The sequence below is a fragment of the Pelmatolapia mariae genome, linkage group LG17, assembly GCF_036321145.2.
Source record: "Pelmatolapia mariae isolate MD_Pm_ZW linkage group LG17, Pm_UMD_F_2, whole genome shotgun sequence".
NCBI classification, from domain to species: Eukaryota; Metazoa; Chordata; class Actinopteri; order Cichliformes; family Cichlidae; genus Pelmatolapia; species Pelmatolapia mariae.
Window position 1 is genome coordinate 472,039 of NC_086242.1, and position 144,179 is coordinate 616,217.

At 41.9% G+C, this 144,179-nt stretch overlaps 4 protein-coding genes across 10 annotated transcripts in view; 3 read left to right on the top strand and 1 right to left on the bottom strand.

Moving 5' to 3' along the window:
• Positions 1 to 1,461: 1,461 nt before the first annotated feature.
• On the top strand, positions 1,462 to 10,475 carry tmbim4 (transmembrane BAX inhibitor motif containing 4). The gene is made up of 7 exons (XM_063460405.1): positions 1,462 to 1,669; positions 1,817 to 1,925; positions 5,168 to 5,273; positions 6,858 to 6,891; positions 6,974 to 7,091; positions 7,658 to 7,703; positions 8,573 to 10,475. Exons 1-7 carry the CDS (start codon positions 1,579 to 1,581, stop codon positions 8,777 to 8,779), a joined length of 711 nt encoding a protein of 236 aa, XP_063316475.1. The 5' UTR covers positions 1,462 to 1,578; the 3' UTR covers positions 8,780 to 10,475.
• Positions 10,476 to 13,446: 2,971 nt separating this feature from the next.
• On the top strand, positions 13,447 to 33,881 carry lemd3 (LEM domain containing 3). Its single transcript, XM_063500714.2, has 13 exons — positions 13,447 to 14,879; positions 15,390 to 15,424; positions 24,031 to 24,088; positions 24,494 to 24,567; positions 24,820 to 24,899; positions 24,983 to 25,128; positions 25,920 to 26,021; positions 26,102 to 26,204; positions 27,656 to 27,825; positions 27,997 to 28,078; positions 29,954 to 30,059; positions 30,138 to 30,216; positions 32,031 to 33,881. Exons 1-13 carry the CDS (start codon positions 13,550 to 13,552, stop codon positions 32,198 to 32,200), a joined length of 2,535 nt encoding a protein of 844 aa, XP_063356784.1. The 5' UTR covers positions 13,447 to 13,549; the 3' UTR covers positions 32,201 to 33,881.
• Positions 33,882 to 34,089: 208 nt separating this feature from the next.
• On the top strand, positions 34,090 to 62,510 carry dera (deoxyribose-phosphate aldolase (putative)). Of its 7 annotated transcripts, none has more exons than XM_063460700.1 (13): positions 34,150 to 34,274; positions 35,510 to 35,622; positions 38,627 to 38,735; positions 39,093 to 39,170; positions 39,608 to 39,636; positions 54,252 to 54,349; positions 54,580 to 54,727; positions 56,889 to 56,984; positions 57,077 to 57,211; positions 57,498 to 57,626; positions 60,218 to 60,330; positions 62,012 to 62,161; positions 62,242 to 62,510. In XM_063460700.1, the coding sequence occupies exons 2-13, from the start codon at positions 35,520 to 35,522 to the stop codon at positions 62,296 to 62,298; spliced, it is 1,245 nt and encodes a 414-aa protein (XP_063316770.1). In that variant the 5' UTR covers positions 34,150 to 34,274; positions 35,510 to 35,519; the 3' UTR covers positions 62,299 to 62,510. The 7 variants fall into 7 exon arrangements, with proteins under 7 accessions (XP_063316771.1, XP_063316770.1, XP_063316772.1 ...); XM_063460702.1 differs by lacking the exon at positions 35,510 to 35,622 and adding an exon at positions 37,779 to 37,928 and having other exon boundaries at positions 34,193 to 34,274; XM_063460703.1 differs by lacking the exon at positions 34,150 to 34,274 and adding an exon at positions 37,779 to 37,928 and having other exon boundaries at positions 35,598 to 35,622.
• Positions 62,511 to 93,999: 31,489 nt separating this feature from the next.
• lmo3 (LIM domain only 3) overlaps positions 94,000 to 144,179 on the bottom strand; it is a 60,249-nt gene continuing 10,069 nt past the window's right edge. The window contains exons 3-4 of the mRNA XM_063501057.1: positions 112,276 to 112,401; positions 94,000 to 95,526 (exon numbers count right to left, since the gene is read on the bottom strand). Of these exons, the coding sequence (XP_063357127.1) occupies positions 95,421 to 95,526; positions 112,276 to 112,401 (232 nt within the window). The 3' untranslated portion in view covers positions 94,000 to 95,420. The remainder of the gene's footprint in view (positions 95,527 to 112,275; positions 112,402 to 144,179) is intronic.

Sequence of the window (144,179 nt, forward strand, 5' to 3'; positions counted from 1 at the left end):
TCCGGTTGGGGGGGGGTGAGTGGAGCAAGTCGAGATACATCTCGTATACTCGATTAATCACCCACCCCTACTACGATTAATCCCTTACTGTTGTAAGTTGGAACTCTTCTCACCTGTTTGGCACTCCTGGCTGATAGGTGGCGCTAATGCATCGTGATTTTGGTTGATAACCGAAGAAGAAGAATCAGCTGGGAGAGCAGTAGAACTTAAACTGGACCAGTTGAACGTCAGCGCCGTTACCAGCAGTACCTCCATGGATCCTTCCTGATGCCACAGCAGATTTCACATCATTGGAAAAGAAAAACAGGGACGGGGCAGCTAATTTAAACTCACATACAGGACAGGCTTACATTGACCAGTATTATAATTATGTACAAATGCATCAAAAACACAGCCAGTCAAACCAGTGTAGCACTGGTTGTCCCGGAGTTTAAAGTCAAAATAGGGAAAAGGATCAGTGATACAGAAATGCTCGCAATACTGTTCGCTGTTCAATGGGTAGAAGACATGAGACCGTTAAAAGCAGTCATTTGTTCAGACTCAAGCTCGTCATTGGCCATTTTACAGAGTAGCCGCTCAGAAAGCAGAGCAGATGTCCTAACAGAGGTTCAGCAGCGCTTTACAGAATACACATGACGGGACTTACAGTTGTGTTTTTATGGACTCCAGCTCACCGTGGAGTCAGAGCAAATGAAATGGCAGATAGAGCTGCGAAGGAAGCCACAAAACATGGGGTAGCTGACCTGCCTATTAGCCTCTGTCAGACAGAGATAAAGAGTATTGTAAGGCAAGAAATGAAAGATGGCAAAAACAGTGGGAGGAGGAAAGGAGGGGACGATGGTTGTATAAAATTCAAAGGAAAGTAGGAGAGAGGAGGTGCTCATATCGAGAATAAGATGTGGACATACTGGTTTGAACACTACATGATAGGGAAACATAATACAGGGAAATGTGAGTACTGTGGAGAAAAAAACTACAGAACATGTTGTCTGTGAAGGTTCTCAGTCATCCAGGTCATCGTAGTCTAAGGAGCTTGGAAAGAAAAGCATCTGGACTTCTTTAAGTTGCTTGAAGACGTTTCACCTCTCACCATTTGACCCTAGAACTGAAGAAGCTTCTCGGATGAGAGGTGAAACGTCTTCAAGCAACTTAAAGAAGTCCAGACGCTTTTCTTTCCAAGCTCCTTAGACTATGGAACATGTTATATTACACTGTCGCAAGTATCAGGTGGAGAGTAGACAACTGACCCAAAACCTCAGAAGCATAAAAATGAAACTAGATCTTTTCATAGATTGATTTACTGCAAATGGACTCAAGAAGTGAAAGTTTTTAGGTCTTAATTTCAGTTTTTAAAAGAGGGTAAATAGTTTGGGAGGATTTGAGGGTTTTTTGAGCCACGTTGCAGTTCACACTCCACACCGGTTGGTGGCGGTAATGCACCATTCAGTTGTTTGCCAACAGCCAATAAAATCTAGAAGAAGAAAAAGAAGACGACGACGAAGAAGACTCTGCTCTTCCGTAAAACGACTACGTAGCTTGAGAAACAAGAACACGTCAAGAAAACGCTGGTTTAACAAGATGAGCAGTGAAAAATACCCGCGGTCTTCTATCGAAGACGATTTTAACTACGGCACTAATGTCGCTACGGCCAGTGTTCAGATCCGTATGGGTGAGTAACAGACGCGTGCTATCTGGCTAACACTGTGATATGTTCATTGTTTTCCTCTGCACAGTTACTATTGGTTTCGTTGCCTAAAGATCGCAAAACCTTCCGATGGGTTTTGAGCTACTGTAACGCTGTTTCTTGGTTCATTAGGCTTTCTAAGGAAGGTGTACACCCTCCTGAGCCTGCAGATCATCCTGACCACAGCCACCTCTGCTCTCTTCATGTTCTCTCAGACCATCAAGGAGTTTGTTATCGCAAGGTGAGAATGAGCTGCTTAATATATAACCAGGTGCTGAGAATCTAAAGTTACATTATCTCCTGCGGAAGCTCCTCGTCTGCTTTCATTACATCATCCATGTTTACGCAGGAGTTAGCAGTAATGGTTAAATCCGCCTCCTCAATATGTGTAATGTTTAGTGATGCCAACAAATACATGAGAAAATCTCCTATCTCAGTGTTGTGCAGTTTCAAAGAGACAGAGAGAGTTGATATTACTGTATCATAGTGTCATCGTATTCTTGCAAATATTAGATTTGCTTTATCATTATGTTGCACACTTGGATTAAGATGAATCAAAAGCAGTGTAGCTTTGTGAGTTCGCCTTTACTGCTGCAAATGTATAGACATTGAGCAACGTTACACATTTGTACAATCTCTCACAGCTCTTTTAGGTGCACTGCCTTATGGTTAGTCTTTAAACTCAAAAAACTAATACTTCTTTCAGTACATCAATGAAATAAACAAAAGATGGTGTGATTCACCAGTCTTCATCTGCTGTGATTGCAGCCCGGTACAGGTATAGATCCACAAAAGCGCCACGAGGTTTGGATGTGGCACCTTGCCTGGGATTACCATAATGAGCCTAATATCATTGAAAAGCACAGGATAACTACTTTGATTGCACAGTTTGACCTGAAACCGATAAGTGTGCGAGCGAATGAGTGAGTTTGTGTCTGTAACTCTTTAAAGGAGTGTGTGATGTAGTGTAAGGAGTGTGTGATATAGTGTAAGGAGTGTGTGATATAGTGTAAGGAGTGTGTGTGTGATGTAGTGTAAGGAGTGTGTGTGTAAGGAGTGTGTGTGTGATGTAGTGTAAGGAGTGTGTGTGTGATGTAGTGTAAGGAGTGTGTGTGTAAGGAGTGTGTGTGTGATGTAGTGTAAGGAGTGTGTGTGTGATGTAGTGTAAGGAGTGTGTGTGTGATGTAGTGTAAGGAGTGTGTGTGTGATGTAGTGTAAGGAGTGTGTGTGTAAGGAGTGTGTGTGTGATGTAGTGTAAGGAGTGTGTGTGTGATGTAGTGTAAGGAGTGTGTGTGTAAGGAGTGTGTGTGTGATGTAGTGTAAGGAGTGTGTGTGTGATGTAGTGTAAGGAGTGTGTGTGTAAGGAGTGTGTGTGTGATGTAGTGTAAGGAGTGTGTGTGTGATGTAGTGTAAGGAGTGTGTGTGTAAGGAGTGTGTGTGTGATGTAGTGTAAGGAGTGTGTGATGTAGTGTAAGGAGTGTGTGTGTGATGTAGTGTAAGGAGTGTGTGTGTGTGATGTAGTGTAAGGAGTGTGTGTGTGTGATGTAGTGTAAGGAGTGTGTGTGTAAGGAGTGTGTGTGTAAGGAGTGTGTGTGTGATGTAGTGTAAGGAGTGTGTGTGTAAGGAGTGTGTGTGTAAGGAGTGTGTGTGTGATGTAGTGTAAGGAGTGTGTGTGTAAGGAGTGTGTGTGTAAGGAGTGTGTGTGTGATGTAGTGTAAGGAGTGTGTGTGTAAGGAGTGTGTGTGTGATGTAGTGTAAGGAGTGTGTGTGTAAGGAGTGTGTGTGTGATGTAGTGTAAGGAGTGTGTGTGTGATGTAGTGTAAGGAGTGTGTGTGTGATGTAGTGTAAGGAGTGTGTGTGTGATGTAGTGTAAGGAGTGTGTGTGTGATGTAGTGTAAGGAGTGTGTGAGGGCTGCAGTGAAGAAAAGCGAGTATATCGAGTGTGTCAGCATTCTAAACTCTGCTTTGATCAAAGGATTTTATTATGTATATATTTTATTTTGTTATGATGGTGTAGATGTTTATTAATATTAAAAATAATGAAGTGTCCAGCCTGACAACCTTCAGGTTTTATTGGCTTTTAGTTTACTATTTTTGAATATTGATGCTATTTAATTAACAGAATATTTTCTATTATTTCACTTTTAATCTGGAAAATGTTACAAAAGCGTTGAAATAAATATGTTCTAGTACAGTGATAAAGAAGGAAAAACAGTCATTAATTATTGTAAATGTAGCCATTCAGTCCTGACTTTAGTGTCACACACAGATACGTTTTAACAGGCTGATGAACCTGAACACGCAGGTTTGTGAATGTAATTATTGGAGAAGGAGGGACGTAGAAATAGAAATTCATCCCATAGTGTGTTTACTACAACTCTGACCTGTGACAGAGTTTCAAGGTCAGAGGTCAAGTTTGACATTTTAAGTCCAGGTAAAAGGAGGCCGTAGCTCAGGAGGTGGAGCTGGTTGTCTACCACTGGAAGTGTCATGGTTTGTTCCCTGAGCCCCGAGTTGCCCCCATTGCATCGATCAGTATGTGTGAATAAAACATGTGTTTTGCGATAGTGTGTTCATCAGTGTGGCTGTCCCTGTTGGAAGCAGCATAAACATAGCAGCTAGGATCTCAGCAGAGTCAGGAAGAGCATGAAGGACTAACTCACGACTGGTGACTATTTAACAAGTAGACAAGATTAGTGTTAAGCTACGTTGTCATATTAGCAAAGCCTCAAATAACTGCTGATAACAAATGTTAGAGAAACATGTTTGCTTTGTGTCCTGATTGGCCAGTATGTCAGATTATTTGGGGCTCAATTTCATCCTGTCAAAAATTCATGTCATGTAGTTTTCTGAATATAGAAATGAACTTTCAGAGTTTGAGCCATCGTGCAGTGCCATCTGGAAATCTTCTGATTGGCGACTGATTTTTCATGACAATGGTCCCAAACTGCCAAATGTAGTTCAGGATGTGTGGATAGAAAAGTGGAACAGTGTGAGATTAAAGGCGGCCAGGATCCAAAGAGGTAGCTTTGGAGTGTCCTTCAGGGAGCTCGGAGGAATATTTCTGATGATGTTTTAAAGACATGATTACACGTCAGGCTGTGTTGAAGAGTAACGGTGGTTATCCCAAATATGAACTTTAAAGCTCAGGAGAATTGTACGAAACCAGTTTTGCCTGTAATTCCATTTCTGTTTGCAGGGTTCAGTAAATTGTTGCTCTTATTTCTCTTTTTCCAAGCAGTGTTAAGAGGTGATGAGTGGCTGACTGCATGTACAGTCTGATCACCTGTCCACAGCGTGCTGTCTGTGCTACCTGCTGTTCTAAAATGATTTACTGTGTCCTTGGAATATCAGCAGCTTGCCTTGAAGAGAAGAGGAATAACTGCTGCTTCATTTATCCTTAGTTTTCCGAGTGTTTTGCACATAATCTCTATGAAGTTTGGTTTGCCTTATTGTCTCACTGTGACCTGGTTCCTTCCTCAGCCCAGCTGTGGTGATGGTTTCATCTCTGCTCTCGCTGGTTCTTCTGGTGGCTCTAGCTGTGTACAGGCACCAACATCCAGCTAACCTCTACCTCCTGTTTGCATTTGTAAGTTCTTTTGTTTTCAGTTTCTTGAATATATTTTTTAAATTTGATTGATTGTCATAACAGTCAAAATTGCTGTCTGCTCCAGGAAGGTAACGGCGATGGGCAGTGAGTCATTTTTCAGTGAACCCAGTCCAAGAATATTCGTGGTCTAATTCCCGCTCGTGATAGTCGGAGAAAGTCGATATAAACTAATATTTTATAAGAACATAGAGGAGACGATGATCACCAATCATCATTGTGACCGTCGACAGGTGGAGTGATTAACTCTGATTGTCTCCTCATCACAGCATCTGCTAGTGGGTGGGATAGATTAGGGAGCAAGTGGAGATTTTATCCCCAAAGTTTGTATATTATTAGCAGGAAATATGGACAAGCTTAAAGTTAGAGTTAGTTTGACAGGAGCCACATTTGATGACGGGGTCGGAGCATCTCCAAAGGTGCAGCTGTTGAGGGCGTTCCCGGTCTGCAATGGTCAGTATCTAAAAAGTGATCCAAGGAAGGAACATTGGTGAACCACCGACAGAGTCGTGGGTGGTCGAGGCTCACTGATGCACGTGAGGAGCGATGCCTGGCCTGTCTGGTTTGATCCAATGGATAAGTTATTGCAGCTAAAGCGAACAAAAAATGTAATACTGCTGCAGGGTGCCCATGCTGACCTCTGTCCACTGTCAAAGCACCAACAATGGGCACGTGAGCCCCAGCAGTGGACCACAGACATGGCTTGGTCTGATCAGTCACATTTTCTTGTGCATCACATGGACGGTTGAGTGTGTGTGCGTCACTTACCTGTGAAACACCTGGCACCAGGATGCATTATGGGATGAAGCCAGCAGAGGCAGTGTGATGCTTCAGCTAGGAAACCTGGAGTTCTGTTACTTTGACACTACCTGCCTAAGCATTGTTGCAGACCACGTTCAGCCTTTCATGGAAATGGTGTTACTGATGGTCGTGGCCTCTTTCAGTCGGCGCCTTGGCACGAAGCAAAAATGATTCACATTTGTTATCAGCAACGTTTGTCTGTCTCTGGTAGATCAAATGATCAGTTTATTTCCCATTTCCTCCATGAAGAGAAGCTAACATGTATAACAGTACCTTGTTTATGAACTGTGGGTAATAGAAGTATTAAACACCAATTTTCCAAGTAAATATATTTTAAAAGGCTCTATTGACAGGTGACAGTAACACCCCATTAGTGCACGCGTGACCTTTGATTTCTGTGCACGTGTGCACTGATGGGCCTTTTGTGTTTAATACTAGTTTTACTCACTATAGATATATAATAGATGAAGTAACTAATGTGGCATACTGTGAACAATGGTGGATGATATCAACTAAACAAGATGACAAAATGGTATGAAATCATAAAATGTTCTTGTTTTCTATTGTTTGTATTTGTGTGTGTAAAATGGTCTTTAATGCTTTTTTATATGTAACCTATTTCAGCTGTAGTTACGGTGCCATAAACCTGAAGCTGTAACCTTCCCCACGTTACTTTGTTGCCATGTTTCCTTTTTGAGCTGCTCAGCGGCTGCAGCCTCAGTAACTGCTGATTTAATAATGGCTGTGTTGTTGTGTTGCTTACAGACTCTTCTGGAGGCGCTGTCTGTCGCCACAGCTCGTAAGTTTTTAGACTTACATTCTGTTAGTGTCCAGTCTTCCAGGCTACCGTAGACTCTGATGGGATTTCTTTCTCTCCACAGTCACCTTCTATGATTACTCCACAATACTGCAAGCCTTGTTTCTCACCTGTGCTGTGTTCGCTGTATTAACAGCCTACACCTTTCAGTCCAAAAGAGATTTCAGCAGAATGGGAGCTTGGTAAGTTCTGTGTTCTGGTAGGACTCTTTAAATGTCTGTGAACGTTCTCAGTCATCCAGCTCATCGCAGTCTGAGGAGCTCGGACAGGAAAGCGTCTGAACTTAAGAAGACGTCCTTGAAGACGTTTCATCAGAGAAGCTTCTTAAGTTCTAAGACTAGTAGGTGGAGAGTCACAGATTGTAAGCCTTTTGGGCTTGGGTAGAGGCTCAATAGGGGGTCCACGACCCTCTTGGGTCCCACAGGGCTTCAAATCTGCGACTCTCCACCTGTTGCTCTTAGAACTGAAGAAGCTTCTCGGATGAAACGTCTTCAAAGAAACTTAACAAAGTCCAGTCCGAGCTCCTTCAATGTGCTGTCTGATCACACACAACATGTAATATGCAGATGAGATAAGTGGAGTATATAAATATAACATTCGTAGATTTTGAAAGTTGTGACGACACAAAACACCTTCAATCTGAAGCTAGAGATGTATATGAGCTTTCCACTGATGTCCTACTGTCTGACGTGCAGCTCAGACAAACTGAGTCCAGCTAAAGTGAACTGGATCTGTTTCATCCCTGCAGGCTTTTCTCCTGTCTGTGGATCCTCATCATTGGAAGCTTCATGAGGGTGAGTGGAGGGGCCTGATATCAGTGTGTCAGTGTTACATGGGCATAATGAAAGAGGTACAAAGGCCAACGAGTTAAAAACAACAGAAAACTACAGAGAAAAAGGGCTGATGGTATTTCTGAGCTAAGCTAAATCCCCTACACATGGGCGCGGCTGTGTACCAATGTAAAGACGTTTAGTTGGAGAATTGTAATGTTGGACTTTTTTCCACATCAAACATTTCCCGAGCCACAGCAGGTGAACTGGTCACAGGTAGAAACAGATTTCCCAGCAAGCTGTGGCAGTGAGACGGCGTGCACAAAAGCACAGCAGGAAAATGGAACCTGTAGTTTCCCTGTTGTGAAGAGTGCAAACTGCAGAGTTGGTCTTTTACTTGGGCCTGCTGGGGAAAAAGGGCTTGTTGAAGTAAAAGGCCCTGTAGTGCAGAAGACTTCCAATTTTAAAACCAGCCTTTGTTCTGCTGCTTTTCCTTGTATAGGATAAGATGTCAGAGTGCTGCAGCTGAAGTTTAACACGGGCTATAAACACGATGAAACAAAAAGGAATGCCAAAACATGTTGGTAAAATCAAACACAAACACAGTAGTGCTGCTGGGTACTGTCGGTGTTAGGAGTGTGCTGGGTCTTTACCTCCTTCCAGAGAGCAGTAGGCTGAACAAGGCCGGGACTGAAGGGTTCTCTGATCTCTTTAAGGAAGCTTTCGATCCAGGCACAAGTGGGAAGTTACGTCAGCCTAATCACTAGAACGTCAGGGATGATGGTATTAAATAACAATTTGAGGTGGACACAGAGCAGTGGTGGTTTGGCTTTAAAAGCAAACCGATGGGAGTCAGTCACTGTAAATCCCTTTGTGCTCTGTTCTCTCTGCAGCTCTTCTTCCACAGTGATGATGCAGGTCTGTTCCTGGCTGGAGCTGGGGCCTTGGTCTTCTGTGGCTTCATCATCTATGACACCAGCATGCTGATGAAGCAGCTCTCTCCTGAGGAGCACATCTTGGCCTCCATTAACCTCTACCTGGACATTGTCAACCTCTTCCTGCACATTCTCCGCGTCCTCGACTCGATGAAGAAGCACTGAGTGCTGCTTCAGGAGAGCTGCAAACCCACAATTTGCCTGTTCTATGATTAATTTATGCTTGTGTGAGTGTTGATGTTGGTGCACCAAAAATCCCATTATTGACCTTTGTAACTGTTAAAGCAATCGGTGTTCTTGGTAAGCTCTTTCTGTTGTTCTCTGCTGTTTGTTTGAAACCCCAAATTAACCAGCATTGTGGATTATTATCAGTTTTTCTGTCTTGTAAAGCCAACAAGTACTCGTCGTTTTATGGAGGAAGGCCACTCTGCCTAATTTGATATGGAGCCAATGAGCAGCCCGTCTGCCCCTAATGCAGCTCATTTCTTTTAAATAGCAGTTCTACACAGACCGTTCCAGTCTTGTTGGTCCAGTTCATGCAGTTTACAGGTGAAGATAGAGCCTCACACTGAAAGAAGAGCTGGATGGATACAAATGCAGGAATCATTGGGCCTTGTTCACAGACGTGTGTGTGTGTGCACAAATCTGATTGGTCAGTATTTCCTTTCTGAATCTGATTGGATTCTGAACAGATTTAGAAACACTTTGTGCGATGCATACACAAAAAGATTTGCAAACAACATTGGCTTTGTTAGAAAATCTAAGCACATCTTTAAAATGAATAATAATTTTGTCAGTACAGCTTTCCAAGACGTAAACCAAACATGCTCATAGAACGATGCTGATAAGTAATTATATAAACTGTACACCATGTTAAAATAAAGGTGAAAATACAGAAAAGGTCTCTGACCTGTCTGAAAAAAGACAGGTTCTGTTTAACTTTGCAGGTCTTTAAGTAGGCTTAGAGAAAAGCAACACGTCATGTCACAATCTAAAGCAGTGCTTCCCAACCTTTTGGAGCCACGGCTTTGGCATGATGTGAACAGGTTGTTTCAAAGAGGAGTGGCCCAGAGTTCCTCAGTGATAAGAAAGACCCACTGGCAGTTATCACAAACGCTTGATTGCAGTTCTTGCTGCTGAGGGTGATACGAGCAGTTGTTAGGTGTAGTCATCAAGTAGTTCATGACATAGATTTAAATAAAATTAGAATTTAAAAACTTCATTTTATATTTGCTCAGGTAATCTTTTCCTAATATTAAAATGTATTTATTTATATAACTGTTATACGACAGTTGATCATCTGAAACGTGTGACAAATATGCAGAAAGAGAGAAAAATTAGGAAAGAGGTAAAACCTTTTTGTGCACATTTGGGAACGGGCCCGCTGTTTTAATTTTTTATGCATAAGTCAGATTTACTGCTGAGTCACCACAGACCCACTCTCCCTCTGTTAATGGTCTGCCACATGAATACATGCTGATTTATAAACGTGTAAATGCAATATCTGTAAATTCTAAAATTTTGATATTTCCTTTTACTTTTTAATTTATGAGCTTCTTGGTATTGTTTTAAATTCACTGTGTTTCAGTTGTTTTTGCAAGTCTATACATGAAAAAGAGACTTTTAAAACAATTAGGTGAAATCATTGTCTTTATGTGTTTGAAACTGGTTCTATAATGATTGAATATATATGATTGTTAAATTCATTTTAACTTGATTAAAACAGTGAGCTGTTAATGAAAATCTGTTGATACGAGTAAATGTGTGTGTGCTAATGAACAACAGCACTGGATGCATTTCCAGCATTTGCCTGCATGAAGTTTAGCTTTGTTCATCTGTTATTAAATGATATATGATTGAAGATTGTTATGTTCTGTCTTGTAAGACATCAGAAATCAGTTATAGGTTCTACATCTGTAAATAACAGATAACAATAACAGAGAAGCTTGTAGAGAAATATGGAATAGATATAATGAACACAACCCGAAAGCCAGCAGTTCAAAATCCAGGCCCAGAAATCTTCCTTCAGAGTGACACGTCCAGGATATGTTACTAACCATGTTAGGCATATTCAACAGTGACTGGGAACTTTTGTTTTGAAATCAGAAAATGAATTTTCAAGTCAAGTGGCTTTATTTCCAACCATGTGCAGTGGTGCAGCACATTGAACCGAGACAGCGTTCCTCCAAGACCACGGTGCTACATATGGCAGGAAATCAACACAGGACTGCATAAAGTGCAAGTGTGCAGAAAATAGTGCAACAGCAGACCGAACACTAGAAAAGTGCAATAATTCTCATATGTATATATATATAAAATGTGATATCCCGTGCAATAAGGAACCACCTATGTTGACCTCACAGTCATGTCTTTACTGAAATGGGGCATACCCAACCAATGCTCTCCACAGACTGTTGCCCCCTGGTGGACCAAACCCCGCCCACCCCCTGTTACATCATAACATTCCTCCCCCCTTAAACTGAAACTTCTCTGTAGTTTTAATTACTACATAAAATACCCATAAAAAACTTAACCTTAATTAAAATGTAAAAAACTCGCAACCCTGTGACTGGTGACTCCTGTGAGCCACTATTCTCTGTATGCGGCGTCACCACTGGTGTAACTTGCACCTCCATGTTTCAAGAGTGCAGCTCAACTTCCTGCCCATCATCAACTCAGCGGGGGACCTCCCTGTAGTAGACTGTGTTGTGATTCGGTAACTAAACAGAGCCCTGTTTAACTTGGTTGCCAATGTGTCTCCGGTACTCTTTTTCATGAGTTCTTTGAAAGTTTGCACCGCTCTTTCTGCTAACCCATTAGATGCCAGGTGATATGGAGCAGAGCTGACGTGTGTGATGCTGTTCTTTGCCATGAACTCTTTAGTTTGTGCACTTGCTGAAACGGTTTCTCAAGCAGTCTATGGTGGCAGCTGATGCCACTGGACACACATCTAACCATTTGGAGTGGGCGTCCACTACTACTAGGAACATTTTACCTAAAAATGGGCGAGCATAATTGATATGTATTCTCAGTGGCTTCTCCGGCCACTCCCAGGGGTGTAAGATAAGATAAGATAAGATAACCTTTATTAGTCCCACACGTGGGAAATTTGTTTTGTCACAGCAGGAAGTGGACAGTGCAAAAGTTAGCGGCTCCTCTTGAGGCCTGAGTCTATGTTCTTGACATGTACTGCAGTACTTCACCTTGTCTTCAATGTCAGTCTCCATATGTGGCCACCACATGTAGCTTCTGGCCAGGCCTTTCATGCGTCTCATTCCCGGGTGTGACTGATGTAGCTGTGCCAACAGGGGGCGTCGACCTCATTCTGCCCCCCACAGCACACACCCACCCTGCACACTCAGCTCCTGTTGTCTCTGTCTGTACGGCTTAAGATCAGAATGCTGCGTAGTGGGCCATCCTCTCAGAACATACTCACGCACTCGGAGAGTACGGGGATCTTTGGTTGTCCACCTTTGTAGCTGCTCAGATGTCATCACGCCCTCCTGGTCCTGATCCACCATTAACACTCGTTCCTCTGCTGCGAGCTCTTTAGGGGGGTTCTCAGGAAGAAGTCCATCAGCATTACTGTTGTTCTTGCCCTCTCTGTATTTAATGACATACTCATATGCTTTTAATAGTACTGCCCATCTCATGATCCTCTGTGACACCATCTGAGGGACGGCCTTCCTCTCATGAAACAAACTTATCAATGGCTTATGATCCGTGATAATCATAAACTTCCTGCCATACAAGTACTTATGAAAATACTGTACACCAAATATTAGAGCCAATCCTTCTTTTTCCAGCTGTGAGCAGTTCTTTTCTGCTAAGTTTAGTGTACGTGATGCAAACCCAGTAGGTTTCTCCTGACCATCTGGCATGCGGTGAGCTAGCACTGCTCACACTCTGTAGGTGGACGCATCGCAAGAAAGAATTAAATCTTTCTTCTCACCATAGCGTACCAATACACTACTTGACTGCAACAGTTCCAGTTTTTGACTTGCAGAAAACTTTTTCTTGTTCTGGTCCCCAACACCACTGTTCCTCCTTTCTCAGAAGCTTGTGCAGTGGGGCCACCAGCGTGGACAAGTTTGGCAAGAACAGAAGTTCAACAACCCCAAATAAGCTTTGAGCTCTGTCACTGATTTTGGGGGTAGCGCCTCCATCACTGGATGTAAACTTGTCTTATCCACCCGGTGTGCTAAAAATGTCACTTCCTTCTCTGTGAACTGACATTTAAACTCAGGGCCGCCTCCTCTAATTGCTGCAGGACTTCATCCAGTCTCTGAAGATGTTCTCCGGTCATTTTTTGGACCATTTACTCCATTCACTGAGTAGTAAAGTGGAATTTTTAAATTAAAAACAACAACAACAACAACAATTGTTTTTTAAAAAAACAAAACAGAAAACAAACAAACGAGAAAAAATGTAAATTTAATAGGAAAATATTTTATTCACTGATGCAGATTTTTCAAAGCTAAGCCTGACTTGAATTACTGGAAGAATGACGTAAAGCGGTTCAGTGAGTCTGTGACGTGAAATTACTTTCATTACTTAACAATTTTGATTTAATGTGATTGTTTTCTCTGACTCTTTTTACTTTTTGTGTGATTTGCATTTATTTATATTTTTCATATTTCAATTGTATGTTTTTCGTTGTTACCGTGCGTGCCTTCAGTTGTTAGATGGTTACTTTTGTTTGTTTGTATACATGTTCAATAAAGCTATTTGTTTGAAAAAAAAGTAATTAGATATTTAATATGTGCACAGAAAAAGTGAAACAAAATATTATTTGAAAACATCCGCGACGTAATAAAGGGGGATGTCTGCGACATATTTTCGCAGCTTGTTGGTGATTTTGAACACAGCCCAGTTGGTTGCCACTTCACCTCTACGTCATTTCCGTCACAGAACCGTCTTCGAGGTCTTTTCAAGATGGCGTCAACGCAGTTAACGGATGAGGAGCTTTTTTTGGAATTAAAACGTTTTGGTTTCACTCCAGGGCCCGTTACTGAAAACACTCGTCCGGTGTACTTGAAGAAACTCAAGAAGCTTCGCGAAGAGCATCAGCAGCGAGGACTAAGACCCGGTAAAACCCGTACTATCGGTGCCATTAACAGTACCACTGGCGGCGGTAGCACAGTGGCATCTAGGCCAGTCAGCCATGACGTCACGCACCTGAATACAAGCAGGAGACCGGGCCGGAAGTCCTCCCTCCTCGGCTTCAGCTCCGACGAGTCTGATGCTGAAACCCCACTGAAGAGGAAAGGCCTCGGTCACAGTGGCAGAGCGAACAGAAGCTCCAGTTCTCAACAGCAGCCTAAGATTAGGCCTGCCTCAACGCCGAGTGTGGCTATCAAGAGTCGGTACGACCACAGTGCGACACCAAGCAGCAATTTTTCCCTGGGTCAGAACGGAGAGAGACGTGTCTCACTGGGCTGGGGAGTCGGTGACAGACCCAGTCCCGATGCGGGACTACGGCGTTACGACGACTCAGGGGACGAGGACAATTATGAGGAGGATATGGAAAAGAAATCTCGCTCTTTAAATGGTCGCGGGGCGTCTCGCCTGAATGCTAGCAAATTAGCTGGAGATTACTCAGACTCGGACGAGGAGGAAGTTAGTGGGCTTGGCGTCGGCGACCCAGAATGCGACAGATTGGAGCCTCGACGAAACCACCCCAGTGTGGCGTTATCTTGCGACGTTACAGATCGAGGGTCTGCGACCGATGGGCAGAACACAGAAGCTACGCCTCGTCGTTTTCTAAGCATGGGGGGGAGTCAAGGTGAGGATGAAGAGGAAGATGATTTAAGGAGAAGGGACTTTAGCCGCTTGGGAGACTCGCGGAGTCACACACTTCCAAGGAAACCCATCTACAGGTCACTTACCGAAAACCACAAAGGAAATACCGGTAAAAACAGTCCGGCCACCGGGGAGGATGGAGCATCCAGAAGCAACAGCACCGAGCTGAGACCGCGCTTCTCCACCTACAGCGGTCTGTCGCAGACGTACAGGCGCAACCACTCTAATCACACCCCTGCTCCCAACCATTCCTACAGCCACGCAGCGCTCAAGAGAAACGTGTCTGCTCCCGAAGATGAGCTTCTCCAGCAGTTCAAAAGGGAAGAGCTAGCTTCCTCGGGTAGTTTTAGCGCTCACTACCTGTCCATGTTCCTGCTCACAGCGGCGTGTCTCTTCTTTGTGCTGCTGGGCCTCATGTACCTCAGGATGAGGGGTTCAGGAGCCATGGAGGTGGATAACGTCAGTAAGTATCGGGGCGAACTGCCTATTTGGAGTGTTGTGGCAGATTAGGGACTGTAACGCATGTAATTGTTTTATTGCCTGGTAATGTATTCAAGTGTTTATTCTTTGTGTATTTTGAGTGGATGTTCCAGCTGAACAAACACCAAAGTTGGAGAGATTCCGAAATACAAACAGATCCAAAGATGAGCATTTTTAGACTGGCAGGAATCCGTACAGTCAGTCTGGCCAAGCACAGAACAAGTAGCAGTCGGAAGGGGACGGTGCTCCAAATTCACTTCCACCTATTTCTGAGGAGTTGTTTTTTGTGCCCCTGCAGATAAAAGGATTATGTGACTATCAGAAGAATCATGTTACACTCAAAATGAGGCAGACTGTGCAAAAGCTACGAATGCAAACACTACCAGTTTTATATTTAACAGAAAAAGTAATTTATGGATGTTTTTCTCAATCCGTGTACTTTGGAAACTTTTATGAGAATTGTCCTGACTGTCTGTCTCTTCTTCATTTTCAGTTAATAGCCCTCCCCCAGAGTTTGACACACCTAATGTAAGTAAATACTTTCTTCAGGCTCTCCCTACTCTTTAAGTTAAGAGGTTTTCAAATGTACAGCACAGAAAATGTGATTAGATTAACAGTGTGTACCATTTCAGTAACTTGCAATGCTTTATTCTAATGCTGATTTATTTATTTTTTTGGTATATTTGTCACACGTTTCAGATCATCAACTAAATTGTGACATTAGATATAAGATAATCCAAGTTAGTACAAGATGATAAATGAGGATTTGATCTGAAAACAGGTATACAGATCTAATGGGCCATATGTTGAAAAGTAATTGCCTCCTTGTTTAATCATTAATTAACTACAGTTTAAAGAAACGTAAGAACAGATTAGAAACAAAGACTCTGACATCCATCAGTCTGAAAAGGGTTACAAAGCCAGGCTTTGGGAGCAAACTTGGTGAAAGCTATTATCCACAACTGAAGAAAACTTGAACCAGTGATGAAACTTCCCAGGAGTGGACGGCCTACCGAGAGAAGCCGAGAGTTATCAGATGGTCATCCAGAACATCACAAAAAAGGTTCTCAAGAACTGCTGGGCTCACTTGCCTCAGTACAGGACAGTGTTTATGATTCAACAATAATTCAGTTTTATTCGTATGGCACCAATCACAAGAGCAGTTACTGAAGGTGCTCTGTATTGTAAGGTAGAGACTCTACCGTATACAGAGACAACCCCAACAACCCCCCGTGACCAAGCACACAGTGGAAAGTAAAAACACCCTTTTAACAGGAAGAAACCTCTGGCAGAACCAGGGGAGGGGCAGCCACCTGCCACGACCAGGTGAGGGTGATGGGCGAAAGACAGACTGTGGAAAAGAGCAAACGGTGATAGATAAATAATGATTACATACAGAGAGGTGTGTAAGCACAGTGAGTGAACAAGCAACACTCAATGCATCATGGGAAGCCCACAGTAACCTAGGCCTATTGCACTGTAACTAAGGGAGGGTTCAGGGTCACCGGATCCATCCCTGACCAGATGCTTTATCGAAAGGGAAAGTTTGAAGCCTAATCTTAAAGGTAGCGAGGATGTCTGTGCCAAACTGGGAGCTGGTTTAGTGGAGGGGGCCCTGAAAGCTGAAGGCTCTGCCTCCCATTTTACTTTTTAATATGAACCATAAGTAAGCCTGCAGTCCGAGAGTGAAGTGCTCTGTTGAGATGATATTGTCCTATGAGGTCTTAAACCCTGTATGTGAGGAGAAAGATTTTCAGTTAGATTCTGGAATGAACTTGGAGCCATGAAGAGAAGCCGGTGTGAGAGATAATCATCAATGCCCTCGTCCCTGACAGCACTCTGGCTGCAGCGTTTTGGATCAACTGAAGGCTTTTAGGGGAGTTTTTAGGGCAACTGAACAATAATGTATCACAGTAATCCAGTGTGGAGGTAATAAACGCACGACCCAGTTTTTAGCATTACTCGGAGATGGGATGTTTCTAATTTTAGAAATATTGTACAAATGCAAGAAAGCAGTCCTACATATTTGTTTACTTTGCACATTGAATCCTCATCAACAACAACTCCAAGGTTTTACTAGTCAGTGTAAAGTATGTGGTTAGACATCATGTTTGTAAGATTTTCAGGGCCGAGCACAATAACGCCAGTTTTGAATGAATTTAGAAGCAAGAAATTAGAGGCCACCCAGGTCTTTATGTCTTTAAGACAACGTGTCATCCTATTTCATGGATTGATAAAGCTGGGTGTCATCTGAATATGAAAACATAGCTATATGTTTTTATAATATTAATAATACAACCTAGCCAAGGTTGGCGTCCCATTCTGATGCAGAGGGGATTGTTACAACTGTTTGAAATATGGGCACTCGGGAAAGTCTTTGCTTTCAGTTTTGACTTCTTCCCTTCCTATAGCAACACTTATGTCATGATATTGCCTGAGTGCTGCCACCTATTGTTCACAAGAATACTGCAGTGGCTTCTAGCGCCCTAACAGCAGGAAAATCAGCGGCGGTGAGCAATGCGAACATTACGGAGGGTTTACTGGTGCCCTTAGGGAAGCATCAATAAGACAGAGATGGGGTAAAAATGCCGTCCATGAGAGCTCAAAGCTAAAACCACTGCTTACCAAAAAGATCGAGACTGTAAAAACAATGAACAGATTTGGTGGCTACATGAAAAACAAGTCTACAAAAGTCCTGTAGAGTGATATCAACGACTCATTGGCAGTTATCAGACATGCTCGATTGCACTTCTTGCTGCAAATCGTGGCGTTAGGGCAGGGCGATATGGCCAAAAAGATATATCACGATATATATTTGAAAATTTGCGATAACGATATAACTGACGATATAATTTCTGCGAGACAAAATACAACTCCACAATTTTACTAGCACAAAAAAACCCCCATCCATTTATTTTACTTAAACAAGCAGCTGTTTTTTTTTATTTTTATGTGCATTAAAGCTATATAAACATTTAACAGTGCAAATGCAAATTCCTTGCTGAAAGTTTAACCAAAAGGCATTTCCAGTAGAAATGGGCTGACATATCCTGTATAATATCCACTGAAGTTAAAAAGAGGTGCTTTGCTACATTAAACTGCAGTGTGCCAAATGAAAAAGTCAAATATGTATTTTTCGGACCATAAGGTGCACGGGATTATAAGGCAACAAAACAGTCAGATAAATCAAACTTTATTCAACTCATTCTTCTTACTTCCTCCACTTCTGTACCATTGATTCTTTAATGTTGAATTCTCTGCAGCTGCTCTATTCCCATGTTGTTGCAGTATATTAATGACTAACCTCATATTGTGGATGGATTATCTCAGTTGTTCTCCTGACTGAAGTTTGGTCCGTTTACAGCATCCTGCCATGCGATTGCATTTGTCCCTAACCATCAGGAACCCTCACGTTAACTTTTATCCAGTGGAAAAAAGTTAGCATTCATCCTCCAGCTTCACTGTTTATGTTATGCTAACATAGCTGTGTTGCTAGCGATCACGTAGCACATCATTATATACCAGCTAGCCCAACTTCAGTAACCCTACAAACGTCACTGCTGTTTAGTTTTCTGTCTTCATTTATGTTGGAAGTGATAGCAGAGCTGTACGTTTGATTTTTTTTTCAGAAATCTCTCAGTCAGAACATGCTATATCATGTTTGGGTAACTAGCGAAACTAGCGAGCTAACTTCCGCTAACTTCCTGCTAACTTCTAACTCCGTTAAATGTAATAAATTCTGTTTTCATGGATGCCTGGATGTTAAACTTAATTGTTACACCTGGTAAAGCAGCAACGCTGATCATTTTATTAAAGATGGAAGAATTTAGACAGTTTGTAACTCTCAGTGATGTTCGTTTGACTTCGGGACCTTAAAGGACGGAGTTCAGGACCCAGATTTACGAGCACCTTAGTCCGACAAATACGGCAATAACGGCGGCCCGCTTGCATGTTCTACAAAAAAAAATGTGCTTTGTTGTGTATCTGACAGACAAACACGAAACCAGTTAAGTTGCACCATTTTTACAAACTAATTCTGGTTCATCCGTTTCACTCAACAATCTGTTTTCCCCATTCTCATTCTCCGTTACCGCCGTGCTTTTTCGGCTCTGCGCATGCGCGTTTTACCCATATTCTATCGCGATATTTCATTTTCTTATTGTTGCCTAGCATTGTACCGGTATTACCGTGAACGGTATAATATGGCCCAGCCCTACATGGCGTCACCAATTATTAGGCTTAGTGGGCAATTTTACATATTACATAGAACCACACTGACTGCCAGTCAGAAGACACACCTTCTCATTTAATGTTGTCTTTATTTTTGCTGCTTTCTTCATTGTAGATACAAACTGAAGACATCAAATATATGAAACAAGATGTATGGAATTATGTAGCAAAGAGAAAGTTGATAAATAACTCTAAACGTGTTTTATATTTTAGACTCCTCAAAGTTGCACACCGTCCACAGTTTGCTTTGTTGACAGCGTTGCAGACAACCTCATAAAGCTCATCAGAGAATACCAACATGTGCAAAGGAAGAATTTCAAACATGTTTTGAGTTATTTCTTCTTTGTTAGTTACATACATACACATGAAGATAAAGAAAAAACATTAAATGAGAAGGCGTGTCCAAGCGTGTGACAGTGTAGGTTGGATAGCTTTTTAAAAACATGATGTCATCATCTGAAAATGACATTTTCAGTTTACTCAGTTTATCTTTGTTCATATAAGATCTGAAGCATTTAAGCACAACAAACATGCAAAAATAAAAACATCAGTTTGGTGGCAAACATGTTTTCACAGCACTACATCAGCAGGAGTAGATTGAAGCTCACTTTATCCTAGTGTTCCTAAAGTTCTGACAGATGTTGACTCGCTGTCATTAGCAAAGTGGGGTATCTGCACTTACCAGCTTAAACAAAACAACACAGTGGAAAAGTGCAGCTTTCTATTTTAGAAGGAAAAACCTAATTGTCAGTTGTTTATATAGAACACCAGGATCTAAGATTGAGATATTTATGGATAAAATGGAGGACTTATTTACAAATATAAATCAGAAAAGAATGTTTATTTGTGGGGACTTTAATATTGACTTATTGAATCCAAATCATAATAAGAGCACAGAAGAATTTATTGATTCCATGTACAGCATGGGTTTATTTCCACTGATAACAAGACCGACCAGAATAACATCTCATTGTGCAACTCTATTAGATAATATATTTACAAATATAATAGAAGGAAATATAAAAAGTGGGCTGTTAATCAATGATATAAGTGACCACTTACCAGTCTTTGCATCTTATAATTGCCATTATAAAGTCAACAGCGATGGACACAAGATTATTTACAAAAGAATAAGAACAGAGAAAACATTAAACTGTCTTAGAAATGAACTTTTAAAGCAAGATTGGAATATTGTATATGAACAAACAGAAGTTAATAAAGCTTACGAAGGATTTTTAAGAACATTTAACACATTACTTGATAAAAACTGCCCAGTAATTGAAATCAACAGGAAACACAACTATGCAGGAAGACCATGGATGACCAAAGGACTACAAAATGCCAGCAAAAAAAAGAATACCCTATATCGAGAATTCATAAAAAAGAGAACAATAGAAACTGAAAGGAAGTATAAAACTTACAAAAATAAATTAACTAATATAATGAGATCCTGTAAAAGAGAGTATTTCATTAAAAGGTTAGAACACAATAAAGATAACACAAGAGATATATGGAATGTATTAAACAGTATAATCAAAAATGAATCAAGGAATAATGATTACCCTGGGTACTTTATAGAAGGGACAAGAAGTATTAATAACATGGAAGAGATAGTAAATGGCTTTAATGAATTCTTCGTAAACATAGGGCCAAAACTGGCAGAAGAAATAAAGGTTGATGGAATAGAAAGGGACACTGGGGAAAATATTGAAAGGAATAGTAGCTCAATGTTTTTAAGAGCAGTGGAAGAGAAAGAGATTTATGACATAGTTAGAGGACTTAAGAACAAAACCAGTACAGACTGGAATGATATTGATATGGTAACAGTAAAGACAGTTATTGATGGGATTGTAAAACCATTAAAATACATATTCAACTTGTCGTTTCAAAAAGGGGTTTTTCCACAAAAAATGAAAGTTGCTAAAGTTATTCCCATTTACAAAACCGGTGAAAGGCATCATTTTACAAACTATAGACCAGTGTCAATACTCTCCCAGTTCTCTAAGATACTGGAAAAACTTTTCATAAAAAGATTTGACAGTTTTGTGGAAAAATATGAATTACTGACAGATAGTCAGTATGGGTTCAGAAGCAACAGATCAACAGCTTTAGCACTGATAGATTTAATGGAAAAGATAACGGAATGTATGGATAATAAGAGGTATGCACTCGGCATTTTCTTAGATTTAAAGAAGGCGTTTGATACTGTTAATCATGAAATATTATTAAAAAAACTGGAAAAGTATGGGTTTAGGGGAGTGGTTTTGGAATGGTTTAAAAGCTATCTAGGGAATAGGAAACAATATGTACAAATAAATGAATATAAATCTAATCTGATGGATATAGCTTGTGGAGTACCTCAAGGTTCGGTATTGGGTCCAAAAATGTTTAATATGTACTTAAATGATATTTGCAGAGTATCGGAGATTTTAAAGTTTGTAATATTTGCTGATGACACAAATATACTATGTTCAGGTGTGGAATTGCCACAGGTTTTGGAGATGATCACACAGGAATTAACAATATTAAAGAAGTGGTTTGATATAAATAAATTATCATTGAATCTAGATAAAACCAAATTTATGTTGTTTGGAAAACAAAAGAAAAACATCAAAATAGAAATATGTGTTGACAATGTATATTTAGAAAGAGTAAATGAAATAAAATTTCTTGGTGTGATCATTGACCACAAGCTCTGTTGGAAGCCACACATTACTTATGTTCGGGGGAAAATGGCACGGGGCATTGCCGTCCTGGGGAAAGCAAAGCCTATGTTGGATCAGAAAGCACTGCACATATTATACTGTGCTTTACTACTGCCATATATGAGCTACTGTGTAGAGGTTTGGGGAAACACATACAAAAGTAATACACAAACAATAACTATAATACAGAAAAGGGCCATTAGATTAATAAATAATGTGGGGTACAGGGACCATACAAATGCACTCTTTGTCAAAATGCAAGCTATTAAATTCAAAGACTTGGTGGAGTTTAAAACAGCGCAAATAATGTATAAAGTAAGAAATAAATTGCTTCCAAAAGAAATCTGTAAATTGTTCATAGAAAGAGAAGGTGGGTATAACTTAAGAGGGAAATGGAATTTAAAAATACAAAGTGCTAGAACAACTTTAAGAACTATGTCTCTCTCAATTGCAGGAGTTAAATTATGGAACAGTCTAACAGAAGAAATAAAAGAAAGTAAAAACGTAAGCCAGTTTAAAGTAAAATATAAAAAACAAATTTTAAATAAGTATAAGAATGAAGAAAACGGGGTTAACCCAGGACGGTAATGTGGCTGGTAATGGTATTGTGGTTCTTGGTTGTTGTTTTTTTTGGTTTGTTTGTTTTTCCATAACTTATGAATATGCAAATATACACATTCTGTATTTTTCATATAAAAGAAACTATACTGTGGTGGGGCTTGCTAATTTCTTTTTTTTTATTTATGTATGTTTTGTTTTGTTTTGCTGTACTTTTGTTTCATATGTTGTTTGTTTAATTTAAGACTAAAAGAAAATTAAAAGAATGAGAGGTAAAACTTGAGGGGGTAGGGACAAATAAGTAATTACTTCTGCCTACTCCTTTTCAAACAAATAATGAAATGATATTTGGAAATGATTGTGAAGGCACATGTTTGAAATAAAAATGAACTGAACTGAACTGAACTGAATATCTAAACCTACGTAGTGTTTTGCCTAAAGCTAACCAAGCTGCAACAAACAGCAGATAAAAAAGCTCATGAAGAGCGATTTCTGTCAGAGGCCTGTGTCCAACTATTAAACTGCAGGTCAGATAACCTGCCTGACACCTGATGACATGGCACCATGACCATGAATCTACTGTTTATTCAGATAATGCTTCAAATAATAACTACCCACAGTGGATTAAAGATGGCTGCTGAGTGGAGGTAGAAAAACACATGTAAATTTGGTGCTAATACTTTCTGGCGCTTTTGGCAACAAGTACGCTCGTTGCTCAAAACGTGCACCATTTCTGAAAATACAAATAGTAAGATAATCCTATTTGTCCTCAGACACATCTAGACGCTGCTCGGGGTCAGTCAGCTCTCTGAAATGATTCCTCTGCCTCCTCAGATGGACCTCAGCTGGGCTGGGTGTCGTCACTGAGTTTTGACTCAGTCAGAAGTATTATGATTCTGATCATTTATCAGTACATGTTTATATCTGTGTATAAAAACAAAGCTGACACTGTGAGACTTGATCAGAGGTGTGAGCATCACAGCAGAGGCCTTTGTGTCAGAGTAACTGAGGATTTTGATGATAAACTGGTCTGTGGGTACGCTGAGACGTACACGGACGTGCCGTCGGGTGAACGATCCACGCTCTGTGTTTCCGTCTTTGTGTCCTGCTCTCGTTTGCTGTTTGGTGATTGTTGAAATATTTTTATGAACTTTGACCTGAGATTCTGGCAAATTTTATATTTGAAAATCATTCAGGATTCAATGAATCAATAACGCTTTATTCAAACTAAAATCCATTTGAATTGGGAAACCGATTTAAAAAACCAAACCCACGTCTAGTCTCAGCTCTGCCAACGAGAGCTCCCACTGCCACGCTGCCCACCTGAAACATGAACGTGACCTCCATGAAGTTCTTCCTGCTGCCCAGAATCTCAGTTTCTTCCTTTTTGTTGTTCAGAAACGTCTCTGCTCATTGTGCTGACGTTGACTCTTTTCACAACGTGTTTTTTAAGAACTTAAATCCCCAACGTGTTCGTTGTGTTTGCATTACACGACCGAAAGATTCAGAGTGGCGTGCTGCTTTTTGGCGACGCCCTCTGTGTGTAATGGGCTTTTTCTCTGCAGAGATTTTGTCAGTAAAATGAATAAATGTGCAGTTTTGTTGGTACTTTGTAAAATAATCATGCGTTTCTTTTTACAGAAGGATGTGATCCAAAAGCTGCTGCTCAGTCTTCATGACCACTTGGCCTTTGTTGCTGGTAATGATTTTAATTCTTATTAACTGTATATGGCAACGATTATTTCACGGTATTAGATTTATGACAGTACAGTTACCACATCAGCTAATGTGAACACAAGATTTTAACATATTTGCTCCATTTTTACATCGTTTAACTTCCTTTGGAAATTTGATTTAATAGTAAATTTTCAGACACACACACAGAGTACAGAGCATGATCATTATGGGACTTTTTAATAAGGATACCAATATGTGGTGATTTTAACAGGCTGTCTTATTGTCCTTACAGAAACATATTGCACAAACAGATGTCTCTAACATTTGTGTGGTCTGTCCGCTCATATCAGCTCGTTATTGTGTGTGTGGCGACCTGGGGAAGTTGGATTAAAGCGAGATTATCATCAGTTTAATCTTGTGATTACAGGCCAGCATGACTGTGGAGACCCAAATCATCCAAACCGGAGTGTGTCCATAGATGAGGCCTCAGTGTATTTACTGGTACATCCACACAACAACACATTCAATAGGAAAAGTCAGCAGTTCCATCTTTTATCTCACAGTTAGAATCAAAGTGTGGCAGCAGTCTGATTGCTGTCCATGTGGAGTAACCAGGTTAATGCAGCTTACTCGTATGTGCTTGCACATGTGAGTCTTCATGTATAAACATCGTAACACCTGGCTCTTTGAGTGAATCAGCAGAAATTGCTTAAAATAAATGAGAATCATGTCTCTTCTTTTCTTTCTGTGCAGGCTCAAAATAAATCGTTTAAAGGCTTAATTAATGAATCTCTGGACTGGATCATCCAAAAAGGCCAGGATGTTGGCATTAGGTAATGTTCAGCCTCTTTGAAGAATTCCTCACTGCCTCCGTGAGAGCGACACATGCACTTACTTTCTGTGCCTGTGTTTGCAGGCTGATGGGAGCGGTGCCGGATGAGCCGGTGACTAAGGTGTCTGAGATCGCTCGGCTGGAGTCCACTCATCCCAAGATGTCCTTCACGTGCCGTTTCCGCCGAGCCTTCTTCACCATCATAAACCGAGTCCTCCTCATTGCAGTCGGTGAATAAACCACGTTACACAAACAGTAAACATGGAGTTTAGATCAAACCTTATAATGAGGACTGTGCAGGTGGGTGCTGCTCCTCACTAGATGATTCAGAAAGCCTTACCCTCATGGTAGCGGGGGCAGTTTCTGCATCTGGTTTGTGAATGAGGGGCGAGTTGGCACAGCACCTGATGTGTGAGTCATTTTTAGAAGGAATTATCAAACATGTCTTTACAGTGTGTCGTGATTTGCATCTGAAAACAGACACAGCTTCTTTTTTTTAATGGGATCTATTTTTTAGTCATTTGTGAAGGAACACACATTTTGTCTTTTGACTGATATTTGGAAATCAGTCAAACCCCATCCAGGTGTGAGATCCATGTGGTGTTAATGTCATCATTTGATGGTGGTCTACTGCAGTGTGGTCTGCTACGAAGACACTAAAATGGGGCCAAATTGTTACTAAAGCAAAACCCACCAAGTTTCTGGTCACACAGAGGTGAAGATTGTTTCATGCATTTTTCTCAATAAATGATATAAAAAGTAATTTTGACACTAAACAGAAAGATCAATTAGTTTGTAGGTGAGCAGGAGCGGCGTTCTGTTGTCAGCTGATTGATAAGAAAGGGTTCCTTAAAACAAGGATAAATGAATATTATGACTAAATATACCCTGAATACGTTCGTGTCAGCAGTCCCAGCACCAGCGTCAGTGATTCATCCATCAGAGTTTAGATTGATGCAGATGTGGAAGCAGTGTTTAGCTGTTCTGTTTGAACCTGTGAATGCTGTGTTTGTCTGCACAGCGGCAGCTTGTGTGTGGAGCGTGGTGTGCTACGTGAAGTATCGCTGGAGGAGAGACGAGGCGGAGACGAGACAAATGTACGACATGGTGGAGAGGATCATCGGTAAGGACCGCACCGTATTCACTCGGATGTCAGACAGGAAGTGTGTTTGCTTATGAGTTTGGTACCTTCTTCTTATCCAGATGTGATGAAGACTCATGGTGAGGCTTGCCAAGAGAACCAGGACCTACAGCCCTACCTGCCCATCCCACATGTCAGAGACTCGCTGGTTCAGCCGCAGGACCGGTAAGTCCCATCTTTAGTTTTACACCTCAAAGCAGTTTCCTCGGGTAATCAGATTACTGATTTTTTTTTTTTTTTTTTTTTTTAAATCTAACTAGTAACACCTGGAACATTCTTCTTGTCAGCACTACACACACAGACGCACGCACGCGTGCGCTCTAAATAAAAATCTTATTATGGATTATTAAGTTACAAACAGTAACTAATTGCTTCAAACCTTTTGCCATAAACTTATAATGAAAACCTTCCACGATACCTGAATTCCAAAAATACCACTAATAGGAATACATCAGAGCCCTTTTAGAAATGGGATGTATATAACGTGTGTTGAAAAAAAAAAAAAGAAGAAGAAACAAAACAAAAAAACAGTTTAAGTAAAATAATATTTTTAATGAAAATAGAACTGCAAAGGAAGCCTGGTGCTGGGATGTGGGAGCGTGCAAAAGTATGAGCCAGTACCCTGGAGCTCAGGTTTGTGTTGGCGAACATTTCACAGAAAAAGCTGAATCAGTTCATACTACGGAGAAATGTCCCTCTGAATGTGTGTACGAACACTCACAGCCTGAGGCCGTTCACATAGCACTTGTCTGTTGCTTGCACCGCAACTAGAGGCCATCACAGCCACGCCCACTAGGAGCACTCCCCTATGACACAGTGAAAGTTTAGCCTGACTGTTCACTGTGATGGACGTTCACTAGTAGGGATAACGGATGACACCACTACTAATACTACTAATAATAACATTATTAATATTATTATTAGAACAAGGATAATTGGTAATATAAGAGCAACGCTGTGTGTATCTTTTGTGTTTGTGGCGTGCACGTGTCTTCAGCCTCAGGCGTTTAAATGAGTGTGAAACAGCTTGATTCAAGGTGTTAGTGAGCGAGCACAGTGATGGAGGTGGGAGGGTTCTCCAGGCCCAGAACAGCAATAATCTCTCACTGCTGTCCATGAGAAGTGGACTGGAGGACCCAGATGGTGTCAAATCAACGGTCTGAGCTCTGAGTGCGTTCTGACACGTGTCTGAGTTGTTGCATTGTTTTTTGTTTCTTATTTCTTTGGTTGAGGTGGGTCTGAACTTTTTTTTTACGTTATAAGATTTAACTTTACATCGTTGGTCTTTGAGAAAATTTCATATTTCTGTCCAGACGTCAGAGCTGGATTAAAACTCAACTCTCCGTTTGTGAATAGGTATCAATAAGTAGAATTACTGTGTAACCTTTGGAAGGTATTTTTCTGACGTGCGTTATGTCGTTATTTCTTCATTTAATCTGGGGTGGAATAGGGGGTTATTTGTTGGATTTAATTATAGATTTTAATTGTTTCTAGGTATCTGATAAATTTCCATGAGTCTGTATCCCACATCATGGACAGGGATATTGTATAAGAGAAATTCCGGGTTGTGCCCAGTTGGGGTACTGATGATTTGGGGATTTTGTTTTGTTTTGCAGGAGGAAAATGAAGAAGATTTGGGAGCGAGCCGTGAGTTTTCTTTCAGCGAATGAATCAAGGATTCGAACAGAGACTCAGAGGATTGGTGGAGCAGACTTCCTGGTTTGGAGGTGGATCCAGCCTTCTCTTAATTGTGACAAGGGCTCCTCCAAAGTCTGGCAAGGAAAAGGTAACGCACTAAAGAGCGTCTAGTTGATCAGATGGCGTTTCACGCCAATTGTTTGTCCAAATGCTAATGGACCTAATGGCATGTTAACCAGTCTGTAAACTCCACGTTATGGAGATGTTCTTACTGCGATCACCTGCCCGTTAACACAGTTTGATCATGTTGCCGTTTCAGCGTTTCCTTTGGACCGGAGGAATTCACCTCCCAACAGCCTGACCCCATGTCTGAAAATCAGAAACATGTTTGATCCAGTCATGTAAGTTCTCTTTCTTCTGCATGTTTGATGATCTGTTAGGATCACATATTTAGATGCTGCGCACTAAAGATGTCCCAGGGTAGAGGACTAGAAAGTTTTCAAGACTAAGTACGTTATAAATGGAAAAGATGAACATGTTTGGACTGACCCTTTAATCAGCGGCTCAGGCTGGTGGTAGTGAAATGGTGTGGGGCTGGTGTTATCGGCACACGTTGGGCCTCTTGGAACCAGCTGAGCATCATTTCAAAGCCATCAGCTGCTTCAGTCTTGTTGCCGACATGGATACGACTCCGTGTCACAGAGCTCAGAGAGCTCATTGTACTCAAATGTTCTGTCACTAGATCAGTCTTAAGGAGCACCGTTGGGATGTGATGGAGCCTGACTTTTTGGAAAACAATTGTTGATGGATTGTAATATTAGGATGTTAATGTTACCATAACCATTTAATGGATGGAGAACGGTGCTCGTCTCACTGCATTGTGTCCAGTTTGGTGGAGGTGGGATTATGGAGTAGGGCTGTTTTTAAGCAGTCGTCCTTGCCCCCTTAGTTCCAGTCAAAGGAACTCTTAGTGCTTCAGCACGCCAAGACATTTTGGACAGGTTCATGCTCCCAGTTTGGTGGGAACAGTTTGGGGATGGGCCCTTCTTGTTCCAACATGACGGCACCCAAGGACACAAAACAAGTCATTAAAAACATGGACGAGTGAGTTTGGTGTGGAAGAACTAGAGTCCTGACCCCAACCCAAGAGAACAGCTTTGGGATGAAGTAGAGGGGGGACTGCACACCATGCTGTAACGTCCCCAGTCCTCAAACCTGGCACCACAGACACGCAGTCCAACCTCTGCTGGTAGTGTTTGTTTGATTTACAGTTTCTTGACGGAGCAGCTTTTCAGTCGCTCGTTGTCTCCGTGCCCGTCACTACGGCACAGCTCCAGACTCCTCTCTCCCAGGCCCCGGCGTCCTACTGAAATAAGGCAAAGTGTGACTAGGTGACTGCTGTCAGCTGCGACAGCCAACCTTCCCCCGCACCCCACCCTCAGCCCGCTGCTTCACAGGCATTCTCATCCAACATCAGTGTCTGACTGCACACATGTTCTTCTGGATGGTCAAATATTCCCATGAGCACACACCTAAACCTTGTGGAAAGCCTTGCCAGAAGAGTTGAAGCAGTTAAAGCTGCAAAGAGTGAGTCTGCATATCCAGGTGTCCATATCTACAAACAGATCCAGGCTGTTGTGAGACTCGACCAGGTCACCAGGCTGTCAGTCTCCCTCCTATAGATGGACTCATCTTCACCTGAGATGAGCCCGATGAGTGTGGTGTCATCTGGAAACTTGAGGAGTTTGATGGACTGGTGACTAGAGGTGCAGCTGTTGGTGAACAGGGAGGAGAAAGTGTAAATAGTCCTGGTGTTGATGCACTGAGAGTGTGAGGCATGCCTACCCAGTCTGTCAGACAGGAAGTGATCCAGCTGCAGGTGGAAGCTGGGACGATTTTATAAAAAGCAGAACTAAAGTTACCAAAAGTTCCCAGACAATTTTCTGCAGAGTCCAGATGTTGGAGGGGAAATGCAGTCCCGTGTTAGGAGCATCGTCTACTGACCTGTTGGCTCCGTGTTGTTTGTTTGTTCCTGCTAAAGGTTGAAGCAACAATTTCCTTGCACATTTAGCAAAGTACCGTCTCCGAAGCGGCTCTGTTTTGGGTGAAAAGTTGTTGGAAGCTGGTGTTTTATATCATTTTAAGAATTACACGTTTGTTATCGCCCTTCTTTTAAAGTCCTGATGGAACAGAGCCAGTAGGTGACAAACGACTGATACTTCTATCCTCAGTGTTTACAGACGTGACTTTCTGCTCTTGTTACCTGATGTTTTCAGGGAGGTTGGGGAGAACTGGGACCTAGCCATTCGTGAGGCCATCTTGGAGAAATGCAGCGATAATGATGGCATTGTCCATATAGCTGTGGACAAGACCTCACGAGAGGTACGTTCTGCCTGCCCACAGTTTGGCATTAATGCTGTTAGCTGCACATGTCACTCCCCGCCTCCTTTATCTTCACAGGGCTGCGTCTATGTCAAGTGTCTCTCTGCAGAGTACTCAGGGAAAGCCTTCAAGGCACTTCATGGCTCCTGGTTTGATGGTAAATCACACATGATATGTTATTCACAATAAAACATGAAATATAGCGAACGGCTGAGAAAATATACAGTTTTAAGAAAAAATGACCATATTGAATTTGATGGAAGCAAATAGATACCGTAGGTAAATCTCCCAAAACTCTTTTAATGAAACTGCACTGTAACTGCAGCTGGAGCTGCTGTCAGAGTCCACTCCAGTATTGATGCTGCTGAACAGGAGCCAGGATTACAGCGACACACAAACGGTCACATGACACAGCTGCTTATCAAAGTTTTGATCAATTCATGATGTTACTCCCGTGCTGCAGTTAAAGGAACCACTGAGATATTTGTCGTAGCAGTTTACTGGTCTGATCCCAGTGTTTGTAAGATTTGGATTAAGTTCAGTGACGTGCTGTGACACACTATCATATTCAGCTCACATTGTGTGAATGAGGAGCAAGAGTCTAAAAGCAGCGTCCAAATCACCTGACTGATTTCTGTCTGATTGATTTCCTCTGATAGATGAGAGACTATCTCCCCCTTTAGAAAAGTTCTGCTTATAGCTCTGGTGCTGCTGTCGGACATGTTCAGAGTTTAACCAAAAACGTGAAAGAATTTTATATGAATGACTGAAAAAAATTAGTTTTATATTTCAAACCCTCACGTAACGCTCAGTTTTATAATGCACAGCCATTATTACTCATGTGATACATGAAGAGCACAGAAAGGGAACATGTTTGTCAACCCTGTGATTAAGATGAGTTTCTACTGTAAATAAGAGCAAACAGGACATGCTGTGCTTCAACACTGAAGAGCATCATTCTGAAACAGTGATATTCACTCTGGCTCTTTAGCATGATTTCCCTACAAAATAATATAAGGCATGTAACTAAGAAGGATGGTCTGTAACAAGGGGAACAGCGATCCAAGGATGGAACTTATTCAAGACTTTGAACATTAATATTCAACACATATTTTCTTTTAAAGGTAAGGCTATGAAACGGAATAGAAAGAATTTAATTTGGGGGGATTTTTAACATCGATATCAGTAACTAAACTTCAACAAAGATTGGCTACATTTTAGGCTAAAAAAATAAACAATAAGTTATTAGTGTAAGATGGTTTTGTCATGGAGGCTCAAACACACCAGCATACTATGAATAAAATCAGAGAGTCTGGTGTCACGCATAAGAACGAGTTCAAAAGTGTGACTCCAGAGTCGGCATGTAAGTAAGAATTGAATAAAATAAAATGGTAGTCACTTTGATGCCTGTCAGAGTGATCTGCATTTGTCATTGATCCAACTCAAGAAATGGAGACGAAATGTTTTTGTGCCTAAAACCAAAATTTAAAATTGATTCGAGCAACAACAACTGTTGGAGGGTCCGTCAGTGGCTCCAAAACATACACGAGTCTTTTGCACAGTACTGTAATAATCACATTTTAAAGCAATAATCTGTACTCTTTGAAACACTGTCTACAAATAACTGTGGTTTATGTCAGCAGTACCAATTTAACAAAAATATCAACAGATACACTACAGACATTATTTAGATGCTCGAAGAACAAAAATCCCTCCTTCAGGCGTTTCACATGATAGTTTTCCAGCCTCCAGCTTTGAGTGACGATGCACGTGGCGGACAGTGAAGTAAATGCAACCTGTAAGTGAACCCTCGTATGCTACGTATCTGTTAGAGGTCCAGTTTGCCACAAACATTGAAAGAATCAGCTTTATGGGAATGATTAATATGTCGCTCATATTTATGATTTATGACCCTTTGATGGGTTAGCTCATGTATCGAGGAGCACTGCAGTGATTGCTTCTGTTTCACAGGTAAGCTGGTGACGGTGAAGTATCTACGTTTGGACCGCTATCACCAGCGCTTTCCACAGGCACAGGGCTGCAGCACGCCGCTCAAGGCCTCTGGCCTCGCCACAAGTGTCACGAACACTACAGCCCATCTGCAGCATCACAGCGCAGCCAGCTCCCCGGGCTTCTCGTGAGGGCAGCTCGTGTTTGAACCTCCTACCGTGTACTCCTCCCACATCACAGCACCAGTCTGATGTTGCTGCTTTATAACAGGAAAGCCTTCAGTGTGTCACAGCAGAGCATTTTCATTTGTTTCAGTTTACTTTTCTGAAAACAGGAAATTTGCAAGAGAAGATGTTCAGCAGTGTTTGTTGTTTTTTTTCCTTAATACTCTTTATATTAGAAACGTCACAGATTTTAGAAGTAAGCAAAGCTCTTGTGGAATGTTTAAGGTTTTTGCAGAGACTCCAGTCTTCTATTATTCCGTAGTATAAAGTCCTGCTATAATGGAATACGTTTGGCCATGTATGGCTGCATGTGGCAGAGCGTGCCTCGACATAAACTTTCAGTACAACAGTGTATTTAACCTGTTTAGTATCATTTAGTAAAGACAGGCTTCTAGGTTGTGCTGTAAATATGTGAAGCACGAGCTTTATGACATCTTTGTACTCAAAGTAAACCTTCAGCGCACATTTTTTCACGCCGCGCTCGGCAGTACAAGGATGCACGAGGTTTAGCTGGAAGAGCGGAGCGTGGGTCGCGTCGTGGTAGCTTCGTTTGGCTTTTCAGCCACTCTTTGGGCTCGATTTGGGGGACAGCAGCCTGCGGTGCGCCCCAGTACTCGGCTGTTATAGCAAAGTGTTTAACATTCACCTGGAGCTCTCGTCTCTTGTTATAGTCCTTTATATACCCGAATCTTTTTATTTCTCTTTTTCGTTTTCCCCTCTTACGTGTTGGGTCGTTAATGCGCCAGCGTGTGGTCTTTACATGCGTGGCCTACAGAACTGATCGTGTTTCTTGACCTGTCAGCCTCTTGTACTGATACAACCACTGGTTTGTCTCTAAAGCACTATCACGTTTTTTTACAGGTTAGAATACTAATTTCCAAATATTCCAGAGACTGTAAGGAGGCCAAGGATTCCAGGTGGTCTGAACAATGAGCGTTTTCCTTTTTGCAGTGTGAAGTTGTACAGATGGCGCAAACTTAAAATGCTCAACGGCTGCTGCAGCAGTTTGCAGAAGATGACCCAACGGTGCCTTAAACCTTTTCCCTTTCTTTTCATTGTTTTGAACTGGTGATGCATTACTGGATAATGTAACGGGCTTAACAAATGGAGAAACTGTTTAAAGTGTGAGTAACGCCAGTTCTGCGTGACATCTTGAGATTTGGTGTTTTGTAGCAGTTTCTTTTGATATGAAACCAAAAGCTTGTATTTATTTAATTTTTGACAACCGAGCTGATATATTCTTATGTCGCTGGACCTGTTAAATATCTTTTCCTCCATCAGGGATGACCTTATATTGTCAGGACGTGTACAACATAAATAAAGACTTTTCAGAAATCAGCCAGTTGTTAGTGCATCAGTGTAATCTATTTTTGTACGTGTCCACCACAGTGGTGCAGATGCAGCGTTTCCCCCTCAGTGATTACAGGGGCTGCATGTCAGTGTTTCATGTGATGGCTCCTCTGCTTAAACACACACCTGATGTTTTATGTAAACCCTGTATATTGATATAGCTCAAATATGCCATTATATGCAGTTTGATTTCTCTTGTATGGGTGTGGTTCGACTTTGGGATTTGCAAATAATTTCAGACATTTTAATGCGATTTGTAAATTGTACAAACTGCTCATATTAAAGGTTTATTAGTTTTTATATTTGTACGCGTGTGTGTGTTTTCTGCCGTTTGTACACGAGGCGGAGAGTTTATACATTTTATTTATTTTAATCCATTAATTCAAAGCTGCTGCTTTAAGAACTCCGGAAAAACCGGGAATGCCATCCGTGGTTAGGAATTATGGAACGGTAACTCGCGTGAAGGGGGAGGGGCTTGGAGTAACTGAGTGAAGTCGTGGCCATAATTGGACATGTGCAGGTCATTTTACCCGGACGCATGTTTGGTTGCGCTGATAACCTTCCGCTGTTTGCCCATGACGTCAGCTGGACGTAGACCCTAGGCTTATGCTCCGAAGAGTCGCCGGCGCAGGGAGCTCCTTCCGCCGCCAGCCGCTCGCCAGCGTCACGGTCCTGCTGCTGCTCCTCGCTGGTACGTTACCGCATTGTTTAGTAAACCGGGAATGTCTCAGTTCATCGAGGATTGTACGAATGTAAAACATTCAGAGATTTTAAAAACAGGGCGAACATTTCAGAAATGATTTACAGTTTTCCAAATGAAGACCGAATATTAAGATGGAAATATGCTCGGTGTTCATTTTGTGTCCAAACTGGGCAGAGACAGGTGGAAGTGTGGAATAACTTTAACACGAGTGTCCTCGTTTCCTACTGAGTGCAAACTTGCTGCACATATCGGTAAATTTGGTGCGTGTTACATAATCCCACTCGTGACGTCATCCACTGTCCTACACCTAACTGACATCTAGTGGCAGAAGGTGTCGCCATCATGACGTATCTGATGACAACTGAAAATCTCACGAATTCTCAGTGTTGGAGGGTTTCGTGTAGCTGCGTTCCCGACATGAAACACGGCCCCGTGGCTGCTCCTCTCCCGCTGCTCGGTGTGGAGCTCCTGTTAACAGCCTGGGAGCTAAACCCTGTATTTACAGTTTGAATGGACGTATGTAATGCTGTCCCTTATCCACTCTTAAGCAAAAATCTATGTGCTTTTCACATGTGTGTATATAATGTAACCATTTACAGCACAAGATATTAGAGGAAGGTAGAACTACTGTAAAAGTGTTTGCAGATGTGTGTGTGCCTGCTGATGTTTATCTCTGTCATACGTGGTTTAACATGCTGCTTTTGGCCTTATCAAAGCATTCACACAAACCCAGGTTTTCCTGTGTCTCAGTGCTGAGGGACACAGCTTCCCTCCCTGACTTTAAATCCACTGACATATTTCATACTTTACAGTCTGATTAAACACTTAATGCATTTTAAATTACAGGCCATATTCACACAGTACTATAAAAAGTATTTCATTACCTATAACACATATAATGTCACACAAACGCACAATTTACAAGATGAATTTCAAAATGTATTAGAAGAGTGTGTGTGTGTGTGTGTGTGTGTGTGTGTGATACAGAGACATGGATCAGCTCCTGCAGTCACAAAACAGCTGTTTCAACATGAATTCATACTAAATAGTTAAATGCAGCCATGCTGGTGTTCAGGAGTATTTACCCACAGAACTTACCTTAAAACGGTTTAACTTATGAATCACAGCCAATAGATCCCATTCATACATATTTTCTGGGGTTAATAAAATAATCCAAATATGATAGTCCTCTTTTCTCTCTCTCTCTCTCTCTGTGTCTTCAGTGTGACTGTTATGGCTGTCCTCGTCAGACGTGGCCTTTTTGTGGCCCTGCATCATGCCCTCGGGCAGGGTAGCAGCTCAGTCTGCCACCCTGCATTGCCTGCTGCCCTTCTAGGTACCTGCTGCTCGTCTAGAGTAACCTGTTAGTTTAGGTGTAAAATCATCCATATAACCAACGTTGGCTGTGGTTCTTATTTAGTCAAAGAAGCTGTTTCAATCAATCTAATGTAATCCAGTGCTTAAAAGCATACCGTATACGTACTGTACATTATAACCAAAAATATCAACACACCTTAGTGCTAAGAGCTACATAAACCATGCATACAGCTGTGCCAGCTGCAAATACAAGCATTTATAAAGAGATGATAAGTAGGCTACTGAAGTGCTTAGTGATTTTAATGTGTCAGGACCCGCTGATGGAAACATCGTCACCAGAACTGGGCTTGAAGTATTAAAGTACCGATCGTAAAGTAGAGCAGTGACTAGTGTGCTGGATGGGTTTGAGCTAAATAATGACCTGTTTAAGAGCCAGTGGTGCTGGTTTCAGTCTTTATGCAAATGTGCTGTTTATAAGGTTGGAAACCTGCAGCCAGGTGAGACTGAAGCAGTCACCTGATGATGATGATGATGATGAAACGTTTCTCCATTGAAAACATCCAGATGAACAGAATCAATCTTCTGGGACTGACTTACCTGGATGATTGAGCGTGCATCAAGACATGTAAAAGACGGCTCGAACACACGAGGATGAGACGATCTACAGAGGTGAGGTGTAGGCACTAAACAGCTGGTGCCAGGACAACAACCGTTTCTCTCAGCGTCAGCAAAACAAAGAAGTTGATGTTGGACCAAAGAGAAGAACACCTGCCCATCCACATCAGCGGTGCTTAGGTTCCTTGACGGGAACATTATCAAGGACATCTCCAGGACTCATGGACACTGTAGTCAGGGAGGCGTGTCAGCGCTTATACTTCCTAAAGGAGGCTTAGGAGGTTTGGCTTGAACGCCAACATCTCCTCAACCCTCCGCAGAAGCACAATCGAGGGCCTACTAACAGGCTGCGCGACAGTTGTCAACAGCTGAATATCACTACAAAGAACGGCTCGCGCCTCCCTGACATTAAAGACATCTGTGAGCCGTTTTCTACACTTTCTGAAAGCCTTGTATCTGTTTTCACAGCACTTTTTGCACTGAGTTCATCTTTAAAAAAAGATCTAATCCAATATTGTGTCTACAGATGACGGACAGCTCGGTAAAGAACCAGTTTTAAGGTATTGATGCACTTTGTATTAGCAGCGTGTCAGAAACGCTGAGGTGAATCATATTACACAAGATCTCTGCTGAAAATCAGCGACAAACTCATTGAGTAAAGGTTCATGAAGTAGGCGTCATGGACGAGAAATCTGAATGTGAAATATTTGGTTCAATTGTCATTAGTAATGAGGTATAACAGCCATCTGTAGAACACCATGGGGGAGGCTGTGTCATTGTTTGGGGCGGTTTGTTGACTTGTGGTGTTTGGAGGTCTTGTCAAAGCTAACGGAATAATGAAGGCAGGAAAGTACTGTCAGATTATAATCAGATTATAATCCCCATCAAGTATCTTTTGAAAGCTTCTGACTGGACACAGTCTAAGTCTTCAGCACGACTGTGATCTCAAACACACGATGGAACATTATTGGTCACTACAAAGGAGTCAACATCCAGAAAGCCTCGTAATGTCCTTTAATAAGTGTAGAGACGGCTTCCTGAAGACTGCTTAAAGACATTAGCTGCAGAATAAAGGGGGTCGCACTCTGTACACGTTGCTTGTGCCATATATGATGTATTTCATTTATGTTTGCATGTTTCGATAAGTCGTTGCACCGAGTTTTGCACAGTTCTTTACTTAAGTTAGCATTTCTGTAATAATGGTGTTTATGAAAGTCTGAATTATAATGTGATAGCCTTGTTGATGTTGTCCCGTACTTGAACGAGGCAGACCTGCTCGTGCTGTGATAACCCCTCTCAGAGACCAGAGAATTCACGGCTCATATGTACATGAATGTTTAAGGCTGTAAACGACTGTTAAATTGTAGCAATCACTGACGTTTGTCTGTGTTCAGAGTTCAAAATCTGTCATTAGAAGATGCTGCCGGTGGTCTCGTACTGTAGCAGTCTGACATTCTCTGTTGGGTCATCAGGTCATCTCATCTGAGACTCTGTTTGTTTGTAACTTTGCTCGTGATGTTGTGGTGTTGTTTCACCCTCTGTCTGCTACTCTTCATACAGCCCAGTCCTTGGTTGCAACCCTGCTAAGGGGTGTTTGGTTCTAGTGCTGGGTGGAATACGTTTCTCCAACATCCATGTCGGGCTTCAATCTGCTGCATCTAATAACCAAGAGTCAGCCTGTAGCTCTGAGGTCCTGCAGTCTTCCCTCAGGTCCACTGATTGGGTGCTGTGTGCCTGCTCTGCTTTGCCTCACTAAAACTTTAACACTCCTGGTGTGTCAGCCTGACTTTACATTTTTCCAATATTTTGCACTGATAGACGTTTGACAAACACAGACTTGGTGCCAGTTTGTGTTTTCCAGTAAACTTGCATCCTGTAAGAGCTGCTTCATGTGTTGCCAGGTCCTAGATTTGGCTGAAAAATGAGTGCAACCACTGTAACTCGTCTTTAGTCTCTGACCTGCTAGTCTAACAGATAAATGATTCACCGCTTGGCTTTCTTGCAGCTTGCATGCACTGAGTGATTTTGTTTGTGATGACGTTGCACCACATCCTGCTCGTAGATTCTTGCAGTCTGAAATGGTGCCAGTGTGTTTTTTGTTTTTCTGGACAGCCAGTTTTACCAACATGCACATATGTTCTCTGTCAACCCAGAGAAGCATCTCAGTAAAACCTTGCACCTTTCCTTCAGTTCGTACATAAATACAGAGCTTCTCAGGTGGATATGATCCATTTTTTGAAATCCATTTGGAACATTTTGATTGTAAACAATCCAGTTTATTCATCTCAGCTGTAGTATAATCTGTTTTTATTGATCCACCTGCTCTTAGATGTATTCATTTTGTTTCTATTCATATGACGGTGTGCAGTGTAGTTAATGCTTGTTGCTCTCTGTGCCTGCACTCTCAGGAGCATGTAGGACTAAAAAGACATGGCCTCTGAGGTTCACACAGGAGGAGCTGAGACAGCGCCTCACACCAATGCAGTACCATGTGACCCAGGAAAGAGGAACTGAGAGGTACAAGTTAGTCTTTCAAAATAAACCACTGAGGTTCATTATGTAAAAAATGTGAAACTGGTCGATGTAATCATAGAAGTTACTTTAACCCGTTCAATATTTGAAACTAAATGGTGAAACTGTCAGCTTATAGTTGCTGCTAGCTGACAGATTATTGCTTACATCATTTATGGTGATGTTTTACTACTTGATCTAAATTGTTGCCTGTTGTTCAGTTACATGAACAGGACTGGGATCAGTTTTATTTACACAGTGCCAAATCCCAACAACAGTCGCCTCAATGCGCTGAAACTGAACTGCATCACAGCTAAATAAAGTCATTGTCATGAAGTTTCACTAATGCGTTCTTTGCCACAGCGCCTTCAGTGGAGAGTTCACATATCATACAGATGACGGGACCTACACCTGTGTTGTCTGTGGGTCGGCCCTGTTCAGGTAAGACTGCCCTGCTGTTTGTTGTTGTGTGTGACTGCTTCAGTGCTGCCGTGTGCACACGTACTCGCCTGCTGGCCCTCAGCCTCTGTACACAGGCACCTGTGGGATGAAGGTGAAATCATAGCAGATTTTCAGAAGCGTTGACCTCTGGTCAAGCTCATCTGAGAGTTTCAGTAGATGTAACTTTGGTATTAATGTGAAAATCCCAGGTGACTTCCTTCTTCAGTTGTCGCATTCACAAGAATTTTTGAAAACTTGACCTCTGACCTTGTACTTGAGGTTGCCAGTACGCCATCAGCTTTTGATGGGTAAAAACGTAAAGGTCAATAGAATAGCTGACAGTAGGAGACGTAGCACGCCACTACAATTTAAAATAATATGGTGAATAAGACATAAACCAGTATTTTTCTTCACGGCATTTTTATTTTCTTTCATAGTTCCAACTTTAAATTTGACTCCGGATCAGGTAAGTTAAACTTCACATTTTAAAAATGTAAAAGATTATTTGAATGTACTGTATGTAAATCTATGTGTGTCCTAAGAACGAGCTCTTACTGGGTCCTTAAACTGATGATGTACAGCATGCAGGGAACAAGCTGAATGTGGGACCCTGTCAACAACAGGCAGGAGTATAGCCACAGGAGTCTCTGACTTGTTTCTCATTCTTTTGTAAATGTTGGAACAACTTTTAGAAACACATCAATAACAATAAGGTGTGGTCCAACACTTCTGTTATTATAGTTTATTTCCAGTAGACGCGTGAGAACTACAATCCAAACAAGATGAATATTTTTACAGCTGAAAGAATGAAACTGCATCGACACAATCATACGTGGCTGTAGTGCGTCGTGTTTCATGTCGAAGTGATGCTCATGACACTTGGCTGAATGTCTCTCAGCACACAATGGTTTTGTTATGCATTGTTGTGTGTAGTAAAGTTTTCAGGTTCATGAATATGAAAATAAATATTGTTAAATCTGCTTCTGACTAAAAGCTCTGAGCTGGTTTGGTAGAAAACAACAGTTTCACTTCATGTAAACAAACAGCCAACTCTGTAAAAAAGATTCACAGTAACTCTGACAGACAAACGTAGCTACAGTGTTACAGATGATGATGCAGTGTGTCTGCTAACCTTACTTGTTACTAGACGACATGATGCGGTCATGGTTACAGGTTGGCCATCCTTCAGCGACCTCATGAAGGAGGAATCCATTGCTAAGGCTGATGACTTCTCCTATGGAATGCACAGAGTGGAGGCTACCTGCAGTCAGGTACGCCACAAACTCGTCATCAACAGCTGTTGTTTACTCTGTCACAGGGCTAACACAGACAGACAACCATCCACTGTCACACCTGTGGGCAGTTTAGAATCACCAGGTGACCTAACCCCACTGCATGTGTTTGGACTGTGGGAGGAAGCCACACAAACACGGGGACAACATGCAAACTCAACACAGAAGCTGTTAGCCCGAGGTGCTACCCACTGGGCTGCCCCCATTTTTTTTTATAGCTTTTTTTCATTTATTTTTAAAGCACTAAAGTGGATGAAACTTAAATGTATTCATGCACTGAATCATTTTAGGCGGTGTTACTGTTACTGATTGCTATTTTCAATTAGACAGAAACATCAACATGTTTGCCAAGATTCAGTATGACTCACAAAAACGTGACTCACAGCACTCGTGTTTCTATGTTTCACCAGTTGTTACTTTCACTGTGACCCAGGCTCAACAAAATGTAGCTGAATGGTTGGTTTTTAGAAAGCAGAACATTTCCCACTGGATCAGAGTCAGACTGCTTTCAAACAGTCTCTGTTCTTGGCGACTGAATTTTCACCAAAATGATGCAAATAAAGTCACGTGGAGAATATCTTTGCCATTTATCAGGATCAGGAGTAAATCTCTTCCTTTTTGCTTCAGTGTGGAGCTCATCTGGGACACCTGTTTGATGACGGTCCGAGACCCACGGGGAAGCGATACTGCATCAATTCTGCCTCACTGGCGTTTCAGCCTAAAGACACCGCGTCCTCTGCCTCCAGGGGTGAAGCTGAGGGCGGAGCTGCCAGTAGCTCTGCGAGCGATGAGAAGACTGAGCTGTGAAAGAAAAACAGAAGAAAGAAGACCCTGAGATTAGACAGCTCTATTCTGACTTACTGTGTAAGAAAGAGGTGATTATGTTTTGAAATGCAGATGTTCAGGATTCAGCCGCTGACCAAATATTCTCTGTGAGCAGTCATGCAAGAAGGAAGTTGTGCATTTCTTTTTGAGATACAGATAAGGAAAAGATTATAGAGGAAAAATAAGCTGTTTTCAGTCATTTAGTGATGCGCACAGGAACACACTTCATTTAAAGTTGTTCTTGTTATTCTCACTTATTAAAATTTGGTTAATGGATTGACTTTGGATTTAAAAAAACAAACTGCTGTCGTCTCATTCTGTCACACCAACCCTCTGCATGTCTTCCTCCTCTACATTCATCAATCTTCACTCTGGTCTTCCTCTTTGCCTCCTGCCTGCACCATCTGATCCCGCCCATCCAGGAAGAAAACCCAGCATTCATTCCTCTTGTCTTTAGCACATACCTCCACCTTTGTGGGCTCTCACCTGCCTGCTCCCTACTCTCAGTACAGATCCCAACTATTGCAGTCCTTGGAGACGTCTGTCTGACCTCATCTGTCCACCTCTCCGTCACCCCTGCAAACGAGGACGGGCTCACAGCCCTGATATAATCTCACCCCCACCATGAACCTGTCTTACCTGAACCCAGGTGCCTTGCTGTCCTCATGCACTTCCTCTCTCGTGCGTTCTCTAGATCTACAGCTCTTTCTGACCTTCTTTGTATTTTTTCATCAACACTGTCAAACGTCACGCCCGTGGCGCTGGACTGCTGCTCACTGATTGTTCCTGGATTCAAAAACTTGTCCCTATATGTTCATGGTATGGCTGATCAGCTTCATCCACCCAAAACCTTTCATTTCCTGTGTCTGTGTATTTGGATTGGGTCTGCTGAATTAAATATGATCTGGTTTGTAGGCATGTGCACACAAACATGTAGACATTGTTATATCGTCACTTTGAAATGATTAGATTTTATGACCATATATTTTTGAAGACATGGTTGCGCACTCTTAACTGATTGTATTTTATTAATGATATATACATTTGCTCCTTCTTTAGCCCTCTACCTTGAGAAATATTTGCAGTTTTTGGTCACAGTGTGAATTAAAATAGTTAACTGGTGAATAAAAACTATCCAACACTATGACTTGCTGCTTGCATATTTAAAACTGTAACTTATTTGTGGGTAGTTCCCAAGGGACCACAAGGCAACATGAGACGGTTGTTAAGGGCTGGATCAGTGAGCTGAACGCTGCTCGATATGAGTTTTATCTTCTAGTGTCACAAAGAGCAACAAAGGTTTCTTCTGGTAAGAGTAGATGTTATGATTAGGCAGTGAAAGTGTGAAGCAGGTATAGCAAAACCCAACATTATGTCACTATTAACTGCTTTTGTGAACATTATCTAAACTTTATACAAAGTGTTATTACTATCTATCAGTACCTGTTATCTTTTTGTAGTCTGATTACTTCAGTTGCCTTGAACACTCACCGTATGTCTGAACCTGCTGAGGTCAACGGTTGGTGGAGCAGTCTGTACGGTCATGGCCAAATAGGCTGTTGTAGTTGTTTGTACTCACTGGCCTTTTGATTAAGAACATCTTGCTAGAACTGGACTAGACCCTCTTTTGCCTTCAGAAGTGCCTTAATTCTTCATGGAATTGCTTCAACATTACTGGAAACACTGGTCAGAGATTGTGGCCCATATTAACGTGGTAACATCACACAGATGCTGTAGATTTGTTAGCCGTACATCACTGATGCAAATCTGTTGGAACCCATTTAAAAGGTGTTCTTTTGGGTCAAGACTTTGGAACCCATTTGAGTCCACTGAACTCAGTGTCATGTTCAAGAAACCAGTTTGAGATGAACTTTATCCACCCTAATCAGTTGATGTCTACTTCTAGCAGGACAGCATGTGATAAAGAGATGAACTTAGTAAGCAACAACACTCAGGGAGGCTGTGGTGCTGAAAATGAGCAGCTGTGAACTCTGAGATCCAATCTTCTTTAAGACAACTGGATGGAAAACTGTTCGGCACAAAACGTTTATACTGGGTCCTCCTTTCTCCCCCCTCTCTTTCTGGATGTCACATCTTCTGAGATGACTTGTAACTTCGACCATTGTCACATCCACTCACTATTGTTGAGCCAGACCCTATCATCCTCTCTCTTTATGTCCTTCCTTTAACGTGATTTAAAACATAAATCAAACTTTAAAAGCACTAAATTACATTTTATTCTTGGTCTGCGTACCAAAAGTCCTTGAGCAAGAAACTGGTTTTCAGTTTTATTTGTCATATGCAAGTTAGCACAGGGTCAACATTGCAATGAAATGTATTTGACGAGCAGAAGACAGTCACTCAGCAGAATGGTACAGTAAAGAAAATAGTAAAGAGCAAAATATTAATAAAATATAGTAAAAGAAAAAAGATTAACAGTTAACAGACTAAATATATATATGTATATATAAATATTATGTAAACCCTAGTGATTAAATAAAGAAAATCTTAAATAGGAATGTGAGGGGGGGGGGGGCAAATGGGATATTGCACAGTGGCAGGAATGAGCAGCAGTACAAACTGAACAGTACAAATTTTTAGTGGCAGTTAGTACAGTATTGCACTTTTAAAAAAATATATAAATACCAATAAAGTGAAGTGACCAGTGCAGATTGTACAGAGTACTTGTGAAGCTGCAGGGTAGCTTCTGAGTGCATCTGTGGAGTGTGTGTGTGTGTTTAAGTGTTGTGGTTGAGGTGTCGTATGGCTTGGTGGTAAAAACTGTTTTTAAGTCTTGTAGTCCGAGCAGACAGACTCCTGTAACGTCTGCCAGATGGTAACAAGGAGAACAGCTGATGTGCTGGGTGGCTGTGGTCCTTGATGATGCTGTGTGCTTTACGGAGGCATCGCTGAAGATAAATGTCCTGAATGGCAGGAAGCCTCATGCCAGTGATGTGCTCTGCTGCCTTCACCACCCTCTGTAGTGATTTACGGCTGCTGGCAGAGCAGCTTCCGTACCAGACTGTAATGCAGCTCGTCAGCAAGCTCTCGATCGCACACCTGTAGAAATTTGAGGTGATGTTGGCGTTCATGCCAAACTTCCTCAGCCTCCTCAGGAAGTAGAGTCGCTGGCGAGCTTTCTGATAGCAGTGTCTGTGTGAAGGGTCCAGGAGAAGTCCTCGGTGATGTTGACTCCAAGAAATTTGAAGCTGTTGACCCTTGCGACCGTGACACCGTTGATGTGGATGGGCTGGTGTTCCCTGACTGGTCGTTTCCGGTAGTCCACTATCATTTCTCTGGTTTTGCTGATGTTGAGAGTCAGGTTATTTTCCAGACACCACTCATACAGTGCCATCACCTCCTCTCTATAGGCCGTCTCATCATTGTCTGTGATGAGGCCTATGATGGTTGTGTCATCCGCAAACTTGATGATGATGTTGGACTCATGTTTAGCAACACAGTCGTGTGTGAACAGGGAATATAGGAGGGGGCTAAGCACACAACCCTGTGGCGTACCTGTATTTAGGATGAGTGGTGAGGAGGTGTGCTTACCAACTCTCACCACCTGGGGCCTGTTTGTGAGGAAGTTTAGAATCCATCTGCAGATTGGTGTTCCCAGCTCAAGGTTGAAGAGCTTCGAGGCAAGTTTTGAGGGGATGATGGTGTTAAATGCCGAGCTGTAGTCGATGAAGAGCATCCTTGCATATGTATTCCCTTTTTCCAGCTGAGTGAGGGTGGTGTGCGTTGCATTGCAATGGCATCCTCTGTGGCTCTGTTTGTCCGATAGGTGAACTGAAGAGGGTCCAGTGTGTCAGGGAGGGAGGAGCAGATGTGACCTTTGACCAGCTGCTCGAGGCACTTCATGATGACGGATGTCTAAACCCCATTTTGCTGTCATGCATCCGATCCATCGGAGTGTGAATGTTAGCTGCACTAACACTTAAAGCATAGAAGAAAGTGCTGCTGTGAATGTGGCATAAAGTGCTTTGAGAGCTCTGGGAGAGTAGAAAAGCTCGATATAAGACTCCATTTACCAGAGCTCACCTTTGCTTCATAACAGGTTTGTACTGGAATGAACTTGCTCCCACGTAACCTTTGCTTTAGTCTGGCACTGCATGCCTCAGGACTTATTAAGGCAGTCAGCAGTATGATTCTTCTCTTAGTATGTAAGTGATGACGTATAGTCTCAGAAAAAAACACTGATGTATCTAGACAGCAGTGGTTTGTGAATTTAGTAGCAATATTCTGTTGAACCAGAACCAGGAGTCCCATTTTCACTGCTCAAAATAGCTCCTAAGTGCCCGTCTAACCACTCACACTGCAAAAATCAAAGATATATTCTGGCATTAAGAGATGCATCTTTGGCAACTTGATAACTAAACTGCAAGATGAAACAACAGAAGACAAACATCAGGTCAATTAAACTCCTGGAAAATTGATCTGGTTAGTTAAGTAGCACAGGGATTTGTTATTGAGTGTCAGCAGCTGTGGTATTAATGAAATTAACAATAGACGGACTGGAGGGGTGACAATGAGACATCCTCCAAAACAGGAATGGTTTCACAGGTGAAGGTCACTGACATTTTTCCCTCCTCATCTTTTCCAAGTGTTTTCACACTATTTTTGCATTTGACTGGGTCAGTGTCACTACTGGTAGCCTGACAGGGTATGTAGATCATAGAGAGATTCCACAGGGGAGATCACCTCTGAAACTCGGTCCCTCAGTATTGGCGCCCCTCAAGGATGTGTCCTCTCACCACTACTGTTCTCCCTCTACACTAATGACTGCACCTCCAAGAACTCGGCTGTTAAACTCCTAAAGTTTGCAGATGACACCGCCGTCATTGGCCTCATTCAGGATGGTGATGAGTCTGCATACCGGCAGGAAGTTGAGCGGCTGGTACTTTGGTGCAGTCAGCACAATCTGGAGCTGAACACTCTTAAAACTGTAGAGATGACAGTGGACTTCAGGAGACATTCCTCAACTCTGCCCCCCCTTACCATATCAGACAGCCCTGTGTCGACTGTGAAGATCTTCAAGTTCCTGGGTACCACCATCTCCCAGGACCTGAAGTGGGAGACCAACATCAACTCCATCCTCAAAAAGACCCAGCAGAGGATGTACTTCCTGAGACAACTGGGGAAGTACAGTCTTCCACAGGAGCTGCTGATCCAGTTCTACACTGCGGTCATTGAGTCCTGTGCTCCTCCATCACAGTCTGGTATGGTGCAGCCACTAAACAGGACAGGCGCAGACTGCAGCGGACTGTACGGGCAGCAGAAAGGATCATCGGCGCCCCCCTGCCCTCCATCCAGGATCTGTACCTCTCAAGAACCAGGAAACGGGCAGAGAAAATCATCACAGACCCCTCACACCCTGGACACAGACTTTTTGATCTACTGCCCTCTGGCAGACGGTACAGAAGCCTGCAGACCAGGACCACCCGACACAGGAACAGTTTCTTTCCCCTCGCCATCTCCCTCCTAAACAGTTGACCTGTCACACTGCTCCCACTGCCAGACTGCAACTGCACCTTATGCACATTCTGTAGTATTCATTCCACCTCATTTCATTTCTGTATTTTATGTATATAAGTTTAGATTAGTTATTTATAGTTGGTTTACACAGCTTTGTGTATGTATGTGTATGCATGTGTAATGTATATATAGACACGTGTGTGTGTGTGTGTGTGCGTGTGTGTGTGTGTGTGTGTGCGTGTGTGTGTGCGTGTGTGTGTGTGTGTGTGTGTGTGTGTGTGTGATTTACATTGCTGTGCTTGAGAGCCACCATCTACCGGAACCAAATTCCTTGTATGTGTCTGCACATGTACATGGCCAATAAACACGATTCTGATTCTGAGGTAGTCCAGCTCTTTCAGGATGGCACATCAATACATGGCATTGCCAGACGTTTTGAAGCCAACAGAACCACGCTGTCTACAGAAAGCAGAGATGAAATTCTGAGGCCACCTAAGTGAGGGAATTAATTTTATTTTCCATTGAAATTTGATGTATTTTCAAAGTGTTTCTTTAACTTTTTTTAAACAGTCTATTCAAAAATAAAATCAATCTCATTCTGAATCTTTACCTTTGAATTAGTGTTAAACTAGTTACATTAATTGCATTTAATTTACACTGGGGTGGCTGCAGCAGGTCATCTAATTGATGACCTGCTGGTTTGGGGAACATACTGAACCTCACAGTTGATTCACTATATGATACATCACATACAGTATGGGACATATATACACCTCCCACAGACTAGACACTGAGGTTGCCATTCTCACATCCTGAGGCAAAGCAAGACCTTTGGTGCTGTAGACGAATGAGCTTCTGTAATCCAGTAGGAGAGTGAGTCTCTGTTTAGACAGAGCTCTACCTCTGGCTGGATTTACAAGGCAGGTCACACATTGCACATTCTGAGTGTGGTCAATGTAGTTATGTAGCACACGCAACGGACACACAGAATGGAAACTCCTCTGCTCCTCAGATGCAAAAGGAGAGAAGCAAAAGAGGCCAAGAGAACTGTGTGCCAGAGGGATGCTTAGACAAAGCATGAAGGTCAACAGACTCATGAAGGTCACCCACTCACTCTGCAGAAACCAAAGTGAGAAGCAATGCAGTCTTAGATGAAAGAAATGTCATATCCACAGAATCCATGTGTTCAAAGAGCGGGGGCCACAAAGGGCATCCAGCACAGAAGTCAAGGCCCATGAAGGGACGCTAGCCCCTTTCAAAAAATCTATGGCAAGGACATGTGCACCTGGTGTCACCTCATCAAAGCCAATATGAGGAGGAGATGCAGCTGCTAAGAGAAGGTCTGGCCTCAGGGTCAGATGGCCTAGAACATGAGCAGCTCTTAGAGGCAGAAAACAAACACTGCACCATAACAACAGAGAGCGAGACAGCTATAACAGATGAAAGGAGCACGTCCCTCCCTACCTGTTTATGTAAAAGACTACTGTTGAAGACAACACCATGCAAAACAACACCCTCTCAGTCTAAGACCCTGGTGCAGGAGCCTGGACTCCCTCCAGGGACATGCAAGATCCGGTTACCCTCAGCCTCCCCCTGAGGTGACGCGATGCACACAGGCTGTGAGAGAGTGTCCACCACCATCTTTAACAGTCTGAGTGGCACTAAGCAATCGTTGATGCCATTGTGCCCAGTAACCTTAACATTGTTTGGAAATGCCATCTGTGTCCCAGCTGAAACTGAGCGAGGCAGTGATAAAACGCTGTGGTCCGACTAATGTGTCCAGTCGCAAATCGAAGAAAGAGATCTGCTGACTTGGAGTTAGTGAGCTCTTTTTAAAGTTCACTAAGAAACCCAGTGCCCGAATGTGTAACAGAACCAGCGAATGCAGGAATGCAAACCTCAGAAACTGCCTGTGGCTCAGGTGTCTAGCCATGTTAGATTGTCCTGTGGACCAAACGGGATTCAAAAGCTGTCTGACTGTTAGATATTTGTTCAAGATTCGCAGGGCCCAAAGAACCTTCAGGATTGACTGTTTGTGGGCCAAAATCACACCTGCATGCCTCTAGTGTTTCCATACAGGAGGCATCTTGAAACTGTCATCACCAGCAAAAGCTTTTCTACGAAGTATTAAATCAATTTCAGTACATTTCTCATTATTACACTTAGTTTATGGACATCTATAGTTTGATTTCTTTGCATCCGTGGATTGGATGGGTTGTTACCAACCAACTCTGGTGAGAATTTAATATTAATAGCACCTTTAGAAATATATTTACTTATAAAACTGGTGATGCATTCAAAACTTATTGGGGAACAACAATGAAATATAGTGGGAACACTTGACATGGTCACCTGAACATTTAACACACCCCAATTCCACCCATTCTCACAGCTAGGAGGACTGAGGCTTCTTCGTCCTGGGCGTTGGATCCTGCCAGGGCCCTGAAGGTGGGCCTTTGCTCCAAGCCGACTGGCATAGAACTCGACCTGGAGGCTGTGCTCTCACTAGTGGCGCGCCCACAGCAGTGGCAGTGGGCGCCTCTCTCTTATAAAATGAATTTGATACATAGAAAAAATTTTGAAGTGAAGCACTGTGAATACCTGAATGCACCGTACTATATAAATATTCAGACCCTAGGAATCATATTTCCAGCTGAATTCAGAATTTGCTTTGGGGGGTTTGAATTAATTTAGTTGTTTGATTTGAATATGTGTGACAAAATTAGGATTTATTTTGTGTATCCCATTCTGCAATTGAAACGTCATTAAAAGCCTGCGTTACACTGACATCTGGTGGAGGGTCAGGCAAACAGGAAAGGTAAATGAAAACTAGTTCATGCCAGTGCTGCTTTTATTTTGAAAGTATGACTTTTATTTGTGTAGATGTGCAGGTGAATCCTCATGTCGGATGCAATAACAAAAGAAAGATTAATACCGTATGCCGCATTTCTAACAAGGCCTGAACTGTCAAATATTTATTTTACACAGGTCACAGGTCGCTGCGCCCTGAAATATCTTAAGTTTCTTTTGTCACACACAAACTTCTACCCTCGTTGGCGTTTGACTTTCCTACGAAATGGGCGGAGAAGAACACATCCGGGCATTTTGAGCGCACTTCATACGTATTTTGGCTGCGACTGATGACGAAGTTCAGAAACGACAGCGTTCTCTGTCGTAAACATGTCGCCCAGAAATCCGGGTACGACGCTCGGTAAGTAAACGCATGTACGGGCAGAATGTCCGCAGTAATCGTGCTCTCACGTTACCGTGACCCAATAACACGATTTGATTTTGTTACCAAGGATTTTTCACTTCGTCATTTTGCTTTGCGCAGGATTTCACGCTGAAACTTTGAATGTACGATGCTAAGTTACGACAGGTGAAGTCAGTGAAGCAGTCAGAGGTAACTGACCCTGAGAGCATGGATGTTACTGCACACTAACAAATAGAACCGGAACAGCGCAAAGGGAACGTTTTAGTCCTGCTTTCCGACGTGTAACTAGTTTTTACTGAGCAATCATGTGACAGCTGGGTCTACTGTGTAATTGAATACTCATGAGGTCTGATTAAGACCTAACACAGCGCTCCAGTCTGCTGACAGTTTGTTTCGGACAAGAAAGAAGAGCACGTGGGTTTACCTCGTGACACTACAAAGTTTAAAGAATGACAAAGTTGATTTATATTCTATATTTCGACAAATGTTCTGCTGTTATTCTTCTTCCCACTCACTCCTTCTGTGATTTGACGATGGCCACCTCAACATCTACACAGTACACTTTAAGTTACCTGCACTCAGTGGATGTTTGTCAGTCCAACCAGAGTCACCTGTGAGGCACCTGCACCTGTACTCTAGTGTATTTGTAAGGGATTAGCACAGAGGTCGTATCTGATGTATGAACATGAAAAAGCTGAGATCAGGTCAGAATGAATCCAGACGTGTCACAGGTTAACCTGGCTGTCACATTAACAGACATTTGTTGAGCTGATGGAAAAGTTGCATCTGAAATTACGTGACATAAAAAAACACATTACTCTTTATGCTCGCTGCTCTTCTGCAGTGCTACATGCTAAAGTAACATGAGCACAGCTTATAGACACCTGCACTCATTCTGGTGTTGAACCAAAAACACAAGCAGCCTACTTTAACACCTGACTATGGTGCTATACATTATGCATACATTTCATTGTCATGTGTCTTTCATCTCTTTGTATTTGATAGGCCCTTGTGACTGGCAGACCATTTACTCAAGTAAAGTACAGATACCTGAAAATTCTACTTAAGTATAGTAACTAAGTACTTCCCACCTCTGCAAATATGTTTACTCCTTAAAACAACGACTGGTGAAAAACTCAGCATTTTCTTTCTTTCAGACTGTTGGTATGCCACAGAAAACAATCCAACACTACCACAAGGGAAAACACTTAAGCCCTTTTCCATTAGTACCTACTCGGATTGACTGGTTTCCATTACCTAATGTGTGTGGTCGTTGTTATAGCAACGTGACCATTGTCCCATGACGTAATTGGTACACAAACACTACAAGAAAGGAGGTCGTCGATGTGAGGATATACCTGCTGCTCGGTGTGTCTTTTTGTCACACTCGGGGACGGTGGCGTTGTTTTTGTAGCCTTTCCTTTGTTGCCTGGGTTCAAAAATGGTGCTTTTCATGAACAAGATGCTCTCATGACTCACCGAGTGATGCCACTGACTAGCCAATCAGTGGCATGCAGTCTGATGACATCACATTTTAGTACCTGCTTGCATCACTTTGGAACCCCAGGTGAGCAGGTACTATATTAGTACCTCATACCAGGTACTATGACCAACTGCAAAACCCTGAAAACCGCAGCGAACCATGGAGAGTTGATCTGAGTAGGTACTAACTAGGGCTGCCACAAACGATTATTTTGATAGTCGACTAGTCGCAGATTATTTTTGCGATTAGTCGACTAATCAGATCATCATCCATTGGACGTAAAACGTACAGCTTATTGCACCAGCAGCATCTGCTCTTATATAACTATCATTAGCTTCCAGCTTTAAGTGTTTAAGGTGCTAACTAAAAATAAAGACAAGATGATAGTTTAAACTTTTAATGAAATCTGCAGATTGTCTCGGTGGAGTTTAATAATAAACTCAGCCGTCTGCTCCTTGCTGTCTAAAATATATCAGGACACCGGAGTAAATTCTCGAGCATCTCACACTTCTGATAATCAGCTGTCTGTTTGACGTTTATTCAGCTGTGTAAAAACTATAACTTTAATCTCAACCAAACCGATTTACTCAGGAACAAATAAAACACTGAAAAAAGCCAAACAATAACATTTTAAGTTATCTAAATGACTTATAGATCATGTTTAACCTGAGTAGCGAAAGACCGCGGGGGGTCTGAAAATGATGTGCCGGGAGTCCACTGTTATCCCCGGCTCTAGTGAGCCTTGAACCCCAGCTAGCTATCGAGCTGGTGGGTAACAGACGTCTCCGAAAACGTCGGCGCACTTTTGCAAATATGTGGTGTCTTGATAAACCGAGCAGATATTTGAAGTTTCCACAGCTACATTCTCGCCTGAAAATATCTTAAGTCCTGCCATCTTCTGTTTCAGTGCATTATTACACTCTTACAATCCTACTACTTATTTCTTACAAAGCTTCAAACGATGCGTCGACTATTAAATTAGTCGTCGCCGATTTTGATAGTCGACGTAATCGTGACTAATCGTGGCAGCCCTAGTTCTAATGGAAGGGTGCAGGCAGGGTGTAGGTGTTGGTTGCCCGGATCTTGTTCTTTCCAAGAGCGAGCATAACCAAGATCTTGGATATTTGGTGGTTTCAGCTTTCCTCTTCATGGTTCCCATTCACCTGCAAGATTCTAAGGTACTTGTAGCCGTCCTCAGTCTGCAGTGTCACCTACTGGTAGTACAATCCCCTCATTTCTGACCATTTTTTGTCTCTTTGTTGCCTTCCAACTGCACGCCTCCAATATGAAAGAAATTCTCATGTCGTTTCTGTAGAGCTTCATTCACTCCCAGCATACAGCTTGAAGCCATCCATGTTAGGGCTGCAGCTATTGATTATTTGAGTAAATAAGTTTGATTATTCCATCGATTATTTTGATAACAAATACTTTGGTCTTATTAATGAGCAATAATAAATATTCAAATGATAAAAAACGCAGGTCTTTCAGAATAAACTATTCATTGTATGGTATACCTCAACTTACTCTAAGACTTACCATATTTTTTGGATTATAAGGCGCATTAAGCGAAACAAAACAGTCAGATATGTCAAACTTTACTCAGCTCATTCTTCTTGCTTCTTCCACTTCTGTACCATTGATTCATTAATGTTGAATTCTCTGCAGCTGCTCTATTCCCATGTTGTTGCAGTATATTAATGACTAACCTCGTATTGTGGATGGATGATCTCAGTTGTTCTCCTGACTGAAGTTTGGTCTGTTTACAGCATCCTGCCATGCGATTGCATTTGTCCCTAACCATCAGGAACCCTCACGTTAACTTTTATCCAGTGGAAAAAAGTTAGCGTTCATCCTCCAGCTTCACTGTGTTTATGCTATGCTAACATAGCTGTGTAGCTAGCGATCACGTAGCACATCATTATATACCAGCTAGTCCAACTTCAGTAACCCTACAAATGTCACTGCTGTTTAGTTTTCTGTCTTCATTTATGTTGGAAGTGATAGCAGAGCTGTACGTTTGAATTTGTCAGAAATCTCTCAGTCAGAACATGCTATATCATGTTTAGGTGGAAGCTAGCGAGCTAACTTCCTGCTAACTTCTAACTCTGTTAAATTTAATAAATTCTGTTTTCATGGATGCCTGGATGTTAAACTTAATTGTTACACCTGGTAAAGCAGCAACGCTGATCATTTGATTAAAGATGAAAGAATTTAGACAGTTTGTAACTCTCAGTGATGCTGCAGTGTTCGTTTGACTAATGGCGTCAGACTTAAAGACCAGATTGTTCCAGTATTATTGAGTCTCCAGCCTTTGGCGGCTGTTCCCATGTTGTTCCCCTGATGCTGAGTTTCTACCTTGTATGGCTCAAAGCTGGCTTACTCTCCTGGCTTCTGTCTCTCTGGTATTCCTCTTCGGGGCAGGTAGCCAGGGCTGTGAGTCTTTGTAAGATTCAAGATTCTTTGTCACGTGCATAGTTATACAGATATAACACGCAGTGAAATGCTCCTCAACTGTGCAAAAAAGAGAGACAGAACTTTATATACAGTGAATGAGTATATACAAAGAGGACATTATGTGCAGCAAGTGGGTGACGTTATATATACATAATAAAGATAAAGGCCTCACATACAACAGTTTGCTGTGCTTAGACACCTCATGCTCACGTCCCTCTGTGCTGCTTTGACCTCTGGTCTCTAGTATCGAGAGGACAACTGATTGAAATACTCTCTGTATGTTTCAGCCACTTTAATAAAGGGAGTTTGTTTCTGTTCTTCTGTGTTCATAACAGACCTGGAATGGATATCCAAAGTGAGAGTGAACACACAGGCTGTGTTGAAGAGGGCTCAGTTTATCCAAAGACAGAAGATCCCCAAGAAACAGTGGCAGGTGAGCTGTGCTGTAAGCTGTGTGCTTGGATGTTGTGGTGCATGATGACAACAAGCCCACGCTGTCTTAACTTGCAACACCAAAGTGCATTTATGTGTACGTACATGTAAGTACACCTCTGTGGTGGTCATAAACAGTATTAACTATAAGGCGGGGGTTCTAGGGTTACATTTTTAACATGTCTCACGGTGTATCCTTCTCTGAGCGCTGTTTCCCTGTGTGTCCTTCAGGCTGCGTGGCTGCTGAAGGCTGTGACACTGATCGACCTGACCACTCTGGCCGGAGACGATACGGCCTCTAACGTCCACAGGCTCTGTTTGAAAGCTATCCAGCCAGTGCGATACGACCTGCTCAAGAAGATTGATATGCACGACAAAGGTCCGCCCTCACGTCTTTCAGAAAAACTGATAAAATTAAAACAAACATTAGCGTCATAAAATAATTATTAGTAAATAATGAGCTAGTGTATCCTGTCACGATAGCTTCATTGGTGCTTAGTATTAATTCTCAACGTCTTTATAAGTAAAATAAATCTATCTGCTGTTTTGAATATTGTTGTGTTGAGCATCATTAGTGTAAAAGGAATCACAACAAATTTGTATTCATTTGCAGTTTTCCCAAATCATGTCGGCAAAATCCCGTCAACATCACGTGAAAAACAAGTAACGCCCGTTTCCATGTTAAGATTTCACCTGTCAGGACATAATGTGTGAATTAGAGCTGGGCGATATGACCCAAAATTCATATCTCGATATTTTTTAGCTGGATGGCGATATAAGATATATATCTCTATATTTTTTAAAGCCATAAAGTAAGAACAAAAAGAGAGTTCCTAGTCAAAGCTGTGTCCCACATGTCACACAGGCACTTTTATTAACATACAGCATAGATGTACATGAAGAAATTACTCAAAAATAAATTAACAGCATTTATTAAATAATAATGCTCCATAAATAAAAGAAAACAATGTTGTTTTGTGCATAACAAAAAGCTCACAACTGTGCAGTCAAAATGTAAACTAACAGACGCTGAGCATAATAACAGACAGATTTCACAGCTGCTCTGTTCCCAACTTCTACTGCGTGACTGACAGCCTGGAGTTTGAAATCCGCTTCGTAACCATGTCTCTGAACAGGTGCCATTTATGGTCCTTATACACACACAATACGGTAATATTACGTTGAAGCACAGTACGTATCACTCCGCGAGGCTCCTCGGTAGCCGTAATGCTCCGACAATCCATCAAGCGGTGCAGCTCCGTAGCTTACCAAAGTCGAACTAAAACATGTTTTGACAGATTGCTGAGCGCCGTGTACCACATAAAATCGGTTCGCGGTCAGTAAGCACAACCAGAATTCATACAAAAGGCGCGCTGTCAACTTTTGAGAAAATGAAAGGATTTTAGGCCGTGCATGTCGTTAGCGCGGTTAGCTCGTTAACACGTTGACGCCGTCCAGCCCCACGCACGGGGCGATGCGCAGTAACTCGTTAACGGAGATTTGCCGTGTCCATCTTGTCGCTGTCTGCAGGAGAAGCGATGGGGGAGGAGGGGGAGTTGTGTTCAGTGAAGGAGAGGCGAGGTCGAGTAACGTTGCGTAAAGACAAAAGTGGACGAAAGAGAGGCAAACTTGCGGCTCCGCAACTATAATTATAACGTAACATAGACTATATCGATATAAAGGATATTGTCACATCTTATATCTCGTATAAAAATATATCGATATTTTTTTAAAAAACTCGATATATCGCCCAGCCCTAGTGTGAATCACAGGTCGCAACATCGGACAAATATAATCCTGCATCAACAAAAAGCCGTGAAATTTATTTTATTTAACACAAACAAAAAGTCGTGTGTGGCAAAACTAACCTTACTTTAAAAGCAGATTTTCCTGTTTGCTGATTTGCTGAGAAACAAAATAACCATTAACCGTTGTTGCTGCGTCCCAGTCAAAGTCCAGATCAGGGATGTGACGGGTCATTAATTCTAAAAGACAAAAGAACCTCTGAGAAGCTCTAACACTGGGCTCACTGGATGAAATAAAAAATATTACATTTTCAAAGTTTAAACACGTTCATCGTTAATCCCATAATGTTTGAAATGTGCGTTACTTTGCACACACAGATAGTGTTGGTCTTTATTAGTGTCCACGTCTCTGTGCAGAACATGGTTACACATCACTGTGGTTACGCAGTCATGTTCCAGTTTACTCTGACAAAGACGCACAGCTGCTTTAAAGCCAGTGTGAACAGAGCACTGGTGGTGAGGACGGCTGTCGCTCATTTAGTCACAGAGAAAGTCAAACACAGGGAGGCTTTGAACCATTAACAACACCTCGCAACCGCATGAATTCAAATGTTTTATTTACCTTTTTCTGCTACCATAATCTCATTTTTTTATCACAGTTTTATCATCCTATTTGTCATCGTTACCTGATGAGTAAGCATGCCAGACTGTTCAGACATTAGTCAGCCTGCAGAGGGAGCCACAGGCCAGTTTATCACCATGTTTCTTCTTCTTTGCTCTGATCCCTGATGTCAGGCGTGACAACAGCAGCGGTGTGTGTGTATCCATCTCGTGTGACTGATGCAGTCAGAGCACTTAAAGCAACCAACTCCAGCCTTCCTGTCGCCTCAGGTAAGTCGTAGCTATGGCAACCCTGTGTGTGTAATATAGAAAATGAAAGGCTTGTGCTGCTTGGGCTCCACTGTGTTATCTGTTTCTCCCAGTGGCCACTGGCTTCCCAGCTGGCCAGACACCACTGGAGACCCGCCTGCAGGAAGTGCGCATAGCAGTGAGTGACGGCGCGACGGAGATCGACATCGTCATCAACAGGATGCTGGCCATTACAGGACAGTGGGAAGGTGCGCTGCAACCTCACTGTCGTTACTGTGATTGTGTGTGGTGGAAGGATCTGTGTGTTTAATACTGATGTCTGAGCCTTTAGTAAGACTTTAATACATGATGAAATGCCAGTTACAAAACAAAAACCATCAGCTGATCCAGTAATCTGCCCGTTTCCTGTCACTTCTGTCTGCGTCACGAGGGCAGCAGAGAAGGTGAGACCTACCTCCGTCAGTGTCCCCCCCCCCCCCCACAGGCGTGCACTGAACATGTCGAGTGTTTTCAGTTTCATGTCTCCCTCTGCAGCCATGTACGACGAGATCCGTCAGTTTCGGGAGGCTTGTGGCCCCGCCCACATGAAGACCATCCTGGCTGTCGGAGAGCTCGGCTCGTTCACTAACGTCTACAGAGCCAGCATGGTCGCCATGATGGCTGGTCAGTCTCACAACAGTGTGTGTGTGTGTGTGTGTGTGTGTCTTCATCTGATAGTTTAATATAAATTACATTTTCTAGTGAAGCTGATCATAAAATAAAAACTGCATGGTTCCAGCTTTATATTTGTAAGTTTTCTGTTTGCTTTTATTAATTCCAGTTTAAAGAGGAGCAGGTTGGGCTGTGGATGTAATAACAAAGCACTGTGTTAATGAAACACTACATGTATGAAGGCTTATTTACTCTATGGAGGCCTTTTACAGATGTAACTCTGTGAAGCTCGATTTAAGTTTTTACAACATGTTTAGCGGCGTCTTGTGCCGGTACAGAGTGTGAGGTCACTGGGTTGTAGTTTATGTTTGCTAACTGCTGAGAGAACCAGTAACCCACTGTGTGTGGGGTCATTTACTGCCTCTGGCTGCAACAGTATCCCGTCCACTTTCACTTCCTGTTGCTCGAGTTGTTCGTCGTTCTTTGTCTCGCTGCACTAAAATGGGAAAGTCTGCCTGTAGCTGTGATGTTCAGGTTTGTGTGAGGGGGAGAGTTTGATGATGTTGGGATTCCCAATCGTGCTTTGGTAAGAAATGTTGTGTTTGTAGTGTGATGCACATGTAGCAGCTGCTTATGATGTAAGCTGTTTGGGGGGGAAAGACAGTTTTATTCCATTAAATGATTGCATGTTGCAGACGTCTGCTCCCTGCTCTGCCAGCCAGCCAAACAATGGAGAGAGAGAGGGGGGGGGAGATTCTATTTGTAGTCTTTTTGTTTCCTGTTAGCTAACATGAACTATTAGCAGCAACCAGCTGACCCGGTGATGTCGTGTCCTGCACAAGACTAAACTTTAAACACGTATTTTTTTTAAATCCAGCATCACACAGAGTTACATCTATGACTGTTGTTGAGAACAGGGCTCCATGATGTAAATGAGCCTTTATACATGCAGGGCTTCATGTCCACGTAACGTTGGGTTTCATAGTTTTGATCAAAGGTGTGAAATCATAAAGATTTTTAGGCAGAGTCACAAATGCCCTTTGGGCTCGCACCAGGAAAGGCCTCCAGTGTAAACTCACTCTCCGGGCTCTTCACTCTGACAGCTGTTAAAATGACTTGGACTAGCTTAAAGAATAAGTTGATACACAGGATTTCAGACCCGTGTTTTCATTGGTTATCTGTTCTGTCGTGTCTAATGAAGCACATGGTCCACACAGGCTGTATGACAGTAGCATGTTGATCTGTTCCTAACTCTGCTTTAATAACAGCAGATCTGCACTCGCTGCCTGCATACCTGCAGCGTGTGGAGAAACATTTACGCCATGTAACAAAAATCCTGCTGTGGTTCTTGCTGACACATGCACATGCACACAGGCGCACGTGCACATGCACACAGGCGCACGTGCACATGCACACAGGCGCACGTGCACATGCACACAGGCGCACGTGCACATGCACACAGGCGCACGTGCACATGCACACAGGCGCACGCGCATACACACAGGCACACGCGCATACACATACACACACGCACGTGCATACACACACGCATACACACGCACGCGCATACACACACGCACACGCACGCGCATACACACGCACACACACAGGTACGCACACACGCACGCGCATACACACACGCGCACACACGCGTGCGCATACACACGTGCACACGCGCGCACACACACACAGGCGCACGCACACACACGTGCACACACACAGGCGCACGCACACACACGTGCACACACACAGGCGCACGCACACACACGTGCACACACACAGGCGCACACACACGAGCGTGCTTAACTAGCCGTCACACAGTAAGCCGATTACAGACCTAAATTGTCAGGCGCTCTGATAGAGATCGTCATTAAAATACATTGCTTTTGTCACCACACTTGCTCCTTAATCTCCTCTTGTTCCTATGAATTGCATATGAGATTCCTGAAATTGAATGATAATTTTACCTATTAATCTCTGATATAGCCTTTTTTACCCCGCCGTTCCCCGCCAGTATCTCCCTGCCCACGCAAATGAATAGAGCTTCATTACCGCCACCCACATTTAATAACCGTTATCCATTATCTGGTAATTAAGACTCCGTATAACAAATCTTAAGGATTACGCCAGTTTGAGAAAGAGGGGAGAGAAACTGAAAAAATACATATAACATGTCTTTAATGAACTGTAAAATTTCCATCTTGTTCTGTTCGGTAATGAACAGTCATTATAACTCAGGGAGGCAGGAGGGCGGCGTCTCTTTTTTCTGCCCCTGCAGTTTGTGGGTAATCTGTTAAACTGCGTCATTTCATCTTCTATTTTTATCAGTCAAGCTGATAAAATATAATTGGCTGTGAAGGAAGGCGAGGAAAGAAATAATGATTTTTATTGATGAGCATTAAGCTGTCGTTTGTTGCAGCAGCATACGCTTTTCTCCGGCCGCACTGTCGGTGCAGTCCACGTCGACCTGCGTGGGAACGCCGGCTCGAGCTGTTTGTCGTCCCGTCGGACAAATTTGAAGTCGAAACCCGACAGCTGAGCGATGCAACATAACCTCAGTACGTGCTTTTGTTGAAGACATCTCATCTGTTCCAACACGGCAGGTTCAGACTTCATCAAGACGTCTACAGGGAAGGAGGCTGTCAATGCTACTTACCCTGTTGCCATAGTGATGGTGAGAGCCATCCGTGACTACTTCATGAGTACGGGCCACAAGGTACAGTGGGCGTGAACAGTTATTACATTTATTAATGTTCATAAAACCAGCATCATGTTCACTGGAGTGTGACTGATGGACTAAAAGTACTTTGACATGGAAAGAAGTACTTGTATGACTGTGGAGTGAGGCAGCATGTGTTGTATGAAGCAGCTCGAGTACTCGAGTAGATAAGAAGCATTTTATCAAACAGCAGGAACTTAATTCTGCTCAGTTTCATTAAGATGCAACAAAAATCTGAACAACGCTTAATGTAAACATTTACATGGCAGTGCTGCAAGACAGGTTGAGTCACCATGACGTGCGTCTACATAAATAATGCCAAGCATGGATGGAACACTAACCAATCGTAGGCCAGTCGAGCCTCGCCGCAGCGTGCTCTCTGTATTTAGTGTCAAAACGGATGGTTTTGATTTTATTACTGTGGAATCAGGTTCAAGCAAAGTTTCTCAGATTAAAACTCTTTATTAGTTACACCGTGTTAGTCCTGACCTGCTTTTGCCTTCAGAACTTTATTGTCAGTGTTGCGACAAACACTTTGGTACATATTGACATGATAACACTACACAGTGTTGTGTGAATCTGGCCTTCGATCACATTCCAGAGTTAATCTGTTGGAGGTCATTTAAGTTCAGTGAAGTCGCCGTGATGAAGATCACGATCTGAGCTTTGTGACATCATCCCACCAGAAGGAGCCTTTAGAAGATTTCATGTTGTTTAAGCCAGGTTGTGACGCTGCCATGTGATGTGCAGACGCGTCAACAGTGTTTGTAATGATCTTCAGTCTGTTTGTTGCTGGGTCCAGTTGAATTGTTGCCTTAGTTTGCAGTTCTTCCCTGAGAGGAGGGACACTCGGTCGTCTGCTGCTGTAGCTTTAAGGTTAGCTGTGCACAGATGCTCTGCTGTGTAGTTTGGTTGTAGTGAGTGGTTTTTAGTACCTACTTGGGTCAAGTCGCCACGACTGGGATGGATCGACTGGTTTTCGGTTACAACCCAGTGGTATCTAATGTGTGTGCTTGTCGTCATAGCAATGCTGCCGAGCGTCCTGTGATGTAATTAGTAGGCGCCATGAAAGCTACAACAAAGGTGGACGTGTAAAAGCTGCTCCTCAGTCTGTAGCGCCGCCACGTCCCACTTGGGGAACGCAGCCTTGTTTTTGTAGCCATTTCCTTCGTTGCCGGGTTTCAGAAACACCGTTTTTTATTTTCGTGAACAAGATGCTCTCATGACTCGTGGAGTGACACTACTGACCAGCCAAGCGGTGGTACTGAAAAAGTACCAAGTACTGTGACCTAATGGAAAACCCTGCAAACCGATCTGAGCTGAGTAGATCCGAGTAGGTACTGATGGACCAGGGGCTCTGCTGGTCCATCAGTACCAACCCTGTCCCCCTGCCATGTGAAAGCTGGCAGGGGGACAGGGTGGAAGTCACCAAAGATGGCAACGAAGGCTCTCGGGTGCCGAGTCTGTAGCCGGGCTCTGGCAGAGTGGATAATGTCACAGCAGAGGGAGGAACGTAAACGGCCACCGAGGTCACATGGGTCCAACTGCTGGTTGACGCATGTGCACGGAACATTTTTTTTAGGCGTGTGTATTTACAAGTACCACCTTTGTAGATGTGTCATCATGCTCCAAGTGTGTTGTGTGTTTCATTGACACGCGTGTGCATGCCTTCTTTTAGGTGGGCTTTAAGCCAGCAGGGGGCATCCGGACAGCTGAAGAGTCTTTGGTTTGGCTGACTCTTATCAAAGAAGAGCTGGGTGATGATTGGCTCTGTCCCGGCCTGTTTCGCCTGGGAGCCAGCAGCCTATTGGCTGACATTGAGAGGCAGGTGGGTACGCAGTAAACACGCAGTAGATGTGACATGTCTTATTTTACACGAGGTTCTTACAGATGTTTTTGCTTGGACAGATTTATCATCAGGTGACTGGACAGTATGCAGCGTATCATGACCTTCCCATGGCTTGAACTCACCTGCTTCATGTTTTAAAGAGAAGCTCAGAAGATCCACACAAGCCTCAGTCGTAAATCTGCTGCTCGTTCAAGGTGCTTTCAGTGTTCTGATGAATAACCAGCTGGTAATTTAAAGCTTGAAGCGAAGAATATGATGAAGATCAAAGTTTTTTACTTGTTATAATTTAACAATCGCACTTCATAAAATAAACACAGAGTGAAAAACAGTTTGTTTCCTGTGTATTCTTGTAAACGGTGGAAAAGATGCAGCGGAGTGTAAAGTTGAGTTTAAAGTTATGATGTTGGCTGTAGGTGTGTACCAGCTGTGACATCACAGCCTCATTAACCATTTATACTGTAGCTCCAGTGTAAAATGCAGCACAGTAGTGTTAGTGAAGAAATACAGGAAGCAAAATGGTCTCAGTCTGTGTTTTTTAAAGTTTCTCCTGAAAGGATGAAGAATGTTTAAGGAAAAAAACATTACTGATCATTTTGGGAATAAAGTCAAAATTTCAATATTTAGTAAAGTCGAAATTTTGAACTTTAAACTCTGGTAAAGACGAGATGTGCTGAGCAAAAACACACAAAGGCCCAGCTGGACTTTGCTGTCAGGTGACCATGCACCACCATGCTGTGTACAAGAGATGCACCATAAGCTGAAACCAGGCTTTTGCAGCAGTTTTGACGTCACTCGTGGCAGGAACCACCAGTCGTGTCGGCAGTGATGGCAAATATAAATGAGCCATCAGAGCAACAGCTCTGCGATAGGAAGCGTGCGGCTTATGCTGCCAACCATAAGTGATCCTGACCTGTCCACTGATCTGTGCTGAACGTCTTACTGATTAGACACAGGGCCTGAACGGCATACAAATACATTTGAGGTTCATCTGAAGGCAGAAAACTTTCTTTTATACTTTACGACATTACAGACGCTGACCTTGGATGAATGAGTCGGTTACTTGTGGAGTGCTGGGCACACGAGCTGTGGGGTTTGATGAGAAGCATGAGGAGAGGGGTATCGTAGTGGACGAGCTGGGAACGAGGCCGTGCCGAGTTAGGAATTCTTTTTCCTTCACCTTCCTCTGAGGGGTTGCCTCAGCTGATCCTCTGCTGTCACACGAACCCTGCGCGTTCACTACATCGATGAATGTTCTTGGTGGTCTTCCTGTTTTCCTTCTGCCTGTCAGCTCCATCTTCAACATCACCTGCCCACTATAGCCACTATCCCTACCAAGTAAGTGGGCTAATCTAAAGACAAGGTTGGTGAGTAACTAAAGTAATCAAAAGAAAAAAAAAAGTTGTTTTTTTTCTAGTTTGAGAAATGACATCATGTCTTTGAGCCACAGGGAAGGTTGGGGGGGCTAGGTGACTTCCAGAGGAGTAAGGATACACCGTGTTGTCACCAGGGATGTAAAAGCAAGAACCTTTGTTTTGCAGGGAAGCTGCATTTTTTCTTCCTTAATTTGAGTTAAAATTTGATTCAGTTTGTTTGCCAGTTCAGTGACCACATGCTGCCTGGCTGGAGGGCAGTAGCATGGTTTGGAGTCGGATCCACGGCCCTTTACTGCTCGTCTTCCCCCCCCCCCCCCCCGTCTCTTTCTCCCTCCCTGCTTTCCCGTCTCTCTTTGCAGCTTGGATTTTGGGTTCTGTTCTGATGAACTGAAAAAGAAATGATCTGCAGACAGAGATAAGCTTTGAGAGATTCCCATAACACTGAGTGAGAAACTGAATTGTTATTATTAATAGATAAAAATTCACCAGTTGCTGATGCAATGAAGTCATTAAATGCATCATCTGAAAGCAGAAGTGAATAGAAACCCTGTGGGAAGGAGAAACGGGATTGGTCTAGAGTCCACAGTAAGGGGGGCGTGACCCAAGAGCACAGCTGGATGATAGTCAGAGGGAATCAATTTAAACTGTCAGTGAAAAAAATCAATACAGGAATAAGATTAAAAAAATGAATATGTCCTTGTTTGTGGATTAAGAAGTCTCCAAAAGTCAACACAGCCATTATGTAGTTAAAATAAGATTTAAGTGTGGGGGATTAGGCGGAGGTGTGAGCACGAGCGGTCTAAAGATGTAACGTCTGTTTGATTTTGCTCTCCCAAGGACATTTCAGTGTAAAGTGGTCTCTATCTTGTAAATGTGTTTCTGTAGAAAAGTTCAGCTTTGAGGTGAGAGAATATCTTAGATCACTTAACAGGATCGTTCACACCTTTAAAATTCAATTTAGTAATCTGAATAATCGACTACATCAAGATTCTGGAGGATCTTAAACATACTGAGAGTCATTTAAATAAAAAGAGAAAACAACACTGAGGAAATCTCCCAGAGGAAAGTCACAGAGGCACAACCAAGAAACAACCATTTCTTGGAAGCAATAATTCTTCCCAATGTTGGAACATTTGCTGTCAATGTGGATTTCAAAGATTCCATAGGAATCCTATGCTTGGTTAGCATGGAGGGGGGGGGGGGCATCTATTTTGGAGAGTGTCCTGTATGTGTTACTAGTTTTGGGGCTTTTGAGATTAGGTGTTTGTATTGGAGATTATGCATCGGAATTTCAGGAGCAGGACCACGCCTCCAAACACGCTCCTTCCGGTTCCCCCAGTTCTGCAAGCTGTTCATTCTCGTTTACGTTCCCCTCCCTCCCTCCCTCCCTCCTTGTTCTCAATTCTTTAACGTCTTCACTTCTATTTAGTGCACGGGGATCTGCAGGGCCCGGGAGCCATCGCCGGTCCCCTTCAAGGTCTTCCCCAAACCGCAGCTCAACTCATGTCAAAGCATCACCTTTACCTACTAAAACGCTGTCAAACCTAAAATGAGGACGTGGGCCCAGCGAGTGAAATTGGACTTGATTAGTGTGAGGTAGTGATAAGACGACAGCATCAGCAGACTGGTCAAGTTTCTTCTTGGTGTATTTTATTTTCTGTCATCTTAAAAAACCCCAGTTGTCCAAACCTCACTGGTTTTGTACAGATTTGTACACACCTGAACCTCATCAGCCTCTCATTAACAAACAGCCCAAAAAACAAAAGACTATTCATCTATCTTACAAACTCATTTACACTCAAATGGTTTCAAAAGTAAAACACTTTATGCAGTACAACTCAAAAAGCTTAGTTTGTACCCAGTGATGCAATCAGTGACATCATCAACCTATATAAACAGGAAGTGCTGGGCCGGCCCCGCCCACACACCTGCTCTGGATGTAAGATCTGAACAAAGGGACAAACAATGGGAAGTATAAGCAAAGCAACGTCAACAAGCATAATTCAACAAAAATGTTCCTTTAACAGAAAAATGACCTGATGGTTCAATAGTGTTAACTTTAAAAACATATACATGGATGTAAACTGTGACATAATACAACCACAAACTAACCCGGGATAGTACGTAGAGCAAAGCTAGAGCAGCAAACTAAAGCATTATGACTTTAGTTTAGACGTAGTGATGACAGGCAGATCCAGTCCTGCTTTATCTTTGGTCCTTTGTAGTGTTTCTAAGCTGACACGCGGGGCTTTATCTTTCCAAAGGAATTTAGAAATACACAATCCAGAGATCTGAACCCGTCTGGTACTCGGGATCATTGAAAATAAATGACTGATTCTTGCTAAGAGCATCATTTTTATTGGACCCTTCACATGAGTGATGTGGGTAGAGATTTCCATCCAGACAGATCGTCTTCTACTTTCTTTAAACAGTTATGGACCTGAAGAGTATGTCAAAGCTTGCAGCGCCTCCATCCTCTTAAAATTAATGAATTATTATAAATTTTTATTATTATTAATTATTGAAACATTTTTCTCTGTGTTATTTAATTGTTGAAGCAATGAGAAAATGTGTGTTTTAATACAGATATTTGAATTCTGACAGCTGTTTACTTTTACTCCAAACATTTGATAACAAATATCTGTCGTTTCTACTCCTTACAAAACAGGCTTGTTACTTTAAAGTGAAATGCATTTGAGGTGAGGTCTTTTTTACATCATTGCATGGCTTCATAAATCAAAACAATTTCAGCCTAAACAGTAACAGATCCAGTCCAATCCCTCCCACCCACCCCATGAGGGTCTAACCCGTCACAGGAGGACGTTCAGCTGAAAGGCTTCCTGCCCGTGGCTCTCTCTCTGTGCAGCTTTTATAAGCACTCATACGTGCGACAATAGTTGTACACCCTTAGTATCTGCACCTCAATTTCAGCTTCATTTATATTTAAATTTTGTGTCATATATCAGAATATTTATATATTAGAGCTATTCTGTATTATACTCTAGTATTTTATATTGGTCCTTTAACGTGTTCCTTGCTGCTCTTTTACTGTCTCGGAGCAGCTGTGACTTCCTGTGGGAATAATAACGGATTCTGATTCTGATGAGCGTAATCTTCTGAGCTGCAGAGTCACCAAGAAAAATAGCGTCCTGTGATTTCCCCAAGAGAGCGGTAACGCAGAAAGCCACATTGATTCCTTGCCAGGTAATTAGGATGCTGGTTGTGATATGCAGCCATTGATTTCTTATGGTAGCCAGTTTATACTCTCGCTTTAAGACAACGGTGACTAAATACCAGCGTAGCCAATAATCTTAATGCCACGAGCCAAGCACAGATATTGATTTCATTACAGAATGCCTCCCGGGTTCTGGACACGTACAGTTTTTTATTGATCAGCAGCAGTCTCCACATCAGCACCATCACACGCAGACAATCAGTGACAACAGGATGCGAGTGGATGGAGTTGCATAATAGGGTGAATAAACTGACACGTTTAATCAGAGTTTGGAGGGTGACCTCAGCTGGCAGAGCCGATCAGTGAAAGCATTTTTACTGCAAACTGTGGCAGAATATTCAGATATAGTGTGGTGAACGTATCCAACCAGATTTCATTTGACCCTCTTTGCTTCTCTCTGGTTAGCGTACAACAAGAAGACAGTGAATCACACCAACACCCAACAAACTGTTCAGTAAGACTGGGGATGATTAGCAATAATTTATTTAGCCAAAATGAAATCATATCAACGTATGGACAGATAGTAAAAGTATTGTTTAAGCAGTGACACTGGTAATCAGTTCATTTTTATTACATTGAACCTGAAACGTTTAATTAAAACAGGAGCTAAAGGTCATACAGTAGGAATGGGAAGCAAAAAACAAAAGTTTATTATAGGAAAAAATCCAAATCCATAAATGAAAACACAAGATTCATAAGGGAAATTCACAATTTCATAACAAAGAACAACTAAAGCTGTTTGTGGCTGTGTCACACAGTGATGACTTGGCTCCTCCCCCCACTGTACTGTTTATAGGAGCTGCCATGTTGCATTTTTGCCACTACCTCTGTGCAGCTCCAGCTCGCACACCTGCTGGACACGATCACCCTATCCTGCACTTTCTACGTAGCCCGGCTGCTCCAGCTTTAACTGCTAATGGTTTTACTGCAACTGACAGATTTAAAATGAAGTTAAATATTGACATGTCACTATATTTAAAAAGACACACAGCTTAACATCTTATAATACTACCTTACATTATTCTTCTCTACTTGTCAGCCTGTTAGCTGCTTGTTGTTGGTTCATTAGCCGTGCTACACCCATGTGTTGGTCTCACAGTCAATGTTTGAATAATTGGTCCACAGATCCAGCCTCTTCTCATTATAAATGAAGTAAGGGTGGAGTCTGGTTGCACTTCCTTTGTGCCTTGAGGAACACCAACCTGGCCCAGAAGCTGCTGCTGGCCTCCAATGCTCCTCAGTGGAGAACGTGTTCTCCTACCGCCTGGGAGTTTAGTACGCTGGCACCACCACTGAGAACAAAAGGCCACGCAGAAGGTAATTACAGTTTTTCTTGATTGCCTAAAGAAACTGGGATCCCCTCAGTTTTCATCGTCTCTATCTGAGCAGAGCAGGAGACGCCTCTTCCAAATGTGTCAACCCTTTCTTAACACAGATGTCATTCAAACAGCCCAAACCTCACTGTTTTAGCTAATGCAACAAAACAGAAATCGCCAGCTCCTAAATGTTAGAAACCATCTAGATCCGTATGAAATCACCAAAGCACCTGTTTCACACTCCTTCACTCAAATCTTCAATCAGCACTCAGTCTGCAGGCCTTCAGAGGTGCTACGTCTGTGTTGTTTCCCATCAGCATGGATGGAGGCGTTCTAAGAGGAAGAGGAGTCTGTGTGGGGGGTAGAGGTGTAGCTGGAAGGTCTCAAGTTTCAGATGAAATTCGGGGAACTGTTATTGATCACGTTATCAATCATGGCCTTTCACTTAGAGAGGCTGGACAAAGACCACAACCTGTTCTCAGTGTCTCAGTCTTCCAAGTCCCGTGTTTTCTATGAAGAGTTATAGTTTCTGAATTTTGCAACTGACCCGTTTCCAGTTTTACTTGGTGGATGAGTTCATTCATTCAAAGCTTTGTTTCAGTGACATCAAGTGGCAAAACAGGAGACAGCAAAACAAAAGGTGTGTCCTAAGTCAGGGACTGCATCCTTCCCAGGACCCGGCTTCACAGTCAGGCTGGGCCTGTAGAAGATCGTGAAGGTCAGAAGTGTCGTTTGATTGTTGGGCTTTTTTCTGTGTCCAACAGTCATTTTAAGATTAGCTAGTAAAGAAGACTTAGCTAATGTTGTTCATGAGTAGTGTCAGCTCACTTTGGCAATGTAAATATAATATGGCCAAAATTTAATTTATTGTATTAATAAATAAAATGATTGAATAAAAAATGTACAGCTGTAAAATTGAACCGTTTCAAACACTGAGATTCAAGATTCAATTTCACATCATCTTCTCAAAGACGAGTATTTTTTGCAGTGTGTGTATAAAAGAGAAATATTGTTCTTTTAATATTACATATATATGTATATTACATACTATGATGAAAATATTATAAAAATGATCAGTTATAAAATATTCTGCTGCTGACTGTCTCAGTATTCTCCGCTCCCTCTTTGAGGGTCCCAAACAGTTTGCTGTTTATGAAAATGGGAATGAAATCTTGTTCGGCGTTTCTGAGACGGCTCATTATTGAGTAAAATCTGTTGTTTCACAAACAGAAGGGTAATCTTTTGTTTGGGGTTTCCATGACAACCGGTGAGTTTAATTTCTGGTATCTGAGTTGGTCGTCCCAGAAACTGTAAGAATAACCGTCATCCTGCCAGAGATCGCCTCACTCACGACCCCTCCCATCCTGTACACACACTATTCCCACAGAGCAAAACTGGTATGGCCCTGATCTGGCCCACACAAGGCCAGTTCCAGACACAGTGGTTGTCCTGTGCTGTGTAGACCACTCAAAGTGCCCTATAAAACACATTCACCCACTCAGAGACTTCTTCTAACTACATTCATATTCTTGACATGCAGACTGGAGGAGCCAGGGATCGAACCACTGACCTTCTGATCAGGTAGAGCAGGCGACCTGCTCTACCTCCTGAGCTACAGCCACCCAGTGGTAAACATGAGGAAACCCTCACTAGGTTTTGGATAGTGTACACTCTCAAACCTGCATTTGAAACGTTGGCTACCATAGCAGTATAGTATTCCAACATGGCATTTGGGTCTTCTAACTAAAATAGGAACATAAACAGTGCCATCATTGCCAGACCTGGCCCACATCTGGATGACATACACCCTGCCATGACACCAGTCACTCAGAAGTACCAGCTTGATGCCCCATCCAGGCCAGACCTGTTTTCTATGTGGGTTAAATCATGTCCTAACAGAGACTTAGACAAGAGAGACCTAATGTTTAATAATCCACATTTCCCTGTTTCCCTGGAGCGGATAGACTAGGAAACCTCTCATCCGAGAAGCTTCTTCAGTTTGAACTGAAGGAGCTTTGACCAGTCACGTTAACATCCAGCTTTTACCAGATGCAATAAAAGTTTGTACTGCTCAGGTGCAGCGGCCAGAGTGATGGAGGTCCATGGTGCCATGCGAAACTCATTTGAAATTAACCGTTCACTAACCGTTTGATAATAAATTGTGAGAACTTATAATCTGAGCATAAACCCAACAGTATGCTGGAGGGATGACTCAGAGGCTATACCTAGAGGGTAGTAACGGTCATCAATGATAATGTTCCATGGATCATTAGTGCAAAGTGTTTTCTTTTTAACTCCGCCCCCTAGTTTGTGCCGTGCACCCTGTGCTGCTTTTATTTTGAAAGTGTGACTTTTATTTGTGTACGGATGCATGTGCAGGTGAATCCTCATGTCAGACACGTCAGCTCATGTAATAAAAAAGAGATTAATACCGACTGCTGCATTTCTAACAAGGTCTGGACTGTAAAATATTTATTTACAGAAGTCAAAGAAAAAGCTGTGAGCTTAGTTTGCAGTTCACAGGTCGCTGTGTTCAAGGACTACAAGTTAAATCACTGTGCGACCAAACATGCAGAGAAATACAAGAACTTGTCTGAAGAATAGCGGGTCAAGGAGTCGATGCTTTGTTACCTACAAAACTACACACATCCAGGCATGCAGCTGACAAGGTGAGTGATGTCATATCCCACAAAATCATTCAAAGACTCAATAAGCTGCTTTCTGATGGTGGACTCTGCAGGGCTGTGTCCATATAAATCAGTGCACGTGTCGAAGCCCAAAACAGACTTTTCAATTCAATTATTTATTTTTAACAAATCAAAAAGACAGGACAAGAAAATCCCAAACAAGGAAAAGAAGAACAAATCCCGGTTGGCCTGTTTGTCCTACAGAAAACATTCAGTTCACAGGACGACGCCCGTCATTGTCAGATTGGGCTTAAAACAACAAAACCAAACTTCAGGGTGAAGTCAAATGAGACCCAATTCCACCTTAAAAGTAGAACAGTCTCAGTAATAATCAATACTGTTTAACAGTAGGAATTAGGCTAATGCTAACGCTGATATTTCATGACCAAGTTTCTCTCACAAAAACAAACAGTTGTGTTTAGCAAAGCCAGTGCAGAGCAGAAACCCCACACTGAGTCCTCCAACGAGCCTCTCGCACAGTAAAAAGGCTGATTTTAACAAAGCACTTCCTCTGCTGCACAGACCACGTCCTGACGTTCCTGCTTCTCCTCTAAGCTCTCACAAAGGGATATAAATCTCCCCTGGGCAGGATAATTACCGAGATAATTTTATCCATAATGATACTTGTCAGTCAGGAGTGCTGATGAAATTAAAGAACTTCTTCTTTGTGAAATTTCTCCTCCAGATTTATCCTGAGATTTATGTGTCAGAGGAAGAAGAAGAGAAGAGAGGAAAAGAAAGTCGGAGAAACTTTTCCGTCTATAGTCGGCTGCCTCCATAAATCCCTGCCGTGTGAGCGGTGCGTACATTTGTTACGTGGCCTCAAGCTAAAAATCAAAGTCACATCAATCTAGAATAAAGGTTACAGGCACGCAAATCCCTGTCGTTATATTTTATGTAAATATTTCAGAGTGGCAGAACATAATGTTCTCCATGTATTTATTCTTTCATCACTCAGCTTGACACTTCATTTTCTGTTCACACACAAGCTGCATCTGGACTGTAGCTGTATCTGTATCTGAGGACAGACCCTTTAACAAACTGCAGTCCTGATTGATTTGACCTGCAGCAAAACTGTAAACTCTTTAATCCTGAATCTGAACTCTTCATACTGGACCTGCATCCTGTTAGTTCAGGGACGGTGAAGACTGTGCTGTGAGGCTCGGTGACAAAGGTAAAGGCCTCCTGTGGATGAGAGCAGACAAAAAAGGAAAAAGAAAAGCCGTTACTGCCCAAACGCAGCGAGAGACGCGGAAGCAGCACCAAACGTTTCTACAAGGAGCACAACGTCAGGTTTTTGTTTTTAAATTAACGTGGAAGAATTGGGAACGCGTTACGCGTTGTATCGTTCAACAAAGGCAACTGAACAAGTGCTTATGTTAAAGTCTGACAGAATGAGAGCAGGTTTCCTCAGCTTCGTGTTCCCCACAGGGAACTTTGCACACAAAAGAAGTATACTTTCATTGTCACTGGAAATTTCCTTCATTAGCATTTTCTAGAAAATGGGGCCACATGAAAAATAAAAATGCCACCAAGAGACGCACGACGAGATCCAAACCCTGGAGACTTTCAATAGAATCGGCTGTTTGGTGATTATGCAGAGTTTCAAACATCCTAAGGTGGATTGTAAAATTCAGTTTGCTTTCTTTAATGACACCGAGGAAGACATGTCAGTGTTGTTTCACCTGCAACGTCTGTCTAAGCATTAAAATGCACTGATGGTGCCGGGACAGGATCCCTCAGAGTCTCGATGCTGGTGGTGTTGAAGATGAAGATGAGGCTCGGGTGGAGCTCTGTCTGAGGTGGAGACGGGGAGGAGGTGAGTCTGAGTCTGAAAGGGAGACTGATGAAGAGCACAGATTTAAACTGTGCAGAGAGGAGGCTGATTGTCTCAAACAAGGCAGACAAGAAGATGATTGGACAGAGAAATGATGTCAGTATAGAGACTGACAGTGAAGGAAAGTAGGAGACGAGCAGCAGGAACGCCAGGAACTGATGTTATTAAACTTCATCTCCATCATTACTGTGGTATCTTATATGTTAGCTTTCTTATAAATAGCAGGTTCCACCTCGCACTCCTTGAATCCTTGTTAATCGTCAGTAAATTAGGTACCCTCTCCAAGATGATCTAATTGGAACCCATATATCCTGTTTGCTTGACGAGCAGCAGATGCAGAAACTGAAAAATGAAGCAGAGTCTCAGCTTTTGTTGCAGCATTTTCCTGCCTAAGCTCCTGCACTGATACACTTTGGTAATCACATTGTATGATATGTCATCAGGTGTCACTCAAACAGGTTTTTGACATATCGCAGGGATTTGGACTGCAGATAAATAATGTGTTTATTTATTTATTACCTAAGGATTATAGATTATATACTATTCTGAAACCCTGTATTCTATAATATATGGTTTCAGAATAGTATGCAGCTAAACAGTGTGAAACACACTGCCAATGGAAAAGCATCAGTGGGGTTTATTGATAATATGATTCTGAAGTTCAGAGAGTTTTACTTTGGTCATATTTAGTAAAATGATGCAAAAAATCAGCAAAGATTTTTACTTTGTTATGATGACTTTAAGTCATTGACTGTGTGTGTGTGTGTGTGCGCGCGCACACGCTTAATCCAAAAAAAGAAACTCACAATCAGAGTGAAAGTTCGACACCCTCCGTGTGAGTCGACCATCCCGGAGAGACACTTGGATGTTCTCAGCACAGCCACTCTGTGCCTGATGAGAGGACGCATGCCTGAGGGTCCGAGCTGCCACTTGAACCATCAGTAAAGTAAATAAAAGACAGGTGACCCTCAACCAATCAGAAAACACGTGACGTAGGCTGTAGATGATCAAAGTCCTAAAGTCTCTAAAGGAAACCCAGAAAACTGGCAGTCACCTCTGAAACATGGGGGCAGTTCAAAGCTCTTGATGGGCTGCAGCACAGTGAAACACTGTGATGTTGGAATGTTTACGGGAAGGCATTTTTAGCCCAGACGACAGAGACCTAATGTTTAATAATCCACATTTCCCTGTTTGACTCTTCATGGCTGGACTGAGCATGTGCTTGGTGGGCCGATGGGTCAGTTGAAAGGCTTCTGCCTATCGGCCCTACAAGCACTGACCCCGGCCCATTCATTCGTTATCATTACCAACACTGTATTGCTCCAGAGCAGTGGGCCCTCCCCTACCTTGGCTGTGTGCTCACACACTCTGTAGAACAGTTTGGTGTGGAAGAAGTGGAAAAAGGTGGAGCTGAAAGTCTAAGACAGAAAAAGAAAACGACAGTAAAAACAGATGCAACAAAAAGTGTCAGTTTGCCTGACATGTAACGACCAGTACCAAGTCCTCGCAGTCACAGGAGGCTGCTGCTGCTTGCATTAGCTGTGCAGAAATGCAGGGGGAGAAACTGCAGCACCAACACAGACAGAGGAAGCTGAAATGGTAAGAAAACAAGTGCGAGTGTGTGCAGGGAGAGTGAGTTATAGCAATGATGGTAATCATAGTTAAAGCAATATAAACTCATCATCACCAGCAATAACAATAATGACAATAATAACACCATTATAAGAAGAATATAGAAAATAACTCACCGTCATGCTAAAGAACTGTTGGAATGTATTTGTTGTGTTTAATGCTCGTTGTTTTATGCTGCACAGTTGGTTTGTCTCATATTTGTGTTTCGTCCTTGTAGCACACAGACGTGCACTGTAGCATCGTTTTAGATTCACACTGCTGCACTCAGACACTAACATTAACAGAGAGAAGCCCCCGTCTCTCAGGAATTTGAGCAGGACGATCTTCCTGGACCGCTGATGGTCCACGAGGTCCAAAGCTTCACTTTTCTTTCTCTCCTGTTTAAATGCAAGCTTGATTGTCTTAGAAGATGATTCTGAAAATTGGTCAGCCAATGAGACGACCTCACTCGCCACTGTCCTGCCAACCATGCTGCATGATCACATGAGTAAAAGGTGAATTATAAGTTTGCAGCTCTCATATTCATGTAAATATCAATCACACGTTTCTCTGTTACTGTAAAAAAACAAAAACAGAAGTTTAAACTTTTTATTCTACAAGCTGTCACATTTTGCAGCATATTTCCATTCATAAAAAAACCAAAGCTATATAAGCAGTGGCGAGCAGGAGCGATGCACCTCGCTGGAGTAGTGTGGGATATTACTGTGACACCTGTAAATAGTTTAAAATAACACCAAAGCCTGAAGCATTGCTTGTAAAGATTTCCATATAACATTGCAAAATTTGTGCACAAGTTTTTGAAATTTACAATTTCTATTTGATTTTCATGTTAGAAAATAATTTGCTAAAGTTTTTAATATTTAGATGTTTTTTTGTCTGTACTTTTTGGTTAATTGTGTGAATACAGTATGTAAATTCAGGCATGTGAGGTTGAAAAGAATGATACCAAAAAAGCAAGAAAAGCATTTTTAAAGGTGAAATAAAAGGACAAAATCAAAAGTAGTTTCCAGCAGACTCCAGTGTGGTAAAGCCTTAAAGCACCCAAGAATTAAAGCTGAATGTCTGGACTTCACTGTTGTTAACTGATGAACACAAAGAATAAATCCATGTGTAGTGAAGTTCAAATTTAGGAGATTTTAAACCCATTCATTATAAAAACATAAAATCCCCTCATTGTACTACAGCTTGCATTAATTCGGGAACATTTTGTATACAGAAATAAATAAATATGAGCTGCTGGAGACGTTGAAAGTAAAATGTAAAGAGCAGAACCTGCTGTGGTTCCACTAGAGGGAGGCATTTTAAAGTCAACTGAGCTGCTCCGTGTTAGAAGTCATGTGGAGCAGATGTAGCTCGTAAATGTGCTTCAGCTCAAGCAGTTTTCTTCATTAGATTTCCTGAACTGCGTGGCCACACTGCTCCTTTTATTTCATTTCCTTATTTCAGAGACTTCAGACTTGTACGTTCTGTTAGAAGGTGATGTGACTGACTTATTCAGGAGTGTCAGCGGCTCATATGATGAACACCTGAGCTCTACACTTGGAGGTGACTGGCTTCATAGGTGTGCATTAGAAACAGCAGAGTGAAATTATCATCAAGGTTGCTTTGGGTGGCTGCTTGCTACATTGTGTCCTTTACTGTAAGTAAAAACTGTTTTATGGGAGCTCATTTGTTCCTCCAGGGTCTGTCCCATTCCTCAGACCAGAACAGGTACGTTTATAACCAACAGCCTCAGACACGCCCACTACGCCTTACTCACAATGAATGCAGCATAACTGGGACTGTGTCTACATCATCAGTTCAATTCCAGTTTTGTTTTCTGTAGCGTCATCAGTAGAAATCCTAAAAGGCTGAAAACTTACAATAAAAAAAAGAAACCCCCAAAACGTTAACACTAAAACAACACACAACCACAGCCATGAGCAGCACTTAGAAATAAGGAATTCCCAGTGTTCCCAGATGATATTTACCCATTTTACCCAGTGTGCGTGTGTGCGTATTGTATGTTTCTTTCTTTTTTACTAACAAATGACTGATGAGTATTTTACTTAAAACAAACACGCCTCAGCTGTCAGTCATTCTGTTCATTCTGTGTGGGAAATAGTTAAAGTTAATATTTTTAATTGCTGCCATATTTTCAAACTATGTGAAGATCCCTGACAGAATCTGATGGATTATTAATTTAATATTTAAGACTAAAGTCAACAAGTAAATAAATAATAGATATTATTATTATTATCGTAAAAATTATACATATTTTATTAAAAGAATTATTTATTGAATTCTGATTAAATAAACAATAATGTGGATGTCAGGGTTCAGGTTTTTCCATCCATCTGTACGTCAGCACAATATGAGGGTAACACAGACATACATGATCCACTTCATATGTTTTAGTCGACGGCAGCGCAGAGCAAATAGCTTGTGCTGATCCCAGTTATTGGACTATAGCTAATTACCATAGGTAATTTAAATATTATTGATTTCCCATCTTGCATGATGGAATTGAACACTTCAGCCAAGCAACCAGTTTTAATCATCCATCTGTGAGTTAAATAGAGCGGCGGGGGTGGGAGATTGTGTGGGTGGCAGGCTGCAGACAAAACTGATTTTTTTCTTTTTTTTAGGAATAATTTTCTGATAAGTCCACTCTTCAAGAGGCCGTCATTACTAATCAATCAGTGTTAACATAAAAGCCCCCTTTTTTAACTTAATTACAATTTTGGTGTTTTTAGATAACGAGGACAGTGCGCATTGTGTGTTTCTGTGCACAAAGTGGGATTGACTGAAAAAAAAAAAACGATACTGGCAATTCATTCATTAAAATATTCGCAAATCTCTTTCATATCTTCTTAATTATACCGAACCATAATGGAAGCCCAATTAATAAAAGCAGAAAACTCCACCTGGGAGACACACTTGTGCATTCTTCACTTTTCATTAGGTCATTTCTCACAAAGGATCGCTATTTCTAGTTTTAATATTTTAGTGTTCTAACTTAAGTTTTAGAATTCTCTGCAGGTAGCGTACTACATCATTTTGACAGTTCAAAGTACTGAAACCTTTGGAGTAAAGTGTTTTTTATTAAATTCTATTAACATAATTTATGCTTGTCAGACACCCTGCCTTAGCAGAAGCTGTGTTGGAGCTGTGGTGAAATTCCAGCTCAATATTTCATCCGCTGGTTCCCTCAAATGAAAGAATGGGCTGCTAAGATACATGTGACACAGCGGTGATGATTAGTGCCAGAGACAAACTGCCCAGCGCTCTGTGTCATCTTTCACTTATGGCATAAACCACAGAAAGTGTCTAAGATGAATATGTAACTCTTAATGTACCCATCACTTCAAAGAATTTATCAAATACATTGTGTTCTCCACGTTTGTCTTTTGTAGCAATATGATCGATATTTCAAAATTAAGTCACCAAAATCCATCTGTCAATCCATCCATCTGTCCGTCCGTCCATCCATCCATCTGTCCGTCCATCCATCTGTCCGTCAGTCCATCCATCCGTCCGTCTGCCCATCCATCCATCCGTCCGTCCATCCATCTGTCCGTCTGTCCATCCATCCATCCGTCCATCCATCCGTCCATCCATCTGTCCGTCCATCCATCTGTCCGTCCGTCCATCCATCCGTCCATCCATCCATCCGTCCGTCCGTCCATCCATCCATCTGTCCGTCAGTCCATCCATCCGTCCATCCATCCATCCCTCCGTCCGTCCATCCGTCCATCCATCCGTCCATCCATCCATCTGTCCGTCAGTCCATCCATCCGTCCATCCATCCATCTGTCCATCTGCCCATCCATCCATCCGTCTATCCATCTGTCCGTCTGTCCATCCATCCGTCCGTCCGTCCATATTTGGGCTGCAGAAATCATAGAGATGCAGTTTATCACCACTTGTCTTTGGATGTTCTAAGATTGCAAAAATTGCAAAATCTTTCTCAGACGTCGGGGAATCATTGGGCGCTTTGAGGACGGGGTGTTCATTTTGTGGTCATTTGCAAAAATCTCATTCGTGTTTTATCAGTTCACCTCACTACATTGTTTTTGTAGCGCCAATCCACAGCAATAGTTACCTGAAGGTACTTTAGTATCTTTACCTTACAGTGTACAGTATGAGAGAGTTCAAGAAGAATATTTAAGCAGTTCAGGTTTTGTGTTACATAGTTGAGTTCTCCAAATGTCTCCATGTTTGACTTTTGTCTAATTACAAAAGATTACAAACGTGAATAATACGGAGTTCTGCTAAACTGAAAAATGTGATTGTTGAACTCATTCATTTTAAGTAGAAGTTACTGAATGTTCGAATTTAATTATTAACCATATTAGTTTTATTGTAGTCAAAAGGTACATGTCAAATGTAGTCAAGATACTGAATCTCTGATAATCCTCAACTTTAAGCTCATCAGCTTAAAACACTTCTGACAGCTGGTTGCCTACTGATCTCTTTCTCAGTTCACCACAAAGTCCCTAGGGCTTCCTCCACTCCTCAAGACCCCTCTGTTCCAGTTTCTCCAACCTTCATGGAGCAGGAATCACAGAATCTTTGAGAACATGGTGACTTCCCTTCTGAACTTCTTAACTTTACAATCTTAACATCCAGATGTCAGACTCTCCACGGTGTCTGTTCCAAGAACCCATCTGGAACACTTGTCTGAACTGAACGACACCCCGCTCTGCTGACCACAGTGGCAGTCTGCAAATGGACTTTATAATCTCCATCAGGGCTGTCCGACTCCAGACCTCGAGAGCTACTGTCCTGCAGCTTTTAGACACATCCTTGTTCCGACACACCTGAATCAAATGAATGGCTTGTTATCAGGCCTTGCTGAAGAGGTAATCCAACCATTTGATTCAGCTGTGTTGGAGTAGGCATGCATCTAAAAGCTGCAGGACAGTAGCTCTCTGGACTGGAGTTGGACACCCCTGATCTACATAACCACACAGTCAGAGGGAATGGCTCTCCATCAGAAACATTAAACAAGCCATAACCCACTGTTTCCCGAGAGCACCTCTTTGAGACAGGATAGAGGAAAAGGCTCCAGAATGGCAAAAGTCATTGTCCATGCATCCACAAAGTGCAATCAAGCTACTCAAAAAAGGCTTCAAACACGTATTCTTCTCACTAAAAAGACATGTGGAGCACATTTTTAAAAATCTCTGGTCCTGTCCACACCTGCAGCTGTGGTGTCGGGCGTTTCAGCGGGTTACTGTCACTGCACACCTGTATGGGCAGAAATCTGTGCCATCAGAAACTGAATTTGAATAAGTTAAATTTGAATTTGAATTGTAACTTGAATAAATTCTTTTAAAAACTGAGTATGAATTAGCCTAATTTGAAATTCAATTTATTGGTTTAAAAATGATCATCACTAAATTGAAATTGAATTTTATATTTTGAAAATGAATTAATTTGCTTTGAAACTGTATTTTATCCTTTAAAAATTTAGCTCTCGAATAATTTCAGATTCACTTCTCACCATTCAATTTCAGTTCTACAATTCAGTTTTTTGGGTCTTACATCCGGCTCTGGTTCAAGAGTAATCGAGCGCAGATTAATAGAACTACGTTTTACTAGCGGACCAAAAGTGTTACTGACGGGAATCTACAGCGTCTTGAGCTGAATTAAGACTTCAGAAGTCATTCGTCATGTCGTATGACCCAACATTCCAACCTCTGCCCAATCTCACTTATAAATGTAGACTTCAAAATAATTTGTAAAGTAATTGCCAGAAGATTAGAAAAATTACTCCATTTATAATAAATCCTGACCAAACAAAGTCATCAAGAGCAGACACTCAGCCAATAAATAGACTGCTGTTCCATCAACAAATAGGGAAACACAGTTGTGCCTTTAGATGCAGAGAAAGCATTTGGTAGGAGTTTTAGGAGTTTCTACACTTGGTTTATTTTTCATAACTTGGATCAAAACACCATGAGCTTAGTTCCCAAAGCTTCAATCTGCAGAGGGGCTCCAGGCAGGGTTGCCCACACTCCTTACTTTTTGTCATTTTCATCGAGGCACTAGCAGCAGCAATCCGACAAAATCTAGCTATTAAACAAATTCAAACGGACAATATAGACCATAAGATAAGCATATATGCCTACATGGTATAACTCACAAACCTGACAACATTCACACTTAAAGATAAACTGTCATCCATATCAGGCTGCTCATCGGCTGGCATAAATCAACAGTTCTGCCTCTGAATTGTAATTTTCAGAACACATCCAGCAGTCGGTTACAGTCAGGTATCATTAGATGCTTGATGTAACCCTAACCCTGAGTCTGACGGTGTCCAAACCTTGGCCCTTGAGGAACATGGTCACAGCAATGACTAAAAGGGAGCTGTAGGGAGGGGAGAACCTTTGGTCATTGCTGTGACCATGATAAGCTGCTGAACAAGACAGCTTAAAAACAAAACACAATGTCAACATTCATGCCTGTAAATTCTAAAGAGCTCGAAGAATTATTCATCAGTTAAAGACTTGCACCTCTAAACTTCACCCAATCCCAACCAAACTATTCAAATCTGTAGCCCACACTGTCTTTTGTCCCGTCTTACCCCTCACTCCTAACTAGTTGCAGCTGATGGCTGTCCTTCCTTGAGTCTGGTTCTACTGGTGGTTTCTTCCTTTTAAATTAAGGGGAGATGAGGGTAATTAAAAGAGCTCCCTTGATCAGAATGATCTCGCTAACTTTAGACCCATTTCCAAACTCCCATTTCTGTCTAAAATCCTGGAGAAGATTGTTCACTCCCAACTTCTTATTATTTGGATGCAAATAATATCGGGGAGAAATGTCAGTCGGGGTTTAAGCCACGCCATAACACGGAAACTGCATTGCTGAGAGTCTTTAATGATCTTCTCTCAGTTGATGACTCAGGGCGCCCCGTGGTCTTAGTTTTGCTTGATTTGTCCTCTGCTTTTGATTTGGTGAACGTCATGGGCTGTGCCCTTAGCTGGTTTAAGTCCTATCTATCAGAAAGGCCCTTTTCTGTCACCATGGGTACCTCCTCCTCCTCCATTGCCCCTGTTACCTCTGGTGTCCCGCAGGGGTCTGTGCTGGGTCCTATGCTGTTCTCTTTATACTTGTTACCCTTGGGCCGAATCTTTGATAAATACAATATTTCTTTTCATTTTTATGCGGATGACATTCAAATCTATTTTGAACTGGCTGAGGATGTCACGTCGTCGTTGCAACACTTCTCCGATTGTATGAATGAAGTTAAAATCTGGCTACTGAGCAATTCCCTCATTTTAAATGATAAGAAGACAGAAATTGTAATCTTTGATACTCCCATCCCTCGGGCTGAACTAATTGGTATATTTGGGCTCTTTGCTGACTCCCTTTCTGATACTGCGAGGAACCTGGGTGTTGTCTTGGACCGTTCCTTCAAGCTGGACAAACATGTTTCCTCTGTAGTTAATGCTGCTGCACATCTCTTAACTGAACTGGCAGGTTTGAGTCTACTACTCCAGTTCTTTCCAACCTGCACTGGCTCCCTATTAAATTTCGCATTGATTTTAAAATCTTACTGTTCACTTTTAAAATCATAAATAACACCGCGCCCAGCTGGATCTCCTCAGCTTTCATACCCCCAGGAGAGCGCTTAGATCAGCAGGCCAAATCTCAGAGGTGACCGCGCATTCGCTGCTGTTGCATCCTACCTCTGGAATAATCTTCCTCAAGCTATTCGCGCGTCTGATTCAATTCAATCTTTTAAATCTCGATTAAAAACGTATTTATTTAGCCTTGCTTTCCCCGCCTCCTAGATCCTGCATTTTTAAGTGTACTGTAACATATATTTTTTGCTTTATTAATGTTTATAATGTTTTAACCTTCAGCCTTTCGGGTTGTGCCTACTATGCCTGGTGTATTATTGGTTAGCTATGTCTCCCACCTGTTAGTATATTTTATTTGTATTTATTTTATTTTATTTTTTATTTGTATTATTTTATTTATTTGTATTTCTTATTGCTCTTAACTCGTTCTGTGAAGCACTTTGGCATACCTGTGGTTTTTAAATGTGCTATATAAATAAAATTGTATTGTATTGTATTTTAAATGGGAGTTTTTTCTTCACACTGTCATCACATGCTTGCACCACTGGGTTTTTTTTTCTCTGTTTAGTAGAATTTGAAGCAGCTGTTGTGACAACTGACAGTTGACTCAGGAATTGACTCTTTTTCTGCAGTCAGATTTATTGAATGACTAACGACATTTTAATTGTGCCGTTTATATTTAAAATCAATCAGTGCAATTATTCCTGCCAGATAACTGTTTGTACATGTTAGCTAGATACATGAGTTTTTACTGATTTCTTTTTATTCTTTATGTAACATGTAGCTCAGGGGTGTCCAACTCCAGACCTCGAGGGCCGGTGTCCTGTAAGTTTTAGATGTGTCCTTGATCCATCACAGCTGATTTAAATGGCTATATGACCTCCTCAGCATTTCTTGAAGTTCTCCAGAGGCCTGGGAATGAACTAATCATTTGATTCAGGTGTGCTGACCCAGGGTGAGATCCTGCAGGACAGATCATAGCTATAACTTGTTCCCTGTATTGCAGTAACAGTAAGTTCCCCTTGGATAAATGATAAATTATAGAAGACAGTTTGGCATCCATCTTGTCCCTGTAGGCTGTCCCAGGTAAGTCCGGGGCCTCATTTGTGCTGTTTCAGGTTGGGAGAACCTTTAGCGGAGCCTCAGTTAATCTCTTTGGCCAAGCCGCTCAGAGAGAGTCTTGCTCAAGTGGTCTGCTTCATCTTAAGACAAACACTTCAGCCTCCACCAGCAGCTCTGCTTTTCTCTGTTTTCTCTCAGATTCAGTCTCTTTCCTGTGCTACCCACAGATTCAACCCAAAGGGATTTTAAAACCTACAAATACTGCATGAGGTGCACGTGAGGTTAAAGGCTCAATGTTGGAAGTCACCAAAAGATGCTTTCAAGACTTTAACAGCATAATCTCATGTCACCAAATAAATGTTAGAGTTGAGGCACAGTCATGTCCTGAAGCAACACAGTGATCTTTCTTTATTACACTGCTTTTTATCCATATGGTTGATAACTTTTTTGACTGCTGACACACATTTTCTCCAGTGTACACTTTTGCCCGGAGCATGCCTTTGATACGGACAGGAATCACATAAACTACATTATGTAACATACATGTTGTGTATTGAATAGTCTACAATACACAACAAGAAACAAGATAGTTAAATAATTAAGTAAGGGCCATATACTATGATATAGTGCAAGAATTTGTATATTTACAACAGTGACAAAAAGAAAGAAAAGTAAAAGTGAAGATAGTGTGGAGTGGAGCGTTTGCTCAGTGACTTCCTGTCCCTGACTCAGACACCTCCAGATTCTGCAAAAGCAAAATAGATGGCACTTTCTACCACAGGCTGAAAACATGTTGGTGCACACATTAAAGGATCTGAGCTTCCTTAGAAAGCATCACAGCATCACTCTTAGTCCTCCAGTTAAGTCTATTATTCAGGTGCATGCCCAAGTACCTGCAGCTGTCCACTCTTTCTTCACCTCTTCACCCATGATGTCTTCAACCACCATCTCCTTTTGTCTTGCTGACATTTAGACAGAGTCGATTTCTTCCAGACCACTCCACAGCCGAGAGTCAGGATGCTGCAACAGCATCATCCACCCTCACAAGAGGCTGATAAGCAAACTGAAAAGGTCGAGTAAGACCCAGTCTCATCAGCACCTTCATGACATGTGACGTTAAGACAACTGGTCTGAAATCTCTTTGGTACTGACACTAAATGTGAAGTCTTCTGTTTTGGCCTCCCGTCCACACTGAGGCTACGTCCACACGTACACGGGTATTTTTGAAAACGGAGATTTTCCGTTTTCGTTTTAAAAAATAATCCCGTCCACACGTAAGCGCAGAAATGAAGGAAAACGCTGCTAGGAACATGCCAAAGCAACAGGTGGCGATATATTCCTAACCGTGTAGAAATGTTGGCCAATCAGAAGTCTAGAAGCCTCGGTGGGCAATAGTAAACAAAGATGGGGCAAAGAAGCAGAACCGAGTCGTATGTGTGGAGGGACAGTAACTGTGTGTGTATATGTAAGCATTTAAACACTGCAGAGAGGACAATTAACAGTATTGTAGAAATTCATTTTACCGAAACAATAACGTGGCGCACAGTGTGACGTCAAAAAAGGCGCACACCTTTGACGCTGCGTTTTCTCCGTTTTTCTCCTCCACACGTAAACGCAAAAACGGAGTTTTCGAAAATCTCCACCCTGGCAGGCGTTTTTAGAAATCTCCGTTTTCAGTGACCGAAAACGCCGTTTACGTGTGGACGAAAGGTGCAAACGCATAGAAAAATCTGCGTTTTCAAAAATACCCGCGTACGTGTGGACGTAGCCTGAGACGACGTTTTCCCAGAAGGAAAAACGCAGCGTTTTGAAAACGCTCTCGAAAACAAATACATTTGAAGACGGTGCGTTTGCGTTGCAGTGTGGACAGCGAAAACGGAGACTTTCTAAAACGATGATGTATTTTAGTCATGTGATGCAGTCATGTGACCAATTAACCAAAGATAGCGGAGGGCATTATACAGCAGTTGTTTTGTTTGCTCTCAGAGGTCTTTGCCTCAGTTTAGTCCTATTAAAGATTAATATCAGTCTGTACATGCTCCAGAGAGCTTTTCTTCAAATTCTTTAACTCTGACTCTCTTTTGCAACTTTGTACTTTTGTGTTATTCGCAGCAACGGCTCCACCTCATCGTTAGTCCATTTAAAATACTCGGTGCTTTTCCTCTGTGTTTTGCCGCGACGTTTCAACGAACCGGAAAGTAAATAAACGGCAGACAGAAGTGAGGCAGGCCAAATCTTCATGCGTTTCACGCATGCGCAGAACTGGAACGTAAGTGTTTTTGGCTGTTTCAATGTGGACGCACAACTCTGTGAAAACGACTGAAAACGATAGTGTGGATGTAGCCTCAGATTGAAGAGGTACTGCAGGATGTGAGAAAGCTGGGCAGCAGAGGACTTCAGGATGCTGGAAATGACATGATTAAGGCCTGCAGCTTTACCTTGGTGTAGTGGCTCCAGTTCTCTCCTCACGTCACAGGCATTTATAAAAGGGAAATTTGTGAGGAGGGTGTGGATGTATGGGGGAGGGAGCGTGTAGTGGTGCACTGTTTGGTGGCTGAGGAGGTGTTAAGGTTGGCAATGTGTGAGGAGGGGCAACAGGAGGTCCAGTAATGAACCTGCTGATAAACAGATTCAGCTCATTGGCTCTGTCCAGGCTAGCCCCCGGCTGCTGATCTCTTCAATTCAGTTCAATTCAATTTTATTTATACAGCATCAACTCACAACAACAGTCACCTCAAGGCGCTTTATATTGTACAGTAGATCACACATTAATAGATACAGAGAAAACCCCCTATGAGCAAGCACTTTGGCGACAGTGGGAAGGAAAAACTCCCTTTTAACAGGAAGAAACCTCCGACAGAACCAGGCTCAGGGAGGGGCGGGGCCATCTGCTGTGATTGGTTGGGGTGAGAGAAGGAAGACAGGATAAAGACGTATGATTCAGTTCTATTCAGTCTATTAACACACAAGAAGAAAGACAACCCGCAGGTTTATTTCGGAGGCCTTGAAGGCCACGGCGGAGGCCGATACTTCAGAGTATGAATGCGTATGAATGTATGTTAGTTAGAAAGCGCTGACAAAGCATAGACAACAGTGCATGCATGAATGCGTGTGTATGGGTGAATGCGGCGTGTTGTATAGAGCGCTTTGAGTACTCCAGGAGAGTAGAAAATTTACCATTTACCAAAATTTAAACTACAAAACTTACAGTGTTCACAGGTACTCAATGTTTCCCCCTCTGGACGCATAGCAAATGTCCACACGACAGTTGTCCCATAGTTTTTCAAGCATGTCTGGAGTCACGGCAGCCACTGATGTTGTTATGCTGCCTACTGGCAACCGTGGGAAACTCATGGAAACTAATAAATCTCCTGTTTAACGATCGAAAACACAGTAGGTGTTTTCAATGTCATTATCAGTGAACAACTGTAGAATTCAAACACTTTGAAATCAGATTATTCTTTTGATACACACTATATTCTGCTGCCAGGACCTCAAGAGCTTTAAAAGTAAGAAATAAAATCAACTCTAAAACAGATGGAAAACCACTGTAGAGTCATTAAACTGGTGTAATATATGGAAAGTCCTGCTCCTGCATTTTGAACAGTGTGAAGTCTATTGATGGGTATTATTTGATATTGGGTTCAAAATTAAATCTTTCATAATTAAAATCTTACTCTCAGCTTTAAGACTTCAGGAATGATTCGTCCATTTTAACCATCATCATCTGGCCACTTTGAAGAATAGTGTGTGAGTGTGTGTGTGTGTGTGTGTGTGTGTGTGTGTGTGTGTGTGTGTGTGGGGAAGGTGGCTTGCTGTAATTTTCCGTTCATGGTTGAATTGGTAGGCTGAGGCCTAAATGGACATCTGGTAGAAGTTACCCTGCTACATCAAAAGAAAGACCCTGAGACCCAAGAGGCTGGAAGTCTGCACAGTCCTGCTTTCACTGATTGTTAGTTTGTTTCTATGTATCCTCGTTGCATTGAAGCTACTGACAGTGATAACTTGCGTAATGCTTTCCCTGAACACACACACACACACACACACACTGTATATTGCTGTTGTTAAACTTCTGGTGAGTACAGGTCCCAAAATGATTTTGAATGGTAGTAAATAGTGCAAAAGTTTGCTTATACAGAAATAATAAGCACAGATGTAATGTCTCCACAGATAGTTTGAGATTAGGATCTGAGATACTTCTTTAACAGCAGAGGAAATCAGACAGGTACTACTTGGATACAAAGAATCAGTTTTATGTTTGTCTTTTCTTTTTACGAAGCAAACACTGCGTTGTGTTTTGTGACCTACTGATTCTGCATTTTGTTGTCCTTTGGTACTGACAGCAGAGCTACGCTTTTGCTAGAAAACTCAAATCCCACACAAACAAAAGTACATTATGCCTACAATAAAGAGCTAATGATCCAACAACTGGGATATATTTTCCAGGATGCCTATCACAATGTAGGGGCCAAAGGATAAGGAGCCATTAAAGCTGTGTTATCTGCTCCAGATAGCGTTGGTATGTCTGTAAAGATCATTATTTTTGCCCCTGCAGCCATTTGGCAAAGGGAGCAGGGCTATCCACACACCCAGGATCAGCTGTAAACCATGGATGAAGATGCTAACAATATGCAGGCTTGGAGCGAATCCGTTTTTAAAGGTTCTTAATAGCTGTTAAAGCTCATGAGTGAAGGGTTCTGCATCGTAGTTTTTCTTTATGCTTTGTAAGGTCAGTGAAAATGTCAAGGACATGTTTCTACTGCTCTCAAGGTTACATGTCTTCAGGTGGAGGGAGGGCAGTGCAGATCCCACTGAGGAGCGTCTTACACTGTGATTAGAAAAGACAGTGTGGCTCTGTTGTGTTTCACAGCTCAGCCTGAGTAAAACGAGGTGTTTAAACAGTCTCCAAAAAAGAATGGATGCTACCTAAAATGTAAATAACAGAATGCAGTTGTTTAAAGAAAATGGTACTAAAAACACATCAGTCAGAAATTTTACTTAAAAAAAAAATGCTGCTTTTGAATTTGATAGCAGCATCATGTACAGTCTTATGGCACAATAATCAAGTAATAACTATTATTTATTTCTTTATCTTCAAACACTAACGCATTTGTCTTTAAACTGCAACAACTCAATTCCTCACTTAGCAGACACTGTTGTCAAAACAACAGTTTTAATTGTGCTCTTATATGTATATGTTGTCTTCAGGTTTAAAACAATTTGCAAATAATTTTAATTTATTTTATTTGGTTTAATCCAAACTTTTACTGAGAAAAGGGTTTTCAAAAATATGCAAAAGACACAAGTGACTTTATCAAGGTTAACCAAGGGGTTATATCCACTCACAAAGAAAATGCATGTTACACTGTGTTAGTGGTTACACTTTCCTTAGAGGGGGCTGAAGCTCAGGAGATAGAGCAGGTCACCTACTGAGCGGTGGTTCGATCCCCGGCTCCTCCAGTCTGCATGTCAAATATCCTTGGGCAAGATACTAACCCCAAGTTGCCCTCCGATGCATCCATTGGAGTATGAATGTGTGTGAATGTAGTTAGAAAAGCACTACGTATAGCGTTGGGTGTGACTGGGTGAATGTGGCATGTTGTATAGAGCGCTTTGGCTACGTTCACACTGCAGGCGAAAGCGCGTCAAATCCGACCTCTTTGACCCTATGCGACTCATATCCGATCATGGTGTGACAGTGTGAACGGCACAAATCCGATATTTTCAAATCCGACCTGGGTCACTTTCATATGTGGTACTGAATCCGATACTTATCTGATGTTTTAGAAAGCGACTGCTGTTTGAATGGTCAGGTCGTATGAAATCCGTCTTTTATGTCACTGACACAAGACAGACGCCAATTATCAGCGCCGGAGAAGACATGGTGAACACTTCCTGGCCATCCCGTGTAGATGTCAGTGAAACTGTTGGGAAGACAACGTTGGAGAAACGTGAACATTTTATTTGTACTGTATAATCTGCAGATTCTGACAGAAATCTGCAGCTATCCTTTGAAGCACCGCTCCTCTAAAACAGCAATAAGGATCATTATTAGGCCAAATGTAAATAACACAATAACTTTACAACTTAGAGCAAAATTGGGAAACGTAAAGTCCGAAACACGTCTTTATATTAAGGCCATCAGTCAAACAATACTGTTGGTCTGGGTCTAAACAGAGCGCGTTGTGTGTGACGTCTTCTTTTGCGCATGCGGGCCGCTTTGAGGGTTCACACTGGAGCGCGTTTGCTGTCACATTTTATTTGTAGTGTGAACAAGCAGACAAAAAAATCAGATTTGATCAAAAAATCGGAATTGAGCATTAAGACCTGCAGCGTGAACCTTTGAGTACTCCAGGAGAGTAGAAAAGCGCTATTTAAGAATCAGTCCATTTACCATTACCATTTAAGTTGTGTTGCTATTGGTAAGTGGTGATTGGTTGTTTAATTATGGTTTTAAATGTTTTTATTTATAATGATGATTATAGAACTCCACACCAAACCTTTCCTGAGTTAACAAAAGATATGACAAATATACAAAATCACAAAAACAGCATTCATCAACATTTGAATGGTGCAGACCATCACTGTGTTCCTCTTCATCATCACCGAGACAAACAACACAGACAGTCCAATAATAATCAGCATCAAGATTCAGGGCTGAACATCTGACTTCAGATAAGTTGATAAGAGCACTTAGCATGTGTGTGTCAGCATTGAGAGTGATTCTTATTGGTGCCACACTTTAAAATAAAAACACTATAATGTCTCCATGTAGAGCAGCTTGAACATTATCAAAGATTTTCTCTCTTTGTGAGATTCAGTTAGCTTAAGTGTAAAGTCATGGAAACATCTGTGAAGTCCAACTTCAAGTCAAATAATTTACCTTTCCAGATGATCCTAAATTGAAATCCAGGTAGTTAATTCAGGGCTCGCAAAATCGCTAACCCGACGTCCCGGGGCTAGCGATTTTTCCAGTCGGGCTACCAGAATCTATCCCTGCCCTGCCCGTCGGGCTATCATAGGAAGGAAAAATATATGTCAATGCTTTTGCATTCTTTCGGAAATGTAGCTGGGTAAATATGTCATTGGCATCGGTAGTGCTGGGCGATATGACGATATATATCGTGTGGACGATAGAAAAGTTTCTATCGTGCCATTTGTCTTCTATCGTTTCTATCATCTCTAACCCTAATTTTATAAATTATTACATAAAGTATATCATTAACCCTTTACAACCAGTCGGAGCAGGCACACTCCGTTTTGCATAACTATTTTTAAATCCCTGTAGAACTGGAACCACGTAAGGTAGCGCAATAATTGTTTTTGCATATGAAACCGAGTTGTACTTACATCTTATTCCATTAGCTTGTCCTAGGTCACGGTTTCCTTCCACATATAGCTTTGCAAAAATTGCATAAAAAGCACTTCCAGCAACAAAAACATAATATTCCAGACTTGCAGCAACAAAAACATAATATTCCAGAAACACGCTTTGCCGATCCGATCAGCTGTTCATAACACTTCCTACGTTGGAATATAAGTCAGCGTGAACTATCGCATGTCCGCCATTACCCGTCCGAAACCGGAAGTGACGTCATTTCGCGGAAAATTTAGTTTTTTAGCTTCAAAGCCTATGTTGGTGTTTTTAAGTCATGTTTGACTTTATGCTTTTCTGTGTCGTTTCTGGGATGCTTAGAAGTCAAATTACACTGTTGGAAATAGTTTATTTTGATGCACATGCTGTTTTTTTTGCAAATTTGCATTATAATATTTATTTTCATTTTTCCTGTAGTATATTAAAATTAGTGTATCTCAAACATAAAACTATGAAGACACTCAAAATAAATTTCTTGTGGTTGGAAACTGTTTTGTGCAACTTTTTTGTATTTACAGTTTTGAGGGATAAGCCTCTTAAATTTCTCTAACTAGAAATATATGTAAAAAACAAAACAAAAACGATTTTCAATTTTTTTGTAGTTTATTGCACTTTTTTTTTGCAATTTATGTAGTTTCTACGGACTCAATGCATACATAATATTAAAATTTGGGCTATAACGGTTGTATTGATGTATAGCAACTTGAAATGCTCCCACAAATGGCACTACAGCATGTAAAATGTAAACATAAGCTCTGGCGTACTTGGTTCTATGGTTGGTCTTAAAGGGTTAAATAGCCTGTGGCAAATATATTAGTGTTGTCTTCTCACTATACATACTCTGAACTTTATGGAAGAGAAAATAAAGTATAAAAAAATGATATTTTTCGCAAAGAAACTCTGTCTTGTGGTTTTGCGACATGGTGCTGCTTTAAGTGCACCCGGATTTGCGACATGCTTTACGGTAACTCAAAACAAAGACTGCACCCTCTCCACTCGCTGTTTACAGACTGCATACTTTCCAGATGACCACAGGTCAGGTGGTATATCGTGATATATATCGTTATCGTGATATAAAAGAATTCATATCGTGATAAATATTTTTTCCATATCGCCCAGCACTAGGCATCGGTGAGCCACTGTCAATATGTGACTAGGGCTGCTCAATTAATCGAATTTTAATCTAAATTACGATCTGGGCTTTCAACGATCATTAAAAATGACTGAGCCGATTATTAGCACCTCCCTCGTGCTTTACTCTCGCGCTGCTCCGTGTGGCAAATCGAGCGCACCTCTCTGGGTTTCGAACACGCGGCACAACAATTAAGAGGAGCTAACAGAGGGAAGCTCGGAAAGCTTAGCAGAAGTTATTTGGAGAGGAGAGTGACTGCCGTTGGTTGAAAAGAGAGGTAAAAAACCCTTCAGTGGTGTGGAAACATTATGGGTTCGCGGAGTCAGACGTGGATCAAGTAGACATAGTGTGTAAACTTTGGTGTTGTAGCTGCACCACAGAGCGACATGGCAAAGTTCACTAAACATAGATGTTTACATTTTATTTTTTATATTGCAAACATTTGCACTGTTATCAGTATTTGCACACTATTTTATACTATTTTTGACAATCTTTAAAGCCATTATTCAATACATTGTTATTGTTAAATAAATATCATCAAATAATCGAGATCTTAATTTCAGTGAAAATAATCGTGATTATCATTTTTGCCATAATCGAGCAGCCCTATATGTGACATATTGAAATCGCATTTGAATTTGCGCTTGTTTTTTGCTTTCACTTTGCAATCGCGCGAACTGTGTATAGAGAGCGACAGTACTGATTGGTGAGTGACGATAATTTGCGCACCAATTCCTCTGACATCGTCTTATCAATCGTTAGTTTACTATCAAACATGACAAGTGAAATCTCCCGCAGGAAGCTTAAACATGTGAGAGGTTGATCGCGCAGAGAATCGCTGAGCGTTATGTGAGTGCGTGTGTAAAGGCAGCAGGATATATATTTTAGTTCTGCTGAGCCAAATAAGACCGGTCAGGGTGAAGAAGTGACAGCCAAAGAAAAGCCTACCACAAAACGGAAAAGTTAAGACAAATCAGACTATAAGGCAAAAAGAAAGTGCAGCTTTATGGTTTCATGGACAAAAGAATTTCTGTGGCTGGAATATGACAAGCTAAATAACCAGGGGTGCACATAAGTGGTCCGCAGGTGCGCATTCGCTGTCAAAATAAAATACGCGCACAAGATAAGAAGTTGCAACGCGTGTTTGCGTCCATAAGATTTTCTGGAGGAGGACAGACATTTGTTTAGAACTCTTAAAGATGTCGAAGAAGCTCCTTTAAGCAATTACTTTGGTGTTCCTCCACCTCCAAAGAAATGTCAGATGGAGTCCGAACCACAAAAGAAGCGCGTATTCTAGGAAAAGTGGTTGCAGGAGGTGAGCTGGCTTTAAACAAATGATGAACACACAGAGATTTGGTGCAGAATGTGCCATGAAAATTCCACTCTAGCGGACAAAAACACTGCCTTTTATATGGACGCAAACGCGCGTTGCAACTTCTTATCTGGTGCGCGTCTTTTATTGTGACAGCGAATGCGCACATGCGGACCACTCATGTGCACCCGTGTAAATAACATAATGTTCTGCCGGGTGTGTTGTTGGTTTCCCTCGATTTCTGAGTCGAAAAGTGCCTTTGTTACTGGGACCAGTAATTTTAAGAAAGGCCCCCATTAGAACCCATGAGAAATGCAAGAAATGGATTATTGCTCAGTCTGCAAATAACATACTAAAAATCAACCTGAAAAATCTGTTTAGAACAGCCTACTATGTTGCAAAGAGTGAACTACCACTGGCAAAATTTAGCAGTCTTTGCAAACTTCAAAAAGCAAATGGCCTAGATCTTGGTTCCACTTGCCTCTTACCTGTGATTTCAGTGGAAATTTCAAATTCAGGATCTGACACAGACTGATTCCTGTTCTACAGTTCTTACAAGTTCATAGAAATTTCTGTTCAATTACAACCAAGTATTTGAGTTGATGATTGTAATTTTTATACAATATTGTAATTTGTGTTTCAACAATTTTTTGATTAATGTTTTGTTTCCGTTACAAACAAAACAGGAAACAAAACATAAAAAAAATTGCTCCCTTTTTTATTCGGGCTACTTAAATTTATTTTGGGCTACCAAAAACTGAAGAGTCCCTGCCCGAAGGGCTACCAGGGATTTTGAAATTTTGCGAGCCCTGTAATTGAAAAAACCTACAAGGAAGCAGCTGTCAGTGTTGTTGAGGATTGCAACAGTAACATGTAAAAGAAGCTTTGTTTTTTCTTTTGCTCCATGAAACATAATCAAAACAAAGATTTGACAAAAAAACAAAACAAAAACTCATCTACGTGGAAAAATTTAACTGTCAACCAAAGCTCTCTGCTCTTAGGTTATGTGACCAGAACATCAGAAGGAGACAACAAACTAATAGCTGCACTTTTGATGACTCGTATATCATCAGCTGTAACATGGGACAGAGAACAGCTTCATTCCTGAGGCTGCGTCTTTGGGTTTGATACTGAACCCTCACTGCTTCAGCAAACACTGTAAATTGTAACAAATATATTTGTAATGTATTTGTAAATCAACAGTCAAATCAATAGGAAACAGAAGAAAGACACCATAACCACTGGTTAGACAATAAAACTTTATTACATTTGTGTTTAAAATTATTACAATTATAGTATTTACAGGCATTGTCCTAAAAATAAGATTCTCATGCTGGATGACACATAAAAAGAAATCATTGTACAAGCAAGCAGAAATGAATGTACATCCACAATTTACAGATTAGAGAAGCTTCTTCCTGTTGTCCTGCTAATGGTGCCATGAGCTCAGATGGGGTTCATACAGAAAGCTGAGATGTTTTCCTCTCAGCTGACGAGGAAAACGTCCCACTGTGGGAGGAAGGCGTTGTGGCCACGTGTGAGTGCAAATGACTGAAACTATCCATGTTCAAAATTCTACAAACCACTTAAATATCCTCAGTGTCCATGAGTATTTCACTTTGACTGGAGGTTTTTAATAAAAGAAAAACCGTCCCCACCTAAAACAACATAACAACCCATCACAGAATCATAGTGGCAGTGTCCCAGTCCAAAATACTGAAAATACTGCATTTTAGGAATGGCGATAACTCTTGGAAATAACTCACACTTATAATCATTAAGTCTGTCCTGTAACACTTAAAGTTTTTCTTATAGAGTTTTTTTACACACTTGTGGGCTGCAGGAGCTGACAGACTGTACTATTCCCCAATAAATCATTTGACTGAGGTGTTAGCAAACAGTTGCTTATTTACACATCCAGACATGAGGCAACTTCAGCAGCTGGATGTTTGTCCACCTTATTCAAAATGTCCAATATCAAGTCCACAATTAACTTTCATTTTTACCCTGGTTAAGTCTGACATATATCCCTTCCCTGTTTGCTATGCTAATGCTGCATGGGCGTACAGCATAAAGTTAAGTGTTTCTCACTTTTGTTTGTCAGGTTTGGAACTTCAGGTTTCTGAAAGGATCACACGAACCATGCAAAGCCTTGAAGGACGTATGACAGAAGTCTTTAGCCTGAAAGGATGTACATGGACCGACACACGCACTTATTTTGCCACACTTGAGACAAAATGGATGGATTTTATACTTTTATACTCAGTTCTTTAGCACACAGTTTTAGTGATTGACAATATCCCGGTCTAGTTCAGATTCAATCACAGACTGTTGAACTGTGCAGTGCAGTTGGGTGCGACGGTAGGTGGGACTAGTCTTTTTTAAAAGAGCAAACAATGCCAGCTGTTGGTTAAAAATTCCTTTTCAGGCCAGTATTTGTTGGTTGGGTGGGAAAAGGCAGCATCCACCGTTTGCGAACAAAGAAAAATCCAAAAATGTTTTTCACATGATAAATTTTGTTGTAGGCTTCCAGGGCTTTTCCCTGCCACGTCGTCTTTATGGCTATTCTGTACAACAGTGTGTGTTCCCTCTCAGGGAGTCTTTCTTACGTATGTACATGTGGGGAACATGGACAGGAAGGCATTAGCACTTTTTCTGGAGTTTCTCCCACTCTTCCTTTTCTTCCATGTTGGCCTGTGAAGGTCAGCGGACCTGGGGAGCATAGCCCTCCTTCATTAGCCCCTCTTCATAGTCTGTCTGGCACAGAATCATGTTGTTCTTCAGGAAGAACTTGTCTCCAACACAAAACCTGCAGCACACAAAGAGAAAAGAAGGAGAACGTTTACATCAAAGTATGAATTTCATTAATGTGAGGCTTTAAACTAGCAGGCCAAGCTTCCTGACAACAAACGCTTCTCCCTAACTACTGTAATTCCAACACTGTCCTTTTAACAGTAGTGTTGGGATTATTGTTGGAGATGATGCAGGGGCTGGTTTGAGTGTGTGGAGTGTTTATGTGTATGCATATGTTTATCTCCAAAAGTTGATTCTGTTCATCTGGACGTAGCGTTTTGTGGGAGAAACGTTTCGTCATCATCAAGTGACTTCTTCAGTCTCAGCTGACTGCAGGTTTCAATCTTATAACCAGTACATTTGCATAATGACTGAAACCAGCCCACTGAAGGAACAATGGGCTGGGAGGTCAGTTCCTTAATCATAATTATGCAAATTCTCATGACCATTGATCAACAACCGCTGACCAAAACCCACTGATCAAAGAACACTGATCAATGGCCATGAGTACCATTCACAGAGAGTTGGGGAATAGCTGCAATCACAGCATTGTAAGATGGTGACAGATGTACCCTTAGACCCCCTCCTCGATTCAGAGATGGTCTTTCCCTTTTCACGTAAATGGCCTCCTTGACTCCGCCCTCAAACCAGCGTTCCTCCCTGTCCAGGATGTGTACATCCTCATCCTTGAAAGAGTGTCCACTGGCCTGTAGGTGTGAATAGACTGCAGAGTCCTGGCCTGACGAGGTAGCTCTTCTGTGTTGTGCCATCCGCTTCGCCAGAGGTTGTTTTGGTCATGAGAATTGTTCCTTCAGTGGGCTGGTTTCAGTCATTATGCAAATGTACCGTTTATAAGATTTGGGGAAACCTGCAGTCAGCTGAGACTGAAGGAGTCACTTGATGATGACGAAACGTTTCTCCCACAAAATGCTACGTCCAGATGAACAGAATCAACTTTTGGAGATTTACTTAATGATTGAGGATGCATCAAGATGAATATGTTTATATTTACTAATGGAGTGTTTAGTGTATCCTAACTAAATTATCTGTGTTTCTGGCCAGGGTTCCTTTTCCCTTGCAGGAGAAACAAAACCCCACTGACCCAGGCAGCCCCACCTTCCTGTGTCTTGTTGTTATGGCGTTATTTTTGTGCCACTATTCTGAGCGCACGTAAAAAAAAATTGCAGGTGCATGTGTTGCATTTTGAGGAGAAATTTATTTTGAGCAAAGAAAAGCTAAATTTGAGTGAACAAAATTCATTGCTGCGCACAAAAAATGTATTTCAGTGTTTGCTATTATCCACACACACACACACACACACACACACACACACACACACACACACACACACACACACACACACACACAATAGCAGCCCCTCTCGCTCAGTTTTTGTATTTGCGCTTGCTCGCATGTGTTGCTCGCGCTCTCAACATTTCTGCCGTGCGCGCTCAACTCTTTCTGTACACCGTTATATTTGTGCCACAAAACCAGCCAATCACAGACTTGATGCAAAAAAAATCTGATTGGCTGTTTTGGTCTCCAATCAGCTCAAAATGACGAAATGCAATATCCCAGAATGCATTTCGTCCAGAAGTCAAACGAGGCAGTGGCGGAGGAACACAGAGTGGCGGAGTTTGAAATATTACTCTTTCTGGGTCACAAAATAAACTTTTAAGATATTTTCATGCGAGAATGGTGCTGTGTAAACTTCAAATACCTGCTCGATTTATCAAGACATCATATATTTGCACAAGTGCTCTAATGTTTTCAGAGATGCCTGTTACCCACCAGCTGACCGGGTGGTCACTCGGGTTAAACATAATATAAAAGGCTGAACTGACAAAACCACCACCAGGTATTACAGGTAAAACCATAAAGCCTTTGAACAAAAACAAACGCTGTTGTGACAGTGATGCACACTGTTGTTGGTATATTTGTATCATCTTCATGTTTCCCTCTCACCACATATCCAAACCGACATCATGACCAGCAGCTTTACAGCTGTGGCTCCAACAAACATCAGCTGATACTAGAAATTAAGATTAAATAAATTCTAACAACAGCTGATCAAGCTTAAACGTGCTGCTGTTGTTTAGCACAACATCCGCTGGTTTTCTCTTTCTGGCGCAAAGTGGGCGATAAACAAACAAGAGAGACGATCAGCTGATCATTGATCAGTTTCATGATTGAAGTAGCAACAGGAGAGGGAGGGGGGAGAATGAGAGAAGAAGAGGCAGCTGTGCAGCAAAAACACAGAATAACTCCAGCTTTGTGTCTTTTTCATTGTAGCTGAAGTCCGGGACGAATCGCGTTCCTTTTCCCCTCAATACGGATGTATTGTAATTGGTCCAGCCCAGAGTTGATCATGACCAATTGGCTAATCCACCACCTTTCATTGTTTATACCGTTACAAAAACAAACAAACATAAAAATGAAAAATCACCATCGGCCCATCGGGCAAATGCCCGGTATGCAAAGAAACTGTTCAGAGAAACTTCAGTAAGATTTCAGAACAGATCTCAAGCTGAAAAAATAAATAAAAGGTCACCCAATTAACCCGGGTTTATGTTTTAGAGACCCGCTAAGACCAGAGTTAGCAATGCTGAGGTCATCACTAACTGGTAACACATTTTAGACTAATAGACTTTTAGACGACAGAATCTTATTGAGAGAAATTCAATTCAGTTTTATTTATACAAATACAAATCACAACAACAGTCAGGCAGGTGCTTTATATGTAAGGTAGACTCTACAGTAATACACTGTAGGATCTACAATGCATCTAAATTGTTGATGCTAAAATAACAGCCTTCCTGTAGATGGGTAGAATAACTTTTGCTTTATCATTGTGGTTGGCACCGTCTTTTTATTAGTTTTATTTTGGTAGTCTTTTGCCTTCAGTGTCTGTTTTTAGTTTTAATGACCTTTTGCTGTGTTCCCCACCTGTTTCCTCTTCTGTTGATTAGCCTCGTCGTGTCTTAGTATTAACAGTGGTGTGTTTTCATTCATCCTGTTTTGCATCAAACTGTTGCCCGTGTGTTTCTGTGCTTCTGTTACTTTTATGTTATTTTTCTGTTATGTTGGACTTCCATCAGCCAAATAAACGGGTCGACTCTTGTTTTATCAAGTCTGCCTCTGAAATTTGAATTTGGGTCCTTCATTCTACACACAACATGAGAAGAGGCATCTAAATGGTGCTTTCAGTCTACAACATGTATGAGACACACTACTTTTATTTGACAGTTTATGAGCTGCCCTAATATAAAAAGGAGATATGTACGCTGGCTTAAATGTATTTTAATGTGGGAGAGAAGGGCTGACCTGCCCGGGTCTGACTGATGTCTGAATGATGTCCAGAAAGTGATGTGGGCTTCATAAATGATCAGGAAACTTTCTGCAGAAAACCTGGTCTTGTTAGGAGAGATCAATCCCACTTTAGATGGAGCAGCTCTCATTTCTCTGAAAACATTAGAGCACTTGTGCAAATATGTGATGTCTTGATAAATCGAGCAGGTATTTGAAGTTTACACAGCACCATTCTCGCATGAAAATATCTTAAAAGTTTATTTTGTGACCCAGAAAGAGTAATATTTCAAACTCCGCCACTCTGTGTTCCTCCGCCACTGCCTCGTTTGACTTCTGGATGAAATGCATTCTGGGATATTGCATTTCGTCATTTCGAGCTGATTGGAGACCAAAACAGCCAATCAGATTTTTTTGCATCAAGTCTGTGATTGGCTGGTTTTGTGGCACAAATATAACGGTGTACAGAAAGAGTTGAGCGCGCACGGGCAGAAATGTTGAGAGCGCGAGCAACACATGCGAGCAAGCGCAAATACAAAAACTGAGCGAGAGGGGCTGCTGTTGTGTGTGTGTGTGTGTGTGTGTGTGTGTGTGTGTGTGTGTGTGTGTGTGTGTGTGTGTGTGTGTGTGTGTGTGTGGATAATAGCAAACACTGAAATACATTTTTTGTGCGCAGCAATGAATTTTGTTCACTCAGATTTAGCTTTTCTTCGCTCAAAATAAATTTCTACCCAAAATGCAACACATGCACCTGCAAATTTTTTTTACGTGCGCTCAGAATAGTGGCACAAAAATAACGCCATATGTTGTGGAGAGGGCAGTGAAGGTTATGATGAACATGTAAGAGCAGTACGTTTTGTTGTATTGTCCTGAGGGCTGCTTATCTCCCTCAGTGTGCAGGCTCACCAAAGTCAGCAAGCTGCAGTGCCTGTCTTTACCGGGGGGAGTGGAGCTGGGATGTGGGGAATGGGGGGGCAGTGAGCCTCTGACTTCCTTTAGTGTTAAGACTGCTGAGTTCATTGCTGGGACCTCCACACAGTGAGTGGAGCTCAGGTACCTGACATGACCCACCTGTATGCAGGAGTTATTCAGGGCTACATCGCAGATTCAGAGCATAATTTCTTACATCCACCTGGGACAAGTTACAGTGATTCAAACACACTGTACGAGCACAAACTACAAACAACAACAATGACCCCCACTCCCCATCCAAAACTGCAGGAATGATGAATTTTTTAATTTTTAAATTCACCCTGATCACCCTTCAAGCCAAATAAGCACACGATGGTAAAATGAATAATATTGATTTTGAGAACAACAAAATATTTTGGAATAGTTCTGGAATTCAATTCAGTTTTATTTATACAGCGCCAAATCACAACAACAGTCCTCTGAAGGCGCTTTATACTGTAAGGTAGACCCTACAATAATACATACAGAGAAAAACCCAACTTTGGTGACAGTGGGAAGGAAAAACTCCTCCTGAATGGTGCAGGGAGGGGCGGGGCCATCTGCTGCGGCCGGTTGGGGTGATTTCAGTTATAAATGGGAGAATGCATATGCGAGGGCGGGTCTTCCAGGAAGCAGTCAAGTCACTAAGGCTGCAGCAGCTGGTGTGGATCAAAAGAAACAACTACAACTGGGCAACGAGATGACCACTGAGGGGTAATAGCTACGATGCCAGATGTTGATGTTGAGACCTCAGGGGCTTGAAGACAGAAGACTAAAGATGGACCTGATAGCCCCAGTGAAGCGGTTACCCATGTCTTGTTCAAGACACCAGGCAGGAGAGCAGTGCTGATTACTCAAGTGATTGTACCTTCAAATCCTACAAGCTCTAATTACAAAACAAAATATTTTATGCCTGTCAAACTGTTGCCTTTGGTTACCTGTTACACTTTACAATTATTTCATTTTTACGGTCATTTCAGATTTTTCCTCTTCTGCCAGCAATGACATATTAAACATTGAATTGTTTTACACACTGGCTGCACATGCCCAGTTACCAACACAGGCACAAAGTGACAAAGACCTCTTATTGTCTGTTAGGCCGGTGTCTCTGCTTAGCTGTGCTGTCTGTTTTTTTCCCTTCCACCACATCAGAGAGGAGCCTCCACCTTTATCAGCACTGGCCTTCTCCCAGACTGTCATCAGTCCTGCACTCCTTTGCACCTTGCTAACTGTAACCTTCCCGAGCCGCTCTGAGCTGTGGCCTTGACTTATTGGAGAAACTGGGCCAGCACAGGAGAGATGATGAGACTTGACAACAGCCCCATTGATTAGCTGTCCCCCAGGGCTGATCTGTGGGTAACTGCTTGCTGGATGAAGTCTCATATCTCCTTCCTTATTCTTTACACCCAGTATTGCCAACATCTTTTCTCTCCTCAGAACCAGCTACGTGTCTTGCTAGCTCTAGGACAGTACTATTGCTCTCTTTCCCAGCTAGCTAGTGAAAAACTAACAGGTCTGGCTAGTGGGAAGGCCACAATCACAGATTTGTCCAGTTTAACAGAGTAAGTCCACATTCGGCACAGACATGAATGATCAGATCCACTGTGGGGATCCTTTGTTTTCACTGATAGACCTCGTACTGGATCTAGTCCCCTTTAGTCCCTCAGCTTGATATCATTTTAAAGAAATTACTTTTCGTTGTGACAAACATGTTATGCCTGAAGTGGGTTCAGCTCCAGATCCTTTTTTCATGGAAAGTAAAATGCGGCTGTCAGTTTAATAATGGTGATGACTGTTACGGCCCAGCAGAGCCTCCTCCTGAAACTGCCTGTGTGGGAGTGTCCTGCTGTCTCTCCTGCCTTCTTTTTGTACAGCTGACTCCCATCAGCAATTAGAAGTATTTAAGGCCAGAGAAAGGTGAGCTCAAGGGGCAGAGAGCAATATTGGTGCATGCGTGCAAGCAAACAACAAGGAAATAAGGTTAATATTACAATAAGTACTCTAGTCCAGTCTCTACAGCTTTGCTCTGCACTAATAGCCCTATCACATAAGCATGGAACTTTAACAGTTAAACATGGCAGTGGCCATTAGAGTCCTGCTGTGAGATGCGTATGAAATCAGAATAATGACTGACTTTGAGTTTTCCGTCTTTAATCTGTGGGATACAGTGGCGTGGATGTACTCACAGACCTATGAATACATGCCTGAATGACTGTGCATGAGTAGCGGTACTGTCACGGTGGGGTGCGCCGGTGTGAAGAATGAGGTAGACCCAGATGCAGACACGGTGGAGACAAAACGTAGTTTCAAAAATAAAGCGAGCCTTTATTGTGGCTGATTGCAGAAGAAAAACATGAAACTAAGGAGACTATGAACACTGTGTTAACAGAAGGCTGTAACACTCAGTGAAACTATGACAAAACTATGAACACTGAGTAAACTAGGAAACGCATAACGAGACACGGACATGACTCGAACTTGACAAACAAAGAAAACTTGGACATGAAACATGGCAGAATGTAACTAGATAAACTGAAATGAATAACAAAAACACCAAGAAACTCAGAATACTGGGTCACATGACCTGGGACCATGACAGGTACATCCAAACCCGGGTGTAGGAATTCAGCTTTAAAACTTTAGCATAGCCCCTAACTAACCGGTCTGCAGGACTGGGGAATAATTAGACTTCATAACCTCAAATGATCTCGCTGTCAGCTCATTTATTTATCAGATTTGACATGTTCTGATGCACCACTGAGACATTTCTGGGTCATTTGTAAAATTAGATTGCTTTATTGAAGGGTCCATGGGTCAAGGGGACTTTCATGTTTGATGGAGGCGATAAAATTGATATAAGTGAACAGTGCATCAGATGAGTAATGTTCAGAGAAACTTCAGTAAGATTTCAGAACAGATCTCAAGCTGAAAAAATAAATAAAAGGTCACCCAATTAATCCGGGTTTATGTTTTAGAGACCCGCTAAGACCAGAGTTAGCAATGCTGAGGTCATCACTAACTGGTAACACATTTTAGACTAATAGACTTTTAGACGACAGAATCTTATTGAGAGAAATTCAATTCAGTTTTATTTATACTCATTTCTAGAAATCTGGCAGTATTTATTAAGCCCCCAAAATGTAACGATCCAGAGTTGGGACCAGGATGCTGCACACACCTCTCTGCAGCCTCCCTGCTGTCATCCCCCCTCCCCACAGAGACCCCAGACCATTAAAAGACAAACCTAAAAATCAGCAAAATAAAATAACTGTAAAAACAAAAATCACACTCAACTGCATTAAAAATTAAATTAATTAAATGTTGTGTGCCGGGGTAGTGTCCTGTATTTATGGGAAGGCAATCAATTTTGCCACTTTAAAAACATGCTAGAGAGCGATCCCATCCTGAATGGTCCCATTCCATACTACAACGAGTTTGTTCATCTCCACTGTGATCGTAAAAGTTGCTGAGGTGCTTTTTCTGATTTGGAAATATTTTACAGCATTTGACTGGGAAAATATTGTCAATGCATGTGCTGATGTAGCTTTTAACCACTGTTTCATATTCCTGTAAATCATAACTGCTCTTTTTTTAAGGCCGCAATCTTAAACACACCTGAGTTTGTGGCATTGAAGCAGTCCTAAAGCACCAAATCAGTGTCTTCACTCCAAACTTTAATATTTTATTTACTGGAGGGGCTGTTTGAGGAGCTGCCTGTACTTAGAGGAACACAGAACTATAGCTGGGTTTGGGGCGCAGCCTTCTACATGCCCCTCATGTTGCTACAGAACGTTGATGGGACTTTGAAAGCACAGTCAAGACGTTGTAGCTGTTAAAACAACAAACATGGCATCTGGGTGAGCAGTCTCATGTTTGGTGATAATGTCATGCTACTGCAGGATGTAAACAGGAAGTATAGACACAGCACTGAAAAAGGTCTGCACTTCACCATCAGCATTTTGATGTTTGCTCAACAATCTCCACCACCTGAATATCCACACACCATCTCTCGTTAACATAAACTGATACACCTTCACCTTTATTTGTACTCAAGGCAAGTGTGTAGTCTCCACAGTGTGTGGAGTGGGTCTGTAGATAGATGGCTGAGTCTGGCATACTTGCAGCAGTCCAGGTTTTGTAAAAATTACAGGACAACACTGATTTCATGTTGGAATCTTTCCCTGGTTCTTTGCTCCATCTTGTTTTTGAGAGAGCGGACATTAGCTAACAAAAGGCTACAGGCAGCGGTGGTCATGTGGCTCTAGTGTTTGGTTTAGCATGTAGCCCACCTCTTTTGCCACACCTCTGTCTTGGGTGCTGTTATTGGTGGCTGCTTTGTGTATTTGAGCTTGGAAGTGTTACGACCCGGAGACCACTCCCTGAAGAGTCACGTTGTGATCGATTGCCTCTGTACGAGTGGCTTGTACTTTTGCTTGAGGAAGATTAAGTTGTGTTCAGATTTCTCGAGTGTGGAGGGAGCGGGCCCACGTTGAGATGTCTGGTTTGTGCTTTACGGGCTCTTGGGCACCTCCAGGCCCTTTGAGCCCCAAGACTGGGAGTCATCTGCACACTCCAGACTTACCCTTTGTTGTGGGGGGAGGTTTTAGGCTGCAGTGGGTAGGGCAATACACATGGCTTTGCTGGCTGTACTGCATGGTGACCTGCCTCTTTCTTTTTAACTACACTGGTGGTTCTAGGGCCATGGAGGATGGGGTTGGCCCGCTCCATCATTCCCCATTAGATGCTGCTGCCCTCCCTGGGATGTTTGTTGGTTCCAGGGCACGTGGCTGGATGTTCTGATGTGGCTGTTGACCTTGGGGGTGGTGGCTTGGGCCTCTTCTGCGTTGGGGAGGGTTCTTGGGCACCTGGAGTCCTGGGGCCCTGTTCTCAACTCACCCCAGGGTGACTGGACTCACCCTGGGGAGGCAAGGGTTGGCTGGTGGCTGCCTCTGGCTCTAAGGGACTCTCAGCCTTTGTGTGTGTACCTCCTTCCTTCCCCTGCTGGGATGGACGTGCAGTTGTTGCCGAGATGTGTGGCTTCAGGTCTTCAGTACTCTTGGGGGCTGTGGATGGCCTGGATCTTTCTCTTTCTGCCTCTGGCTCCTGGGGGGCATTACTGTGGCTTCCCACCCTCGTTATAAATTACTTTTCGTGACAAAGACACACACACACACACACACACACACACACACACACACACACACACACACACACACACACACACACCACAGGAAGACAGTTGATTTGTCTATCTGAACATTTTCATATTTTTGTCTTCCAGATGCTGTATGTTCATTGCCATACAGCCTCTGTTTGGAGTCTCAGTTGCCTCATGTCTGCCACTAGACTTGTAGTCAAGACTGCCTAGACCGAGACAAGACCAAGACCAAGTTGAGACGAGACCGAGACAAAAAAGTCTTTAAACTGCAGCCAGATGCTGCTTCGTTTACTGGTGTCGGGCATATTTCTGTGTTTTTGCGATGCACTCGCACAGCCCTCCTCACCGCTGTCTACTGTCTCACTCACTTACTGAGAGGACAGACGCACGCTCCACTTGACTGTCGCGTCTCTCACCCTCTCTGTTTTTCACATAATGATATTATCCTATATCCTCGCATGTGATTGGCCACAATATGGAGGGATTGGAGCATAGCTGAGCCACTGTGTGAGAGCTGAGCAGCCAAAGGAAATTAAGTGAGGAGCCGGCTCTCGCTCAATGGGAGTCGACTCTTCTGATTCACTACAAAGCACTCTGTAAGCACGGCTCTTAGAGCTGATGCTTTTGCGCATGACACATTATCGAACGTTACGTTGTGTGTCACTTTTAATTCTTATTTTTATGTCTATTTAAGCATTATATGACAGTATGTATGCACTAAGCACAGCAGCAATTTCCTAATGTTGTAAACCTGCTCAACATTTGGCAATAAAACCCTTTCTGATTCTGATTCTGATGGATACTGTTGACTCCAGAGGCGGAGCCAGACATTTTGTACACCTGGGGCGTAGCCCTAAAGGGTAGTATGCATTCAACCAGACCCAGAACTGATCCGGAATTAAAACAGGACTACAACAGTTCAAAATCAGGACTACTTAGGACTTAACCAAAACAGAACCAGAATCAAAACTAGATGATAGTAGCACTAAAAATCATCACAGACCTGCACTACACTTATTTTTTAATTCTACCAAAAGTCCACTATTTAGATTCAGAAAAGTTTATATAATTATTTAGCCTTGTTGTGCAAACAAGCCTGCATAACTTAATAAATATAGAATTTGAAAAGTAACAAATGGAATCTAAAAAGAAACACTAGGTACGAGATACATGTTCTGATCTTGTTCCCTCTCTCTCCCTCTCTGCTCCTCTCTCTCTCTCTCCCTCTCCGCTCCTCTCTCTCTCTCTCCCTCTCCGCTCCTCTCTCTCTCTCTCCCTCTCTGCTCCTCTCTCTCTCTCTCCCTCTCTGCTCCTCTCTCTCTCTCTCCCTCTCTGCTCCTCTCTCTCTCTCTCCCTCTCTGCTCCTCTCTCTCTCTCTCTCTCTCTCTCTCTCTCTCTCTCTCTCTCTCTCTCTCTCTCTCCCTCTCTGCTCCTCTCTCCCTCTCTGCTCCTCTCTCCCTCTCTGCTCCTCTCTCCCTCTCTGCTCCTCTCTCTCTCTCTCTCTCTCTCTCTCTCTCTCTCTCTCTCTCTCCCTCTCTGCTCCTCTCTCTCTCCCTCTCTGTGCTGACAATCAAGCCAAACACCAACATCATCAAATATACAGTTGAAACCAGATATTTAATCACTCTTCAGATAAAAACACTTTTTTAATTGTAACATCAAATCAGACTAAATGTTTATTTTTTTTAGATTGATAAATATAAAAAACATATTTGTTAACTTTAAGAATAAAGAGAGAAACTATCTGTATTTCTTAATTGCAAATGGACCCAAATTGTATTCAAACTTGAGCCACACTTATGGAGCTCCACAATTCTTTTCCTGGTGTTTTGTTGACATCTCTTGATGTTCCCATGTTACAGAAACAGGCTCTGTGTTTTGCCTTATATGCGTCCACAGCTGTGCCACCAATTTACTCACATGGACTCTACTAACCAATCAGAAGCTTCTTCAGCTCAGAATGGAATCGTCTGGAGTTTTCTTATTAATTAACAATAAACTTAGTGTATATGTGCTCCTAAATTTGATGAAAGTGATAAAAATACACAGCTCTGTCTCTCTTTATTCTGACATTTAACTAATTCAAAAGATATTTCAATATTTATTTATCCAAAACAAATTAACTCTAAATTGATGTTGTACAGTAAAAAAATGTTCTTGTGTTTTCCCTAAAGTGTATGTAAATATCTGGTTTAAACTGTGAATATACTGCTGTGTATTGAAATTCCTCTTGTTTTGCATAGAAATATACTGAACAACATACAAAGCATAATATATAAAATAACATCTACCTGAGTTTTTTCATTGAAAGAAGCTCCTTATGTCCATTGTTGTGTTCATCAGTACATAACTGAAACCGATTTAGAGAGTTTGTTTAGCCGTGGATGGTAACAACTGAAAATATGAAATAAACACACGTCAGCTAAGACTCTCTAAAGAAACAGCATTGTTGTTGTTCGGCTTTTCATTTCGCCATTTGTTGATTCACTCGAAGAGCAAGTAACGTAATATGGGTCAAGTGATCAGTTTGATATCAATCTTTTGTGATACACCGTCATATTTACATTATTTGTACAGTACGAATAATTTGCTTTGGTACCTGCTCAAACTTAAGCTCTCCTTTGTCTGCCTGGCTGCACTTCTCCTACAGCAAACTCGCAGGCAGCAGCTTCTCCCCCCTCGCTCACGTGCATGCTGTGCTCAGTCGCCTAGTGCCTGAGCTCGGATCATACCAAAATTAGGGGGAATTTACGACTGTGCGCTATGTGCTTCGAATAATGTGTGTAGTTTTTATTTTATACAGTTGTCAGTCAGGCATCTAACTATGAAACAAATTACACTCCAAAAGACCCCGGGCTTCTGAAAAAATGACCCGGGCTTAAGCCCAGTAAGCCACCCCCCCGCTCCGTCGATGGTTGACTCCAAATCTTCCGAGCACTATGTCGATCTGAGAAAGCAAGACCGAGGGATCCAAGACCAACACAAGACCAAGACCAAAGTCCGTCGAGACCAAGACCACGTAAAAGTGGTCTCGAGACCAAGACCGGTCTCGAGACATCCAACTCTATCTGCCACCCCTTCCATTAAGTCCAGTCCAGTCTCCAAGCCTCGCGAACCCCCAACCTAACACCAATCCCTCCAGTTTATCATGACCTCGGAGAGATTTTCAGTAATGATCTGGCTCTCTCGCTTCCCCAGCACCAACCATATGACTGCAATATAGACCTGCTGCCCGGAGCCACCTCACACACCAGCTGTCTCTATAGCCTGTAAAACTATATTATATAGTATATTAAGTACATTACCGACTCCCTCGCTGCTGGCATAATACGGCCGTCCACCTCTCCCTTGGTGCAGAGTTTTTCTTTGTGGAAAACAAAGACACATCGCTCTGCCCCTCCATAAACTTAAGCGGATCCAATATTGATTATGGGCCTCGCCACATGAGCCAAGGTGTGAAAAAAAGAAAAGGTGTAGGTCATTATCAGCAGAGGTTTCAGGTGAAACCTTGCTTCACTCTATCATGTGACCCATTGAGAGCACCTGATGCTAGATGTTAGTGTCGGTCCACAAACTCACACTGGATCCAGATGAGACCATACTTTCATGTAGTCTCATTTTCACTTGTATACGTACAACTGTGGCAGTGGAGAGTGTCGGAAAGCAACTACAGCACGACAGCTTCTTATAAACAGCTTTACCCCTGAAAGAAAGTCAGGCACCAACTAGGAGAAACGCAATGACAGAAAATGCCGTCATCCCTTACTTAACAAGTTTATAAGAGGATTTTTTTTCAGGAGAATTTTCCAAGCACAACATAAACGTATGACACAACATAGAAAAGCTGCCTCGACAGGACCAGACTCAGACGTACGTCTACACCAGAAGGATAAACGTCACTCTTTTGAGGATTCCACTGTTCACATTTTGGACCCAGATGGTTTGAAAGATGAGTGGATGAGATTTTAGACTACTGTTTTTTTTTTTTTTTTTGTTTTTTTTGTGGTCCCTCAAGTTTCTACAAGTAGAATGGAAGTCAGAGCCTTCAGCTTTCAGGCCCCTCTAGGCTTTATATAAAGCTTGTCGCTAGCACTGATGACCCCGACCCATCTCTTAGTTATGCTGCAATAGGCAAAGACTGTTGGGAGCGTCGCATGATACACTGAGCATTTCTTCCTCACTTCCTCTTTTTCGCTCTCCGTGTGTTTATAGACCACTGTTTTAATCTTTAGTTATTAATTTTAAACTCTGGCCTTCTCCTACGTGTTATCTTTTGTTTCCCTCTGCTCTTCTTCTTCACCCTTAACTAGTTATGGCAGATGGCCCCGCCCCTCCCTGAGCCTGGTTCTGTCGGAGGTTTTTTCCTGTTAAAAGGGAGATTTTCCTTCCCACTGTCACCATGGGCTTTCCATAGGGGTCGTCTGATTATTGGGGTTTTAGGTCTTTACCCTAGAGTATAAAGCGCCTCGAGGAGACAGTTGTAATTAGATGCTATATAAATGAAATTGAATTTAATCAAATTAGCGGACTTCTTCTACTTCACTAGCTGGGCTCACGTCCTCATTTTAGGTTTGACAGCGTTTTAGTAGGTAAAGGTGAATGCTTGGACATGAATTTGGATGTGGTTTGGGGAAGGCCTCGAAGGGGACTGGGACGGCTCCCGGACCGGGCAGATCCCCATGTACTGAATAGAAATGAAGAAGTTAAAGAATTGAGAACAAGGAGGGAGGGGCACATAAACGAGAATGAACAGTTTGCAGAACTGAGGGAACCTATATAGATGACAACTGGAAGGAGCGTGTTTGGAGGCGTGGTCCCGCTCCTGAAATTCGGATACATAATCTCCAATAGCACTGCTGCACCTAACTTTTTTTTTTCTTAGGCGCACCAGCACAAAAGTTAGGTGCACCCAAATTTTTCAACCACATGGCTTAACACCGCAGTTTTACATGTGCACTTTTTTGTGGGGAAAATTGCTGTCCATGAAGACAATATTGATTTGTAAATGATTAACTAACAATCTTGTGCTTGTGCTTAAAGTGCGTTGGCCCTCTTTGGTAATATTGTGGGTAATGTTAAACTTAATCATCACATCGGCTCCTCTGACGACCTGTTTGCTGTTGCATGCTGCTGAAAGGCAGTGGGGGGAGGGGACACTAGGGCATTTATAGCAGCATATAATGTGTTTTCTGGATACACTGCTGCTTTTTCAGCGTTCAAAGATTGATGGCTCCATGTCAGAGCACTGGCTATGAATTTCAGACGGATCAGGCCTTAACTTAACAAAAAAGTTATCAATCGTTCTTTTCATCTTTTCTCATTACCCACAGCTACATCCACCTCTGTCGGGCCTAGGCTGCTCACCAGGGCTGGGTATCATCACTGATTTCTATAATCCATTCGATTCACAAGGTCCCGATTCGATTCGATTAAATTTTGCCTCAGACAGTCAGAAATATTATAATTCTGATTATTTATCAGTACTGACACTAGACTTTATCAGAGATGTGAACATCACAGCAGATGCCTTTGTGTCAAAGTAACTGAGAATAAAACACAGAAAAACATGAAGGAGATTTTCCTGGCCTGGCTTTTTATAGCAGACACCTTAAAAATCTTCTGCAATTTTGCATCATTTTAAAAAGTGTAAATTTCTTCAGTATTGAACAGCAGAAATTAGGCTTTCCTGTCCGAGGACATTTAAGTATAAAAAAAACAAAACCAGCGGCTGACAGCGCTGTAAACAACGGTAGACTGGTGGGTAATAAGCAAATGAATAATACAGAAAACAGAGATTTGAGACGGGAAACTGTTCTTGAAGTACAGAGAGAGAGAGAGAGAGAGAGAGCTGTGCATGAAGTGTGATCTTTATCGTGGTGGAAGCAAAAATGCATTTTCTTTCCAAGCTTCTTAGACTACGATGACCTGGATGACTGAGAACCTTCACAGGCAAAAATGCAAAAGTCAGAGTGAATTCATGACGACGTTTATCAAATGTGAAGCGTAGTTTGCTGCTGGTTCAGCGAATTTTGGTTGGAGAGAGACAAAACCTGCTGCTCAGAAGCGAGCACAAAAAGACGTAAAGACAGCGCGGACCCCACGCATCAGAGTCAGCGAGCTGTCGGCTTTCAGCCCCGACGGCGTGTCCGTGTCGTCGGGTGAGAAAGAGAAAGCTGATTCTGATGCGTTGGGTCCACGCTGTGTGTTTACGTCTTTGTGCAGAATCCGTTTACCTGCTCTCATTTACTGTTTGTTGAAATAGTTTTGTGAGCTTTAACCTGAGATTCTGGCGTTTCTGGCCAAATACATTTATATTTAAAAGTCAATTCAGGATTTAATGAATCGATACGGCTTTATTCAAGCTACTCACCTCTATCTGCCTGCACTTTCAACTGGACCACGGCCAATCAGAGAGGTCCCGCCCCTGACTATCTTTGATTGGTTTAGACCACGATAGGAGCATAATATGTGTCTGCTGTTGACCACATGGAGACTTTCAGAGTTGCGTAGTCTTTTTTTTCTTCCCCCACTTGAACATTTGGTCGCACCATTGAAAAATTTGGTGGCATTTGCGACCAAATTGGTCGCACTCTAGAGCCCTGAATAGGAGAGGCTGAAGACTGAAGTGGCAGAACAATTACTCAGTGCAAATTGTGTATAACTAACTCCTTTTCCTTTAGGATGCTTAGTATGTCTGGTATGTGTGTGCATGTGGCTACAACAAAGGTATTTGTGGAAAAGCAACAAGTGAATCATATGAACCTTGCACACAGATACGATACACTTCACATACGTATGGCAACATTCTGTTTTTGTCATTGCCTCCACAAAGTGTCTTCAGAAACCCTTCACTGTTTCCATAATCGTCATGAAGCTAATGTTCTGCAAAATGAAACGTCATGGGCTCCCCTGAATGTTAAACACTGATATGCATGTCTCATGAGTCTGTGTATGACTGTTTAACAAATTCCAAGGCTTTTTGGACTAGCTGCATCACCACGAGTCCCTCAGTCATCTTCTGATCTGATTAGTAGATAAACCTGTTTCCTGTGGCCTCTTCCATTCCACAAAAAAGAAAACGAGGCAAATTAAAAAATACTGAAAACTGTTCAGTTCTTATTTTTTTAAATGAGTTTAAAAAAACTATAGCAATTCAATTTAATCAATCTCTGCTAACTATGGCCCTGTTTTTAACAAATCTTGAGCATCATGATGTGTTGCTATTGTTCCTTTTTGTGCATCTTGTACTGAACTGCAGTACATTGTAACAGTCTACAATGCCTTGCTATCCTGACCAGCTATTTGTATGAGTACAGATATGAGAAAAGAGCAGAAGTTTGGTCCACTCACCTCTGATTGCAGAGCTGGCATGCGAAGCAGTCCAGGTGGTAGACATTTTCCTTGGCCCTCATAACCATCTCGAAGGCTGGGATTAGCTTGCTGCAGGCTGCACAATTCCCTGTTACACCAAACAACCTGAGGCACAAATGAACAGATGCAAACAAAAATATATGTGTGGAAGTTATCAAATTAAGGAATCAGTGGAAAACTCCTTATGTATCTAACTTAGCACTTGGCCTCAAAACTGTTTTCTAATTCATACCTGCTTTTATTTTTCATACTTTGTGCATTAATTCAAGGATAATTATAGTGTGAGAGTGCTGTTGAGCCAAGCAAGTAGTAATGACTTCATGAACTTCTTCACAAATAAAATTTTAATCATTACAGAAAAAAAATTAACCATCTCACTGACACATTATTACTTACAGCTACTTTCAATACCACTGACATTTATTTAGACTCTTTCTCAGATTGATCTTTCTGAGTTAACTTCAGTAATTATTTCCTCCAAACCATCAACGTGTCTTTTAGACCCTATTCCTACAACACTGCTCAAAGAAGTCCTGCCAGTAATTAATGCTTCAATCTTAAATATGATCAACCTATCTCTAATAATCAGCTATGTACCACAGGCCTTCAAGCTGGCTGTAGTTAAACCTTTACTTAAAAAGCATCTCTAGACCCAGCTGTCTTAGCTAATTATAGGCCAATCTCCAACCTTCCTTTCATATCAAACATCCTTGAAAGAGTAGTTGTCAAACAGCTAACAGATCATCTGCAGAGGAATGGCTTATTTGAAGAGTTTCAGTCAGGTTTCAGAGCTCATCACAGCACAGAAACAGCTTTAGTGAAGGTTACAAATGATCTTCTTATGGCCTCTGACAGTGGACTCATCTCTGTGCTTGTCCTGCTACACTAACGATTGCACCTCAGGAGAGCCATCTGTGAAACTTCAGTTCGCAGATGACAACAACGCCATTGGTCTGATCCAGAACGATGAGGAGTCCACGTACAGAAAAAGGACCAGCTGAACCGCAGTCCAATCCTTTATTAGTGTGCACAAACTTGGCCAAATAAAGAGGATTCTGATATAGAGCAGGGCGGTGTTCTCAGCCCCCTACTGTAGCCCCTGTTTACACATGACTGCACACCAATCCACTCAGCCAATGTCATCGTCAAGTATGTTGCTGACGCCATCGTGGTTGGGCTCATCTCTGACAGAGATGACACATCGTACAGGGCAGCGGTAGAGAATTTGTCCGGCTGGTCCTCCGAAAATAACCTGATGTTCATCATGGACCTCCTCCGTGGCCTGACGAAGAATAACTAGACCAGGAGCTGCTGCTGGCCTCGTACCGCTCCTCAGTGGAGAGCGTCCACTCTTACTGCTTGGGTGTTTGTTACGCAGGGACAACTGCTGAGAACAGGAAAGCTGTGCAGAGGGTAATTAACACCACCCAAAAAATAATTGGCTGCCCTCTGCCAGCCCTGGAGGATATTGTAAGCCTCTTCTGCCTTAGGAAAACCAGCGGGATCACAGTTGACCCCTTGCATCGCACCCATCTCCTGTTTGACTCGCTGCCCTCTGAACGGCGCCTCAGGTGAATCGGGTCCACCTCCAGACTCACAGCTTCTTCCTCTGGGCCATTCGGATTATTAACAAACATCCTCCCATCTGAGCCACGGTCTGAGTAACCTCATCGCTCAGCCCACTCACACACTCACACACACACACACACTCTACTCAGACCAAATCATCTGCACTACTTCCAAGATCTTTGCCACCTGCCCTCTAACATGGTCCTTCCTGTTGTTTTGTGTTTATTTCTCCTGTTTGTTATTTATTCCTGCTGTCTTATTCTATTCTATTCTATTCTGGCAACAAATCACAAACTTGTACATAAAATATTTGTATGCACAGTTCATGCTCAGATTTGTTCTTACACCCTGTTTATAAATGAGGTCTAATTATTTGTCTTCCCTTTATTTCCACATCGTTATACTTTTTAAAATGAGTTTTTAGTCGTCTCATAGATGTTAGAATGTCTGTGAAGGTTCTCAGTCATCCAGGTCATTGTAGCCTGAGGAGCTTGGAAAGAAAAGCGTCTGGACTTCTTTAAGTTGCTTGAAGACGTTTCACCTCTAATCCGGATGAGATGACCATAGATTAGACCATAGATGTTAAACCAGGTCTACAGGTGCAGCATTTTGGCCCCATGAGCACTGATTGCACTTAATAGGAAAGCTTTAAACAGTTTTTAAGAACAGTCAAACGTTCAGTGGTCGGTTCGTTGGTAAACGTGTTCGGAAACAGTTTTTTTTTAATGAATCAACTGAAATTTCTGCTTTGAGCTCAGGATTTACTTTCACTGTTGAACAAGTTTGACTCCATCTGTATCTCATGCATGTACTTTATTATTCTGGGAAATTCACTAAAGAGAATTATGAAGATGCAACTACTTCTGTTGCTTTTGGTGAACGAGAAGGAGAGTGACAGGCGTCAGAGAGGATTTTTCCACTGAGACATACATGGCCCCTGCTTTAGTCACAAAAATACGCCACAGTGAAAAACAGCAGGGCCACAGCTTGTGCCATCGAAATAGATGGGACGTGGCCAGCTCTGTCGCCCAGGGAGGACCTTATTATTGTGTTCCCTGCTCCAGGGACATTAATGTGAGTATTCGTTACTACACAGTGACCAAGACCAGGCTAGCAAGAGCAAACACATATCTGATAACAAAATCATATTACAAAATAACCTATTAGGCAGAGTTCTGGAGGCACTTTTAGCCTCCATTGTTAAAATGATAAAACAGCATGCCACTCAGTCTGTGAGAGATCACCATCTGATGAATGAACTCGGAGCGTGGGATATGCAGGGTTGTTTATTAACCTTCAGAAAGGATGTTTCCCAGAGGCAAAGAAGCAGATAGATTGTGCTCATATGAATATCTACAGAACTAAGGGCCATTGTCAACATACCTTCAGTGAAGCATATCTCTTGTTACACAGCAATTGGGTGAAAAACAAATGGGACCTATTTGATGGATTAGTGTTGCCTTAATTAAAGGAATTTTGCCTTTCCATCGGAGAAATGAAAATTTGGTGGCATCTCTTCTGATTTGTTTTTTTTCCTTGCAGAAAACTGGATTCTATGAAAGCTTTTGCTGATTTGTCCACTTGCAGAGACACTGAGTGTTTGTGGACAGCAGCTTTGTACAACAACTGTTTGAACCTTAAGTTACACTGTAGCTTCCTCACACTGTACACGGGCACATGTGAGGTCTTTGTCATTCAGCAGCTGAATCAGTATTTGGATAATAAATGATTGACCTTCAAAATAAATCATTCCAAGTTTTCAGGATTGTTTGAATCTAAATTGTATTCAGTTTTGCCATTTTCTGGATCTATCCATGCTCTCTTCTCACCTCCTGAAAATGTATGGCAGCCTGTGCAGTGGAAAAGAACTGACACAAGACTTTGCTTTAGAAAACTTTAGGTGAAAGTCCTCTGGGTGTTTGATATGAGGGATGGTTAAATCAGTAAATAAGCCCACGCCTTTCCTCTGAGATTGAATTAAAATGTAACACGAGAGCACAAAACCTTGACATTAGTATCATTTTATCTCACGTAATGCAGAAGTGATTGCACACTGTGCAAATCGTATGCTAAAACAAAGCAAAAAAATTCCCTCGTGATCTTTGCACAAACATTAACTGACTGCTACACATACACACCCAAATATGATCGCTTCTTGTCCAAGTTGTTTTGAACAAAACTTTAACTATAATCAATCAAATTTCAATAAAAAAAAAAAAAAAAAGGATTCATATAAAAAGTTGCACTCTTTGGGAATCTCTCCTTGTGCTTTACCTGGTATGCAACCGCATATTATAAACGATGAATTAACTATACTATAAATTAGCTTTCATTGATTTTGCAGTGGGTATATTTTCAATCAGCCGAGTGCAACAACTCATTAAAGTTTGTAGACAGTGTTATCACAACAAATGAAAATAAATAAATGTAATAATTAAATGTAAATTTAACATTATTTTTTTCCAAATGGGGAAAAAAATCAAATTAATCAGTTTCGAGGAGACACCCCCCCCCCCCAAAAAACCCAAAAAAAACCCAAAAAACAAAACAGTAATATTCAGCTATTAAACTAAAATATTTTTGTCTTATCAAACATTTGTTTAAATTCTACAAAACATAACAAATAAAACAAATCTTTAACGTTTGCCCGGGGCTGTACTCTAACAGTGATTGGTTTGAATGAAAATGGTCATTTATTTGTTAATTTTGAAATAATGCATTAATTGATTTTCTACTCAAAAAAATTTATTTAAAAAAACTTAAATGTTTCAAAAATGATATGCAAACGTCTGTTTTTTGCTGCATAATTCATCGCCTACCTTTCTGTATGACTTCAACCATCTCCTTAAAAGATTAAATACCTTCTAAAAACTGATACTAATGGGAACATATTACCAGTTTAAACGTATTCCTGGAGTCTCTTAAAAAGCCGAGTCTAAGCAGGGTTCAGTCTTTGTTGTACTGTTGGCTGCCAAAGGCTGTTCAAACAAGTAGTACACAGTAGACCTCAGCTCACCCAGGAAGGAAGGAAGATGGATGAAGTTTACCTGCCATCCGTCTTTCACTGCTTGACCAGTTGTACAAGACCCAGGGCCTGTGAGTCTGATGGTACCAGACTGTCACTGGTAACAAATACAGCAGTAAAATAAGTCCACATAAAATTCTCCTCACATGTCAATAACAACGAATGCAAAGAAACCAAAGCATTGATGTCCATAAATGATGTATAACAATGACAAAAATGACGGGTAAAAGTGATTTACTGGAATCTATTTAAGACTTCAGACAGGAGCCGTGATGAAAGCTTCACGACGCCTCCTGTATGGTGAAACTGGTCGCACAGATTAAGTGATTTTGGCCCATTCTTCCACACAAAGTCCCGAAGGTTCGATGAAGTTTCAGCACTGGAGTCTTGCACGGTGAGGGTACATGCAGAACGTGGCGGTGAAATGCAGAACCTATTGTTTTGTTTGAAACAACCATACCTGCAGGTCTAAGTGCTCCTTGGCTCTTAGACAACTCTTCTGATCATTTTTCTGACTCCTTCTGAAACCTTGTGCTCGCTGGAACGACAGTAGAATATTGTGTAACCAATGCCACAGCATATTTGGCAACCACACGTTTGTGAAAGTCTTACGAGAGCTCACCATGAGGTGTTTCTTGTGTGACACATTTTATAGGCCATCAGCTGTAAATGAACCAGCTGATATTAATTTGCACTGAGTGGCAGGACTGCTTTCTAATTACTGATACTGTCATGACTCTACATGCCTTTATGCATCTGCCTTTCTTTATGTGTTCAATACTTTTTCCCCGTGTCGTTTCTCATTATTACTTTTAACTTAATTATGGACATATATTGTTTGATTTCTTTGCATGTGTGGATCGGATGGGTTATTACTGACATCTGGTGAGAACTGAATAGAAAATTGGAAAATTGGTGACGTGTTGCTTATTTTACACAGATTTGTCATCTGCATCTTGTCCAGACTGTCGGTGGTACAGCGGTTGGACATATCTAGAACAGTGTTGCTTGTGCTTTTAGAGAACACCAGGCATCACATATGCTTCATACCCAAGAATAATAATGTATCTTTAAAGAGGTCAAAAGGTTTTATTCCAGTGGACCCAAATTTTATGTTTCTTCTTGATAAAACATGTTTTTGCTCATTTATTCAGCTTCCATGACTTCACCATACTGTCCCACACCACATAGCCCAAAATGGTCGAGTGACACAGCGGCTCTAGTGACGGCTTTTCCCACTCTGTTGGTCGCCATGTGTATTTCTAAACCTGCTCTATAAAATATTAAGAATTTAAGTCCATATTAAACCACCGGTCTTATCACAGTTTTCCCGGTGCTGACCCGCACTAGGTAGTCAGTGGCATAAATACAGGTGTGATTCCAAGATGGCTGCCAGGTGGCAGTACTGAAGAACTTCTAATGCTTGTGTGAAAACATCTCTGGAGTTACAGCAATAATGGAAAAGAATAATAATAGTAGAAACAATATAACATTAAGAAACTAAGTGGTCATTAAACATGGCCTCCAAATATATCATCAGGTTGCTGTTGAATGTTGTCTTATTTTATATTTTCTTTGCACCACACACTAGAGACAAATATAATATGTGAAGAGACTAAATCTAACTGATCTGCAGGCACAGTTAAATAAATAAATAAAGAGACATCAGTTGACCCGTCTATCATTCATTTGTCTGAGTTTTCCAGCACAGGAGAACAATTGGATTAATCCAGCTTCAAGCAGCTGCTGATAGCAGCAGAGCTTCAAGCAGCCATCTGAAATCCTGATAGCAGTCTTGCTCTCCACTTCCTTCCCCAAACCCCAATCTCTTCTATCCCTCTTATCACATCAGTTGCTCCAGCCTCAGCAGGCATTCATCAGCTGCTGGATTAGAATTTGTTTCCTAACAAACCATTGATCATCAGCCTATTACTAGGCAAATGACAGTTAATTACCCACTACATTAACCACCGGGACCTGGGGACTGACTCCCTGTGCCATCAGTCAACATGATGAATGTGGCAAGTTCAGTAATGCACAACCATTCCCTCATCCGCCTGTCGTGCTGAGAACAACCCCTGGATCTCACTTCTAGGCACCCAGAAAGAAATCTATGGCAATCTGCATAATTACAGACCCCGGGTTAATAACAGCCAAAGGATTTCTAGCATCTCACCACAGGATTTTTAATGGGGTTGTTCTTTGTCCAGTTTTGTCTGATTTGGAATTTAGTCACAGCCAAAAAAAAGTTTAAATGCTAAAATACAACAAAAACCAGCAAAACAAACGTTGAGAAAGGCACAAGACGGAGAACGCAAACAGAAACATGGATCTGCTGCAGGTGCTGATGTGAACTGTGTTAGGTTAATGTTAAGGTTGGAAGATCTAATCAGACTCACGCAGTTTACATACCCTGCATGTATGACTACTGATTGTTGTTTAACACATTTTTATTTCATTTACTGTGGGAATAATCTGGGATAAGACTCTCCTCCTTGAGTCCTGAGGAAGTCCTGAACCTGCAAGCTCTATCAGTTCTCAACTGCAACTGGACGCTCCTAATGATGAATTATTGCTTGCTTTCAGAGACTGGAGCCACATGGAGGAACATTGCCCTGACCTGTATGTCCAGAAGAGAAGCCACATTATTACTTATTTACCGTCTACAGAATTTGCTTAGTCTTACATCACTTAAAGAACCAATGAACTACTGGTGGCGTCAAGCTAAGTGCTACAATGAAACGCTTTAAAAAAAACTAACTTGTGTTTATTTCTTGTTTTCTAACCTTAACCTAACTCATCTGGAGTTCAACCCAGTTCTTAATTGGTAATGTTGTTTTCAGCGTTTGTGCTGAGAAGCTATCGCCTGCCACACACACAGACGGTGGTTTTGTTATTGAAGAAAGCTGAGAAAAAAGTCGTTCAGAAAATACATTTCCAGTGCTGGAAGAGGGCGGCTGGTGCAGCAGTCAGCCATCAGCTAATCAGGTTTCCTCTAAAATAAAAACCAGTAGTGTGCTGGAACCAGTATCTGTGTGTAGAGCAAGCTGGATCGAGAATGAACTGAGCGACACTGGGTCACTGGGCTATAAGCTGGGCACAGAGTAAATAAACAGGCTCACAAGCTGAACCACAAACTGTGCACGACTATGTGCTGGGAATTCCTGGTGGCAGCTTGGTGCTATACTGGTGCCTAACTTTACCTCATATACAGGACTATGTTGGACCCACAGCCAGTCCCAGCTGTGGTGCAGATGTTGGCGCAACTGGCTGCCATACACCAAGAGCCGAACCACCACCAAGAGCGGTTCATTGCAGCCAGTTGGAGGCACTGCAGGCTCAGGCCAAATGGAACACGCAGGTGCCTGAAAGCCTTGTGGGCCAGTCTGGGGCCACGGCATAACAGCCGTCACTCCCCAGACTTCATAATATGGGGGAGGCAGATGACCCACAGTCATTACTGGATATCTTTAAGGCCACACCACGAAGCCACTGGGTGTTAACGTTCTAGGTAGCTCATTACAACCCCATGACTGGTCACATGGGATACGATAAAACAATGGACTGAATTATGTCTCAATTCTTATTGGCTACACATCTGTGGTGGTGTGTGTCTGTGGAGTCAATCCTCCCTGGAATGCCAGTTAGTGAACCAGCCAGCCATTTACCATCAATGGAGGTACCATATGAACACATTTTCAGGACCGCCTCGGACACGTTCCCCAGATTGCCAGGATATTGTTTATTTTAGTCCCGGTGGATTAAGCAACATTAGGCAGTGTTGTGCAACATCCCTGTGCACTGTTTCAGGAGCCTGATGAAAGACACTTTAGAGATTTTTACTCTTTCACAGAATACTTGTTCTGGGTCCAGCCAAGGGCTGTCTAACAAACAGGGGAAGCAGTTTGAGTCTGGAGGTGTGGGCCTTGATTGATCTGAGGCCCCGACTGGAGCGCAGCGGGTCAAAGAGGTGGTTGGCGGGGTACAAGGGGTCACCTGGTTTTCCTGAGGCAGGAGACGATGGGCTTCAGTGGTGCCAGAGGGCAGCCTTCATGTTCTCAGCTGTGGCCTCTCTGTACCACGCACCCATGCTCTCTACTGAGGAGTGCTACTCTGGTATTGTTCTTTATTACTGATGTTTATACCGTGGGCTCTTGCCATTTCTAAAGCATTTGGTATTGGCCTAGTGAAAACTTTTTTTATTCTTATTTTTTAACCGTAACTGAGATTCTAGTTAGTGAGACAGTCAGGAGCCGAGAAAAGTTTGAACAACAGATAAATAAATTGTATTTAACATGCACTTTGTACAGGATTCAGGTGTAAAAAGTCCAGCGCTCCTCAAGAGGATAACAAAGAGAAGAATGTGTTAGAGTTCTTGAAAAGGTTTGGTGTATTCACATAGCTCAGCTCCAGGAAGATTTTTGGGAGTTTGCTTTACCCTGCAGCTGATGTAGTCCAAGGCTTAAGTCTCAGGTCACCTCCTATTGCCTATGTGCAGTTGCTGGATTCATCAACAGGACTTGTGTGATCCAGACAGTGATCCCAATGCTATTGGGATCTTGAAAAAGCAGATAGCTAGTTTGGAAAGCCAGTTAGCCTCATTTGCATCACAGGGGAAGCTGAATGGACGTACCAAAAAGAAAACCTGTAAACTGAAGATGGACAGCACAAATCTAGATGTGCAGAAAATGACAAAAGCCAAGCCAACAGGCGGCCCTAGGCCTTGGTATTGCTTTCAGTGTGGAGAAGATGAGTATATTGGTCGTGTCCAAATTCATGGGCTGCATCCTCCTGAGGACCCGGCCTTCGTGGTCTACGTGGGCCGGGTCCTCAGAAGGTCGGGTAGGCCGGAAGTAAACGGCTGTGGAATTGGACGGTCTAGCCTTCTGATTAGCATCACCGCTGTCTCGGTGGAGTTTAATAAACTCGGCCGTCTGCTCCTTGCTATCTAAAATATAACAGGACACTGGAGTAAACTCTCGACCGTCTCACACTTCTGTTTAATCAGTTTTCTGTTTGACGTTTATTCAGCTGTGTGAAAACCAAGGAGGAACCCACCCGGGGGATTAATAAAGTTTTATTTTATCTAATCTAATCTAATAACTTTAATCTCAGCCAAACCGATTTACTCACGAACAAACAAAACACTGAAAAAAGCCAAACAATAACATTTTTAGGTTGTCTAAGTGACTTATATACTACATTTAACCTGAGTAGCGAAAGTCCGTGGTGATCTGAAAATGATGTGCCGGGAGCTGTGCCGTTCTCGGCCGCTTCAGTGACCCTCGAGCTCCCGGCTCGCTATCGAGCTGGTGGGTAACAGACGTCTCCGAAAACATCGAAGCACTTTTGGAAATATGCAAAAATATATCTTGATAAACCGAGCAGATATTTGATGTTTACACACCCACATTCTCGCCTGAAAATATGTTAAAAGTTTATTTTGTGACCCAGAAAGATTAATAAGAGTAATTTTAAAACTAAGTAGTGGCCGCCATTGCCGGAAACTGGAGTTTGGCTGGGCCGCGCTATGAATTCTGGGATATGGTGGGCCACGAAGGACACACCCGACCCATCCTTCAAATTCGGGGAAAAGGAGGACGCATTTGTCGGCTGCATTCGGAGGAGTCTACGAATTTGGACAGCCTTCGGCGCGTCGCTGTGACGTAATCGGTCTACAAATGCGGCCTCAGGAGGATGCAGCCCATGAATTTGGACACGACCATTGTCTCTTTTTGTGCAAATGCTGCAAATTCTGCCCTAGTATTTGAAAAGAAGAAGCAGCTGGAGTAAAAACAGCATGCATGGGAAAGGCAGAGCTATCCCAGCAACTCCGACTCACCAGTGAACTAGATCCAGTCTCTGGTGCAATGTGTGCAATGTCGCACAGACATAAAGATGAACAGCAAACACACAAAAGTATGAATCTAGGAAGCATGAATGATTGTTTTTTACATCTGGAATGCTCTAAAGTCTTGACTGGTACCAGGAGCAAACTTGAAGTGATCAATAAGTGTGTCCATTTGGCACTAGCTCACAAGTGACTGCTATTCCCCAACCTTTCTATGAACAGCACATGTCAGAGCAGGACACTAAGGCACACTGTGAGAGGATGGACAGACACAGACAACTTTCTGGGTCTGTCTGTTGAGGTTAACTTTCATAGTTCTTGATGTTTGGGCTGCCTCAGAGTGCCTCTTACTGATAGGTACGAACAGACTATGATATTTACCCTGAAACTCCAAAGCCAACTGCCCATACCAATCACTCTAGCATCAGTTACTATAGTACTGCGAAACTGCAGGGCAGAACGTCTCATGTTATCCCAGCAGGCCCCACTGTGGTTGCAACTGGCAGTGGTCTTCAGAATGAGAGATCAGTTGTTGTTGAGCAGTCCTCCTCTGCCTCGTTAACTGGTGGTTTATTATTGCACACTTGTCTGGTTGAGCTGTCACAACTTTAAGCTCTCAGTTGTGATGATGATCTGAATCTGGTGTGGGTCCTCGTGTGTGAGCACACACCTGAAGACCCGGAAATTCAAGGAAACTGTTTTGTGAGCTTTTAGCTGAGATTCTGATGTTTCTACCAGACCTGGAGGCACAGCTCGTGAAACCAGATGATTTCCTGCTGCCCCGGTACCGGGGGCGTTGGGGCTCAACAGGTTAACAACTCCGTGCTTGTCCGATACAGCCTCAGGACATCGAAACTCTCTGCAGGCACATTCAAGAGTTTCTTGATATTCAAGTAATCAGAGAGTCAGTCTCCTTTCTCTTCACCTATTGTGGTAATCCGGTTGTGCATACACTACAGGAAACTCAACTTTCAGACGATAAAGGATGCGTTCACACTTCCCAATCTAAAAGCCACTTTGGTTGGGTTTTTGGGCCAGCTTGGGTTTTTCTTGACCTAAAGTCTGTTTATTATCAGATTGAGGAAGAGGAAGCAGATAAACCCAAGGCTGCCTTCATCTGCCCGCTGGGCTTCTGTGAATTTAACTGCATGCCTCAAGTTCTGACAAATGCACAAAGCAAACTTCAAAGACTAACAGACTATGCATGGTGGATAGGCAGTTGAAAGAGGTACTAGTTTCCTCAATGACTTGTTTACTGTGTTCTCCAAAACCCTGAAGGAACATGAAGCAAGGTTGTTGGAGGTTGGACCGGTACCGGTCTGTGAGTCGTTTGGTACCGGGCTGTGAGAGTTGAGGCTCGGGTGTGAAATTTATTGTGTTCAGGGTTTTTAATCGTTTTTTTAAAATTTTTTTTATTGTTTTTATTGTTAACTCAGTTTCCCTGGGTCTTTTCCCAGGTGTTATGAATAAATCTTCTTTTTTTTGGTACCAGTACTGGTTTTATTTTGTTGTATTTATCCACGGCACCTTAAGGGCCGGTCCATGAAAAGACTGTCGGACATAAACCGGTTCATGGCGCAAAAAAGGTTGGGGACCACTGGATTAAAACGATCACCTGCAAAGTGCGTATTTTTCCAGATCTCAGTGTGGTACCTGGGGCATGTGGTGCCCCACAGTACAGCTGGGATGGTTTCAGAGAAGATCTCTGCCCTTTGTACCTGCCCAGGTCATCAGAAACTCAGAGAAACCCGTCCAACGCAAGCCTGGATTGAAGGGTAGAGATTCCACAGTTCCAGTTCACTGGATGCTGAGTCAACCCACAACTTTGATGTGACCACACATCTCTGAATCCTATTTGGCCTATTATAAAATTGTTGGTGTCCCTGTGATAGATTTATTTGGGTTTCCTAAGGAGCCTACATTACATTTTACAGTGAAAAACTATAAATACAAATTCACCACTTTGAACTTCATATATCATGTCTGCTTCAGGACGGATCCGGCCATAAAACTTTCTAAAATTTTAACCTCTAAAGATGGGGAACAGGGTATAAACTGGCTTCAATTCTTAAAGAGTTCATGCAATTTTTGGTAAAATCCCATTAATTAAAGCTTCAGCTTAGTTACATACTGACTGTTTGCACAGAGGAAAAACTACAAACGTTGTGTCTTTGTCCCAAACGTCACTGACGACACACTATGCACAATGATCAAAAATCCAGTGGAAGGAAAAATGTGGTTTTCTCTTCCTAACTTTCTGACGTCTCCATGTGGGTCTCTCATGAAGACTCTTTAAAATATGATTGGTAAATAGTTTTCTCCTCAAAATCATTGACTTGACTTTGAATACAGGCTAAATAATAACTGTCGTTGAAGGCGCGCGATTTTTCCCATCAAATTATACAAAACAAAAAAGCATCCCACTCTCGACCTCTTCTTCAGTTAATGTGGCCCATCTCATCAGGACGTGAAACAGACATCCAGTACACGTGACCCTCCTTCAAAGTTATTCGCTTGCGATTAAGATCACCCAATTTGATCCTTTAGCGTTTTAGCTTACATGTGAAAAGCCCAATTTAATTACAGGAACTCCAGAACACTCAAACTGAAGCATTATTGGGAAGGTAATTGCTAAATGTGTGAAGTGAATTGTGGTATTGGGAGGTTAATGGCAGCCAAGCTTCCCTTGACACAGAACAATTACAGGGTGCTTTGGGTGCTTTTAACATCTCTCTGCCACCTCACTGAGCTGCAAGGTGGAAATTGCACAGATAGACAAATTTGTTTGTGTTATGCTAAATACCATGTGACCCTCTAGCATATGACATAACATGACATAGTCACACAGTATTTACAAACAAGTAATGAAACTACTTTTATGCTTAAAATATTAAATGTATATAATTTAACTTAAAAGCAAATTTGATGGAAAATGAAGCTGAAGCTTGTTGTGACCTCAAAATGATAAATATGTTGTTCATAAGGTTAAATATGATTGATTGTTGCTCTCACTGTAACAAGCCATCAGAAACAATGTCTTTTTATATTTATTCCTAAGTACGAACAGCCTTTATATCAGAATCAGAATACTTTATTAATCCCAGAGGAAATTATGTATATCTATATATCACAGCGAGGCATTATTCACAGGAACACCTACATTTGCTGGAGTGTCTTGGCTCTTTATTGGTTGAAAATGCGGTGATGAAGCACAATGTGTGACAAAGAAAAGGCAGACAAATGAAATCTTGATAATGAATCTACTGAGCACAGCCAGTTAAATAACTGAGTGCCTAGAAAAGCCCCGGGCCTGGTCAAACCCAACGATGACAATCATTCAATCTAAGAAGCTTTCTGTAGCACAAATGTAGATCAAGTTTTTGTCACTACTACAAGATGAACACAAAAGGCTGATACTAGCGTTAGCATTGCTTTACTCATATGTAGAACACTTTTCCCACCTGAGTATGGCTATGAACTTAACAGTGGCTCATGAATCGCTGCACAGAATATGTACATTTTTGGTAGGAATGTACATTATTGCATGATGTGAAAACATTGATTGTTGTAATATTTCATTATTGGCAGAGGCCGTGTTAAAAGACCCTAACCCTGATGCAAGCCAGGAGGACCCCAAGCTTTACTTCAGTTCTTGCTGACTGTTGTTTGACTGTTTTAACAGCCAAACAGACGTTTTTGCCACCATGAGGATTATTTGACGCATCGTTTGTAAAGTGAAACATGCTGAAATTAACGGCAACATTTTTCCACATTTAGCTCAAAACCTTACAAAAACATGTCTTTTTCGAGTCATTTTTTACAACATTTAGTAAAATAATTCCAACTTTTTATATTTAAAACACAGTTTTAAATGTTAAATCTAAATATTATATTTAAATCTAAATGTTAAATCTAAATGTTACAGGAAAGTAAATATTTAGCTAACATGCAAATTTATTGTACAGATCAGATACCAAAATAAAAGCTTTATGAAAACCTCCGGTGCAAAAGTGTGCTGGTAGTGGTCAGCTTTTCACCTGGTTCAGCCGGAGGTTTCTTCCTGTTAAAAGGGAGTTTTTCCTTCCCACTGTCGCCAAAGTGCTTGCTCATAGGGGGTCATATGATTGTTGGGTTTCTCTCTGTATCTACTGTACAATATAAAGCGCCTTGAGGCGACTGCTGTTGTGATTTGGCGCTATATAAATAAAATTGAATTGAATTGAATTTTGGTATTACAAATATTTTGCCAGGTTTTGAGCTAAATGTGGAAAAAATGTTGCCGTTAATTTCAGCATGTTTCACTTTACAAACGGTGCCCATGAGGATTAACAATGAGGTCTGATATCAATGTTGTGTATAGTGAACACTGAGAAATACATTGATTTCAATGCATAGAAAATAGTGAGAATACATTTACTGTCTTTGTCCTGTGAATTGACGTTAGTCAAATAAGCACTGTGATGATAACATAATCTACACAAAGAAAATATATGCTATCATAAATAATCTTATTTTAAACACTTTAGCGAACAGGAAATAGAGCTGTGTGTGTGTGATGTTTGCCAGCAGATCTGCCACCTTTGTCTCTGTGAAACAGAAAGCCCAGCTCAGCTCTCATTGATCAAGCGCTCTTAAGTCATGGCAGCTGAGAAATCATCAGACTGACAGCATGGCTGCAGATTGCTTTGATTGCCTCTTTAGCATTTCACAGATTTAAGTCCAATGGAAAACTGATACCTACTATCAGCAATCAATACAGCAGTACCCCCTCAGCACTACTGTGTCTCGCAGCTGCTCACCACTTTGGGTTTTGATGTCGATGCAGAAACACACTGATCATTTCATACCACAAAACCAATTACACACTGGATTTCCTCTTAGTGGTGAAACTTTGGCTTGACTTAAATTTTCAGGATCTTAGCTTGAACAACCATTCTCAGATCATCCCTTAAAACCATTCAAGCTCCGTCTTTACAGGTTCTTTAAAGTCAGAAAACGCATCTTTGGTACCTTATGTAGCAATAGATAAGGCTTGCAACAGCCAGCACACACAAAGGGATGCAGAACTGGATGTGCTGTCAGGTAACTTAATGAAGTTGTTAATTCTTTCACTGAGTCACTTGTTTGTCAATGTGCCCTGGCCAAGGGCAAAGCAGTTTTGCAGTATTAGCATTCATCTCTTTGGCCTTTTCATGAATAAATCAGGCTGTTAAAATTGCCACATTTACATCTCATTTTACACGAGCACAGAGAGACGCTATAGCTGCCTATAGTTAGCTTTGCAAGGCTCTTTTCTCATTGGAGTATCTGTTATCACAGATCCAGGTTTCAGAGGTTTTAGATTTATTTCTTCGTTTATCATGATACAGAGTACATCAAAAACACTGTATTACTTTACAAAAAAATTTCAACGCACTCTGACAACAGAGTTTAAAAAATGATTGTACCATAGTATGTTCTTCCCAAGTCAGCACAGAATACATTTAAGCAGTGCTGATTATCTGAAACACCTCACTGGCATGTGTACTGGAAACAGCTTGGAGGTGGGGGAGGGTTACAGTGGTGTTTGACCAGCTAGTAATTGAGAACTCAGAGGTTCAGTACAGATCTCATAGCAATGCCTATGCTACCCACATACTGTCTGTAGGTGGGACTGCCACCACCCAAACCGACCTCCTCTAACACCTGTAGCCAGATTTGCTTCCACGTCTGTATCTTATGTTCAGTGTAATGCAAGTCAACATGTTTGTTCCATTTTTCCATAATAGAGACTCATATTCATTTGTAACACACGCAGATTCTAGGTTTGATCAATTCTATTACCATGAGGTGATCTCTTTCATCAGACACAAACAGGCTATAGGATGCATCAGTATCAATAATGTCTTCCACAGTGACACATTACAGAAACATGGAAGGTGATCAGTAAGTAATTCAGTGCATTTATGTACTGAATTCAGTGATTTGGTAGTTACATGATCAAGCAGTTATGTTGTTACTGTTGCTCAGTAGCACATTCAACAATTTTGAGGTGGGCATATATGAACATCATGATGCTTGAACGTCAATCCTCCAGGTAAGGAAATCCCAGAAAGTTGATTGTGTTCACCTGGATGTTGAGTTTTCAGTGGGAGAAACATTTCAGCCATCCAAGTGACTCCTTCAGTCTGAACTGACTGCAGGTTTATTCAACCTTATAAACAGTAAATCTGCATAATGACAGGAACTACCACCACTGACTAAATCTGTTGGTCAGCAGCTCCAAACACCACATTCATGGAGGCAGATGAAACAATGGTGTTATATGATCTTACATCTGTCTTCACTTGTTCCAGTTACTGAAGCAGTGGAGGTTCTTTTTGAGAGATTACAGGATGACCCCAACCTCAGCAACACAGACACTCTTAGTACCAACCAATTGTATGTGCTCTTGAAACTGTCTCTTCAGTCCACAAACTTCACATACTAGGGCCAATACAGAAACATGAGTGGGCCACGGGTTCCCCTGTTTCACACATTGTGGACAACACGTATATAGAGGCAGTTGAAAATAAGGCTCTGCTAGCCTATCCTGGAGCACCACCAAACGACAGGTTCAGCTGAAAATCAAATCAGTTTGTCTGTGGACAAACACAGGGAGGATATAAAAGCAGCTGGCTTCCTTAGATGTGATGTGCACATCCTGGATAGGCAGGAACGCTGAACGGGGAGTCAGGGAGGCCCAGAGAAGTGAAAAGGAAAAGACGGTCTCTGAAGGAAGGGGCCAGAGAGTACACCTTTAACCGCTGCACAGTGCTGTGAATGCAGTCATTCAAACTCTCTGTGAATGGTACTCACAGCCATTGATCAACAGTCATGATAATTTGCATATTAACTGAAACTGACCTCACGGCCCATTGTCAGTCAGTGGTGTTAGTTTTGGTCATTATGCAAGTGTGCTGTTCATAGTGTTGGGGAAACATGGGGTCAGCTGAGACCGAAGACGTCTTGGAGCAAGGTTATGGCTGATGAGCACTGTGCAGTAAAAATGGAGGGAATGACACTCAGTTTTTGGGCTGAGTGTCATTCAGCCCAAAAACTGAATGACACTCTGGTTCACTGGAACACTGGTTCGGTTCAGAGATTTGCTTTCCCCAAATCTCTGAACACACAGCAGCAGTGCTCATCACACTGAACCGAACCAGCTCCGGCTAATCTCAAACCACAGCTCCCTGCTCGACAACTACATCTGCACAGATCCTCACTGAGCTGTTAGTCAAAATATTCTTGATACAGGATGGATAGCTAACAGGTGTCAATCTTTCTTTGTCCTTAAACTCTCTACATCCCCAATCTGTTCCATAGTTTTTTCAATCCTCCTGTTGCTGGGCATACAGCTAAGTCTATCTGTCATCTTTTCATGCACGCCACATGAATCATGCAGATGTATTGATGTCACAATACATCTACTGTCACCTGCAGCTATTAAACACTAAAAGCTAAAGAGTGTGAGAAGTACAGGTCCACGTGGAAGTTTCTCTCTTTGTGACGCTTCACTTTCCAGAAGTGAGGGAAAAACATTTGTGTGATATGTGTGTGTAACGTACGAGTGTGTGTATACAGCAGGGGTCGGCAACCTTTCTGATGATGACTACATCTAAACTTTCAGTGTGCCATATGATTGCATTAGCAATAAATTTAATAACGCTCTATATTAACAGTTGCACACTATATAGAACAACTTTATAGATTATATTTGTTTGCAGATGTTGGCAGCTGTCAGCGAATAGTTTTCAGCTATTCTGAAACAAAAAAAAAGACACTTTTGATCCATAACAGCAAATGAACTGTACAACAGAAAATGCAAATGCTGTTTATGGTCTCCTCACAACAATGATAAGAAAAATAAACTGGGCCAACATGGCATGTTTGTTAATACAGGGATACACATGTTAATGTGATCTCTGGTCTCCCACTCAGAGACACAGGTCTCCGAGTGTCCAGCATTCAGACAGCTAAGAGGACACTCATGTGAGAGAAAATCTGCTCACACAGATATGTAGAGCCAAATACTGTCAATAAGGCCTCTGCAATGTTCTGAAGACAGTTAAACTTGTCAGGTAGTGATGTCCAGCAGGTGAAAATGCAGCTCCATGAACACGCACAGCTGTGGATTCCAGCTGCGTTCGTAGTTCTACAAACTTTGACCCCCACAGAGTCGAGCTTTTCAGTTCAATCAGCTGCATTTCGATGTCGCATTAACTCAGCCAGTTAATGCGAGACAAATCCAGCTGCTCATTAAAGCTTTCTGGTTTGATCAGAAAAGAAAACATTGGTCCATACACCTGAAAGTCCTGAAAACACATTGTGTCTCGAGTCTACGGATGTATCCGTGTATTTCCACGGTGCTGATGCTGCTCTGAGTGGACAGCTCCTGAAGCTTTTGAAGTGTCGGAATGTGGAAAGCTAGCAACGTCCCTCTCACCGGTAGGCTAAGTTATTTTTAGCCAATTACAAGTTGAATCTGATAGTTGGGGTTGTTAGCTAAGATACCGTCATTAAGAAGCGGCACAACTAATGTGTCTATGCGAGCTAATTTGCGATGTGCATCGCTGGCCCAGCCATTTATTTTTTAATGCACCTTCTCAGATTAATTCACTGCGTGTCGTGCCCAGGGCTGGACTGGGACAAAAAAATCAGCCCGGGCATTCTGACTAGAGACCGGCCAACCAGGTATTAAAGCCATAAAGCCTTTGAATGAAAATAGACGCTGTTGTGACAGTGATGTACACTGTCTTGTTGGTATATGTATGATTTCTATACATTTTACATCAGATGAAAACTTTGGTTGTAAGATTCAGATAATTATTTATTAAAAGCGAGAGATTTGAAATGAGAATAAGAAAGAAAAGTATTTCTTTGTGCCCCCCTTTCCCTGTTAATGCCCTACCTGGCCCCCTGGCAAAACTTTGCTAGACCCGCCCCTGCACAGTTACCAGCTGTCAGCTACATAGAAAAGGATCCTGGTGTTATTTGTCTCTCAGAAACAGTTCATAACTTCCCTTCAACTCATTCATGTCACCTAAAAGGTAAACCTGTTTCTCCATCACCTGTTCAGCTCTGATGATTCAGTAAGGACATCTCCTGGTTTCATCTTCATGTTTCCCTCTCACCACATATCCAAACCGACATCATGACCAGCAGCTTTACAGCTGTGGCTCCAGCAAACATCAGCTGATACTAGAAAGTAATATTAAATAAATTCTAACAACAGCTGATCAAGCTTAAACGTGCTGCTGTTGTTTAACGCGACATCCGCTGGTTTCCTCTTTCTGGCACAAAGTGGGCGATAAACAAACAAGAGAGAAAAGCCGATCAGCTGATCATTGATCAGTTTCATGATTGAAGTAGCAACAGGAGAGGGAGGGGGAGAGAATGAGAGGAGAAGAGGCAGCTGTGCAGCAAAGACACCGAATAACTCCAGCTTTGTGTCTTTTTCATTCTGGCTGAAGTCCGGGACAAACTGTGTTCCTTATGAATAAGATAAAGTTCACTATCAGTAACATCATAGCACCCACCCAGCTGTATAGAAACTCCGTCCTGCTAGCTAGCACGCAGTACGAGTTATTGTAACTGACTGTAAAAAGTCAGCACAACGAAAATAAACTCCACCTAAACTTGGTTTATATCTGACCCAGATAGACTGCAGGTCATAACTTCTTACCTGAAGTTCAGTTCACCTGACACTCGGACCGGCGGCCGCCTCGGGTCTCTGCTCCTCCTTCCTCCCCTTCCCTCATCCACCTGCTGGCCTCTGTGGAAGCTCCGCCACAGTCACCACCAAACAACTGAGTTATTTTTACACACTGGCCAGCATCTGGCCAATCCACCACCTCTCATTGTTTACACCGTTACAAAAAAAAAAAAAGATCATCGGCCCATAAAAACGAAAAATCACCATCGGCCTACCGAGCAAGTGCCTGGTATGCCCGATGGCCAGTCCAGCTATGGTTGTGCCATCAGTTAACCCTTCGCGTGCCTAGGGTTGCCGACCCCTGGTATACAGGATGAAAATTGTGGATGATTCTCCACCCAGTACAAAAACCACCTGTGCCAAAAAGTGAGGGGCTGGCAGTGGGGTCCATGCTGCATATCATCATGTGTTAAACAGCAGTGCTGTTATCGTACTCTCACATGCCTGTAGAGGAGAAATGGCAGCCAAATGTGCTGCAGCCAGCAGTGGAACACACCATTGGCTGTAGCCAGGCAAGACATGGAGCCCAGGCTCACACAGGCAGTGACCATACAGGGCACTTTATTCATACACAACATTAAACATGACAAAAAACCCAACAAACAAAACAAAACCAACTAACAAAAATTGCTCTAAGCTACAGTTACAAGGCCTCCTGCAACGTAAAGGCACACAGCCCTTTGTGTCATTCTTCAATCAGTGTTAGGACCAAGTGATCCTTAAATTTAATAAAAGATATCAAGACACATTTTTGGAAAATGTGAGTCCATCACATCACAGGTTACAAAGTCTAATCCTGTAACCTCGAATTGAATCCATTAAGAAAATGGATGGATGATGACTTTTGAGTTTAGTTTTGGTTTCTTTACTTCTCTGCAGTGGATGGAGGCACCAGTGAGGGTGATGAGATGGAGTACCTGTGGTTGGCTCCTGTGTCATGTAGTACAAGCAGAATCATCTATAGTTCAACGTGACAAATACCAAAGATTTGATTGTGGACATTAGGAGGACGCCTGTTTCAATCGAGGGGGGCGATGTGGGGGAGTATAAATACCTTAGAGTACACATTGACAATAAACTGGACTGACCACTGCCCTCTACAGGAAGGCCCAGACTCGTCTCTATTTTTGGAGGCGTCAGCTCTTTGAACATCTGTGGGACAATGCTCAGGATTGTCTATGAGTCTTTGTAATGATTTGTATTATTTAATTTAGTTCAGTTTGTTACTTTTCTTATTGTCTTGGAGCGATTGTAACCACATATTTTCTTAGGGATTAATAAAATATTCTGATTCAACAAAGGAAAAAAAAAATCACAAATTTGTACATCGTGCACAGATATTATAAATATGTGTCAGCATCCCTGGTATCTGTTTACACATTTACTCTCATACTAAACTGAACTGTATGTATGGTTTTGTCTGTTTTTTCTGTATTAATGCATAATATAACATCAATTTTTCTCTTTGTTTCTATGAAAAGTTTTCCAGTGTATAACTGAACAAATCTTATTTTTGATTTTCTTATTTTGCTGTAATAACTTTTTTTTTACTGTAGGGTCTACCTTACAATATAAAGTGCTTTAAAGCGACTGTTGTTGTGATTTGCTTCTCTATAAATAAAATTGCATTGAATTGAATTAATAACTTGGACTTCGTTTTGCAAAGAAAAAATGTTTACTCAGCATTTTTTTGGAAGCCAGGCAAGTCCTTCAGGGAATGCAGTGATTGACTTGACGAGGTGATTTGGATCCAGGCCTGCGCCACCAGAAAAAGGCCGAGATTTGAAATATTTAATAATAATTTACTCAAAGGGAACTCTTTAAAAAACTCTATTGGCTCTGGTGACTGCTGATGTTGATATTTTTTAAGCACTGCATTTTTATGTTACTATCATGACATTAAAAAAAAAACAACAACTCTCCCTAATTGTTTTAACTAAAGCCTTAAATATTTGAGCTCTCTTAAAATACTCCCCACATAGCAGATTAAAAATAGGCTATACTTAAGACCCAAACCTGTCCTTAATCTGTAAAGCCTCAAGGATCATCAAGAGGAAAAGGGAGGCGGGTAAGCCAGTAATATATGCATAGAAATGACCTGTGGCATTCCCCATAAAGATAGGGCAGTAAAGGTCAAATAGCCTCCAAACTGCACTAGAGTTTAATTAAAAAGACAGAAGTGCATTTTGAATTAGAATTTTGTAGTGGACAGGCACATTCACTGTTCAGTGAAAAGGTGAGCTGAGCCTGTACCTGCCCATAAGCCATAGCACCATCTTTCCATTCCTTTAATGTCAATATAGACCATTTTATTAAGACCATAAAGGTCAGTCTGGAAGGACAGAGGATATCAAATAAATGGGATGAGAGTAAAAACCACATAAGCTACCACTATGCAACTTAGTTCAACTGAGCTTGAGTCGTGTCAGAAGGTAGAGCAGCTGACAGTCTGGTGTCGATGACAAGAGTGGAACCCAGTTTCAGACACATGAATGTCTTGATTTACCCGGTTCTCATCTACATATGTCCCCCCAGTTCTACAAGCTGTTTGTTCTCGTTTACGTGCCCCACCCTCCCTGCCTGCCAGGCCCGGGAACCGCTGCCAGCCCCCTTCGAGGCCTTCCCCAAACCGCAGCTCAGTTCATGTCGAAGCCTTTCACCTTTATCTACTAAAATGCTGTCAAACCTAAAATGAGGACGTGGGCCCAGCGAGTGAAATAGTCATTAGAATAAAGCCTGCTTGGTCAGATGGGGTTCATGACTTCGATGGTTACCACTGACTTACAATATTAGAAAGTATCAGGAGATGATGAATGTGTTCAACTGCATAAGATAACTGACTCAATGAATTTTTCATTGATCAGGCTGATGCTTGGCACGCTCAATGAGTCTGTGATGGTTCTCGGTCATCCAAGTCATCGTAGTCTAAGGAGGACAGAAAACCGTCTGGACTTCTTTAAGTTCCTTAAAGATGTTTCCTCCGAGAAGCTTCTTCAGCTCTAAGAGCAACTGGTGGACAGTCCCAGATTTGAAGCCCTACGGGAGTGTCCCTAAGTGGGTCTTGGACCCCCTATTGACCCTCTACCTAATCACGTGAGCCAAGGTGTGAAAACGTGTGTGGGTCACAATCAGCCAGGGTTTTGAGTGAGCTCATTGTGAAACCTGGCCCCACCCTGTCATGTGATTTCCTGAGGTCAGATGGTCCAGGATGTGAGTGGGCATTAAGGTGTCTGGGAAAGATCTCAAAACTGGATTATAGATGGCAGACAGTTGGTGTCGTAAGCCCCGCCCTCTGTTCAAAGATGGTCGTTCACAGTGGACATAGATGGCCTCTTTCACTCCTCTTTCAAACCATCTGTCCTCTCTGTCCAAAAAGTGAACATTGGTGTCCTCAAAAGAGTGACCTTTGACCTTTAGATGCAGATGGACAGCCGAGTCTTGTCCTGTGGAGGTGGCTCTTCTATGTTGCGCCATGCGCTTGTGAAGTGGCTGTTTGGTCTCTCCAATGTAGAGGTCTGGGCGTTCCTCGCTGCACTGTACAGCATACACCACGTTGTTAAGTTTGTGTTTTGGAGTTTTGTCTTTGGGATGAACCAGTTTCTGTCTGAGTGTGTTGCTGGGTCTGAAGCAAACTTGGGATGTCGTGCTTGGAGAAAACTCTCCTGAGTTTTTCTGTGCATCTTTGCTGACTTGATGAAAGCCCAATTAGGATAACTGCATGTTTCAGAGGGAACCTGATTACTCCAAGTTTGTGTTCCAGAGGGTGGTGGGAGTGAAAAAGAAGGTACTGGTGTCTGTGTGTGTGGGCTTCAGGTAAACTTCAATGTTGAGGTTTGACATCCATGTTTGTGTCTGTAGATATAGAATATTTAGGACATAGGACAAACCATACAATACTGTATAAGGCTCAGCCACCTACTACTGAGTAAATACTACTGAGTATTTTTACTCAGTTGTATATAGCATTTTTATCTTATTGTATATTTTATTCCATTTTATTCTAGTGTATATAGTATTCTATTTTATTCTATTCTGTACAGTTGTGTACTGTATTTATTCTTATTTTATTTTATTCTAATTTTTGCTTCATAACTTTTGCACTGTCCACTTCCTGCTGTGACAAAACAAATTTCCCACGTGTGGGACTAATAAAGGTTATCTTATCTTATCTTATCTTACTTATTCCATTATACTTGGAAAAAAGTAAAAAAGTGCAGCAATGTATTGAAACATACAGTGTACAAGAAAAACACATTATGTCCAATTCACTGCCAGTTCCACCATTACCACTTTATTCTCCAATCCAGACTTTACCGTTTCTCAAGGTTTCTTGTAATTAATTAAAGTAGTACTCAGGATTATTTCTCCAGGCTTCTTGAAGGACTTTCCAAAGCCTGGTCCAGGGCTTTCCATTAAACTGGTACTTGGTGCCACATTACTGAAGCAGTTATGTGTTCCACAGCTGTGCGCTACAAAGACTCACAAGTCCAAACATCTTTGCCTCCACTTCCTCTTTATTGTTCAGTGGACATAAATTGCAATTCCTCTCCCAGTTGAACATTACTTATACAACCTAACTTAATTTTTTCACTAGTGGCATTCCTGCGACAGAGAATGTGGTCAAAGACCATTTCCCTGTTTCCCCAGAGGGCACCTGAATATACTAACCCTTTCCAATATAAATGCAGTAGTTCATAAATGGCTCTTATAAGTTGATCCCACACTGCTTCAGTAATGTGGGGTCTGGGCTCAGGGGTGCCCATGTCTAATCCATTTCCTGTTTTTCTACCCAGGTATGCTTTTACTGCATTGGCAGTATGTTTGGGATCACGGTCATCCTGAAAAATGAAGCCGCTGTCAATCAATCCCCCATACTACTGTCTGAAATGCAGTGCCGAACCACGGCGTAGCCTCCACCATGTTTTACAGATGGCTTTACACGGGTGGGGTGGCTGTAGCAGGTCATTTTGTCATTGGAAGGTTGGTAGTTTGATCCCTGGCTGCATCCCAAATATCCTTGGGCAAGACACAAACCCAAAGCTGCACTCCGATACGTCCATCGGAGTATGAATGTTGCATAGACAATAGAGCTTGTGTGAATGTGTGACTAAGGCAAGTTGTGCGCTTTGAGTGCTCAGAGTAGCAAAGTGCTGTATAAGAACCAGTCGCATTCACACACTCACTGTCGCATCTCAATCCTGACCTCTTTTCATCTATTGAACCAAAAATGTAAAATCTGCATCTGTCACTCCATAAGACCTGTTGCCACTGATTTTCAGTCCAGTTCTTGCACAGTTTGAAATACCTCAGCCTTTTCTTGTCTCTAGACAGCCAACCTTCCAATGTGACCATTTCTGACAAACAGTAGAAACGACGACAGAAGGGCGAGATACAGCTCTCAATTCCTCTGTCAATTATTTGCTTGTTCCCCCCTTTTTCTTAACGACATGACGCTCAGATGCTGTTAATGTGCTATAAATGTCGAGCATAGTTAAGGAAACCAGTCCATATTTACTACACATTTGTCATATTTGGTTCCTATTGACTCTTTTGCATTTGGGCCACTTAAGGCTTACATCCAGTTTGTCCAGGGCACAAGAAGGCCATCAGTGCCGACTCACTGCAACATGTGGCCTGCATCCACATGCTCAAATTAAGAAGGGAGACAGAATGGATGTCGATGGAGTTATGAATCAGTAGAGTTGGTCTAAAAAGACTGAATATTTCAGAATGTCGATTACGACCTTCAATTATTCACTTGAATATCCTGTTCTTTTAAAAACAAGTAATCACACATTAAACTTATTGTTAAATTATTATTATTATAAGTGTAATGATGGAAAAATTTTGATCTCAATGATATTTTAAAATAAATGAATGTTAGAGGCGAGAGGCTTTTCTATTCATCGTCTGCCGAGATAAAGCTTGACTTGATGGCACAGTCATGCCTGACACTGATATGCAAACTGACAATGCGTCATGAGCCAGATGAAAACATGATGCATTTTTCATTTGTATTTACACACAGGGTTACACACAGTGACTGTGGAGTAAAAAGTTGATCTCAATGAGGAGAAAATGTGAATGATTAAACTGACCCATCATCTACATGGAGGTTTATCCCTCACTGATAGCCAGCTTTTCAAAACATTAATAAATCCAGCAGTGTTGATGGTGCTGTGCATTTGCCGGCATTTACAATCTTACTAAAACCACTGTAGAGGAAAATTGAAGTTGGATTAAAAAATGAATGAACAGATAGATAAATAAATGAGTGTTGTCCTGGTGCTGCCTTTAAAACGGATGCCTACAATTTACAGTTTTCCATTAACAGATGCCCAATAGCCTTTCCACTCCTGCATCCAACCTTGAACTCCACACATTAGCACCGACACACACGCCACAGTCTTCATTTTCTGCACATTTTTAAACTCAAATGTGTCAGTCTCTCTGCTCTCCATCCTCCTCCGAGCTTTCATCCCTCTGTACTGTGAAAATTAAATATCAGCATAAACACTGTTGTCATGCTATTACCAGTATCACCAGTGTAAGCTTTGGTTTCACAGGGGTCATAAAATAATCTTGTTGTATTTTCCCACATTCAGAGAGAGAGTGAAGCACAAAGATCATAGCTATGATTGTGTTTGCATTTGTGCTGATTCTTGAGGTTTCCCCCTGGTGTATTTATTATTGTTGTTTTTAGTTTTTATTGCAGGTGTTGTGCTGGAGGATTACTATTTCTCTGCTGGTGGGACTACATCGTTCTTGGTTTCAGACGCCTGAAGAATTCTATTAACCTTGATTATGTCAGGCCTAATAACATGTCACCCTGCTAAATAGAGTGGGGTTCACGTGGAGAAGGATGTGGGTGTATCATGCACTCGAAAAAGCCAGCGGATTATAAAAATATAAAAATCTTCTTGTCATGTTGCTAACCTGAGTGGACAGATTGAGATAAACTAAATAAATAGAAATAAAATAGTTAAGGCTGTTGTTGAGGTTGTGTGTGTGTGTTAACTTGCATTGTGTTGTGATATTGCAGTCACTGATTGCCCTGGGTGTGACGGGCCCTGGGTCTCTTTGTTGCTCGGCATATCAAATGTGGATGCTGCAGTTTGCTATATTTGCCATTCATTAATCCAAAGGCAGGGCACTCACATGACACTAGACATCCAATCAATTCAGTCACCTTGAACTTTGAAGATGAAAGAGTAACATGTTTAACTGATCTCATTCTTAGCCGTCATTCCTGCTCCAAAATACTCCCCCCGTGTTACAGTCTGGATTGGTGTTGATCACAAACCGTTCACATCAAGTCAGTCAAGGAATTTTGTTCTCTGACAGATGACAGAGAAGGCAGATCCGACACTTGTCAGCAGGACTGGTACTCAGCTTGAACAGTATTGTGTTTGCTCATCTTTCAATGTCAGTGTTGATCCGCAGTGACCCCTTGTGCTCCCAATAATCCCCATAACCTGTCTTTGCTTTTCTTAGAAAATATAAAGGAAAGGAATCTTTAAGTAAACTAAGTAAGGAATCAAAAAAAAATGTTTCTTTCCCTGGTGTACATTTGGTGTTTAAGTCGAGGAATCCTCAACAAGTGGACGAACAGAGGAGGAAGTCACGTCACAAACTACCAACATTTAGATTGACAGCTCACCTATTACAGGCAATTAATGTACATTTTCAGTCTGAATAAATAAAAAGGTTCAGATAGGAAACATATTTTACTTTCTAATTTAAATGCCTGAAATACTGTTTTAAATTAGGGGTGGGCGGTATAAATGGTATAATACAGTAGAAACAATATGAATTTGGCCAACGGTAGAGATTTTGACTATACTGCTCTACCGCGATAGCGCATGTTGATGGTGTCATCAAGCTGCGCTTGCTTTGGTCGAAAGCATTGCAGCTTCTACAAGCGATATCATCTGCAAATTATGCCGGGCGTCAGTAACAGCGAAGAGACGAATCACGTTTTGCAATATGAGGAAAGCCAAAAACTGCGCTTCCTCCGCTTCCGTACTATTGATTCATTAATGTTGAATTCTCTGCAGCTGCTCTATTCCCATGTTGTTGCAGTATATTAATGACTAACCTGGTATTGTGGATGGATTATCTCAGTTGTTCTCCTGACTGAAGTTTGGTCCGTTTACAGCATCCTGCCATGCGATTGCATTTGTCTCTAACCATCAGGAACCCTCACGTTAACTTTTATCGAGTGGAAAAAGGTTAGCGTTCATCCTCCAGCTTCACTGTGTTTATGCTATGCTAACATAGCTGTGTAGCTAGCGATCATGTAGCACATCATTATATACCAGCTAGCCCAACTTCAGTAACTCTACAAACGTCACTGCTGTTTAGTTTTCCGTCTTCATTTATGTTGGAAGTGATAGCAGAGCTGTACGTTTGAATTTGTCAGAAATCTCTCAGTCAGAACATGCTATATCATGTTTAGGTGGAAGCTAGCGAGCTAACTTCCTGCTAACTTCTAACTCCGTTAAATGTAATAAATTCTGTTTTCATGGATGCCTGGATGTTAAACTTAATTGTTACACCTGGTAAAGCAGCAACGCTGATCATTTTATTACAGATGAAAGAATTTAGACAGTTTGTAACTCTCAGTGATGTCGCAGTGTTCGTTTGAATTTGGGACCTGAGGCTGACGGAGTTTAGGACCCAGATTCCTCCGCGAGGCTCCTGACTACAGTAGCCGTAATGCTCCAACAATCCATCAAGCGCTGCGGCTTCGTAGCTTACCAAAGTCATACTAAAACATTTTTTGACAGATTTCTGAGCGCCGTGTAGCACATAAAATCAGTTCGAGGTCAGTAAGCACAACCAGAATTCATACATAAGGCACACTGTCGATTTTTGAGAAAATTAAAGGATTTTAAGTGCACCTTATAGTGCGGAGAATACGGTATAGAGAAGAAAATAATATATCACGATATATATCGTTACCGCACGTGCTTCAAATTATACCGTGATATGAACTTTAGGCCATATCGCCCAGCCCTATATGAAATAGAACTTGACTGCACAGGGTGTGAATATGCTGGCTGTAACATTGCAATCTCACAAGCTTTGTTCTTTATGTTCCCATGATGCAGTGCTGAGTGCTAGCCTCGCTCAAAAATGATTTAAATGGCTAACAGACCTCCTCAACATGTCCTGACGTTCTCCAGAGGCCTGGTAATGATTTGATTCAGGTGTGATATCTAAACCCTGCAGGACACCGGCCCTCGAGGCCTGGAGTTCCTCACCCCTGTTTTAGACACTTGTAGTGTTTTTATTTCAGGACTTGGAGGATTTGTGAAAGCCACAGTCCAGTCAGTCACTGCTGATCATTTAGGAGCCCGTGGAGTAGCAGGCTTCTGGTATCTACTTGTGCAGGTTTTGTAAGAGTTCAGACGTTCAGGTTAAGGCTGTCCAATCAGGTCATTTTAACCCTTAAACAAAAGACTTGCATGGCATACATGTCATACCTGCCAAGGACATAAACATATGTTGTGGAGTAATGAGAATTTATCTTATCTTCATGTTACCCAGGGCTACCCTCCTGACAATGTTCATGACTTGGGTATTATTCCAGTCTTGACTGCTCTCTGCATTAGTGTACTCATTTATAAAAACTGTCTTTTGACATTCTTAACAAACTAATTCTGACCTTTTCATATAAATGCAGAGACAGAACTAATAAACCTCACTCTGTACCACCTACCTACAGCTCTGAAAGGACCATGAAAATGGGAATTTATTAAGGCTGCTCCAGTTTGTAATTGGAGATCTGATACTAGAGGCAGAGCCTGTTTGGCTTGTGCTGCTTGATTTAAAACAAACAGTTAAACTAGCTGTTGCCCCTCTACTTGACCAACAATCTTCTTTGTTCCTCACTTTTTGTACTTTGCTTGAATTCAGCTTGAAAGAGCAAAGTTTATATTTCAATGATAATATATATAATATTTAAATAAACAGGAGGTGTTTTCATTGATTTGTCCTGTTTGCTCATTGAACTTGGTTACTGCACTGTTGAGTTGTAATGGCCTCCTTATCACATAGTTGCCCGCCCACCCTAGTGTCGAGTTTAACCCTCAAAGGTTGATGGGGCATCGTCATCACAAGGCAGGCGACGTTTTGAAAGTGATAACTCAGGAACGAGGCAGATGTTTGAAACTGATACCAAAGCTGTATCTACTGAAACTCTGACAAGTTTCAATCTCAATGACCTCAAAGTCAGAGGTCAAGTTCACATTTTGTCATGTTATTATTGCAGAATGAATTAAATTAATCTTCAAACACAGTACAGTGGTGCTGTGATTAGCACTGTTGTCTCACAGCAAGAAGGTCACAGATCCACCAGGCCGGGCTTTCTGTGTGGAGTTCTCCCCGTGCTTGTGTGGGTTCTCTCCGGGTACTATGGCTTCCTCCCACAGTTAGCAGGGCTAGGTTAACTGGTGATTCTAAATTACCCATAAGTGTCAATGTGAGTGTGAATGTCTGTCCTTGTTGGCCCTGTGATAGACTGGCGACCTGTCCAGGGTGTACCCTCTCCTCCTGTGACAGCTGGGCTTCCCTGTAACCTCAATCCTTCACACAAAAACTCATAATGACAAAGTTTAAAAAGAAAAAAGTTTGCTTGAAATTCTTGTGAATTCTGTTAAATAGCAAAAGTTAGGAACTATGAGTCTGACAGAGCTCCAGCACGGCTCTGTGGACAGAGGAGAACCTTCTAGAAGGGCAAACAGCACTACACCAATCAGGCCTGTGTGGGGGAACCCACTCCTAAGTAAAAGCCACGTGACACCTGGAGTTTTCCAAAAGGCACCCAAAGGACGAGAAAATCAACTGATTCTGGAATAAGGCCATAAACTGACAAGAATACTTTCCGGATGGGAAATGACGCCTCTGCATGATCATAAGAAAAGCATCAATAAATCAACACTTAGGTGAGAACAAGAGTGGTACGAAGAATGTCCCGAACAGTAACAGCACAGTAACACTAATAATCAGTACATGAGTACTGTTATTAATATGATGGTTGATTCATTTGTGCTGGCTAAAGGTGAAACACCAACTCACTGAAAGGAAAAAGAGACAGATTTGTAAAACATTAGTGTGTCCTCGTTTTTATGATCGATGGTCTAATGCATTTAAGTAACGTACATTTTTTGTACTTGAGTATACCTCACTACTTTATACTTCCACTCCACTGCATGTTACATGGAAATGTACTTTAGTCTACTGCAGCTTTTAGCTTAGGCTTTAGTTTTAATGTCGTATTTTTAAAAGATGAAACCAGTGTTTTCCATCTAACCTGAAGCTGTGTGTGGTTTGGGTAATATTTCACTTATCAAAGTGGACATGAAACACTCCACATATTCAGGGTCATTTACATCATGGAGCCCTGCTCTAAAAACTGTCACAGATTTAACTCTTTATGTGAAAATCTAATTAAGAAATAAGTGTTTAAACTGAGTTGTTAGAGCATGTGTAGCACCATCTCGTGTCAGTACAGACGTCACGTCACCAGGTTGGTTGGTTTCTGCTAACAGACTTATATTAGCTCATGTTAGCTAAGTAGTGACAGAGCCAATAATTCGGGTCTTTATTTATAATGCGTCTACAAACCTTCACATTACAGCCAACAGGTGGATTTTCCAGTTTCAGTGCAGCTGCAGCTTCAGACACACAGTGAATAGTAT

Bases quoted from the DNA above. Each gene is read 5' to 3' on its own strand.
- lemd3 (XM_063500714.2), top strand. From the start codon at position 13,550: ATGGCGTCAACGCAGTTAACGGATGAGGAGCTTTTTTTGGAATTAAAA. The intron at 14,880-15,389 runs GTAAGTATCGGG...CTTCATTTTCAG, and splicing joins CATGGAGGTGGATAACGTCA to TTAATAGCCCTCCCCCAGAG. The intron at 30,060-30,137 runs GTACGTTCTGCC...TTATCTTCACAG, and splicing joins TGGACAAGACCTCACGAGAG to GGCTGCGTCTATGTCAAGTG.
- dera (XM_063460700.1), top strand. From the start codon at position 35,520: ATGGCTGTCCTCGTCAGACGTGGCCTTTTTGTGGCCCTGCATCATGCC. The intron at 39,637-54,251 runs GTAAGTTAAACT...TGTTCATAACAG, and splicing joins TAAATTTGACTCCGGATCAG to ACCTGGAATGGATATCCAAA. The intron at 54,350-54,579 runs GTGAGCTGTGCT...TGTGTCCTTCAG, and splicing joins TCCCCAAGAAACAGTGGCAG to GCTGCGTGGCTGCTGAAGGC.
- tmbim4 (XM_063460405.1), top strand. From the start codon at position 1,579: ATGAGCAGTGAAAAATACCCGCGGTCTTCTATCGAAGACGATTTTAAC. The intron at 1,926-5,167 runs GTGAGAATGAGC...TTCCTTCCTCAG, and splicing joins AAGGAGTTTGTTATCGCAAG to CCCAGCTGTGGTGATGGTTT. The intron at 5,274-6,857 runs GTAAGTTCTTTT...TGTTGCTTACAG, and splicing joins TCTACCTCCTGTTTGCATTT to ACTCTTCTGGAGGCGCTGTC.